The sequence below is a fragment of the Hemicordylus capensis genome, chromosome 3 (genome assembly GCF_027244095.1).
Source record: "Hemicordylus capensis ecotype Gifberg chromosome 3, rHemCap1.1.pri, whole genome shotgun sequence".
Taxonomy (NCBI): domain Eukaryota; kingdom Metazoa; phylum Chordata; class Lepidosauria; order Squamata; family Cordylidae; genus Hemicordylus; species Hemicordylus capensis.
Window position 1 is genome coordinate 84707085 of NC_069659.1, and position 144179 is coordinate 84851263.

Here is a 144179-nt window from a genome sequence, read left to right on the forward strand (position 1 = left end):
TTAGCTTCATCACAGCTCCTGCTGGCCCAAGGACTGGTGGTGCTCCAGATGAAGCCTGGAGTTGGTGTTCCCTGCCCCCATGTGGGCCTCTCATTGGATAGGTCATTCCCATTGTCCACCTGGCTGCCCACTTGCAATCTTTGCCACCTCTGCTTTCTGCTCCTGCCACAACCAGCTGCTTTTGGGCAGCCAGCCTGCTGTGACATGTTATGATGTGGCAGCATGATAATCATGCACCACAGCAGAATGGCTGCCCAGAAGCAGCTGGCAGCAGGTGGAGATGGTGAGGAGAGCAGGTGGGTGGATGTGCAGGCAACAGGGATGGAGAGTGCCTGCTTGGTCACCTGCCCATTTGCTCTGACGATGGGAAGTGCATGCGTCCATCTGTGAGTGCATGGGCACTCTTGCGTGTGGCACATGATCCAGGTAATTGGTGCCCCTCCCCTCTTGGTGCCCTAGGTGACTGCCTAGTTCACCTAGTGGATGGGCCAGCCCTGAACACAGGAACAAGCTTGTCTTCCTCTTATAGCTACAAATCACTACATGGCATGTAAGCCACTGTGTGCTCATATTTCCTGACGTTTATTTCCCTATAACAAAATTTTCATGAAGCACTGAGATTAGATATAGTATATGCTTTTAATGTTTCCCTGGACCCTGAAGCACTGACAGTAGGGCATTGAGATGTTTTAATGGGGTTCATTGTGTTCTGCTGCTCTTTGTTTCCAGTGGCTGACATTCAGACTAATGTTACACTCGTGAAATTTTGAGCATCCATTCAGTGATGTGTGAGTGCATCTTTGTTTGTTAGCACTAGTGCAGTGTTAGTCTGGAAGTACTTATCCAAATCTGCATGGTTATCTGTAAAATGCATTTTGTTTCATGACATTAATTTTTCAAACACATTATAATGATGTAAATTGTTAAATCTAATGAGGTCAAGTTATTCTGGATATAGATTCATTTAGTAGAAATGTGCACTATATATATAAAACCATATAGATATACCTGCTCTAGCATGTATTTTTTATAGATACAGGAATGAATTATACTCTACATATTTATATATATACCTAATTATTCAATTGCATATAAATGTCTTCAGCTGGTATACCAAAATTTTTAGCACCCCAACAACTATAAGAATAAATTTAACAATAAATAGCTTCTTAGCAATTCCCTCCCCCCCAATTTGTTACCTTGTAGCTTTGAATTATAGGACAAGAATCAGGAAAACAAAGCTGATTTGAGAATGAAGATACACTAGCAAAAATATGGCATTCTAGGGGATTCTGATTTTCAGGACTTCAAGGTAGATATGTGGCTTCAATTAAAATGGTCAACAACCTGCTTTGAATTATCTATCGCCCCACTGAGTCCAGTGTAATAGACAAGATAATGTATTTCTAAATTACAGTTAGGGAATTTATGGAGTTGACTTACAGAATTTGCGTACCTATCTTTGAATATTTTTTATGTTCTAGAGGGTCTAAGTGTACACATTTTGAGTACAAAGCAAGCTATTGGGTAGTATTCAGTCAAAAACCAAGTATTAAAAGTTATTTGCTAATGCCAATTTTTTTTTATTGTGGAACTAGATGAAGTAGCAGTGTTAGAAAACTAAGTACATGGAAGGGAAAGCTAATCAAGAACCCCTTTTGAGACAATGCCATGTACTGAAACATTATGTACATGTGTTTGACATTTTGGTCTATATAAATTAACATCAGCCATCAGGTTGCTGGATTTCTGACTCATTCAAGAAGGCAGATTCTTGGTCAACTTTGATAAAGGGCATTATGCATTTTTTGAATAGTCAATCTGAGTGTAGTTGATAAGTTTGTTTTGTGGAGTGGTAATGAGCAATATGATTTATGTGGAATTCTTCATAGCATTTAGTAAGTGACTGAATTTTTTCTAATGCTCACTCATATTTTTCTTTAGTGCCCAATTGTGCACTGGCTTTATTGGAAGCCAACTGCTTCAGCTGTATCACAAAATTTGCCAGTTATATCATGTGTGAAATATTGGTGTCTTTCCGTTTTTATGGTCATTTTAAAAAGACTCCTCAAGTTATGTCAGTTGTGTCTGAATTCACTAGGAATTTGTTGGAACCATGTGGATGGAACCAAGTGGTGCTGTGAATCAGCAAATGGAGATAACTAACTGAGATGATGAACTGGCTTCCAAGTCCTTTACTAAAATACTTCAAAATCACTAATGTATTTTGTGCTACACTGCTGCTTATTTCAGATTTGAACCACTGAAGACACATTTAAACCGGTGAGATCATTCCAATATTACCTGAAGTTGCCCAGAGATTGCAGCATTTGCAGTTTGATTTATGAAAAGGTCACGATTCAGGCCCATTGTCTTGTTAACCATGTTATATTGTAATTTTTACCCATATTTCAAGTAGTAATCTTTTGGAATACATTACCCACCAGTTTTGTCTATCCACGAGCCTCTTTTTGTTTTGTGGTTCCTAGTAACTACAAGCTTTGATAACAATGTGCTGCAAAGTAGTTTTTTTAAAGAAAGAAAAAACTGTGGTTGAAAAATATCAGTGAACATATAAGATACATACACATATGTATGTATGTGCATTCTATATGTTTATATAAGTAATACACACATGCTTCCATACACGCAAGAATCTTTAGTCATACTATTTTTCATACTCACACATACATGCACCACATACACACACACATTCTTTAAAACAAAACAAAATAAAGACAATATAAAAGCAACCAGTGCTGTGCGTTGGTAAATTCACATAGTACTTTCCACTCAAATATACGGCTTTTTAAAAAACAAGGGTACGACAGACAAAGCAGTAATAGCAAAACATTTTAAATATAGAAGAATGTTCACAATTGGCACTTCACGTTAAATAAGAATAAATAAATTCATTACATCCATTCACATACCAATTTGTAAAAACAATAAATTATTTTTTTCAGTGCTACTTTGCTTTTTAGGTTTTTTGTGTTTTTTAAAAACAACTAGTCAATCACTAACATTTCCTCCCACTTCCACTCATAAGATAGACTGTTTCAATGGGAAGGTTTTATGGTCAACATATTGACCATTTTCAATAGGTTTTGGTGGCAATCTTCAATCTACTAGTCTCCAGTGAGTTCTCTACAATGACACCATGTGGTCTGAAGGTTATAGTTTGGTTTTCTAGTGTTAAACGTAATTCAGAAAGCCAGCTTTCATTGCTGAGGCTAGTGGGATGGCTCCATTTAATGCAGAGATTCTCAGAATTATAATAGCAGTTGTGACTTTATCATTCGATGTGTTCCTATTTAGTTAGTATAATTGTCAGAGAAATATAGAATAACCCAGCAGTCAATCAGGCAGTGATTATATCAGAGTCCTTGCAACTGACCTGATTCCAACACTATAAAAATGATGCAATTGACACCAGTTTCACATTGTGAGTGCACAATACAATGTGGCAGGAACTGGAGATGTAACACAAATAGTACAGAAAGATGTAGGAAAAGGCAAAAACATACAATCCTCTTTCATGTTTCCTTTCTTGCCAAAATTAATTAGCAAATGTGTCAGCAATCATACTACAATAACAAAGCTGTGAAATTAACATTTTTTCCATACGTTAATCTAAGTTATGCAACCAAAACCACCATTTATACCACCTCTGTACTTGGCTTCATTTCAGTTGCTTCTCCCCCTTTGAGTTCTCCTTTTATTGTTCTTGAATAGATTCTGTTCATTTTAAGGCTTCCTGTATGACAAATCTTAAGTGTAAGGGGAAACTAATACACTGATGTAACTCTATTTGAGTTATCTCAAGCACCTCAGGATTGTGCACCTCAGGATTCTGTTCAAAAGGAATTTGTGTAGGAAAGCTTCAAGAAGACAGTTGAACCTCAAGGTGGGGCCAAATAAGATTTATTCTTGAAAATAATAAATATTTTAAATAATCACACCAGCTTGATGCTCTTTTTTTAAAAAAAAATGTTGGTGCTACTACCTTTTTTAGAGAGAGAAATCAGCCATATCCCCTGATGATTAGGAAATGTTAATCTTTGATTATGCACTTAAGCATTTTTAAAAAGAAATTATCTATGGTACAAGAGAATGGCTAAAAAGTCTAGAAACTGACATAATTTGGACTAGAACATGATTGAAATAATGCACTAAACTGACATTTCTTCCCATCTCATATGGAGCAGCTCTTTGGATCAGGAATCAGATGTTTCTCAGATGCACATTTTTATTTTGTTTCTTTCAATAGAACACACATTCTGATACTCATCTTGATGTGCATTTCTGTCTCTATTCACATTCTGCCACAATTAATCATGTGTACCTTCATGAGACTAGAGCTCTATTGGTACATAGCTGTCTTTTTCTATATCCATGCACTTTCTGGAGGCCACACTTAAAAACAAAACTGTCTGGACTTCCACATTGTGTACCTAACAAAAGCACCTTCATTTTTCAATCATGTAATGATCTGCAGAGATGAGAATGCAACTGTCACTCATCACAGATGACCTCCTGTTATCATTAGGGTACTCCCTCAAAACTGGGAATGAAATTTCAGTGATTAACGAAATCAGGATATTTAGAATCTAATCTTGACTCTCCTGAAATCCATAACTAATTCCCATGGAGGTCTGAGAGGTTAGAAACTATTTATTTCAATATTTGTGGAGGATATTAGGAGCAGAGGTGAATTTATTTTCATCTGTTATTATGATGAAAATAAATTCACCTCTGAATTTACCCATACTCAATATTTTATTCATATTACATAAACATGATCCAATTGTTAATTAATTTCATTAGATTTCCGATGAGGTATTTATCTGTAACCTTGCAAAAACTGAAAACTTCTTTGCCTATGAAAAATATCTCTTTGCTCTGTGGAAATGATCTGTAGAAAATTGACCAACATGATCCTCAGCCCTTTAGCAGCGAAGGCAGATTGTGGATCTGCCAGCAGCCCTCAGTGCCCTTGTGCTGCAGACTGCTTTGTGCAGTGGACTGAGTGTGGAGCGGTCTAAAAGCCTTTCTACGTGTATAAGTCTGTTCATGAGGGTCACACAGCCCTCGCGAACAGATTTATACAAGGAGAAAGGGCTTTTGAGACAAGAGAGAGAAGCAACAATCTCTCCCCTTCCCCCTCCGCTCCCAGTCTGCTGCACAAAGAAGCCTTCCGTGAAGGCTGCTTGCAGATCCACAGCCCTCCTTCCATTGTCAGGGAGCTGCGGATCATATCAGCTACCAGCACCTGCTGCAACTACCATGTCAGACCTGTATCTTAAAAAAATATGCAGTTTTCAAGCATAAATGTTTTCTGTTTTTAAAAATAGTGCATGGGTATCCTAGCGGTTTACAGGCATGGGTGTGTTCATGTGCACATGAAAAAAATGCCCCATTCATTTCAACAGAAAGACCAAGTCTACTTGTACAAAAGACTGCACCTTCACATTGGGGCCCCCATTCAAAATAATGGGGCAATTTGGACATTAGATCTTGGATAAACCATCCAGACCAGGGTATTTGACGAAAGTTAGAAATACTGGACCAATCATTGCTAAATGCAAGAAACCACTTGCTTTTTTTTGACAACTAGTTTTTCAATAGACAATTGATACATTACACATTGTTAGATTTCCAGTAGAAGCCACAATAAAACTAACAGAGAAAATATGTGAACAGGCTTGAAAATATTTGAACTAGAAAACACTTGGGGCATGATATAATGCCTCACCAAGTCCTCCTTCCCTTCTCCCTCTTCTGCCTGTGGAATTCCCTTCCTCTGACCCTCTTCTTGGTTAGTCTTCCTGTCATGTAGATGGCTGCACATGCCCTATGGTGTATGTGGGGGCACAGTCTAGATTGTGTTGTTGATTATTTTCATAGATATTTTTTGTTCTCTAAATTACTAATATATAATAGAGTATGTTCTTTTTTCTCCCTTTCTTTAAAAGAAGCATACTAGCAGCTATTTTTTTTTCCTGGCTGCGGAAGTATCCATGGATGAGAGTTTCTAGTTAAAAAGGCATTAATATTGAACCAAACTCTGTTGTCAGGAAACTCCTAGAATGGAAATGATTTCCTGTTGTCAAAAGTGTATTAAATCTTTAAAAAAGCAGCAAGATCTCAGTTTTCCAGTAAAATATCCACAGCCATTTTTGAAAAGGTGGAATTCACAATGGCTACAGAGATACTTTGGTCAATCACTTGTATCATATAGAAAGGTTGTTCTTTCAAATGAAGATCAAGTGAAATAAAATGACATACCAAAGCAAAGGTATTTACAAATAGTATAAAATAAGCTATTGTGGTATCATGGGTATCTATGACAAGTTGTCTAAGGACATACTGTGTTAGAGGTAGGTGAGAAAAGGGAGATGATTCTGTAACCTTCAGATAAATCATTATCACCCATTCACTGGTTTATCCTCTTCTTATTTGCAGATACAGAGGGCTTGTAACAACTAATGCTTAGTGCCTTTGACATATTTAAGATCTTCTCACTATCACTAGCAGTGCATATCTTCATTTGGTCCACATAGGCAGATTCTGCCCATAATTTCAGACTATATGAAAGTAAGTTGAAGTGTTGGCATTTCTCTGTGCCTGGGTAGACTTTGTGTCACAATGTCAACTATGACTTAACAAGACTCCTTTTTAAGAAGCTCACAACCACAGGTTAACATTTTTTTAGCAAGCACTGCTTGAATGCTGAAGGTCTTTGAGACAGAAGACATCCTTTAGCTAATTTTCCATTCCCATCTTTACACTGAACAGTTCTTGTGTGCCAGCCTGTATCGCATGTTCGAGAGCAAGAAAGCCATGGTCCAGTCACCCACTGAGGTTGTGTGAGGGCTGGTGACACTTTGTTACTACTGCTGTTGCTAGTGACAGAGTTTGTCATTTGGGCTTGCTTCTTTGGCACATAGAAACTGTAACGAACATCCAGTGGTTTTGTTGGGTCAGTTGCAAGAATTTGTACTACAAGGATCTCTTTTGTGCCTGTATGCCCCATTGCATGCAAGAAATCATCTTTATGACTCCAGCCACTGTAGTTCATGACGGTTCCATTGAGGTCGATGATGGTTTCCGAAGTTGAGATCATGTACTTTCCATTGACAAGGTACTCACCATTTTTCTTCTTTAGGGCCAAATAAGCTGTAAACCTGCTCTGGTCTTTAGCTTTGAACTGTCGAATTTTGATGTGTGTTGCTCCTTCTGGTATTTTCACAATATCAGTGTAACCCTTACTGAAATGGGAAAGTACATGTTAGTAACAAAGATATGAGTATTATTTCAAAATCCCAGAACTATGGGAAGTACTTTGCTTACTTGGCTGTGATCTGGAACAAACTTTTGAGTGCATTACACCCAAGCCTCATCTCTACAGAAGAGGAGCTAATTTAAATTCCACTGAAGCCAATGGAAGTATACCACTTTTTGCCATGGTGAAAAAGATTTCAGGATACTACAGAAGTGGTAATATGTAACTAGCTAATATATTTCATACTATATATTTTATTTACATTGGCTAACAATGATGTACAGAATTACAGAGTAGGGATGTGGCTGAACTGGTTTGAGCACTTGCAGGGAAATAAGAAAGCTAACTTTAAGAAAAAGTTCAGGTGCTAACCTACTCTCTGCTGCCCCTTCTAGCTTCCTGTTGGGGTGGCTTGGGCGCCACATGCATGGGCGCCGTTTGCATGGTCAGCATGGTGTTGCTGACCACACAAATGATGCTGGCGTATGTGCAGATGCCATGTGCATGCTGATGGTGCACAAACCTTTTTGGAATACATGCTGCAGGAAGCTGGAAGGGGTGGTGGGGAGCAGGTAAGCACTTGCTCTTATTTTCCTGAAAATAACCTTTCTAATTTACCTGCAAATGCTTGAACAGCATTGTGCCCTGTGGCTACTATGGACTTCAAAGTGATGCTGTTCCAAAGCAGTGGATATGGAAGCAGTATTTTCACAGGTTTCCCCATTATCATGAATGGGGAAACCTGCAGAAATGCTGCTTCTGTATCTATTGCTTTTGAAAAGCATCAGGGCTGCTTGTGAAGTCTGCAGCAGTCCTGCGGTGTAGTGTTATGGCTCCATAATGCTGCACATCATGTTAGCCATTATATATATCTGAAGAAAATGTTACAGTATTCATCTCATGTGTTAATAAAGTTGCATATGATTAGGTTTCAAGGCAAGAAACCCACCTGTATTGACTGCTTATACATTAATGTTATGGGTTGGAAATATAATGCAATGCATATGAAAGAATAAAAGTAACTGGGTAATATTTAGGCATGTGAATGTGTGTGCACACACAAAGTGATTAGTGGGGAAAAAACCAGGAGTATGCTGAATTCTCCAAAAATCTAATGGTTCATTAGTAAAGTTCTAAAGCTTTGCATTAGGACTTAAGTGGAAAATGCCCTAAATACTTCTAGTAGGTTGATTAGAACTGCAGAAAATCCTAAAATATTTTTTAAACACTAAGATGGTATCACACTAAAAGTGTTTTAAAGAGTTACTTAATAGACATAAATGGAATATACACCTTTATAAAATATTAGTATTACTTATTGTACTATGATATTAGTACTACTATTGCTGAATGTGGGTACAGTCCAGATCTGTGTCGGACACTCCAATTCATTTAGAGAGGCCTACACAGAACTTACCCGGACAGAACAGCAATAGCAATGTGGGGGAATCGTGTGGCCCCTCCTTTCCACAATGCAGAAAACCCAAAGTGCCAGCCAGGCTGTCTGTGGATGTGTCTGTGATTTTTTACCCCAGCCTCAAAAGAGCAGAGAAAAATCACTACACCACTGCAGTGCTCAAGTGAATGTAAGAACGAAGGCATTCAGAACCTAGTCAAATGACCTTGTTTAGCACATTTAAAACTGAAATTACCCTGTGAAAATAATAAGTAGGGTTTGACAGTAGTCATAACTGATTCATACAACTAAGCTACCAGCTACTATGAATAGTGTGTCTGATCTAGTAAACAGCCCAGCATTATCAAGAGATATACCTATTCAATGATAATTACTATCTCAAGTGGTCATCTGAACTGGCATTTAGGAAACTCGGAATGAAGATAGGTGTAGTGTCAGTGATTTCCATGCACATTTGCTGCAATCTTAAGCATCTCTTTTTAGGGCAGAGAATGGCTATTCTTACCTCTTTTTATTAAAAGTTCCCATAATTTTTGTGCAGCTGGAGTTGTCTCCTCCACAGATGCCACATCTATCGTACTGGAGCTTTGAGCCAATAATGCCATCACATCCTGTTCTCACACATTTGCCACGGACACATACTGAATTGCTATACGGCCTACATTCTGTTCCATCAGTTACCTGTGTAATGAAGTTGTCGCTGGTTAAAATTATAAATTTTAAGGTATATTTGGGGATGATTGATCAGTGAACATTGTTATATATTATCATTACTGGCACCTGTCCAGGCACTGAGGTTGGACACCATTTTTTTTCATTTAGCACATCTGTCCAATTATAGATGGCTGGAATATTTCCTTCTTCCTCACTTGCAAGTGGGTGACCCAGTTATGGGGAATCTTCAAAATCACAGTGATGGTTTTATGAATTAGTAAAGATGGAAGATGTTTGTGGATGAAAATGGGTAGGACATGACTGCCACTGTAACATCTTTTCACTACTGTCAGTAATATTACTCCTCTTCAGGCATTCTAAACCTAGGTACACTGTACATGGGTAGACAACACTCCTGGGTAGGAGTGTGCTGTCTAGCCATGCCCTATGATGTCAATGCACTCCTTAGCCATACCCCCTGTGCCCCATGTCTGAGGAGGGCAAAGCTGAACGACGGACACCTGTTTTGTGTAATTTAGGATTCTGGAATGCCCAGAGTTTGAAACTGCATGGGGGAGTTTCTGCTGCCCTCCTCAGACAAGTGATGCACCTGGGGAGAAAGGGAGATGGATAATCTTGGGGTGACTGGTTAGCTGATCTTCTCTCATTTGTCATCTTTGATGTTTCCCCATTTAGAACTCCTGAAGATTGTGTTATGCAATACAGGCAAAGTTTTGCAAGAAGTGTATACTGTTATGGTGGCAACCAAATATTCACCCACTTTTGACAGCAAATTTCAGTTATGGTGCAATATATGGTTACTACATGCCCACCAGTGCTCCCTGTAACAGAGATTCCCAGATGTTGTTGACTACAACTCCCATCATTCCTAGCTGCAATGGCCTTTGGCTGGGGATTGTGGGAGTTGTAGTCAACAACGTCTGGGAATCCCTGTTACTGGGAGCACTGATGTCCACACATCACACTGGGTAAAAGTGTAGCTATAGATGAGCTAGCGTGAATTATCACCAGCTTTATATTTGTTATACACATAACTTGTCTCTCCAACATCCCATTTCCACCTTTGGGATGCAGCAGTTCTTCGCTATTAACAAACAACACAGTGCTTTTGAGACCCTTGCAACTGTCAACACCAATGGGCAAGACACACATCATAGCTGGGATCTTCAGCTACCTATGGAAGAATTAATTAACGAATTAACCGCCTTCTAGGGATGTGCATGAACCTGTTCGGAGGCCCTTTTATGGAGGCCCTTTTAAGGCCCCTTTTACGGGCCTCCAATCAGGTTCTAACACTGGGGCAGTTCAAAGTTCGACGCTGGCAGGGGTGCCGCTTTAAGGGTGGGGGAGGGTGCACTTACCCCTCACACCACTTTCCCCCCGTCGGCGCTCATTACTGGTAAAAAGCTTTGGGGTGGCAGCATACCTCCCTGCCGCCCCTTTCCCCTCCTCGGCTGGAAATGGCCGGATGTCCTGGGTGCGTGTGCGCACGTCAGACATGCGGAAGCACACCCGGGACTTCCGGCCAAAGAGGGGGAAGGGGTGGCAGAGAGGTATGCTGCCACCCCGAAGGTTTTTACCAGTAATGAGTGCCAGCAGGGGAAAGGTGGTGGGAGGGGTAAGTGCACCCTCTCCCGCCATTGAAGCGGCACCCCTGTTGGCGTCGAATTGCCCAGCCGTGGTTCCGTGCACATCCCTACCACCTTCATAAGTTTTCATATGAAGTTCTAGTAAAACTGACATAGAATAATAATAATCAGCAGCTCCCCATGTGCATTCATGCTCCAGTTTTGTTGGAAGTTGCTGATTTCATTCTTATCAATCAGCTAAGTTTCATTCTTATCAATCAGAGGGATATATAATACTAAGTGTGGTAATGATTTTAGGCAGTTGTATCCCAGTGCTTTTTGTTCTTGGCCGCAGGCCAGGTCCTAAGCTAAATGGACTTCACTGTACCTGGGCTAAAGTAACATTGTTACCTTAGACTTAGGTAGCCCTAGATACCCTTGTTATACATAAAAGTTTAGAACACAAAATACCTCCATATCTGAAAGAAAAGCAGTTATAAAAACACTTTTACCTTTTGAGAGAAAACTACGTAGTAGCCAGTTCCTTTCGCTCGACAGGTGAGCTTGCAAACATCTCCTGGAAGCACTCCTGCATATTTGGGGACCCATTCTACAAAGGTTTTGACACCTTTTGCATCTGACTGGTAGCCATTTCTTGCTTCACATTGTTCCTGACGAAAAGCTTTAGCTGGAGAATGATTATTCATTATGAATTATTTAAAGATATTTTCTCACAGTTAACATGCACATAAAGCATGCATCATTTCTAACATACATTTTCTTAGAATCACAGAGTCAAGAGAGATCCAAGACCATCTGTCACATCATAGGCAATGTAAGGCCCATGGGTCTTATCAGCAAACAACAACAAGAAGACACCCTTCAACTTTCAATCAATGATGCTCCACATTGCCACCCTATGGTGGCACAACTGTATGAATGGTGCTGTATGAGTTATGTCATGGTGACTCAACTGTAGGGCAGACATTGTAGAAGAAAAGTGTGGGGAGGGGAGAAAATTTACTAAGAAAAGCCTTGGTAGGCTAGATGCATCCCAAATGCCTTATGACAACTACCAGTAATTTACTCCAAGCCCTGAAAGGTGCTTGCATGACCTGTCTAGGTATGTTCAATGTATATTTGACATATAATGTGATTTGATCTTAGAGCCTTTACAGACACTGTCACATTCCCTAACGGCATCACCATTACACTACAGATAGTAAGAAATGGCATAAGCGTAACACATAAGCAGGGCTTCTGCAATGTCTGGTAATGTTAGCTTTGTTATATGGAAAACATACCATTTGCAGGACAGGGCAGGATGTTACAGGAACGATAGATGGCCCGCTTTCCTGTACAATACCGACCATTGTTTCTAGGTGCTGGGTTATTGCAGTGACGATAGGCAAACTGAACACCTCCACCACACGTACGAGAACACTGTCCCCATGGGCCCCAGGAGCCCCAGTTCCCATGGTTTGAAGCCTGAAAGAAAAGATTATGGGTTATAAAAAGCCATCAGCCAAATCTGGGAACAAGACATAGCATTTGAGTGCCATTCACCGGCATTTTGTGTCTTAAGTGTCCTAGTTCCATCCATTCATTTTGCGCGCTCTCTCTCTCTCTCTCTCTCTGTGTATGTATGTATGTATATGTATGTGCACACACATGCACACACATACAGAAACTTTAATCGAACAATATAACAAATCATGTTGTTGGAAAAACACCTATTTACTTCCTTGAAACATATTGTACAGTGAATTACTGAATTGAAGAGGTCAAAAGTACTAAAAGATAGCATACTAATCCTCTGAGCTGAGGAAGAACAGTACTCAACACTTCTAATAAAAGCAGGTTCCAGACCTGTGAAAAATGCCTCCCTAGCCCCACCCTGGCTACTGATTACTCTGGGTAGAGACAGTGTTTTGATTTCTTCTTCTTCTGGATTTAGTCAGTGACCCCCATACTGCTCAGTGAGCCACAGTCCAAGGGGCATGTTCACTGCTTCTCAGGCACTGTAAAGCACCCTCATGCAGCTCCTGATGTCTCGGCTGCTGCATGCCAACTTAGGAGTGCATAAATGCAGTTGCAACAGTGCTCCCACTATTCACAATGGCAGTACTGTCGCAGCTGCATTGATATACTCCTCATGAGACATGCAGCAGCCCTGCCATCAGAAATAGCGTGGGTATGCTTTACAGTGCCTCAGCAGCAGTGAGCATGCCTCTCACTTGAGCTGGCAGCTTGCTGTACAGTCTAGAGGGCTTAAGCTGTGTTCTGAAGTGCTATTAGGAATCACAGCAAGGTGGGCAAATAAATGAAATGTACAATGTACAGAAAGCTTTTTCTTTTTCTTTTTTAAAGTAGCCCAACCATAGTTCTAACTCTAGTGGCTTGATTCCCTACAGATTTGTTCTTGCACCAAGAACGTTCGCCCCCTCCAAACAAATAAAGTATACAAATGTAAAGACTGGTAAATAAGAATAACTAGCTGACCTGGTACAGAGCATCGGCACCCCTAGTTCTCCCTGTCTCTCCTCCCTCCCTTCAATCCCAATTTGTCCCCGCCCCCTTCAGCCCCAGCTGCCCCTTCCTCTCGCCACCTGGCGGCCGGCCTGGCTGCCGCTTTGCTTCCTCTTGCCACCTGGTGAGATTCTGTGCCACTGACTCTGTGCTTGTGGTGCTGATTTTCCCATCAGCTCTACAGGGTTGACACAATCCTTAGGAGTCACAGAGCTCTCTGTGCTCACTAGCAGTGTGGACGTGATTTGTTGTACTAGCACAGAGCTAACGTATGCACCCTCCTCTTCCTTTGGCAGGGTGCTGCACAGTATGTAAGCCACCAGAAATAAAAACAGAACATAAATAGTACATCTTCTGCACATCTCAGTTACATTTGTTTCCAGGGAGGTGATAGCCTCTGCTGTAGAATGCATACTTTATGAAGTACATGGGGATCTATTCTAAATGACTCAATTCAAATCTGTGTACAGAATCAACTACTAATATGAGCTTCTTTTGTTCCAACTTGTATACAGCATGCTTGAATTATCCCAATATTTCACAACAATGTTCACCTAAAATTTTACTTTGTAGAAGTTTTTTTGTAGTACTTCTCAATAACTGATTTTCTAGCATGCCTGATTTTCCTAACTTCAGCGTGGTAATGTACAGTTCTCCCAACTGCAGACTTACTTCATTTATCCTTGTTTGGGTTAGTCGAGTTGTGCTAGTGCCTTAAGCTGTTGTCATTCTAACACAGCAGTTAAGTGAAATTATCTCAAAAAACCCAGAGACTGCATGCAATGAACCAGTCAGCACTATCACAGCTTCACTGGATCCTGGGGCAGTCACTACACCAAGAAATGTCAGGCTGCAGAACAGCTTCCCCACTCTGTGCACAGCAAATTAATTGGCTGCACATCTAATGCACAGCCAATGTTCAGTCAACCAGCTCACACAGTCATATTTATGTACTCATTCATTTTCCACTTGCATTATATGCTTTACTACTCAGCCAGCAGAAGACACATTTCAAAGCTCTCTAGAAAATTTCATTTCCCAATTGAGTAGATGAGAGTTTCAGTATCAGCTGTGTCCTAATAAAGAGAAGTGGGAAGCCTAGCCTACTTGCCTCATTCTGTCAAGTAATTATTCCATTTGAATGTACACTTAAAACAGGCCCTAGCATAATTAGCTCCTGTACAATTTCACCTGGTTTGATCCTTAAAATAGAACATACCGAATAATATTTTTTCTTTGTTTTATCAACACATTTCCCTTGAAGGCAGATCCTTCCTTTTCCGCATGGCGTCCCCTCCACAGCAGGGAGCTTTTTGGTCAAACACACCATCTGACCTTGGCGAACAACCGCACACCACAGTCGAGAGCACACATCCATTCCAGGACATACTGTGTATTCAGGCCCAAATGCCAGCTTGCATTGACGGATGGCATCATATGTTTGTCCTGGAAGCTCCTCAGGACCCAAGATCTGTTTCCGTGGTTGATCCAGTAAACAGTTACCTGAAAGGACAACCCAGTTTATAATTTGCTTCCTCTCTGTGATGCTTGCCATACCTCCAAGCTTCCAAACTAGATAAAGTGATCAAGATTTGTTCACAATATTCACCTTTCAATCAGATAATATCTGGAAAGTCCAACTAAAACCTCTTGTGACTCTAAGCAAACTCTGCTTTTACAATAAATACTTCATCTCATAGGCAAAATTCATGATCCATTTATATTTGAGTAGTCCCACTAGAGTGAGTGATTTGTAAATCATAACTAAAGTGTGTGTGTGTATAAACACACACACACACACACACACAACATCCATCCATCTCCTAGCCAAATAGCAGGTTTTTCTGATTTACATTTCAGTTTATAATTTGCATCATCAGCTTCAGAGTTGGATATGAAATGTTCTTTTTGCATTGCTTCCATGTGCCCAAAGTCACTCTGCGAGTGAGATCTTCCACATTTATCACGAGACCTAGAGATATTTCAAAATAAACAAAGCTGCCATTTAAACATGCTGAGGCACACCACTGCTGAAAAGGTAAATCTTCTTAAGGAAAGCCAGAAAAAGCATGACATCGAGTTGCAGCCAAGAGAAGCATTTCAGAACAAGGAGGGGGGGAAAGTCTCCAAATCAAAACAAAACAAAATCAACACATGAAAGGCAATGCCAGTGGCAAATGTTCATTGAACATACCTGAAAAGCAAGGAGAGCCACAGACCCAATTGCAAACAGTCCATGTATTTTACAAATGGAAAAGAACACTGTGTAAGGCATAATGTTGTTATCTGCAATGTTAAGCATCTTCTTGGCATACTCTCCTTTGGGGGCGGGGGGAAGCCAAGCAACACAGGGAAATGTCTTGGAAATGTTGTTCTAGGGGATTTCCCACCACCCCAAGAAGTAACTGGCTCGTATGCTGATACAGGACACTCTAACAAACCTGAACAGCTCTCTGTCTTGTTTACAGCCTTTATGAGAGTAAATACCTTATAAGAGTCCTGTGTGGGTGACTGTGGTCTAGTAAAGCATCATTTCTCATCCGCCAAAATAGATTGCCACAACCTGTCTTCCTCTGCAGCAATTGCCAACTTCCACTTGATCATGGCTGAAAGCATGCAGAATATAAATATTTCCTAACTTCAGTGCTTTAGAAAATATAATGGGGATGCCAGCACAGACCCATATTTCAAAACATTCCTTTTTAATGAAAATCAGTGACCGCTCAGTTTCCTCTAGAGAATTTGCCCAGTGCAATCCTTTGCTTCTCCCCCTGTGATTGGCACAACTTTCAGCAGCATCGTTTGCTTCTGAGAAGTTTCTTTTCTTAAGTTTCTTACTGTGTCTGTTTTCTGATGACCTTGAGTCAACATGCAGTATATAACATTTCCCTAGGGCAGGAATTCCCAACTGCAGGTCTCCAGCAATGTTCTCTGTAAGAGGGATTCCCAGATATTGTTGACTACAACTCCCAGAATCCCCAGCCAAAGGCCATTGCAGCTGGGAATGCTTGAAGTTGTAGTTAGCAAAAGGGAACATTTACAGGGAACACTGGTCTCCGGATGCTATTGGACTACAACCCATTATCACCAGCCAGAGTGGACTTCAGCCATTGGGACCCCAGATATTGTAGTCTAACCACTTCTGTGGATCCAGGGTTGGGAACCTCTGCCTTAGGGAATACTTCACTGCATTGTAAAGATGAGAATCATGCCTCCTTGCTACTTGACATAACACTGCTACAAGATTCAGAATCATCCCTAAAAGAGGTCACTTGTTCTGTACCATATTTTGGAGCATGAGTAGAGTATTATGGCCAGCTTCTATGTGATGACAAGGGCTGCATGGTGAATAGTGTTTACTACTAGGATGCCCCTATGTCAGGGCTAACAGAATTCGATGCAGTCCTAGAAGCAAGTCATCAGCACATCATTAGAAAGAAAAGTGACTGCATAAACATCCACAGCCACTCTCACAGCATCTTAGAAACTCTGCCACTACCCACCAAAAGCAACACAGTGCACTGACAATAAAGCCACATGACCCATGGAGGTAAGGCACAATCAGCATGCAGCAATTGCTAAAACACCATGCTGAAACTAAAGACCACAGCTCCTCACAACAGGAAAATGCTCCTCCGATAGATAATTTGAATGAAACTATTCTAATTAACTATTATTAGAATTTAAAAGTGGCTTGTTACCTATTGCACTAACATCCAAAAGCAACAATTTCCAGAGAGCAGCTATGTTCATCTATTGCAGTAAAAACAAAGAGTCTTGTGGCAACCAGTGTTTCCTGTACCAGGGATTCCCAAATGTTTATTAATTAATAATAACAATAATAATAATAATAGTGCATGGATAAAATTACAACACATCAACTACATAAGGCCACACTATTTGGGACAGCACTAATACTACGATATCTTTAATTTTTCTTTAGTTATCCTAGACCCTTGGAAAAGGCCCGATAATTAAAGTACAAATCCAGTCAATAACATCTGGGACTGTGTGTAAATAGCATAATAATAAAACAACTTTATTATTATAAACTACAACTCCCAGCATCCCTAGGTGCAGTGACCTTTGGTTAAGGATTATGGGAACTGAATTCAACAACATCTGGGAATCCCTGTTACAGGGAACGCAGGTGGCAACTGAAAGACTAACAAATGTATTTAGGACACTTGGGGGGGGGGGGGATGAGGCGAGCCCTAGTCCCTGAAGGCTTATGCTGCAATGTGTGTTAGTTTAAGGTGCCATAAATCAAAAGTTCATTTCAAAATCCCTGCATCTGAGGAAAAAATGTTCTTCAGGATACTTGTGACAGGTTCTCCAGGCATACAAAAGAGACTATGGGTGGGTTTATACACAGCGTGGAACCTATTTGCAAAGTTGGTAACTGACTTGGCAGTGACCATCTCAACCTACACCAGGACAGGAACCAGAGCTTCACTTGGGACACCAAATCTAGATGTGTAACCAAGATTTGAAATTGGCTTGCCAAAGTACTGCTTGCCTTGAGGTGTGTGCTACATCTGAACTCACACCCTTCACGAACCTGTTCCAGGTGATCACCCCCTTTGTAACTGGGACCAATGGCTGCAAGACGGTGGACACAGGGAAGGCTTGACAGATGAATGGCAGTGCAAGACAGGCTAGGGCAGCATCCAGGGCCTCACTGGGAGGTGTGGATGGGCCGTACCTCTGGCTCAACCCAACTTTCAAGAAATCGAGATATGTGACTGTCTGCCGTGCCAACTTCAGGTTGCCCCCATATCTCAGGCTGGAGGAACTGGAGATTCCCTGCTTTGTGTGAACCTGCCCCGTACGTTGCCTAAATAGACACATTGCTCTATACTAACCTATAAGCCTATTCACACAACCAGCCCTGCCTGGGTTGTGCTGCTCATGTGCAGCACCAGGATCGAGCCTGATCCCGGCGCTGCCCTCCCACCCAACCCAACTTTTAACCCCAGCCTTTAGCCGAGGTTAAACAAAAACCGCCCTGAGCCAGCTCGGAAGGGCGGTATAAAAATCAAATCAAATCAAATCAAATCAAATCAAATCAATCAATAAAATCTCAGGTTCATTTAACTTGGGCAGGTAATCATAAGAATGATTGCCATCGGGTTAGAAGGTTTCACCCCCGGCCCACCACCATTTCCAGCAGCGAGCAAGGATGGGGGGTGGCTGCTATATAAAAAGCAGCTGTTCCGCTGCATTCTTCGTCTTTGGAGGACCCAGAGCACACTTTCCCTCTGCTGCCTCCAGAGTGCCGACTGCCACCCCAGCGCTCGTGTGGGTATGCAACCAGCAAAGCTTTATTTTCGAGCTGATCATTTGTGGGGAGACATGTAGGAGCCTGTCTCCCGTCCTCCCTCTCCACTACCCACATAACAGGTCATGTGCATTACCTTCATGTATGGAATATTAGCAGCTGGTTCAGATGTTACACAGTTAAATCTTTCTTCTGTGCAATATCCCTGAGCCTTAGATACTTAAAAAAAAATTACATACAAAACAAGATTGGTTGTAATGTCTGAACCAACTGATCTCAGTTTATTCTAACCAATTTATGTGAAATAAACAGAGATCTGAACCCAGGGTTTGAAATGGGATTTGGATCTCAGTCCCCCCCCAAGAAAGCAAGGATAAGATGTCACAACTGATCTTGGTTTGTGCTTAACCTCAACTGAAAGTAGAATTCTTCAGAGGCTTGTTCGAGGAGCGAAAGGGGGAGAGCATGCTCCTGATTCTCAGATACATCACAAAGATTTAACTATGGTTTTACATGATATCTGAACTGGTCCTGTATGAATATGAAATCTACATTTGACATAACATTCTCATAGAAATAGTTTTCTATGTGGGTGCCAAAGGAACAGGTACATAACTACAACTCAATCTACAAGAAGGGGAAGGAGATAACACTGGCTGTCAAAGGCTTGCTCTTATCCACATGATTTATTTATTTATTTATTTTTAATTTATCAAATTAGTAACCGCCCCAAACTTTTGTCTCTGGGCAGTTCTATTGATCCCTATTCCAGATCCTGTTGTTGTTTAATTGGAGGGATGTATTCAAAAAATTCCTTCTGTATTTGAAGATCTTTGTAGTTTCTATCAATGTGTATGTTACATTTCTGGAAAATAGAGAAAAGGTACCAAGTACCCAGAAATATAACATTTGGCCTTCCATCAGGTAAAGATGAACCTTGAGACCTACACTCCTTTTTCTAAAAACATCCTGTTCTAGCTCTTGGGCAGACACATTTAGAAACTACAAACAAGCTTCCTTATTGCTTTTAAGTTCCAATTAATGGGTTAAAACGGTATTTTTGGTAGCTTACCAAGTGACCCTCAGTATTTACTTACCACATTGGTTATTCTAACAATAAACAGGAAAATAAATCAGCGACCCTGGAAGTTGGCAATTGCTGTATATGTGGATTAGGAAGTGGAAAGAGGCTAGAGCAGCCACCAAGAAGTAAGGTGGTGGCTGCAAGTAATCAGGAAGGCGGTGCTTGAGAAACACTCAACTGCAAATAGCTCTGCTCAAGATTACATTCTGCACTGCAATTGAAGGTTCAGGGAGTGGAAGGTTCAGATGTGGCTGCTGAAAGCTGGGTCACAGCATTGTCTTGGCAAACAGTTCTTCAATTCTGTTGCATTGCACATCAAGTGTTTCTTATGCTAGAGTCACAGCATGGAGGACCCTTGAAAAGCCTCTGAATCAAAGCTCAAGTTCTCCATGCAAAGTAGTTGTATTGAATGCATGGAGCAGAACTGGCAGGTTAGTCTGCAATTAGTTACTGAGATGTTTGTCACTCCAAACATTCAGAACTGAGTATTAGGCCTGTGCAAGTTCGTAAAGTCGGGATAGGATGTTGGAAATCCTGGCCCCCACCACGAGGAGACAGCAGAACTAAGGACAATTGTCCCTGGTCATCTAGTGGTGGGCTCTTTAATGGGTTACCCATCGCAGGGGCAGCTAGGTGGCTGAAGAGATCTGGGGGCAGGCAGGGAGTCACGCAGGGCAGCCTGGGAAAGTGTGTGGGCCGGCTGGGAGGAAGCGTGGGATAGCTGGGTACGGTAGTTCCACTAAATGTCTTCTGGAACACTGTCTAGCCAGGGTTCTAGAATGGGAGAAGAAACTTTCTGGACTAGTTTGGATGATACATCCTTTGGTCAGCTTGCATCTTGTATGGGAGGAGCACGTACCCTGACCTAATTTGATTTTCCACCCATTTCACCCCCACCCAATGTGATGTCCCATCTTCATATAGTCATTTGAGGGAAGGTTTGTCCAAACTGCCCCTATGCAGTTATGCAGGGCTGCACAGCTCTAGCCTTACAAATGTCATTGGAATAAAACTCCCATCATCTCTGACTACTGGCCACTGTGGCTGCGAATTATGGGAGCTGTAGTCCAACAACAGCTTGTAGAGGATTGAAGTTGTGAAACCCTGAATTATGCAGTAGTGGGATAGCATGCCAAAGCTTACACTTGCTCCCCCCCTCCCATGATGTTGAGGACGATGCACATGTCATCTAATCTGGCTCTCTGCCACTGCAGACACTGAAGTAGAGAGAGCAGCAGGGTTGTGGCTATGAAGCACGTTGGCATAAGATGAGTTGACAGGTGGTGTACTCCACTCAACCATCTTCAATCATTGGTCCTCCATGAGACCATAATATCTGCACAGGGCTACTCTGTAAAGTAGGAAGGCTCTGTGCTTGCACTGGCAATGACACGCAGCACAGGCAGTCCAATCCTAGTTATGTTTGCTGCCGCATAAGTGGATGGGGATCCTCGGAGGCAACATCAAATGCCCAGCCGCCAGATATGCCTTGGAAGCAACATCAAATATGTGTCCAACAATGCACCACACAATGAGCATGGTGCATTGGGGGGTACCCCTATGATTTGGGCGCTCTAGGCACCTGACTCTATGCATGCTCAGGCTGCTACAGCCCTTAACACCCATGAGTCGGGCGCTTAACCCCCATGAGTCGGGAACTCTAGGCGTCTGACTCTATGCATACTTGGGCTAAAGACCAGTGTAAAAAGTAGGATTAGGCGGGTGTGCTGTGCTGGGATCTGTGTGGATCCCAGCGCTGCACATGAGCAGACTAACCAAGGCTGGGCTGCCCTAGCCTAGGTTAAGCTGCTTGTGTGAATAGGCTTATTGTCTACCTTCTGGGAGTTCAAAAACATCAGGAATCTCAGGAGGAAATATGAAGATGTAGCATAAGGATGGGAGTCCACAGAGCAATTCTCTAACCACACAGACAGAGAAGACAGAACCCAACCATATGAAAGACTTTTGTAGTCTCCCAGGAACTGTAACATCTTAAAGAAGACACAAGAGCCAGCATGGCATAGTGGTTAGAGAGTTGGCCTGGGACCAGGAAGACCTGAGTTCAAATCCCCATTCAGCCATGAAGTTCACTGAGTGACTCTGGGCCAGTCATCTTAACCTAACCTACCTCACAGGTTGTTGTGAGGATAAACATAACTATGTACACTGCTCTGGGCTCCTTGGCAAAAGAGTGGGATAGAATTTTTTTAAAAAGTCAACACCAAAGCAATAATTAAAAAAGACAGACAACTGTAGATGCTTAACAAATGCTTAATAAAATAGCAGAATGCTGGAGATAATTTATACAAGATAATGGGATAAAACATCTGATTGCATGCAGCACCAAAACCATCCCACACACTTTTGCTTTTAAAAAGTTCTGTATGCATACAGCAAGTTTTTCATCCATAAGTATGCCAGTTGCCATAACAACTAGATCCATTCGTTCAGTTAAGTCATTTTTATCTAAGCATTCTGGAATTTGAAATGGTTGTTTAAAAGCTGCTGTTGCTTTCGAAGCTCAGTGAAGAATTTTAAGAGCATTTTGTTGTTATTAAGGAGAAGTTTGTAAAGAATTTAAAACTACTAATATTCACTAAATAAACTGAATTGCCAGCTCTCTGAAGCATAGGAACATAGGGAGCTGACTTTGACTATGGGTCCATTCAGCATGGTACTGTCTACGCCAGGCTTCCCCAAACTGCGGCCCTCCAGATGTTGCTGAACTACAACTTCCAGCATACCCAGCCACATAAAATTGTGTCTAGGGATGCTGGGAGTTGTAGTTCAGCAACATCTGGAGGGCCGCAGGTTGGGGAAGCCTGGTCTATGCTGACTGGCAGCAGCTTCTCCAATTTCAGACAGGAGTTTCTCCCAACCCTACGAGGAGATGCCAGAGATTGACCAAGGGACCTTCTGCTCAAGAGACTGGAAATGCTGGGTTAAAATCTCAGTTTGAGGCCTTGGTGTGATAGGTAGCCTTGAGCAAGTCATTTTGATCAAGTGCAAATTCTCCATTTGTAAATGGGAGATAACAGTATCCTACCTCACATGTTTGCTGTTAAAGTGAATGCAAGCAGGAATGTAAAGCAGTCCTACTACCCACTTATCAGCTGCTGTTGCTGCTACTGACTACAATTACTACCATTCACCATTGTATGATGCTGATGCTGCTACTACTACTACTACATTGTAGGGGAACCCCGAGGTGGAGTTAATCACCACAGGTAAACATGTGATCTTCATGTCAGGGCTTGCAGGGGGGACCCTATCAGGCAGGGGAAGAAGTAGACCTCAATACACCTACTTGGAAGTGTTCACACTGGCCCTGGCAGGGAGATGTTGCCTTGCAGTCAACAGACCGCATAGCTTCGCAGGATCAGGAGTGGCTCTTGTGAGATCTCAAGGCAAGATCTTGCAAGACTTGCCCCAGCTGTCAGGAGCTATATAAGGGAGGACTAGCCAGTGATGGGGCTAGTCAAGGAGGAGGGCTTAGTGTGGAAGGAGCTGTGGCGGGTAGGAACACTAGGGCAGGGCTGGTGAAAGGAACAAGCCCTGCCTATAAGCCTTAAAGCTCCTCCTGGCTGAAACTCTGAGGCCACCTCAACCTCCTTTGGCAGCAGAAGGCAGATGGCTGTACCGAGAGCTTGACATACATATTATCATCTACTAATATTTATTCCTCATTTAGACAATGGCAAAAAAGCACTGCTCCACAGTGTTTAGCAGTGAGAAACAAGTAACCAGGGTTGCCTTGCAACTACTGTGCTAGTATAAAAATTGTGAAAGCAACTCAAGGACTTCTTAAAACAATAGATACAAGGTTTCCATTTAAAAATGAGGGTTACAAATTATGTTTTTTAAAGCCACAGAAGCACACAAAGTTCAGCATGGTCTGATGCCAATATCTCCATACATACCATGGCCGTCATCCAGAAATTCTGTTATTGTTGCTGAAGTGCACTTGGACCATGGTTTGGAAGCATCAATACTTGTTAAGATGGAAGACATAAGTCGTTTATCTTCCATGGAACCAAAGTTCTCCTCACAGAATTTGGAGTCATCATGGGAGAGTCCAAGGAGGTGCCCTGTAAGAAGGAAATAAAGAAGCATAATGTTTTATTACTTAAATTGTACATTTGAAGAAGGTCTCGTTTTGGATATTTAAATTTTTAAATGAAACTATTTCCTCATGGTAATATACTGGCACTATGTTATATTAGTACAATGAACTAGTAAACATTATTGTATTTACCTGAATTCAAGACTAGGTTTTTCCCAAGTTCCTTGATATTAGAAATCAGGGGGTGACTTAAATTCAGAGTGCTCTTCCTTTTGGATAAATACAGATATAACCTGTATTTAACTTGTATTTTTAAAGAGGGTCATCTTAAATTAGAGTAATCTAGAGTAAAATTTAGAGGTAAATACAGTATTCTGAAATTTATTACCGGCTACAGTATGTGTTAAATTACTTGTTTGTAATAGGGCTGGAAGAGTCTTGAACAAGCTCAGCATCTTTGCTCCTAAGGCTTAGCACCTAGCCTTAAAAATAAATAAATCAGCATTTAGGGCTGAATTGCACAGTTGTGTCTGAGCTCTAATTAGTATCCGTGATTTGGACAAAAAAGACAACATTCCAAGAGGACAGCAAAGTTCAATGTAAAAGGTGCTCTCCAATGTGAAAATAGAATATTTCCAACACTGAACTGTTAAATATATCTATACGTATATCAGTAGGATTAGATAATGAACATTAGTATTTTTTAAAATGTTTCGAACTCAACCCCTTCCTCCTTCTACACTTAATTACCTTCTGAGCTCCTCTAATAGTAACTAGAGACAGATTAACTCCTGTGAGCTTAACTTACAATTGGGCTCAGTTCATGAAGCATGTTGTCCTAAATAGCTCAGTCCTTTCTGAACCCAACTGTGGGCCCTGTTGAATTACATCAAGCTCCCAATGACATTGTTGGGAGGGCCACAGGGTCCAAATCTCTCCCTACAAGCACCCAAGGGTGCTTTGCGTTGTATCCCACCTCCAATCTATTAATTTCTCTAAACCCCAAACAGTTGATGCTAGTCAATATAGATGATACTGAGCTAGATGGACCAACTGTGTGATTTGGTATAGGGCACCTTCATATGTACATGTAATTGCAAGTAGACTGTGAGGATGTTTAGATTTATACTGCAATAGACTGACAGGATTTTTTTAAAACACAGAGGTCTCTGTATAATCTTCTGTCTTTGTCAGTTCCAAATCCTTGAAAGGCCATCCCGAAACAAAGGATATCTTCAGGAAACATAAAGACAGTGCTGGCTTTGCTGTCTCAATGTCTGATGTTATCACAGTGAGTTCACCAAACCCATGGAATGAGTGGCACCAGGATGTACTCAGTGTTTTAAAGAAACTCTGGCCAGCCTACACTCAACACTTTACTGAGTTTTGATGTAACTGAGTTCATGTAATGCTTGTTTGCAACTGCCATCAAGTTTATTCTGACAAGTCTGGTGACATCTCACGGAAACGTCATCTAGGAAATTTGCTGCAGTTCCCTGTCCATTTTGGAATTTAGCATTCACCCAAGTGAGACTGTTTGCAGAGATGAGTGTCTGACGCCATGAGGGAAGTGAGTCTCAGTTTGGGCCTAAATGGCTCAATTTAGGGCATGCAACCTGACCTGGTGCAAACAGCCTAGGGTAGAAGAGCACCCAACCTGAATCCTTGAAGTTTTAGTAAAGCAAACTTTCCAACAATTTACATTGGAAGCTGCTTTATATGGAGTCAGACTGACCGGTAGTGGCCTCTCCAAGGTTTCAAGCAGCTGTCTTTCCCAGCCTTACCTGAAGAGGCCAGGGATTGAACTTCGACCTTCTGCATGCAAAGGAGGTGCTCTGCCACTGAGCTATGGCTCCATACCCATTTGAAGTAGGGTCTCAGGATGAAAGGCATGCCCTGAGGGGAGTCACTCGAATGGGCAAACATACTGTATTGTCTCAGGCTGCATATGCATGGGGACTCTCCTTGCAGCCCATCATCAGTAACTAGCCATGGGACCTCTCCGATGCTATTGTTCTTCCATTCTACTGAATGACGGTACTGCACAGTTCTCCTTCAGTACTGGTCCATATGGCTGGGAGCCCTGAGCTCCAAGCGGGGACAAGGGTGAAGGTTAAAATGCAATAATGAATTTCAGCACGGTGCATTTGTGCAATACAGCTTCCAATTCCACATGTTTTAGCTCTGTGCTAAATATTTCTGCTTCAATGTCTAGAAACGTGCCAGGATTATTATGAAAAGCAGCACTGTAACATTGCACAGCTGACACCTTAACAGAATAGTGATTACATGAACTTTTGGATATGTGTGTCCATATTTACAGAACCTATGAAGTTCATGTTGACTTTCCATTAGCTAAATCAAAACTATGCATTAAGTATTTATTCCACTATACCTTGCTTCATTATTTAGGCTACCCCCCGCCTCTACAGCTTGAAGTGGTGCCCAGTTTTCAGAGTGGTACAAGCCATTCCATGAAGATATTCTCTCTGCTTATATATGTAGTTCAATAACAGATTGCAGTAACTACAAATTTCCATCTGATTAGTTAAAAATCATGGCACATTTAACAACATTACAGTAACAATGCATTTTGCTAAGACTCAAACTCAGAAACCGTTTGTTCTGGGATAATCTTACTTAGTTCAGTTGTGCTTTAATAAGACTTGGGCATCTCAGTGTCTTAGGTGTGATGGGAAGGGGAAGGGGAAGGGGATATGGACATGACACAAATAAAGAGCCCAGTTATGTGTAGAAAGGAAAAAACTATGTTGAGAAGCACTGAATGCCATACATGGGAGATTATAGTGCTGGCATCCTGCCTCTTACCAAATGGCCAGAGAACAAGCAGACAATAATGAGCATAGCCACAGGTGCAGCAGAGGCTGTGCAGCCTGCATGGCAGAAGTTGGGCTATAAAAGCATGGAAGTGCCTGTATTCCGAAGCTGCTTTGTCAGCTTCCCAACAGAGGTGTAGTAAAGTTAGAGTGGGTGGGTGCTGTGACAAAAAGTGAAGATGGGAAGAAGAAGCCACTTTCTTCTTCAGAGAGGCGCAAGGGGGAGATCAAAGAGCAGCTGTAACCCAGCTGGCAGGGCCCCCTCTCCCTCATGGGCCTAGGGATGTTTGTCTGCCCTTGTTCAATTGTAGCTAAGCCCCTGCTTCCCACACTCCAAATTCAGCCCAGAGTCCCGGAACGATAATATTAATCACAAACCACCGAGTTCATGCTGCTGCTTAAAAATCTGGCCCAGGCTGGCTTGCTGCTGCTCACAGCCAGCTGGTCATGCTCAGCTACCTACCATGCACAGGATCAGGTCTTTTGTCCACTACCGTCAAAGAGCCTTTCCCAAAAATGTGGTAGCAGGCAAAAGGTTTTCTTTTGAACCAAGCAGTGGTGTGCCCAGCTGGCTAGCCCTAGACAGAGGGCTTGCCTGCACAGAACTTTCAAGCATTTCTCCCTCAGTAGCTCCCACAGGTCCAGCGGTTGTGAGAGTTATCAGGCAAGCTGACCTACTGAGCAGGCTCTGGCTACTGGGCGCTTTCCAGACTAGACCCTACAGCGGGGTCAGGACATATCTCGGAAGTGTGCTTCCACACCTCCTGCGTCCTGACACCGCAGTCCCTATGCGGATAGCAGGGTGCCGTTCAGATTTCCAATGCCTTGTTGTGACTTTAAGCGCTGTGATAAAGAAGAAGGATGTTGTACATCCAACGTGAAAAAGTTTCTTTTTGTGGGGGTTGTTAGTTGTTGAGAGACTACCCCTGCTGTTTACGTTCTGAATGTGACTTGCTGAATGGAGGCATTTTGCTGCTGTTCCAGCAGCTAGTCTGGGAAGCACCTGCTGATAGAAGAACAAATACAGATTGCATGTCTCAGTTCACTCAAATAGGCCTACTAATAAATATAGCCATTTTAGGATTAAAGACATATTCTTTTAAAAGAGCTCTCAAGATGCATTTATTTAACGAAGACTTTGATCAGCTGTAAGTTAGTTTTATTATTGCTGTTTTAAATTGTTTTAACTGTTTTAATTGCTTGGTTTTATCAGTTTTATTTTTCTGTAAACTGCCATGAGATGCTGGATTTTGGTGGTATAAAAATGTAATTAATGAATAAATAAAATACCGCAGTCTCTTTTTTTCACAAGTGCTATCTTGTGCTCATGCCACAATACCACTATTACTTGTAAATTAGTAAACCGAGTTCGTATTTTAACAGGGGTTTTTGGGTGTTTTTTAAAAATCTACCCTAGCTGCTCTAAAAGCCAAGCACTTTTAGTGTTAGCCCTTAGTGTAAGGTTTGGTTCTCATTGTGCTACAACTCCATTATCCTGTTTTATAGGAAGTACCATCATTTCTATAAAGGAAGTTGTAGTGATAATAAGGTTTGGAGGGAGGACTAGGCCTCACTTAGAGCAACTGCTGGGATGGTGAATCTTTCCTAAAAAGTAAACAAGTTGTTCTAGTAAGAACTTACCAGCCTACTTTCCTTTCACTGTCTCTACAACTGGACTACATTTGGTTTGAGGTCCACAAGTTAGATCTCTTGCACCTCAAATGTGTTGGATGACACCATCACAAACTATGCCATTGAGGTGTCCCCGTGTATCACTCACAGCAACTGTACCCAATTTGGTTCAAATGGGTTAGACAGTCCACAAATTAGCCGGCTTGCACCTCAGACATTCACATGACCACCACCTTGGATTGGGGTGGATGACATCATCACAAACTACGCCGTTGAGGTCTTCCTATGGGTCCCTACAAGCTGTACCAAATTTGGTTTAAATTGATTAAGTGGTTTACAAGCTAGCCAATTGTGCCTCAAAAGTTTACATGGAAGCGATCTTAAACTGGTGTGGATGACATCATCACAAACTAAACCATTGAGGTGTCTCTCTCTATATCCCTACAACTGCACCCGATTTGGTTCATAATTAGTCCAGGTGTTGTCAAGTTGATAGTGGGGACACACACACACAATGCCAGGTGATCTCATAAGCATACTGGAAAGTAGGCTAAAATGCCCAGGAAGTTCAAATAAAAGGGACCGATCCAGAGGACTAGGTGGGGATTTCTGGCTCAGCTACCAGCAGAAGCTCTGGCTTGTTAGTTACTCTGTCCCAGAAGGGCCCCGATTAAACAGTGGGCTGAGCTTTTGGGGACCTGGGAAGGCTGCAGCCTGTAATAAGGACCAGTACAGTTAGATGGGTGAGGAAAGTTATTTTTCTTTTCTGTATTTTTTGGAATCTGAGTTGCCTAATTTAATAAAAACACTCTCTTATCTGTTTTATGAAAAGACAATTGTTCTTATGCATACCTTTTTCTTTAAATCTAATAATAAATCCTTGCTGCTGAAGTGTGCTTCTCTTCATTTTGGGTCTGACTTAGTCACATGCCTTTGAAGGCCGAGGGCTATTCAGCCTTTTGGTGGCGGGGAGGGTTTTGCCACTTTAACCTCCCCCTGGAATCTTATGTGGAAAGATTAGTTTGCCCCACATTAAAATAAAGTTGATGGTGGCAGCATACTGTGAATCCCTTACAGATAAGGATTCAACCCAGTGAACTCTCCCCCTACCCCCATGCTCTGGCTCTGGTAGGCATCATGATAGAAGAATAGTAGCTAGCTTCCTGCAAACACCCTTTGCCTAGATGTCTTCCCCTCTTTGCAGCAGGATTTACCTAAGGATGGCTTCTATTATGAGGCTGAAACAGTTCAGACGCTTTATATTCAAATACTGTGTCCTCTACTATGTCCCACCCAACCTCCAAACATCAACTGATGGTAGTCTCCGAGTTAGGAATTTTGAATTGTCCCCAGATATAGGTAATGACTAGGGGTGTGCACGGAACCGCCAAACTGTGGTCCAGCACTGGGGTGGAGGGTTACTTTAAGAGCGGGGGGAGGGTTTACTTACCCCTCCCACTGCTTTCCCGCTCTGGCACCTGTAATTTTAGTAGTAATTGGGGCGGCAGGATACCTCCCTGCCTCCCCTTCCCCCCTTTCGCTATGAAAAGTTTCCAGGAGTCCTCTGTGTGCGTGCACAACGTGTGTGCGTGTGCAGAGGACTCCTGGGAGCTTTTCATAGTGAAAGGGGGGAAGGGGCGGCAGGGAGGTATCCTGCCGCCCCAATTACTACTAAAATTACGGGCGCCAGAGCGGGAAAGCAGCGGGAGGAGTAAATAAACCCTCCCCCTGCTCTTAAAGCAACCCCCCCAACTGAACCGCCCAGGTCCGGACTGGTCTGGACCAGTCCGGAGGCCTTTAGAATGGCCTCCGGACCGGTCTGGGCACATCCCTAGTAATGACTGCACAAAGAGAACAATGCTCAGTGGCTGCTTCCCAAGTTTGGAGCTCCTTTCCCTTGGAGCTGGTGCAAGATGTCTTCCAAAGATTACACAAAATGGTTTCTATTTTTAGGCAGGCATTTCATATATGAGGATAAGCATCAAGGCATTTATGTTGCTTTGGCATTTCAGTTTTATACACACACACACACACACACACACACACACAAAATATTTATGTCATACTTTTAGCTCAAGATGCAGAAAACTGAACCTTGGAATTTATAAGTGAAGAGCATGTGCTCTACTACTGAGCTATAGCCTTTCCCTATATCTTTCTAAATTTAGTATGCCATGCTAAGATTTGGGCAAGACAGGGCACTTGAAAACATGAATGAATGATGAATGAATGAATGCAAGGGTCAACAAGTATCTACTGGGCATGCTGGGGATGTGCCTTGTCCATATCAATCATAGTACTTAGCTTCTACAGGACCATAGCCATGCTTGAAATGTATATTCTAAATTATGTAGGAACTTGATTTGGTCTCAATAAATCAGCTAACATACTACTGCTCACTGTCATGTGCGTGTGGTAACATAACATTTACACAGTTGTACAGGTGCATTCCTGCGCTAAATGACGGAATTGTGCAACTGCACCTGCACAATTCTTACATTTAGCTCATCAGCTAACTGCACAACTGCACAAACATGTTGCAATATGCATGTAATGGTGTATAGCAATGTCAGCCACTGAATCCAAGAGTAATCACAATGAATTTTACTTTCCTCCATCTCAACACAAAAAGCACAGAAATAATGGAATTCCATTATCTAGTCAAATATATTGGCAAGAAATCAAATCCACACAGAAGTGTTTGCAGAGGAATTATCAGTAAGCACAGGTATATTACATTTTATTCCATGTATTCATCAGAACATTACTGCATAAACTGGATCAGTGGACAGAAGCAGCGACACAGCTTGCTATGAATGCTACAAGTCTTGTAATATATTTACTCAGGAAATCACAGCTTGCATGAAGCATCTGTTTTTCAGTGCGGTCATGCTTTTTGCTTAATTTTCCAGCTGGGATAACTGAGGTAAAAGGAGGTCAGGTTACTTGCCCACGGTTACAATATGAGTCAGCAGTTTGCATGTGACTGGAGTCCAGGGCCTGATTCAATGACAAATATTGAATCCACTCATTTACTACCAGGGAATCTACTCCCAGAACACCTCAGAAACAACAAAACCCAGTGCACCATGGGCTTGTGGGTTTGGGGGTGGTTGGCACCCTATGTGCACTACACCACTATTTGTTCTAGGCCACCCTGGTGCCCCTCTAGTGGAGTTATGAGGCTGCTGAAATCCCCATTATTCCCTATGTGGAAAAAGCTTAAAGATGTTAAAATTCAGAAATTCTTTAAAAAATCACCCCTTTCACCAATTTATTTGAAATCTGGATGATGGCAGGCACCCATTGGGGCACTACCACCTGACCCACTCTTCTGCCCCTGAAACCTCTTTTCTGCCCTGAATCTGACCCAAAGACATGTCATCTTCAAAAATTCTTTAAAAATCACCCCTTTGCCCAATTTCTTTGAAATCTGGGTGGTCGCTTCCTTGCACCCATTGGACATTGCCATCCACCATAACCCACTCTGGGCCACCCTGGTGCCCCCCCACATGGAGCTATAAGGTTGCTGAAATCCTCATTATTCCCTATGGGAAAAACTTTAAAGACACACCAACTTAAAAAAAAATCTTTAATAATCACCCTTTGCCCAATTTCTTTGAAATTTGGGTGGTAGCTTCCACTTATTGGGCACTACCACCCACCCCACTCTTTTGGCTCTGCCCCATCATTTAAAAATCCAAGTCAATTCGGATTCAGATTTGGAATATTTGGGTACAAATCGAATCTGGAGTGATTTGGTGGGGAGGGGGGTCAGATTCAGACCCAAAACAAATCAGGGGTGTTTTGATTCGGGTACAAATCAAAATGAATACATCAATTCATGCATACCCCTAGTTAAGAATTATTTTCCCATTTGGCTTTAAAAAAGACTTGTCCCATCAGAAAACTCATTTTCCATTCATGTTATATTGTGTCACAAATATTGGAATTCATATTTCAAAGTCAAATTTTAAAATCTGAATACTGTGTACTGGAGTCTAGCAGCATCTTGCTTCAGCTCTACTTACTATTGGTGGACATTTTTTAAAAAAAAGTCCATAGAGGTTAGCATCCATACTCACCAAATAATTGTACTTTTAAAAGCAGCCATGCCAAGAGCTGAGGTCAACCCAAGTTTCATTCCTGCTGCTTTCCTGAGGGCAGGGATACTGGTCTTTGCCTCTGAATATTTGGCAGCAGCTCATGATGTTTCAAACTCTGCTGTGTAGCTTTTGAAAACATAGCTACTCTTAATCTAATCATTTGTGGAGGTACATTCACACACAGTTCGGCACAACTGCAGAAAGCTTCTAACCACAGCAAACCTCAAGTGGAGATGCTGTCGCATATGAGGCAGTTCCCAACCATTTCACTTAGATTTGCACTACAAATCACTTCACAGCCTCTATTACTTGGAGACTTTGGACTCCACTTAGCACACTTTTCAAACACTTAAGAAATCTATGCAACAATAGAGCTTAATTCTTTCCCCACTGGCTAATTACAGAAGAGCCCAGTTTTCATTAAGACCGGGTCATTTTAAGACATCATGTGTACAGCAGATAGAACAATGATTGCCCTTACAAGTTAATGAAAATATTCCTCAGCAAGCCAAGAATTTGTAGTCAAAATTTAAACTGGCATTAACTAGCAACCTTTTGAGCAGCTTATGCTAATGGCTTAAAGCAACAGTTGAAATCTTTGCCCTATTGCTCACCCCTGACCAAGGCTTAATGCTGAGTGCTCATCTTTTCTCTTTACTAGAGGGAGCATGTTTATGGAGCTTAACACAAGGGCTTAGCTAGCACCAGAAATTTAAATGGAGAGCTTTACAAAGAAGTAACAATGTGAATGCATTAAATATTTTCTTCCCACAGATGTCAGAAGAGCAGCTGTGGGTTAATTATAGTCTCTGAGTTTTTAGAAAAGCCGCAGAGCCTGATTCAGACACCTGGATATTTGCCCAAACTTTATCTCTCCCAGGGGAAGGCTAAGATGAAAGCTAGACATCCTTCACAATTGTTTCTTTTGCCCATAAGGACTCCAAAAGATTTGCTCCTGTCTAGCCTAGGGCTTGCTCTTATCTAAGCTATCCTGACAAGGCTTCAACTCAGCTGTGGCATTAAAAAAAAGAAGACTGTGGATGGATACTGTAACATTTCTTTACATGCAGCGCGCACACACACACACACTTATTATCTTGCACTATTCAAATAAGAATGCCATACAATGTATTCTCGTATCAGATTAAACATATGTGACTGACTGGGTAACAACATGTTTATGTTAAGCTCCAAACCACCTGTTAAAAGTTGGACTTACTATATTCTGCACACAAAAATCTGAGTCTGTAGGAAGGAAATCTGAAAAAGGTTCTTGCCCACAGATTGCCTCTTGTTTCCACTGTCTTTGCACTCTGACCCAGCTGGGAAGCTCCTTTGGCAATAATGCTGCCTGCATTTGCCTAGTCTATTGTACTACTGTTGCTGTGTCTGCCTTAATGTTGCCCTGAGTCTCATATAGAATGGAACTGAGATGAAAAATGAATAATATAAGAGAACAACCTGAGTCAGAACTGCCCATGTCCTGCTATTTGAGAAAGGGGGAGGCAGCTGTGCTAGGGACTAAAATCCCATCTACTGTCCATTGGTAACCCTGCTCTGGCTTTTTAACAGGCACTGCCTCCGCCCTTCCAAATATTTATTCATAACCATAATGACTATAAAAGGTCTCTCTCTCTCTCTCTCTCTTTTTTTGCATAAGTCACATCCTGTATTGCATTTTATTGCTGTGCTATACATTTGCAGGTGTAGTTACAAATTGGTTTCTACTGTATTCGCCTGTCAAGATAATTTTGCATCTTGAGTCCAACTTCTAAGGCAGAGATAGGCAACCTTGGCTCTCCAGCTGTTGCTGAACTACAACTCCCATTATTCCCAGCCACCATTTATTCATAACATCTGGAGAGCCAAGGTTGCCTACCCGTGATCTAAGGTTTTCACCACCACCACCACCACCACCTGCCCCCAGCTTCATGTCATCTGCACACTTCAAAATTACCCTCTCTACTCTCTCATCCAAGTCACTTACAAAAATGTTGAGTATCATAAGGCCCAGGACAGAACTAGATACTTCCCTCCAGATTGAGATGTGACCATTAATTGTTCAGCCAGCTGAGAATCCACCCACCAAATGCTTTGTCAAATGCTTTGCTGAAATCAAGATACACTTATGTTTATGGTACTCCTGTTACCTACTAAAATCGTAATTTTATCCATTTAAAAAAAGCAGATAAGATTAGTCTGGCATAACTTGTTGTAGTGATAGTCAGGCTTGAGGGAGGACTAGGCCTCAATTAGAATAACTGCTTGCAGTGTGCACCTCTCCAAATAAGGAAGAAAGCCCTAGAGAATCAAATCCCTGTGGCCCAATCCAGAGTGAGGGGCAAGATTTGCTGCATGACAGCCTATAGAGGGGGAGGGGGGTGTTGGAATTTGGTTCTTCCCTGGAGGCCTCTGAAGGAGGTCTGATCAGCAACTACTGTGGAAAAGAGGAGACTAGCCTTGGGCTGGGAATCAACTGGAAGTAAGTAGGAAGGATTGGGGTCAGTTTAGCTACATACATCAGGGAATTTATTTTTGTTCAAGTGCTTGGATCTGACTGCATGGTTCTTATAGTTCCTGGGGAAGGGCTTTACTTGAATGGAAGCAGTTATCATTGATGCCTCTATAGTTTTCCTGATCATCCATGTAGTGACCAGCTTTCCCTCCCTCTAAAGAGTTAACTGGAAGTGAAACCTTGTCTTGATTGACAGGCTGGTGAACTCCAGGGCTCAGCCAATCAGCACACCAGGTGGGTGAGACCTAGAGAGCTGTTGCCAGGAACCAGGGAGTTTGTTAGAAGATGTGAGGCTGGAGGTGCACAGGAGAACATGTGGCCATGAATATTGGCTGCAGGAAGATAACTGTAAAGCCTGGGAAGACAGGATTACAGGTGGCTTGAAGTCCCACCAGGAGTTTGGGGAGTTCAAGGAAAAAGGAAATTTAGTCTAGGGAAAAGTTTGTTTAGTCAAACTTTGGGTTAGATGTTATACTTCTTTTGTGTGTGCGCTCTGCATATTCGGGATACTGTTCTATTATAGTTTACCTGCAACATAATTGAAATAAGAAACAGTAGCCTATGCTCAATACATCTATGTTGTTGCAAAAGCCACTGTAAACATTTGATCATGCATTAAGACAACCTATTTTTGTAATCCTACTAAGTATTCTTAACTGTATCTAAAAGCTGAGATAGCCTCAGACGGAAGCAGTCTGTAGAAAAATTGAATAAGACTGGGTTTTTTTAAAGTTCTTTTCTTTTTTACAAGCCTCTCTAAATTGGTTTTTAACTCAGGAAAGGGGGGGGTGGAGGGGGATTCCTCTGGAGCAAACACACCCTCAAACATTCAGCAGCTATCGATTTTCTCACCATGTGGAAGATTTTTGTACTTGTCCAAGAGCCAAATTAAGAGGGGGTTTTTGTGGGGGGGGGGGAGTGGCGTTATCCCACTCCAAGCCCAGAGAGTTTCTGTAGACAAAAGGAGTGGTGGTGGCAGCATTTTTGAACCTACTGATAATACAGAATAGTTTTAGGAGAAGCCTAGCCAGGCAGTTCAGCAGGAATTATTCAGCATTTCTTTCCCTCACATGAGCTTGCTCTGAGACAAGGCTTTAATGAGCTACAGTCCAATTATAAATAAATCCTTGTTGTTGTTGTCATAGAGTGCCACTCCTTATTGGGTCTTGCCCTAGTCACATGCTCCTGAAGGCCTAAGACTGCTCAAGCCTTTCTTGTGGGAAGCGGTTTTCCACTTTACTTTCTCAGTATATTCCCTTGGAAGGGTGAATCTGCTCATATAAAAAGTGGATGGTGGCAGCCTACCTGGGACTCCTAACTAAAATTGGGATTTTATCAGGAGTTGCCAAAAATTGGTAACAACTGCTAAAATAAATCCATTAAAAAATTAGATTGGTAAAGTCTGAATTAATTCTGAAATATTGAAATGAATTTTGATAATACTACAGAATTTTGGAATTAGCAAAATTGAATAGGATTTTCCCCATAGAGATGAACATGGAAAGGGGAGGTGGATTAGTGGTTGGTCCTAGAGCCTTGAAAATGGCCACACATGTGGACAAGGGGATCTAGACCCCTGTAGTGAATATTAAGAGAATTTGGCAATCTCTTGATTTGTCAAATTTCTGGAATTTTTGTTTATAATGGTGAAATCTGGCTTGTTTCAAACCAAAATTGTTAAAAAACAACAAACCCATACATCTGAAACTGAAGCTTCTCCTTGAACCATCATTCCACCTTCATGTGGAAGAATCTGCCCTTTGCCTTCATGAAAAGGGGTGACATCATACTGCTTTTGCTCCCTCTTTTATATCTCATGAATGGATGGGCATACAGTTATGAAATCTGGTACACATGAAGTCCACATTTATTTATTTATTCATTCAATGTATATACCACCTTCCTAAAGTGGCTCAGGACGGTTTACATTAAAATAAAAAACACATAATAAAACATTTAAACCAGATTAAAATTAGAAGTAGATATCATTAAAAGCCAGGCTAAAAAGATGGGTCTTTAAGGCTCTCCTGAAGGCCTCATATCCATGGGGAGTACGTTCCACAATGCAGGGGCGACAACTGAGAAGACCTGATTCCAGGTCTCCACCAGATGAACTGCTGGCACCCAAAGATGGACACCCCCCCACCACCGATGATCTTAATGAGCGGTGGGGATCTTGTAGAGAAAGTGCTCTCTTGGGTATCCTGGATCTAAGCCATTCAGGGTTTTAATAATACTAGTAATAATCAGCACTTTGTACTTTGCCCAGAAATATATCAGCAGCCAGTTCAACTGTTTAAGAACAGGCATAATGTAGTCTCTCTGAGATACCCCAGAGAACATTCTAGCTGCTGCATTTTGAATGAACTGAAGTTTCTGAACTACATACAAAGGCAGCCTGATATAGAGCGCATTGCAGTAGTCCAACCTGGAGGTTACCAACTGATATACCACTGTTTTCTGTGCATTCTCCTTAAGGAACAGGCAGAGTTGCCAAATCAATTGCAGCTGGTAAAAAGCACTCCTGGCCACAGCCTTAACCTGAGGCACCAGGGTGAGACCTGGGTCCAAGAGCACTTCCAAGCTATGAACCTGTTCTTTCTGGGGGAGTGTAACCTCCAGAACAGGAGCTTCTTACCCCATGTGGAGAAAAAGGACATTTCCTTTTACTTTATTGTTGTCTTCCCCACTGCAGAAACACACAGCCAGTAAAAGTGAAAGTACTTTGAGTGCTTCTATTTTTGTGTTTAGAAGGAATTTCTCACTTTCTCTTCAAGCCATTAATGGATTAAAAGGTGTCCTTTTAATCCCTTTTAAACGGTCTGCCTATTCCTGCAATGGAGAATAAAATAAATAAATATAAAATCAAAAGGAATGTCCTTTTCCCTCCACATGGGGGTGGAAAGATGGTCCAAGGAGGGGCTTCAGATCCAAAACATTTTTTTATAAGCTCTGGCTTGTTTCAAGCCAGATGTAGCCATTTTTAATCCCCCACCCCACCAAAAAAATTCACCAAAAACCAGGGCCCATAGCTTTAAAAAAAATTACACAGAGTACTTCCAAAGAGTACTTCATGTGTGCCAGATTTCATAACTGCTAACAGAGTGGCACAGTGGGGAAATGACTTGCCTAGCGAGCAAGAGGTTGCAGGTTCAAATCCCCGCTGGTATGTTTCCCAGAATATGGGGAACATCTATATTGGGCAGCCGCGATATAGGAAGGTGCTGAAAGGCATCATCTCACACTGCGTGAGAGGAGGCAATGATAAGCCCCTTCTGTTACAGGGCGTAACTATAATTGGGCAAGAGGAGACAGTTGTCTTGGGGCCCGCTGCCTCGAGGCCCTCACAGAGGCAAGTCACATGACTCTCCAGAGGGCCCCCCCCCCAAGTCACCCTGCAAATTTAGCACTCGCCTGGCAGGGGCCTTGGATTTGGCGGTGACACAGCAGTGGTGAAATCGTCAGCACTAGCAAAGGGTAAACCCTGAAAGTCCTGCCCCTCTCCCTAGCAGCCTCGGCTGCATGCTTCAGCTTCTTCCTGGTCACTCTAGGCAAATCACAGGAGGCAAGGAGGGAGACCAGCCGGTTGGGAAGTGGAGGAACTGTGAACTTCCTCTCTCAAGCAAGGTAAAACAACAACAACAACAACTGTTCCTCATCCCATATCTGTTTAGTTTTATTGTTGTCCTTAATTAAGCCTCTATGTGTGAGTCCTTGCATTTGAAAAGCCAGTCTGCTTGTGTTTGTTCTCCCTGCTTCCTTCCCTGGTTTGAAACTCTCTCTCTCTATTACAAACATTTAATAAAAATCCTTCCCACAGTCCAACAATAAACCTTCTTGTTCTCCACCAAAGTCACAGTTTGGATTGGGTGTTCTGGTTGTGCTTGAGGATCAAGATGTTTAAGATACAAATAAATGTTCAATAAACAACATTGAGAAAGCCACATTACCAGCTTTTGTTAGTGTAGTTTTGTGATTTGTTAAGCACTTCACTAAAAAATAACGCTCTTCTCTCTTAGGTGCTCCTTTCAGTTGAAGGTATTTGAAATATGTCACTTAATTATCATACAAAGCTGAGCAATGGCAACTGCCAGTTTCTTTGCAAATGAATAGTACAATGAAGTACAGAGTTCATCACTAAGCAATATCAAGCTGTACTTCTTTCTTGTCCAACAAAAGAAAACCAATATTCTTTTAGATTTCTTCACCTATTGCCTATTAAAAAAACACATTTTATTTTAAAAAATTAATTAAAATGATTCACATCATGTATTTAATTTCCAATAATATGCATAATTTTAAAAGGGACAAGCTTTATCTGGAATATTACAGAGGGCTAACATGTTTCTTTTTCTGTGGGAATCTATGCTTCCTATACATTTATGGAATACGAACACTGACTATAGAAATCATCCTTTTTAAGAATACTTCATTTACACAAAATGCCAATTGAAATCTAACAGGGATAAATACTTTCTCTTAATGTCATAAAATGGGACTCAATATCAGTTCAGAAGTACTGATACAAAATATTTTTAAATACCAGAACAGCATGTCTTTCTCTAGTACCAGTAAATGACCTGCATCGTCCACAATTTACAAAACCTTTAAAAAAATAATTTAGATGGGTCGCTTGAGGGAGCTGTGATTGGGTGGCACTGTTTTACAGTGGTTCCACTCCTACCTCTCTGGCAGATTCCAGATGCTGTCGCATGGAGACTATTGCTCTGAAAAGCGAGAGCTGAAGTGTGGGGTTCCACAAGGCTCCATACTGTCTCCAGTGCTTTTTAACATCTACATGAAACCTCTGGGAGAGATCGTCAGGAAGTATGGTCTGGGAAGCTATCAATATGCTGATGACACCCAGATCTATTTTTCCATACCAACATGAGGAAATGGCATGATCCCCCTGCCTGGAGGCAATATTGGGCTGGATGAGAAATAAAAGACTGAAGTTAAATCCAAGCAAGATGGAGGTACTGTATGTAGTGGGGTGGGATCCAAGGGATGGCTTAGATCTGCCTGTTCTGGATGGGGTTACACTCCCCCTAAAAGACCAGGTTCATAGTCTGGGAGTGCTCCTGGATCCCAAACTCTCCCTGGTCTCTCAGGTTGAGGCTGTGTCCAGGAGTGCTTTTTATCAGCTTCGGGAGATACGCCAGATACCTCCATTCTTGGAGATTAGTGACCTTAAAACAGTAGTACATATGATGGTAACCTCTAGGCTTGACTACTGTAATGCACTGTATATGGGGCTGCCTTTGTACGTAGTTCAGAAACTACAATTGGTACAGAATGCAGCATCCAGACTGGTCTCTGGGTTTACCCAAAGGGACCATATAACACCAATTCTAAAAGAACTGCACTGGCTGCCGATAGGTTTCTGAATGAAATACAAAGTGCTAGTTATTACCTATAAGGCCCTTAATGGCTTAGGTGCAGGGTATTTAAGAGAGTGCCTTCTCTGTCATGAACCCTGTCGCCTATTAAGATCATCTGGAGACGTCTGACTACGGGTGCCGCAAACAGGTCCCGAGTTGGTGGCAACTCGGGTCCGGGCCTTTTCTGTGGCTGCCCCAGAGCTTTGGAACACGCTCCCTGCAGAAATAAGAACATCTCCTTCTCTGTTTGCTTTTAGGAGAACCCTGAAGACGCACCTGTTTTCCCAGACCTTCAACTGAGATTGTATTTAAAAATTTTAATGTGTTTTTAACGTGTTTTTATCTATAATTTTTATCTTTTTATGAATTTTAAATGTTTTATATTGTATGTTTTAATTCTGTAAACTGCCTAGAGATCCTTATACTAGGCAGGATATAAATTCAATAAATAAATAAATAAATAAATAAATAAATAAATACTACATATTACTATTATTTAACTGTGCTTTTTGTTATAACTCTTCAGCCTCATTAAAGATTTATTTACCTCATGAGCTGAGCTTCAGATTATGCTTTTACTCATGAGACATCTTTTTGAAAATAGGGATGTTTGTTCAAACCGTCTTCTGGCAGCTCACCCATTCTTCAGGAGTTCTACAAAATGATAGCACCCAAATCTTTATCTCCTTGTCAACATCATCAGGAAAAGGCATAATCTCCCTAAATGCTTCTCTGGAGGCGGTGATGGGCTGGATGAGAGATAACAATCTGAGACTGAATCCAGATAAGATGGAGGTACTTATTGTGCAGGGTCGGTACTCAGGAGATGATTTTGATCTGCCTGTTCTGGATGGGGTCACACTTCCCCAGAAGCAACAGGTATGCAGTCTGGGGGTGCTTCTGGACACAAACCTCTCCCTGGTGTCCCATGTTGAGGCAGTGACCAGAGGTGCCTTTTATCAGCTTCAGCTGATAAGACAGCTGCACCCGTTTCTTGAGATAAATGACCTTAGAACAGTAGTACATCTGCTGGTCACCTCCAGACTTGACTACTACAATGCGCTCTATGTGGGGCTGCCTTTGTACGTAGTCTGGAAACTGCAGTTGGTCCAGAATGCGGCTGCTAGGTTGGTCTCTGGGTCATGTTGGAGAGAACATATCACTCCTATCTTTAAAGGTCTACACCGCTTGCTGACAAGTTTCTGGGCAAAATACAAGGTCTTGGTTATATCCTATAAAAACCTAAACAGCTTGGGCCTTGGTATTTAAGAGAACGTCTTATTTGCTGTGAACCACACCACCCATTGAAATAATCAGGAGAGGTTCGTCTGCAGTTGCCACTGGCTCGTCTGGTGGCTACTCGGGGATGGGCCTTCTTCATTGCTGCCCCGAGGCTTTGGAACTTGTTTCCTGATGAAATAAGAGCCTCCTCTCTCTTACAACTTTTAAAAAGGCAGTCAAGACACATTTGTTCACCCAGGCTTTTAATTAGATACAGTTTTAATAATCTGATGGTTTTTAATAGTTTTAGCATTTTAAGTTTTAAATTGTTGTAATGTTTTAACCTTTTTACTTGTTGTTTTTATTGTTTTGTTGTAAACCACCCAGAGACTTGTGTTTTGGGCGGTATAAAAATAAGTTTGTTTAAATAAAATAAAATAATGAAATGGCAGGCAATGGCTCTGAGATCACCTCTGCAAGTTCTTCTGTATCCAGGAATGTGATTTATCTAGCCCTAGAAATGTAAACACATTAGAGTAGCTAGGTGTTCTTTTCTATCTCTACTTATCTTGTGCCACAGTTCCCTCTTTGTTACCACTGTTGCCAGGCTGGACCACATTTCCCTTGTGGGATAAGATAGATGCAAACTACATGTTAAGCAGCTTTGCCTTCTCTCCGTCATCTGTCATAATTTATTTATTATTTCACCATCTTTTCTATGCAGCAACCTACTGCTTCCTTGACCACCTTGTTTCAGACATATGTGTCCCCCACAAATATTTTTGTTGGTTTTAGCACCCTTCACAAGCCTTCTGGGCTTTAGTCCTGATGACACCAATCCTATAACTACTCTCTTGTATAAGACTACTTTTTGTACTCTTCCTTTTGAAGACTACTCTCTTGTCCTTGATTACATGCCCCTCCTTTCATTTCCTCCACGTGTTCTTTTTGCTTCTCAACTTTTAGACAGCTCCCTGTGTATTCACATTGGTCTTGTTATATGTCTTCCATGTCTCCTTCTTGTAGGAATTGTTTGAGATTGTGCCTTCAGTGTCTTGCATTTTAGAATCTATCAACCCTTTTGAACTATTCCCCCCTTTTGCGGGGGATATATCTTTAGGATATACCTACTACAGCAGGGCTGTTCTTATCTATATTCTTAATTCCTGTAGACGGACCAGGGGGATGTGTGGGGATGTGGCAAGCCATGCCCCCGCTGAAGCACCTGATTGGGCAGTGGGGATTCCATAGGAAGATAGGGAGGAAGAGCCTGTGAGAGCAGAAGCACCATGGTGATTGGGCAGTGGGGGTTCCATATGCAAATAGGGAGGAGGAGCCTGTGGCACTGTGGTGATTGGGCAGTAGGGATTCCATATGCAGATAAGGAGGAGGAGCCTGTGATGGTTAAGGTCAGTTGGAATGCAACTGTTACTGGTTGGAAGATGTTCTGTCAGAACATCTGAATGGCCATGGCAGCACTGGCAGCAAGGAAGCGCCTAGTCAACCACTGCTGCTGTTTGGGGCTACCAAAGCCATTGTCAGAGGGAGGCAGGCAGGCAAGGGACAGGCCTTGGCCTGTCAGCAGCCTGAGGGGAACGAGCGGCCATGGTGGTGGCAGCAGTGAGGAATGGCCCAGTCAACCACTGCTGCTGCTCCTGTGGGGAGGAGCAAGAGCAGGGATTGGGTGACGAGGTCTCTGGGGCAGCAACTTGGCCAATAGGTGGCAGCAATGCTGCAGCTATAACCAAGAGGGGAGAGGGGGATGGAAGCAACCGGATGGAGGAGGAGGAGGAGCAGGAGTGCAGCTCAGGTGAGGGTGGAGAGATCTCGGAGGTGGGGGGGGCTGTGGCAGGGGGTGAGGGGAGCAATCACAGCACAGATTCTCTAGAGTGCATGAGAGTTCCAGCACTGAAGCAGAGAGAAATAATGGGGGTGGCCAGGAGGCGGAGGGCTTGCGGGCAAAGCCTCGCCAGCCAAAAGATGTGGGCGGACGGTGGTGGGATGGCCTGGCCCTGGCCCACCCGCCGGGGTGAGGCGGCAGCGGTGGCGGGCCCTGGCCTGGCCACATGGAGGAAGTGGCGGTGGGCCAGCCTAACCTGGCCAACAGCAGCAGGACAGCCTGGCCCAGGGGGATGGTGACAGGGGGGAGCAGCTGGTCGGCCAGCCAGAAAGCCAGGCATGCCGGCATGTGGGGGGACAGCTGGGCCCAACTAGAGGCACAGATGCTCTACACCTAGGCCCACTAGTGTAAAATAATATCCCTGTACTCAGCTTCAATCTGTAAGAATTGCCACTATGTTTAATTAGCATATTGTTTAAATATGCTAATTAAAATGGTTGAAATCCCCCTTTCCCCCATAATCTGAAAATGAGAAGGAGGTTTTAAAAACCTAAGTGAACACACCCTGTAAAGGAAAAAACTTCACAAATCACTCAGTAGCATGTTTGCCTTATTAAATAATGCAAGGATAAAAAATAACTAAAGGAGAGAGCACGAACATACACCACATAAACACAAAGAAATGGTTTGCTACTATTCCAGGAGTCCTAGCTTATTTGTTGCCTTGAAATAGTGTGGGAAATGGTTGACCAGCATGATGGCCAATTCTCAAATGCTTCCTTCTTCTCTTCCCTGGGGGGTGGATGGTAGTGAAGCATTGCATACGTAACTTCTTGTGGTTGGAACCCCTCTCTTGGTCTTCTCTGCCAATGCTTGGCTTGCCTTTTTCTGATCAACACACCCAAACTGCTCCCTTACCAAATGTAAGGTTATGGTAATGTACCGTAATAACCAAATGACCAGCACCCTTAGCAAATATGTGCTCTGACCAGCAACACAGCTGACTCCATCAGTGTTAAGCAGCTTATTCCCTCTCTTCTTTTTTAACCAGGGCAAGTGATGGGAAGGTTGACTGGAATCACATGAAAGAGGTGCCAAGGTTGGTAAGCAAACAGAAGCTATTTTTCTCATAGGGCTGTTGAAGTTACAGTCTAAAAATAAAGTGCCACAAAGCATTTTGGTGTGCCGCATTACTTAGGACCATGGTATGCAAGTGCGACTACATCCAAGGAATTTGGAAATATTTAAGAGCCAGACGAATGTTTCAACTTGCTAAAAGAAAACGTGGGCCATCTTGCTCTCCTCTCTGTAGAACTAATGCCTTCTCTGAAGTTGGAAGAACAAAGCAATGTATAAATTGTCACTGAAACTGACCCTGTAAATCTTTCTTCATGTGAAGTTCACTAGATATAAATGAGTTCTACATTATTAAAGGATGCAGAAAGATTTGTTTAATGACCAAAGTATTGGATTCCAGAATCTTTGGTTCTCTGCTATGGATCTCTGATGTGATCTTGGGCATATCACAGCTTCCCCTCAAAATGTTTCACTGAAACCTGCACATAGATATCATACATATCAAAGTTTGGTTTTTTTTAAAGGCAGGTTTCCAATTTTAATGGATTAAGGCACATGAACAAAATTATTTTGTTACGCACTGGGGCAGCCATCTTTTTCTCAAGAGCAATCCCATGGAATTCAATGTGAGATAACTTGTAATGAGTGTTATGAGGTATAATTTCTCTAGCTCTGTTTTACAGATTCTTTCTAAGCCAACCGATCAAGCAAAACTAAAACAAAGCAAAAGACTTAAAAGTAAAATCTCTTATTACTTTCTAATCAGTGAAAAAGAGCCAATGAAAAGTGAGGGGATTTCTCTCTCTCTTTACCATAGTAAGGGGAGCTTCTGTGAGAATACAAGTTTTACTTTCCCTAAGTAATTTAATGTCATAATGTAATGTCTTAGGTAACAGCCTTAATTCTAAATGGTCACAGTGACAGGCATTCACTCTATAACTCCACAGAGAGCGCTTCTTTTTCAATCACATTTGTACATAAAGACTACACACAGATATGCACACAACCTCTGCCACCTACCTGCAAACGCACAGTTATTCACAGTATCACCCACCCTTCCCTCACAGGCACCCCCAATTACTCCATTCATTCAGCTCATCCCTGAGCTATATCTTTTGTTCTGAGATAAGGTATGAGGACTCATTTCACTTAAATGGACTAGTGAACATATCAAAAGCATTTGAAGCTGACTTTCAGCTACAGTATAAAGCATTCCCCCATCCAGTCTTTTACTTTAGCCCAAAAGGGGTCCGGTTACATATAATTTCTCAACAATATCAAGAAGCAGGCTGTGAGTAGAAACATTTGCTCTCATCTGGTTTCTCATGAAGCCCAAGCTTCTCCTGAACCACCAGAACACTATTGTTTGCTTCTTCAACACTGTCTTCTACGCATGTAGGGCCTTCTCTGCCACTATAGCTAGCTGGCCCTGTGGAAGATGCCTCCATGGGATATATGTTTGCATGCTCCCTTATACAGTATGACCAGTTCTTGGGGCGGGAGGCACTCCAGGCCACTGTACAGTTTGTCATCTTCTCCTTGCATCTTCCACTGGTTGGACCCTACACTGTTCACAGATCTGGACATGACTGTAATAGTAGCAATAGTCTCAGCCAGGATTAGGAAAATAAAAATGCCTGTCAACATAGGACCATATAGTTCATGACATGCTTTTAAAGGGGAAATAGTTGTGGTGAATATGGGGGGTGGTAGGAAAGGCTGTGGTGACATGTTGAAAACTACCTGATCTGCATGAATGTGGCCACATAACATCAACCACATATGGCAATTTAGAGCATCTTTCATATGGCAGCCATAACATTCTATCCCCTGCAAACTGGGCAAAGAGGCACCTTTTACTGTGGTGTTTCTCTTTATTTAGCAGGGGGAGAGTAACTGGCCCTATCCACCCCCAGCACAGTACCTCCAGTGACTGTTGCTGGTGTCTATCTTGTGTTTCTTTTTAGAATGTGAGCCCTTTGGGGACAGGGATCCATCTTATTTATTTATTATTTCTCTGTGTAAACCGCCCTGAGCCATTTTTGGAAGGGCGGTATAGAAATCGAATTATTATTATTATTATTATTATTATTATTATTATTATTAACAACAACAACAACAACAACAACAACATGTGTAGCCCTTAGCATCTTTAAGGAAGCAGGCTTTGCATATGTAACATGCTGTTGAATAAACAGCAGTTGACTTTCTATACATGAAACACTTTTAATGTAACAACTCATGCACACAGTCATTTTAATTTAAAATTATATTAAAACTGTTGCCTGACCTTGCTGGTGAAAGTTGCTAAGAAAATAATCTTTGCATACCTATGTGTCATGAGAGGGTGAAACTGCTCAATCCTTTGCCAGGCCATGCAAAGGCCTATTGCACAGGTGTGGTGGCCTCCAAAATCGCCTCCGTGCCAAGGGGGAAAGGCTGAAGAGCAGTAGAGTAGCTGCTTTAGAGCATAAGGGAGGCCAGTGGTAAGAAGGGGAACCTCTGCAGTCCCCCTCCCGCTGCTGCTTCGGACAACTCCCGCTGAGAGGTAAGTTTAAAAAAATATAAATTCAAAACCACCCACCAAAAACCCCACAAACCCAGTCCGGTCTGGGATCAGACCAAAAGGGGTTGGTACGGTTTGACCCTGAACAGTCGAACCAAACTGGTTCAATGTCAAACATGTTCAATAAAGACACTTGGAGGCTATTCAAATGATTACAGAAAATTGGGCTAGCCTCCTCTAGCCCGATTTTCGACAATCGTGAGAACCACCGGGCTCAGCTGCGAGGCCAGTGGTTCTTGAGCGGGTAACCTGCTCCTTAAACCAAGTAACCTGCCCCTTAAACCAGGTTTGCGGAGCGAGCGCTCTGCAAACCCGGTTTTTGGGATCGTGAGTAGCCACGGCTACTCACGAGTAGACCACCGGCAGGAGGGGGAAGTCGGGCTAGCAGGGGTGGAAGCGCCAGAATAGGCAGTGATCCTGGTACTCCACACAAACAGCCCAACCTAGGCTAGGCTGCTCTAGCCTGGGTTGGGCTGCTCATGTGCATAGCCTCATTGAATTTACAGAAGCAATGCTGGACATCTGGACTAGCACTGGACATGTGCAGCAGTGAACGTTCCAGACTACTCCTGTGCTGTCACTTGAGTGGGGGAAGGAGTGATTTTTTCCAATCTCCCCTTCCTTCCAAAGCCTACTGTGGGTCACCAAATATGTCCCTGAGTGTTGTGTGAAGAATCCTGAAGCAAAGTAACTACTAACAAGGCCTAGATATATCTGTATCATTTGCATAATTTATGCAGATATTGGTATCCATAGAACCCAGAATATTTTTCCATGGCCTGGGCAGTTCACAATAGGTCATTAAGGGAAGCATGCATTGTTGGGGTATGGTTTATGACACAGAATGATGTAAGCCAACAAAAGCTCATATTTACACTTTTAAATGATATAACTGCATCTTGGTGGCGCCTGGTGGTGCAGTGGTAAAACTGCCGCCCTGTAACCAGAAGGTTGCAAGTTTGATCCTGACCAAGGGCTCAAGGTTGACTCAGCCTTCCAAGGTCGGTAAAATGAGTACCCAGAATGTTGGGGGGCAATATGCTAAACCATTGTAAACCGCTTAGAGAGCTTCCAGCTATAGAGCTGTATATAAATGTAAGTGCTATTGCTATTGCTATTGCTATCTTAACTGAAATGTCAATACATTTGACTTTTGGATTGGATATTGGCTTTTCAAAGAAAGAGAAACTTGCATAACACTGCCCAGCTAACCCACAAATATTTTCAGCTTTTTTTTTAAGGTGTAGCTAACGAGCCCAGTGAAGCCATCCAAACAGTTGTCTATTCTAATATTCTCTCTCTCTCTCTCTCCGCCCCCCCCCCGCCTCCATATCACAGCTAGGTGATTCATATGCAAACAGACACACAAAGAAATAAAAGATAGGTTATTCAAAGGCCTTATGAATAAATTTGCTTAGGCTTCTAGATGCACATTTAAGCTTTTAAAAAACAAAAAAAGCAACACCACACATATTACCATTTTTGCAAATACTTGGTTGTATCTGTAGTGAGGGAAGGCTTTGAGGGAGGAGGATTAGGCCTCACTCAGACTAACAGCTCGGAGGATGGGCCTTTCCTAATGAGGAAGAAAGCCTGGGAAAATCAAAACAGAAGGACCAATCCACAGGACTGGGTGGGAACTACACTCACAGCCACCACCAGGAGAAGAGAGAGCTTTCTTCTTAGTTTGTTCTCTCCAGGAGTGCCCTGAGGAAGTGTTGGGCACCACAACATATTAGACTCAGAGGTACCAACCCAGAAGTATATGGAATTCAGGCCTGTGTCTGATTTCATTTTATATTAAGAGTTCAATTAATGCCTGGGCTCAGGGTAAATTGACACCCCAGATCTCAACTGGTCTGTGAGGGAAGAGGCAATCCAGCATTGTATTGTGAAATGGGCACTCACAGAAACACAAGGGCTAGGCCTGAGCTAATCAATATGCTAAAATGTAACTCACTGTCAGATAATAGCAATAGCAATAGCAATAGCACTTACATTTATATACCGCTCTATAGCCAGAGCTCTCTAAGCGGTTTACAATGATTTTAGCATATTGCCCCCAACATTCTGGGTACTCATTTTACCGACCTCGGAAGGATGGAAGGTTGAGTTAACCTTGAGCCCCTGGTCAGGATCGAACTTGTAACCTTCTGGTTACAGGGCGGCAGTTTTACCACTGCGCCACCAGGGGCTCATAATGTCTGTGGAAGAGGACAGGGGCTGATCTCCCCTTTCCTGTTGCAAGAAATCTATGTTAATCTTTGTCAGTGATGGCTCTGCTATGCCCAAAGGGGATTACTCAGTTGCTGTCTATAGAAATTCCACCCTAGGAGAACACCTGTAGATTTAGTAGATTTAGAACACCTTCTGGGACCAGGCCCAAATCTGGGACAAGAGAAGGGGCCCATTTGCAACCCAGAGATGCAGATTTTCTTTGGGCAATGTCCCCTCCTCAAGATAGCAGCTAACAGAAGATGGGATTAAGATCTCCCTGTACTGGGCTAATATCCTGACTAATTAAAAGACATTATCCAGAAGGTAGCAGCAAGTTGTCACCTTTTGGGACCCAGGGAAGATGATGAGAGATCAAAGGAAGATATAACTATAAAGAATGAGGCTACTGGACAGAGAGCTGGCAGTCTCTTGCCTACAAGCAGTCTTGTGCCTACACGCAATCTTCTACCTACAAGCAAGACTTGCTCATGAGTAATCCAAGGGTTTGCTGCCCAAGCCGCGGGGCTAGAGGCAGGAAGTCTTTCCATGGGAGAAGGGATTGTTTGTGACTTCTGCTGCGAAGTGAGAAGTCAAGACTTCCCCAGCCATGGTGCTCTGATTCTCAGCCGTGCTCTGAGCAAACTGCATGCCTGATCCCAGAGCTCCTGTCTCCAGCCAAAAGCTTCTCTCCTTCAGCTGAAAGATCCACCATTCTCCAGCCTCTGATCTGGGTAATATGCTGCCTTCACAAGCCTTGGATCCCTACTTTCCTCCTCCTTACTAATCACTGCTACCCCCCTTCCTAAGTCCCCCCCCCCACTCCTTCTTCTTTCTCTGCTTCTCTCTAAATGTTTTATTTAGGATTTGTTAGATTATTAGATATATTTAATTACTGATTGCACACACATATGTTAGTTAGGCGCATTACACTACACCTTGAATCGGAAACATGTTTTTAATGTGGATTATTTTGTCCTGATGAGCAACTTTTTATAATAAAGCCCACTGAACTTTCTGAGTGTGTCTCTCTCTATCTCTGTTTGCGCACCCAGATCCTACATGGTCACCATCTCCAAGAACCAATTCAGTTTCTGTATGATGTGACTTTGCCTCTTTCCCTCTGAGCATGTACAGAATGTGAAACCAGGTGTAGTTCACAACAGAAGCAGCTGGCTGAGATGAGAATCTGCTGGGGAAATGGGAAGGCCACAGCCTGTGAGTGATAAGATGGGGACCAGTTCAGCTGGACACATGAGGAAAGTTATCTATCTATATATATATCTAATTCACTAAGACATACTCGTGGCTAATCCTGTGTGCGGCAGCTTTCGCAAGAGTTCACAAGCAAGATGCCGGGAGGGGGAGAGAAAGTGGCGGTGGCTGGGGGAGGGGCTCAAGAGTGGAGGGAGAGCTGAGAAGGGGGTGGGGAGAAAAAAAGGGAGAACTAGAAGTTCAGATGCTCTGTGCCCGGGCCAGCTAGTCTATATATAATATACTAAGGTTGTACGTGGCAAGCCTCACCCACACAGTGCTTTACCAATCAGAGGTAACAGAACAGAAGCACCATGGTGATTTGGCAGTGGGGATTCCATATGCAGATAGGGAAGAGGAGCAGGTAGTGGGCGAGCGGGCGGTGGGGAGGGAGAGGAGGCGAGTGAGCGAGCAGCAGGCAGGGGGAGGGGCGAGTGAGTGGTGGGGAGGGGACAAGTGAGAGTAGGTGGCTGACACTGAGCAATAAAGCAGGGGCTGTGGCGGCGGCGGTGGCAAGGAGAGCAACAAAGTCCTAGCGCACAGATGATCTGTGTGGGTGCAGCTAGTTTCCTTAATTGTATTGCTTGAAATCTGAGTTGCCAGTTTAATGAAAACTCTCTCTCTTACAATCTGCTTTATGAAAAGACAATTGTTCTTATTGCATACCTTTTTCTTTTAATCTAATAATAATCCCTTGTTGCTGAAGTGTGCTACTCTTCATTTTGGGTCTGCCTTAGTCACAGGCCTTAGGAGGCCTCGGGCTGTTCAACCTCCCCTCACCCCATCTTATGTGGAAAGAGTGGTTCGTCCCGCATTAAAATAAAGTGGATGGTGGCAGCCTACTTTGAATCCCTTACAGTCAAGGATTCACCCCAGTGATCCCCCTGCCTGGCTCTGGTAGGAGCTATGGCAGTATCTTTGCATGTTCATGTGAAAAAACTGAGGACTTAACTTTTCTGTGATCTGCTATGTATAGAGTGGTCCTCTATTATTGGCAAATAAAATGTGTTTTTAATTATTATTGACAGATCTTTTGAAAAAGTCAAAACTTTGGACCTTTTTTTAAAAAGGGACACAATAATTAATAGAGGAAATCAAAATTTAGTAATCCAAAGATAAAAAAGGAAAATATTTTGAGAGATATGTTAGAGACATATTGTGCCCACAAATGATATTATACTGCAGTTTTTCAGACTCCTGTTGATGGAGAAAATGACTATAGTAAAACAGCTGAATGAGTTGAGTATGCAAAAACAACGCAGAATTGTACATCTAATACTGCAATCATATTTCAGAAACACGATTAGAGCAGAAGTCTGGAAGCAAATAAATTTCTACAGAGTGGATTCAAACAACTCATTAAATTATCACTCATTTACATAGTGATAATCTCATCCTTTCCATTTAGTGACATTGAATTATGTGATGAAAGCTCCAAACATCTGCCTTTCCTGTGATACTTGCAGTCATCACATGAATAATATGGTCTGAATCCACCAAAAGTTGGAATGCAAGATCAAGTTCCCAGAAGAGATTATCCACATTTCATATATAGGCCTCTGACACTTGTACATGATCACACCAGATGTGTAGTAAACAAAGAACTAAATCCAAATCCCATAGTTGTTTCTTAAGCAGCTCAGCTTTTGGGTCATCCTCATTTTTCCCCTTGTTACTACTACTACTACGATATATAGTATATAATATAGTGGTTTACACAGAAAAATAATACATACTATAAATATGATGGTTCCCTTTCTGTTCCAAAAGGGCTCACAATCTAAAAAGAAACATATGGCAGACACCAGCAAGAGCCACTGGAGAGATGCTGCGCTGGGGTTGGATAGGGCCAGTTGCTCTCTTCCTGTTCAGTATAAGAGAATCACCACTTGAAAAGGTGTCACTTTGCTCAGTTAGCAGGGCTTATGCTATTCTTATGCTCTTGCTTAGTGGCAACAATATAAGTGCCAGTTCTGCGACATTTATCCCAATGGAACAAGGTTGAAATCACTATGCCAATTCAAAGATTGTGCCGTTGAGTTGATGTCGACTCCTAGCGATCACATTCCATATGATTTTCTTGGTAGAATACAGGAGTGGTTTACCAGTGCCGCCTCCTGTGCAGAATGAGATGGTGCCTTTCAGCACCTCCCTATATTGCTGCTGCCCAATATAGGTGACTACAATTATATTTACTAGGCACCGTATGGAAGCACACTGGCGAGGATTTGAACTAACAGCCTCTTGCACTCTAGGCAAGCTGCTTCCCTGCTGCGCCATTGCAGGTGATGCCAATTCAAAAGGGACTCCTAAATAGTAGGGTCAAGCTGACTGGCTCTCCCCTGCTAATGCCTGCCAATCACTTATTTGCAGAAATGACAGTCATAAGATCCCACTGATTTCTGACCTCAAGTCATAGGTGTCTCCACTTCCTTTCTGCTCTCTCTTTTGCTGGCCTCAAACTTTTAGCAAAGCTGTGCAATTATCCTTGAGCAGAAGTGGAGAAAACTGCCCGAGTTCTGTGTTTTACCAAAGGACTTTCTGCAGCCAAAAGACTGCTCAGCCAAAGGAGCTTCTACCAGGGATCAGCTCCAGAACAAGTGGTTAAAAAACAAACAAAAACAAGCTCCACTATGCAGAGTAGAGAGTACATTCTCCTCACTACTGAACTAAGCCACAACGTGTCAAAGAACAGGGACCAAAGATTCCAGATGGCGTATAGTGCCTCACATCTTAGACTGCAATTGTGCTGAAGGCCATGTACTGGTACACGGTGTATTGGTACTTCATTGCAGGATGTCACCAATAGCCAAATCCTATGTGTTGGCACTCATTGCAAGACTGTCCATCCACAGTACTGGGTTGTTAGTGACAATTGAAGAGGGTCATAGAAAGGCTCAAATTGTTAGTGTCAAGAGCTAAGGAGGTTCTACAACATATTATTGTTACCACAATTCCAAAAATGTCCAGCCTAGAGTGCCTATCCTCAAGGGTGTTCTTATACAGCAATTACAGCCCAGGCACGGTCCTACAAATATGAAATCCATAGTTTCAGATTTTCTGAGTTTCTTTTCTGTATGTTCAATCAAAGGATATTGAAGCACAACATGCTTGCATCCTACCTGCTAGCTGTTTGAAAGCTGAACTGGTGCAATAATACTCCCAAAGCAAACTTTACTTTGGTTTGGCATGAGATACAAGGCAAATCAGGAGTTGGCACTCTCTGAAAGTTCCCTTAGCTTTTCTATTTCTTTCCAAGAATGTAAAGAAAAAAAACCTGTTTTCCATTTTTAAAATTACTGTTCACTCTGCACAGCTCATGGCCCTCATGGAAAACAGAATCTTTAGTGACCGTGACTATGTTAACATATAAAGCAAATGAAGACCTGAAATACACTGCCCACTTTGTTGGTAAACTGGTACCCTGTATCTTATTGCTGCTGTTCCCTTGGGAAGAAGCAGCACCCCATGTTCTGCCTTACAGGAATGTCTAGCTGACATGCGAGACCCCTGGTGAAACTGGCACTGGTTTTGGAACATTCTTCTTTTCCACAATCGGAGCTGTCATTAAAACACACACCCAGCTGTTCTTTGGCTAAAATCCAGATGAATCAACTGTTGCAGGTTCTTTAATTTAGAGGGGGAGAAAGGTTACTGAGAGCATAGGTGGTAGATGTTTATGAAAGAGTAAGTGCTGTGTAAGTGCTTAATCAAGATGAATTATTCATTCTCTTTTAGAACACAAAATCTAGGGATCATCCATTGAAATGGCAGGTACCAGGTTAAGAACAGGCTGAATTACTTTTCAAACATTTAATCAACTGGCACACTCACTGCCACAGTGATACCACAAAATTTTGGACGTTGCCAGCTCAATATACAAATGTATCCAGCTCATGAATCCTAGATGTATTCTGCAGAGAGTTTCAGTGCCCCCTAAATCTTTTCATGTTCATAATTTAAATCAAGAGTACTGTAAGTGTCTGCTTCAAATTAGCACCCTGAACAGTATGCATGCTTTATACTAATTGCTCAAAAATCAAAATAAAACAAAGCAGCTCCTCTGTTTGCACATATTCATTGCTAAAATTGGCTTGAACTTTCTTTTGGCATCAATTAAACATCCAGTCCCAAACCACAGTGTTTTCCCTCTTGGTGCTTTGACAGTCTGTGTGGGGTGTCATGGGTCACAGCTTGAGGCTTGGATGCTGCATGCTCACAACTTCCCAGCAGTCCATGTGGATGCCAATCCAGTATAGGCGGCTGACTGGCTCAGATCATACAAGAGCCTTGAAGTTGGTTGGTCTTGACTTGCCAAAGGTATGAGCAGATGAGTGAGAGGGGAGATTGCGACAAGAAAGGACGGTTGCAAAGCCCCTTGGGAAGAAGAATTCTCCTGTACTGCTTGGTCTTTGCTTTGCAAAACTACTTTGCTTCCTTGTTATTCTTGTATGGGGGTGGGGTTAAGTGGATCAGGGAGGAGAGAATCTCCCATACTGGGACCACTGAACAATGGTGTTTAAAGAACAATAAAGCCCTGGCTCTTCCTCTGAATTTCTAGTTCATGTCTTTCAAACTTAAGGAATCACCTCCATGTAGTTAGCTGTGTACGTCCATAGCAGCTAAAAACAAAGAGTCTTTAAACCTTTAAAAAATAATAACCAGGAAATCATTGCCCAAGGACAGGGCATGCAAATGTGCCCCACACATTTTTACAACTCTAGCCATTTCCATTGAGGGGAAAACATAGTTGAGGGAAGGAAGGAAGGAAGGAAGGAAGGAAGGAAGGAAGGAAGGAAGGAAGGAAGGAAGGAAGGACCACTTTCCTCATGTACAACCAATTAATTTAAAATTTCACCAAATATACCAGTCAATTTAAAAATTTAACATGCCAGAATTAACTACGTGTTAAATATTTCACAATACATAAGTATAGCCCCACTTGATAATTTAAATATTCCAGACTTTGAGAACTTTGTTCAGTTCTGTTTTGGAGACTCTCATTCAGCAGCACAAGTGTGCACTCACAACATCTTTGAAACTGATTGGATTTGATACACCCGCTGAATGGGCAAAGAGACCCGCACAGTGGGACTCGCAAATGTTCATGTCCTTGCATTTAGCTCTAATTCCACTGGTGAGAAAACCAAAAGAAGCAGCCCATGGTAACATTTTCCTCCTCTCAAGTCCCAGCCACCATTTGTCTGGTGGGTAACAGTGCTCTGAATGTCCCCTCCCATTGTTTCTACTTTCTCTACTGTTTGTTGGTCCATATTTGCAAAACAAGAAACCTGTACCTGCAGCTAATCACAGTGCAAGGCACTATGACACACAGCCTTGGTGAAGGAAAAAGATGCTTACACTGTTACCTAGGCAATGTGCTGATTCCCTAGTACTACAATTTCAAAGTGGCTGTGCAAGAATGTACATGTGTCCTTATCAGAAAGGAACCATGCAATCAATCAGTCAATCAATCAATCAAATAATCAATTTGGCCCACTTCTAAAGGTCCTTGGGGCACCAAATTTGTGTAGTGGGTAGGTTCCCATGGGTGCCACCTACCACCAAAATTTGAAGGCAGTGGATCACTTGGTTGATATTTAATGATTTTGTATATTTCTGCCATAGGAAATAATGATAATGAATCCCTATGCGGATTTATCTTCATCTATCTCTTCATTTCTTCGGTTCATTTTGACAGTCATCGGACAGTGCCAAGTGCCATGTGTCAAATACAGACACACGCCCCAGTGGGACTCAATTTATTTTTTTAGGAATATTGATGTGTTTATATTCTTTGGTGTCTTCGTTACACACCTTTATTTCTTCTGTTCAGTTTGACCCCACTGCTTTGCAGGTAGGGGTGGGGAATTAGTGGCATCCCATGTGCCAACTAGCCCCCAACCCACAAGCCACTGGGGTACTCACTTTATATTTTAGCAATTTTGAGGTGTTTAGGGATTCATTATGAGGAAAGGTTATTGGATACCAAAGAGTCTAAACCCTTGAAAAAGTTCCTAGAACATAAACTGAGTAGTACCCCACTGCCTTTTGGGTGTGTGTGTGTGGGGAGGGTGTAGTTGGCACATAGCAGTTGACACTGTCCAAAGACAGTCAAAATGAACAGATTATCTAGACCCATTTCAAACTGGCTTTAGAGCTGGCTAGGGGATGAGTCTGTCTTCGTTGACCTGATGGATGACCTTTACCAGGGAATCGGCAGAGGAAGTGTGACTCTGTTGTTTCTCTTGGATCTCTCGGCAGTGTTCAATCCCATCGACCATGGTATCCTTCTGGATCGCCTCGGGAAGTTGGGGATAGAAGGCACTGCTTTGTAGTGGCTCTGCTCCTATCTCTCAGGCAGATTCCAGATGGTGGAGCTTGGTAACAGTTGCTCTTTGAAATGGGAGCTATTATGTGGAGTCACTCAGGGCTCCATTCTGTTACCAATGCTTTTTAATATCTACATGAAACTACTGGGTGAGGTCACCAGGAGATTTGGTGCAGGGTGTTATCAGTATGCTGATGACACCCAAATCTGTTTCTCCTTATCATCGTCATTAGGAAATGGCATTCACTCCCTAAATGCCTGCCTACGGGCAGTAATGGATTAGATCAGGGTTTCTCAACGTGTGGGTCCCCAGATGTAATTGGACTTCAACTCCCATAATTCCCAACCAAAGGCCACTGGGGCTGGGGATTATGGGAGTTGAAGTCCAATAACATCTGGGGACCCACACGTTGAGAAACCCTGGATTAGATGAAGGATAACAAACTGAAGCTGAATCCAAGCAAGATGGAGGTGCTCATTGTGGGGGATCAGAATTTGAGGTATGAATTCGATTTTTCTGTGCTGGATGGGGTTACACTCCCCCAGAAGGAAGAGGTACGCAGCTTGGGAGTGCTTTGGGATCCAGGCGGCACCCTGGTATTTCAGGTGGCTATGGCCAGGAGCACTTTCCATCAACTTCAGCTGATTCAACAGCTGCATTGAAGAGAACCTTGAAGAGAAATCTCAATTATCCTTGAAGACAACAATCTCAAAACAGTGGTGCATCAGCTGGTAATCCCCAGGCTTGAATATTGCAAATGTACTCTATATGGGGTTGCCTTTGTATGTAGTTCAGAATCTTCAGTTAGTTCAAAATGTGTCAGCCATACTGGTTCCTGGGGTAACTCAGAGAGGCCATATTATACCTGTCTTAAAACAGTTGCACTGGCTGCCAATATGTTTCTGGGCAAAATACAAAGTGCTGGTTAAAGCCCTTTGGTGAAGCGCTTTACCAAAAGGACCTTGGGTCCGGGCTATCTTAGAGAGCATCTTCTTCTATATGATCCCCATCACACGTTAAGGTCATCAGGAGAGGTCTGTCTTCAGTTACCACCGGTACATCTGGTGGAGACTTGGAACTGGGCCTTCTCTGTAGCTGCTCCAGGTCTGTGGAATGCACTCCTGGCAGATATCCGCAATTTAGGCTTGCTGTTGGCCTTTAAGAGAGCCCTAAAAGCTTATTTATTTGGCCTGGCCTTCCAAGGTTTTTAAATTGTTTTTAAGTATTTTAATTGGTTTTAAATGGCTTTGATTTGTTTTAAAATTTGTTTTTTTAATTGTTTTAAGCAGTGTGTTTTAAATGGTGTTCATTTTTATGTCTTTTTAAATTTCTTGTACACCACCCAGAGCTTTGGGGTGGTCTATAAATGTAATAAATAGACAGATAAATAGATAGATAGAAGAAATAAAGGATGGTAATGAATCCTCATAGGGATTCACTGAGAAAAGGTAATTTTACACTAAAGAATCCAAAAGATTGAAAAATTGTGACCACACATAAATCCACTTCTACAAGGGCTAGAGCTTAGTTTGAAATCTGGAAATCTGGGGGAATTAATAGGAGGAACCCAAATCTTGAACTGAACCTGGTACAATTCAATTCAAGCTTGAATTTGGCCAGGAGTGTCTGGGCAAATTCGTTTCAAAAGCTCCAATCTGCTCAGACAAATCGATTCACACATCCCTAGCAGTAAGCACTCTGGAAGCAAAGGCAACCCTGTCCTCTTTTTGCTGGATCAAAACAGCACCCAAAACATATTCAGAAGCACCTGTGGTTACAATAGTGTTCCTGATGGTGTCCAAAGTAGTGAGAGCAGGGCTCTCAGTAATGGCCGATTTGATAGTCTGAAAACTAGCCTTGCAGGACACATCTGATTAAATGCAACATCCTTTAAAAAAAGAAGATGCAATGGAGCAACGTTTGAGGCAAACTGTCTAACAAATTTAGAGTGTTACTCTAAATTTACCTAAAAATGAGTGAAGTGCATCCTTGTTCTGTCACTCTGATACATCTGGTACAAGGTGCACCCTTGTTCTGTGGCTCTTCCAGCAGCGTAGGGAGACTGGTGGCAGCCCATGTGCGGCTGCCACGGCCCCTTGCCCCGCCCCCCACATCTGATTTCAGACGCAGGGGCCAGAATAGCCACGCCCACGCATCTGATGTCAGACACAGGGGACGTGGTCTTCCTCCCAAATGGGGCTGTGCGGCCCTGTTTGGAAAGAAGATCAGCCCGTACGGCATTGGGCAGCCAGAGCAACTCTCCCTGCCTTTAAAGGCAGAGAGAGCCATTCTGGCCGTGCTGCCAATGCAGCGCGGGTCAATATTGGCTCCAAACAGGGCACCGTGGCCCTGTCTGAGACCGAAATAATGGCCCCCACATCTGCCGTCAGATGTGGGGGCGTGTCTGGGGCTGTGCTTGCGGCCCCTGATTGACGGCGGCCCTGGTTCTTTGAACCCATTCACCCAATGGTGGCTCCACCCCTGAGTGCTTCCCAAATAGCTTTCAGCAACTCTGTTTTGGTATGTACGCCACTCTGAGATAATGTATATCCCAAGTACATCACCGGCTGTGTGCAAAACTGACATTTCTCTGCAGAGGTAATAAGTCCATGTTGTCAGAGTTTTCTTAAGACTTCTGTCAGTTTAGCATCATGCTCCTCAATGGTTTTGCTATACAATAAAATGCCATCCTGAAAGTAAGTAATGCCATCCATAGTCCCATAACCTGCATGCATCATTCACTGAAATACTGAAGCAAAAACATCTGAGTTACCAGCAATCATATCAACATATAGATGCTTCATCATCTGTAATATGGGTTCCGTGCTATTTGGGTCTAGCACTATCCAGAGATCTTTCTGATGTTTCCAGCCCAATATTGAGACTCCTTTTTGTGACACATACACTTGCCTTCTGCAATATGTCTTTTGTATTCCAGGACAGCAGTTAAGTATTCATTTATTGCAATGGGGAAACCTCAATATTCCCATGGATTGATGTCTGAAGGCTGCAAATGCAGATCTGATGTAGTAAGGAGCTACAACCAGAATCAGCCAGCATCCACACTTCATGGCCATTAAGTTTTACTGGACGATGTGGAGAAGCTCCGATTCTGTCACACTTAAAATGCTGTCAGGAAGTGGTTCATCTGCCTCATCCTCATCACATGGTGAATTAGTAATGGAGTCAACTGCAGACTTGCAAACCTTAGCAAAGTGTACCCTTTTCTTGCACCTGTTGCAAATGACTTTCCGTGCAGGGCAGTGAGCAAAATTGGCTTTGTGGGCAGAGTCTCCACATTGGTACCTCCCCCTTTCTTCTACTGCTGCCACTTTCTGGGGCAGTGCCATATGAGAAGTTTGGGCTTGGAAGTAAGGATGTGCCCAAATGGGTTCAGGAAGCTGCAGGCAAGGCGGGGAACGGTTCCTTTAAGAAGTGGGACCTTACCTCCTCTGCTGCCACCTCATTGCTTTCCCAGGCATGGCGCTCACTCTACCAAAGCTGTTCCCTGCTGCCTGCATGCAGCAGAACGCACATGGATTCCATGCATGCACAGCGGCCATGTATGTGCCGACACCACACACAGGCTGCAGGGAACAGTGCCGCAGACACGCATGGCCTTTGGTAGAGTGAGCACTATGCCCTGAAAAGTGGCATGGCAGCAGAACAGCAAGTTAGGACCTGCTTACCTGCTCTTAAAGGGAACCTCTCCTTGGCATGCCAAACTGGTTTGGCTGCAGGCACATGAGCCTGTATGGCACTTTCCTTAGGAGGTGCTGAACCAGTTTGTGCACATCCCTACTTGGAAGGATTTAGACTGAACAGCCTGGACTTCAGGAGGTTGGGTTTGGGGTACCAAAGAGAGTGATCTGGCACAATGAAGAGCATTTTCCACCCTCCTAGCCATCTCTATAACTTTATCCAAGGTAGGTTTCTGCTCCAACAGCAGTTTTTCATGGTTTGGAGCAGTTTGTTTTCATTACAAGCTGAGCATTTCATCAGTAAAGTTGGCAAACTCACAGGTTATAGGGTTGAAATGATCATCGAAGGCTTGAAGAGCAGTTTCATAAGAATTGCCATCCCCTTCCAAGTTGGCAGGAAAGGGCAAATGGTTATTTATTTATTTATTTTTACATTTATATCCTGCTCTTCCTCTAAGGAGCCCAGAGCGGTGTGCTACATACTTGAGTTTCTCCTCACAACAACCCTGTGAAGTAGGTTAGGCTGAGGGGCCTTCAGGGCCCAGACAGTGAAGCAATATAGCCTTCTGCTTTGCTGGAATAAAATTAAGGGTCCGTATAGTTAGGAGGTAATTGCAGAAACAGGACCTCTATTGTTTCCAGGGACGAGCAGGTTCTCCTGGGGTGGACAAAAAAAAAAAAAAAAAAGGTGGTGATGGGATTTGAGCTATGCTGTAGTGGGCAGATTTGAAAAGGTAAAAGCACTTTCAGGGATTGTGAAGGTCAGGAAGCTCGAGAAACAATCAGTAGCAGCAACAGTAGAATGCAGCAGTTCAGGAACGTAGGCCCAGTAATGCATTGAAATGAGGCTGCAGGGACATTCACAAGCTGTGCAAGTCACACACTCAACTGGTTCAAAATCTTGTCAGCAAATGTTTTCGTTTCTCCTGCTTTCCCTCCCTTTTCCTTCCTTCTTGACTCCATCCATCACACTCTCTACAGCAGTGTTTCTCAACGTTTTTGGAGTCATGGTCCGGTGGTGTAGTGGTTAGAATGCTGGACTAGGACCGGGGAGACCCGAGTTCAAATCCCCATTCAGCCATAAAACTAGCTGGGTGACTCTGGGCCAGTCACTTCTCTCTCAGCCTAACCTACTTCACAGGGTTGTTGTGAAAGAGAAACTCAGGTATGTAGTACACCGCTCTGGGCTCCTTGGAGGAAGAGCGGGATATAAATGTTAATAATAATAATAATAATAATAATACATTCTTTGTGCACAGTTTCCAGGACCAGAAGTTAGTACAGGGGTTGCCTCCCTCACCCCCACCTCCAGGCACCCCCCCCCCAAACAATTTCAAGTTGGCGGGGACGGGCACTGCCGCTGGGAGCTCTCCAGAGCTCATTTCTAGGCAGGCAGCCCTCGCTGCTGGGATAACACTCATTTAGCTTCCTCGAAATGAACGTTATCCCAGCAGTGAGGGCTGCCTGTCTAGAAATGAGCTCCAGAGAGCTCCCAGCAGTGGTGGCTCCCACCAGTTCGAAACTGTTTGGTGGGGGGATTAATTCCTCATGGACCAGCACTCAACTCCTCACGGACCGGCACCGGTCCGCAGACCGGTGGTTGAGAAACACTGTTCTACAGGATTCCCACTGGGATAAACTTCTCAACAACCAAACATTAAAAAATTACTAGATGAAATACAACACTACCTTAAACGGAGTCAGACCATTGTCCATCTAGCTCAGTATTGCCTACACGGACTGGCAGCAGCTCTCCAAGGTTTCAGGCAGGAATCATTCCCAGCCTTACCTGGAAATGCCTGGGATTGAACCTGGGACCTTCTGCATGCAAAAACAGATGCTCTACCACTGAGCTAGGGCTCCATCCTCATATACATGGAAGACTGGTTTATCAGTAACAGCTAGCCACAGTAGCCAGAAGGCTGCCCTCTGCTCCGTCTTGTCTGAACTGACCATACTAATGGATTTCAAGGTCATACCATAAAAGGTATGAAGAACAATAGGAAGAATGTTTGCTTTTCTTCGCACAGTAATTAATATTTGTTGGTTGGTTAAATTTCTGTGTCTTTTTTCATAACAAATTTATCTCATGGCAGCTCACAACATATACATTTAAAAACAACCATAAACTTCAAAAATAAAATAAAATCTAGCACACAACTAATAAACAACAAAATACACACATGCGCTGCACCAAAAATCAAAAACAAAACCCAGCACCCCTTAAAGGTCAAAGGCCTGAGTGAAAAGCCTAGGAGCAATGACTGAGAAGGCCCTGAGAGAGGCTCAACAACTGAGGCTCTCTCAGCATTGCTGCAGAGAAGAGTCTCCTCTGATGATCTTCTCAGGCAAGAAGAAACATTTGGAAGCAGGCCATTCTTCCGATATCCAGGGTCCGAACTCTTAAGGGCTTTAAAAGTATAATCAGCACCTTGAATTGGACCCAGAAACAAATCGCCAGCCACTACAGTCCTTTTAAAATGGACATAATATGGTATCCACAGGCAGCCCCAGATAAAACTCTGGCTGCCACATTTTGCACCAGCTGTAACTTCCAAATAGTCTTTTTCAGCAGCCCCACAGAGCGCACTGCAGTAATCTAGCCATGATGTGACTAAGGAATGGGTAACTGTCAAAACTGTGCAAAGGCACCCCCTGGCTACTGCTTCCATTTGGGCATTCAGAAGCAGAGTTGGGTCCTGCAGTATCCCTAAACTATGCACCTTCTCTTTCAAGGTCAAATGCAACCCTATCAAGAGCTGACTCAATCCCCTCATCCTGATTTGCTCTTCTTCTGACCAACAGCATCTTCATCTTGTCTGGATTCAGTCTTAGTTTACTAGCCCACATTTAGCCCATCAGTGTATCTAGCCCTCAGTTCATTCACTGCTGTAGGATCAGATGACAAATAAAAAAAGAGCTGAGCATTAGCTGCATGACACTTCAGTCCAAATCTCCAGATGACCTCTCCCAGCAGTTTCATATAGATGTTAAACAACATGGAGAACAAAACTGAGCCCTATGGGAACCCATAGGACAATGGTCAGGAGGCCGAGGACTAGTCCCCCAGCACCACCTTTTGGACCCTCCCCCTAAGAAAGGACCAGAGCCACTCCAGTGCAGTGCCTCTAATCCCCACACTTGAGAGGAAATCCAGAAGGATACTATGATCTATGGTATCGAACACCACTGAGAGGTCCATCAGATCCAAAAAGGATGCACTCTACTTGTTAATTCTCAGCATAGGACATCCACCAAGGCAACCAAGTAGTTTCAGTCCCAAACCCAGGACAGAAGCCAGATTGAAAAGGGTCTAGATAATCTGTATCTGTCACGCCCTCGATCTCATATAGTGAGGAGGAAGAGGAAGCTGACAGCCTTTCAGCCGATGCAGGGGTGCCTAAGGGGCAGAGTCCAGCTGAGGAAGGTCCGGCTGAGGAAGGTCCAGCTGATGTTTCAGAGCAGGCACAGCAGTCTGAGGCAGCAGAGACAGCGACAGAAAGACTAGAAGATGATCTGTGCAGGCAACCCCCACTGACTCCACAGCAACGGCGTGTCACAAGGCGGAGAGCACAGCTGGAAACTATCAGGAGGAGTTGTGTGTGCGCATGCATGCGTGTGTGTGCATGTGTGTGCATGCATGTGCGCGCATGCATGCCAATTGTATACACACCTCAATGCAATCTTGGTATACACAACATGGCCAACTGAGTATCAGGACACCTTCACATCATCCTGGATAGGAATGTGCACAGGACCGGTTCTGTGCACTCCTTGGAGGACAGTGTGTATGTCTGTGTGGGGGGGTTTCTCTTAAAAGGCAGGGAAAACACTGCCTACCTGCCAGCCCCCACCCCGCTGCTCTTCCACCACTGGCGTTCTCTCCAAAAGCAGCCACGTGGGATGGCTTTTGTCCCATTCTGCCTTGCCATGCAAATGGCTGATGCACTCATGTGCGTCGGCCATTTGCATGGCCGTGCAGAATGGGGCGCAGAGAGGAAAACTGCTGTTCCGTGCACCCGCTTTTGGAGAGAACGCCGTCAGGGGGAGAGTGGTGGGGTGGGGGCTGGCAGGTAGGCAGCGCCTTCCCTGCCTCTTAAATGAACACACACACACACCCCATGTTCAAAATGGCCTGGATGCCTGCCCATGGAACCGCTTCGGTGCTCCAGAAAAGGAGCACCAAACCGGTTCTGTGCACGTCCCTAATCCTGGATATTAGAAGAGGAGTTAAACTTGTTACTAAAGTGTGCTGTTAAATTCTGCAGCTGACGATATGGGTGGAAGCTAACATGATCACATTGTCAAACATCTCTCTAATAGACATACCTGAAAATAAACATTTATAGGATATTGCTCCTTCAATAGAATGATCAGATTACTCTAGGAACAGAACTGTCATATGCTGAATCAGGGTGCAATTTGTAGGTGTTGTTTCTGCCTCTTAGGAGGAAACTAGCACAAAGTTAAATTATTTCTAGTACATAAATACACTTTCATCTATGGATATAGAAAATCTGCACTTGCATATGAAAGTTCATATTTTATTGTAAACTGACCAGAGACTCAAATTTGGGGTGGTATATAAATATGCTAAATACATAAATATCTGTCCCTTTTGTGGCAAATAAAACATACTAAAATAATATTGATTACTACTCCTTTTAGATTTTGTAATTACTGTACAAACCCTTATCTAACCTTGATTATCTGAACCTTATAGTCATCCTTAATGTCACACCATTGTCAACGTAACCTCATATAAACTGCATTCCCTTTTACTGACATTTCTGATCACCCAGTCATTCCAGACATGCTGCTGGACATTCAGAGGAAAGAAGTGATACAGTGTAAACTAAGCTACTTAAATTAACCTGGTAGGCATCCATACAAATATACAGTATGCTGTTTTTACCCAGCACGTATGTTTAAACCTTCATAGAAGGGACCATCACTTCTAGAAAGGGACATGTATGGACAGTAGCAGCCATCCAATTTTCAGTCCAACCAATGCTAAAAAGTGACACTGTCAGAAAGGAAACACCTACTGTGCACCTCCACTTGCCTTCTGATCCCTTATTAGTTAACCCCAAAGTGCATATGTACACAGCTTTAATCCCCAAGTGTATATCTGAACCAGGGGAAAATCTGGAATTACTTGTAAAGTATTTTGGTTACTAATGCAGCTGTTACAAGTGTTGTATTTGGCAAGGGAACAAAAAAGGCACTGCATACCAATTTCGTGAGCCACTGTAAAAGCCGCATGGAGGCCGTCGTCTTCAATCACTGCACAGCTGCGCTCAGGAGAGCATATGGTTCCAACGTCAGCCATTCCCAGAGTATCACATGAATGATGCCCACATAAATCCTGCCGAGGAAGGAAAGGAAAAGAAAGCATTGAAGTTGAATTTTACACCCACAGGCAACGACAGCTTTGAGTCGCAGGCTCTTTGCAAACAGCAAGACAGGGCTGATGGTTGCCGCCATCACAAGGATGGTGATGACAAAGGCAAGAGCAACAATTTGGACTCTTCATTGGAGGAGTTCAAAGCCCAAACCAACAACTACTATGAACACTGGGAGTGCAAGAGAAGTTGGCCCATCTCTCAAATAAACTGCCATCATTCATACTTTAGCTAGTGGTTTACAGGATGAGGAAGATTACTCAGAGTAGTCCCATTGAAATTAAATTAAGGAGTACTTTGAGTAATTTTCCTCATCATGTTGGCCACTGTTTTTAATTTATTTAGAAGCGCCTTCTTCAAACTGTGAGGTAAACTTTCCTAAGACTGTACAAACTATCCTTGCTGGGGGAGGGTACAATGCAGGCTGGGTTTTGTGTGTGCCTTGTTGAGGTGGCATTCCAATCTTCTTTTTCCAACTCCTGACCAGCAAGGTTGACTGATGAGCTGAGTATCAGTGGTGAAGGTCATTTCCCCCCCACTATTAATGTTTCAGATGTTTAAAGCTTTCCAGAACTTCAAGCTTGTGATGACATATTCACCTCTCTCTTTTTCCAAATTGCCTAACATCAGGCCTAGAAGACTTGCCAACACAATTCTGTTTAGGGGCTCTTGCAATTACAAGGCCCAAACTGACTCTTTGGCCTCCTTACATGATCGATAAACCTGTGCCTGGAATACCACCCCTTCACAGCAGTTTGACTTTGTTAACATGATCAGGAAGTAAATCAGGAGTTAAAAGTGAACTGAAAGAGAACCAACAAGATGAAAAGATCAGAGGAGCCTGACTTGCCCTTCTTTTATCACTGGACAAGTGACCACATAAGCAACAGCAGGGTTGGGTTTTTTTGCCTTAGGTGAGTAAGTTCCATGCAGACCCAGTCCTCAGACTCCCTGATGCCTGAGGTGGTGTGATGAGCTGCTGCCCTGTCCCCACAATGCATGGAGAGTGCACCAGTCTTTCCCTCAGACTCACTTTCCCTTGTTGTGGCACACAAAGCCTGCAGCTCTTCCCTCCTCTACCCAGGTGGGCCTCCTGGGCTCCACTCCACCCAACTTCCCTCATGTCCCCACTTATCTCACCTGCAGGGGCGGAGCCACCATTGGGCCAACGGGTTCAAAGAACCTGGGCTGCGCCCAATCAGGGGCCGCTCCTCACGGCCCAGACACCAACACCCCGCATCTGACGTCAGACGCGGGGGTGCTGGTTTAGCTCCCGAGCGGGGGCCGTGTGGCCCCTTTGGGAGCTAAACTAAGGCTGGCGCTGCAGTCGCAGTGCAGCGAGGAGTGGCTCTTCCCAGGGAAGAGCCACTCCTCACTGCGCTGTGAACAGCGGCTCTTCCCAGGGAAGAGCCACTCCTCACTGCACTGCGAACGCCGCACCAGCCTAAGTATCTCCCGAAGGGGCCACATGGCCCCTTCGAGAGTTGAACTCCAACTCCTGAAAGGAGCTGCAAGGCTCTGTTCAGGAGCCAGACCATGCCCGCCCCAAGTCTGACATCAGACGTGGGGGGCGGGATCAGCGGGGCCGCCACTGCTGCACATGGGCCACTTGCGGTCAGGCTCCACGTCTGCTCACCAGACTGCATGCCAGCTGCTATTGCCATTCTCCTTCCTCCCTTCCTCACCTCTGGCTCTTCAAAAGCTAAGGGAAAGGAGCACAAGCAGAGAGAAGGGCCTGCCTTTACACTTTATTTTCCACTTGCTTCCCTCAGCTTGAGAAGCCAGAGGCAGGAATACAGAAGAGGAGGAGGACAGCAGCAGCTTATTCACTGCTATTGCCAAGTGAGATTTGGGGGAAGTGGCAGGCTGGCCCAGGTGGCAGTTGGCAGGCAATCTGCTACCTGAGACAGTTGCCTCACCTGTTCTTGTTAGTGGGCTGGCAAAGGAAAAACCATTTACCACATAGCTGCTACTTTAATCTTACATTCATCAGGTTTCTCATTCCCACCTGAAGGCCATATAGGGAAATATAGGTGATGTACAGCAAATTGTAAGTCACCTTAAGTGGCGCAGCAGGGAAATGCTTGACTAACAAGCAAAAGGTTGCCGGTTCGAATTCCCACTGGTATGTTTCCCAGACTATATCGGACAGCAACAATATAGGAAGATGCTGAGAGGCATCATCTCATACTGCGTGGGAGGAGGCAATGGGAAACCCCTCCTGTATTCTACCAAAGATAACCACATGGCTCTGTTGTCTCCAGGAGTCAAAACCAACTCAATGGCACAACTTTACCTTTACAGCAAATTGTAATCCTGCACATGTAATTAAAACACAAGTAGGAAACAGGTAAGTTGTTCAGGTGGTATATTTTGATATTTTCCAGCTTAGCCATTAAGTTTGGGGCATTGTAAAGGGAGTCTGCTTGTTGTAACAGCAGTTAAGCTTACTGCTGAACTGAAAAATAACTTATTAATTATTATTATTATTATTATTATTTTTAAATTTTATATCCCACTCTTCCTCCAAGGAGCCCAGAGCGGTGTACTACATACTTAGGTTTCTCCTCACAATAACCCTGTGAAGTAAGTTAGGCTGAGAGAGAAGTGACTGGCCCAGAGTCACCCAGCTAGTATCATGGCTGAATGGGGATTTGAACTAGGCATGTGCCCAAAACGTTTCTGAGGCCATTGTAAAGGCCTCCGAAACGTTTCGGCACTCGGGCTGTTTTCGGTGTTTCGGCACTGGCGGGGGTAGTACTTTAAGGGCAGGGAAGGGTGTAATCACACACACACCCCGCCGCGTTTCCTCCCGCCGGCGCTCTGTAGATTTCAAGCCCCTCGGGGCGGCAGCATTCCTCCCTGCTGCCCCGTTCCCCCCGTCGGCCGGAAGTGGCCGGAAGTTGCGAGCGCCCTTTTACAGACCTGTGAATCGGTTCGTAAGTCCGGCAGTTCGGCTGGTTCAAAGGTGGAGGGGATAGCTTTAAGGACCGGGGAGGGTGCTCTTACCCTCACACACACATTTCCTCCACTGACGCTGTGCAGGGCAGCAGCATACCTCCTTGCTGCCCCGGTGCATGGTGGACTGAAAGTACTTGGACATGCCCGGTGCACATGTGCAATGTGCATGAGCATGACTTGCACATGCGCACCAGGCACTTCCAGGTACTTCTGGTCCGCCATGCACCGGGGCAGCAAGGAAGTATGATGCAACTCCGTGGAACCATTTTAAAGCACAGTGCTGGTAGGGAAAAATGCAGCGGGGGGATGTAAGAGCACCCCTTCTGGTCCTTAAAGATATCCCCCACACATTCGAACCGGCAGTTGCCGGTTCCGTGCACATTCCTAAAAGACAGTAAGAAAGCTAGAGATTAGCTTCAGTGGTACCTAAATATGGGTCACAAAATATGCAGACTCTCCAAGAAATGTAAAATCCTCAGAAACTGAATCCAGAGATGCGAGGATTTCTGTGGAAAATGTTCCATATCTAAAATTTCTATTTGGCTTCTTTAGAAACTGTAGAGATAAAGTGATGGAAACCTAATATGGTAGAGATGGTCAAAGAACATGACAAATCAGTTCACAATCTATTTAGGGCATCAGGAAAAATTATATCATATTTGGGTTGGGTTGGGTTGGGTTTGTTGTTTTTTTAGAGAAAATTAATGCAAATTTTGTACAAATGAGAGGGAGACTTACAAGGGAAAATTTCCAGTTCATTTTTTAAAAAGAAAATCCACAACTTTGATTGAAACACAAGAAATCAGAGTTCCAAAATCATTTATGGGCAGAGCTTGAATCAGCTGATATGAACAGAGATGTTACCATGTTCTAGAACTTGGTGTTTTTAAAAAAATTACAGGTATTTTTGATTTACTGATTCCCAATCTTAATGACAGTATGGGAATCTCAGTTTGCAGAGTTCCTTACTTATCCTAGATAGATTCCTGGCAGCCTTTTACAGAAGCGAATATAAAAAGGCTGGTTAAGAGACTGGCTAATAATAAGGCTCTGAGGAAAGAATTTTATTTGCTCAGAACTAATTTAGCTCAGTGGGTTCCCATGTTAGCAAAGCAGATTACAAATAATGGCTTACATGATGCAGATGGTACTAGACAATACTGCTGTGACAGAGGGCAGTATTGGTACAGCTGACCGTTTCATGATCACACATAGAGGTCATTCACACAACCTTTGAGAGCACTGGAGAGGGCGGTAAGGTCAGATGATTCCCCGAGATGATCCGGCATGATCCTTGGCTGCACGGCCTGTGTGTCCACATGGCTTTTGCAAGCCGTGTGGCACTTTGGAGGCTGGGAAAATGCATCCCAGCCTCCAGATCTCTTACAATGCACCATGCAACAAATGTGGTAGATTGAGGGATCCTGCCATGAATCTAGACTCTAGGCATGCAGCTCTATGTCTGCATGCAGCCCAAGCATTCACACAATTCTATACCTGGGTAAAAGGGCATGCTCACATTCTTTTACCCAGGCAAATGGTTGGGTAAAAATCCCAGGCTACCTGGGAGGGAAGTGCTTGGATTGGCCTCAATCCCAGCACTACACATGAGCACCCCTACCCAGGTAGGGGTGCTCATGTGAACAGCCTCAATGTGTGCTACTTATATTGAGAATAATGGGAGAAGAGTGTAACCTGTGTTCGTGCAAGAGAACCGGTACTGCCTTTGTACCAGTACTGCCTTCTTATGCAGCCGTGTTGCTGTGTGGTGAGTCCTGTGGTGACGTAGGCAGGCCTAGAACAGTCCTGATAGCAAATGAGAATGGATTCATGGTTTGTATTGAAAATCTCATTTGCTATCAGAGAATCTACACTCAGAACACCTCAGAAACAACAGAACCCATGGAGGTAGTTGGCACCCTATGTGCACTACACCACCACTCACTCTGGGCCACCCCAGCACCCCCCAAGTATAGTTATGGGGCTGCTGAAACCTCCATTATACCTTATGAGGAAAACCTTAGACGTGTAAACTTCAACAAATCACCAAAAATCAGCCCGCTGCCCAAATCCTTTGAAAAAATTCTGGTAGCTTCTTTGCCCCCCTTGGGCACTACCACCAAATCCACACTGCTCTAGGTCACCCCTTTCCCCCCCGATGTGAAGCGATACACCTCCATTATACCTTATGGGGGAAACCTTAAAGACGCATCAACTTCACCAAAAACCAGCCCTTTGCCCAATCCCTCTGCAATTTGGGTGGTAGCCTCCACCCACTAGGCACTACCACCACTCTTCTGCCTCAGATCCCACTTTATGCCTCAAATCTGCCCCAAAGACACTAAAACTTCAACAATTCACCAAAAATCAGCCTTTTGCCCAATCCCTCTGCAATTTGGGTGGTAGCCTCCACCCATTAGGCACTACCACCCCACCCTTTTGGCCATGGGTCCCGAAATTCAAGTTGATGTCAGATCAGACCTTTTTGCATTGAAGTCAATGGGAGGCAAAAAGGTGGGAAATTCAAATAGACGTCATCGCTCAAAATGGAGGGGGAAGAAGAAGCACTTCTTCTTTTCGGCCACAAAATGGAGGGCCGAAACAACAGATAATTTGGAGCCAAAATGGGGGTGATTTGTTTAGGCTCCAAAACATTTCGGGGGGCTTGGAGGGTGATTCGTTTCGGGAATGAATCACCTGAAATCGGCTGTTTCGGGTACAGATCGTTCTGTACCTGAAATGTTTCACACATCCCTAGTTCAAGGAAGGTTCTCTGCTGGGATTTCACTAGCAGGTTATAAGTTAGCCTTCCAATTATGTCTATTATATATTCCACAGTGGCCCATATGTTCCACAGCATTAGGAGGTTGTAGCAAGAGCTGTGACCTTGCAGAGAGACTGTTAAAAGCTCAGCCAAAGGCTTGCCCCACAGCCAAGCATGAGCAGAGGGAGAAAGGAAGTTATTCCCACCACACTGTTTTCCCCTCCCTCCAGAAGTACTTTTGGCTTCCAGAAATATGTCCCTGAGGTCACACAACCCTCAGGGATGTATTTCTAGAAATCCAAAAAAGATTGCTCCTCCCTCCGCTCCACGCACACTCAACTGCAACACAAACTTTTGGCTGAGATCCACATCAGTCTTTCTGTGAGGATGCAGCTCTTGCTCCACCCTCCTAATGCTGCAGAATATATGGGTCACTGTATATACTTTTTAAAAGAAAACCACTTATATGCATCATGAGCCAGAGCTCTGTAAGTCCTGGTTAGGCTCAAAGAATTCTGCATAAACGGAGCTGAATCCATTAACTTCTAAGGGATATATGTTCCATGTATGCAATTTTTACTTCATGTTGTGCATTATCTGCCATTAAAGTGAATTGGAGAGCAATTTATTCTATGGAATTTGCTGTGCATATTAGAGAGCTCTATACACATACCAAAGGTGCTCAAGAAGGTCTTAGGATGGCAAATGCTGCAGAACCTTGATTAAAAGCAGCACCTGTGAAAACAATTCAGATGCTCCCTAGGAGCAAATTTCTATCATGCCAATTTTATAGTTTATAGAATACTTGGTTAAATAAGAGTGCCTTTTCAATAACGTTGTTTTTATAAGGAACCAGCCAAGAAATCTATCAGCATGACACCTTAAATCCCAGATTTCTGTTTCATTCAAATATTCCTTTTAGTAATTTACCACTTCCATGAAAATCATATGCATCAACTCACAATATTATTAATATCCCGTAGTGACTCTTAGCCACCTATGTTTAACCTCTTACTCATATAACTCTGGCAAAATTTAAAATGTTTTAGGTATACCTTTCTTAAACCACTGTTGTTTTAGGTATGTGTGTGTATATGAATATACATATATATAATTTGAGAAACTGCATAACTCATTAAATGAGTAGAACATTGTTGAGTTCATGAAACAGCCAACAGCTCTCCCTGGTTAAGGCATCATGCCACTCCATTGCTTAATTCACAAAATTAGTTAGGCCTCTGTCTAATTCAAAAACATACATGCATTAGACAGAGGCATTGCAAATTCCATGACTAATACATGAATTAGGCAAATGAACTGGCTGTTTCATGAAAACAGGACTATTATGCTCATTTCATGAGTGGGTACATTTTGTAGGCAGTAGTATGAGCAAGTTCAAGTCATTTGCAGTATTTAAAATGCCTGCAATGGTTGTTGGCATCTAGACTGACCAATGAACCAACCTACTGTAGATCATAGGGGCAAAGAGTTGACCCCCTCTGCAGAAATCGTCCTATCATATCCTTTCAAAGTGATCCCACCCTTTTATTTGCAATTAGGATATTCATAGCTGCCTGAGTTTCAGATGTTATATTGCTTGTTCTCAAAGGATAGTGGACCTAAAGAAAGGAGGCTATAGAAAGTGAGGCTATTCTCTCAAGCAGCACAAACTGGGCTAAGGGAGCTTAGTCCGGTTTCTGCTGCTCATGTACTGCAATGGGAGCTGTGCAGCTTCCAGCAGCCAGCCCTCTTGAATGCGCCCCCCTTAAACCAAGTTAGTGGAGTGTGTGCTCCGCTAACCTGTTTTTTTGGTTGTTTATCGCCGCGGTACAGCAACTCACGAGTAGACCCCCGATGGAGAAGCTGCAACAAGCCTCCCAGCATTGGGGGGGCTCCCCAGAATGCCCCGCACACTCGCACAGCGCATTCTGGGACTTCTGGCGGCCAGGAGGACCCAGATCCCCACTGGCCCAACCATTTCTGTGACGGAGCTGGTAATCATGTGGGTGGCAAATCCGGCCGTACAGGGCGAGCTGCCTACTTTTCTGATCTGCTTTTAATACCAAGCCAGCCAATTACTGTTAAGCTTTAACTATTTTTAAGTATCATAGAGCATTTGTGCTAGCCCATTTCAATGTATTGTACTCTGAACGCTACTGTTTGTGATGCACAGGCCATAGAGGACGTGTGCATGTTGTATTATTTTGTAATTTTTACGGAGTTCTACGAGATACTCTAACTTTACTGCTAATTAAGGATCTACCAGGCAGAGAAGATGAAGTATACTGTATATTTCATCTCCTGTCAGATAATTAAGATAATGTAACTTATTATCTTAATAAGTATGTTTTGTGTAATAGCAATGAATATACGGCAACAATTAATGACTAATGTAGTTGAATAATCTACTATATGGTTATATATTCATATAAATCATATTGTTGCTACTGTAACAGGTGTGATATTATGTTGCTTCATGTTTCTGTACTGGTCAAAGACTGCAATAAAGTTTATATAACAATTAACTGTGATGGAATAATCTGTAGTAGAGTTGCATGCAGAGTATGCATGCAGAGTCGCATGCATGGAACTGTATGTATGCATGGAACTGCATGCATGTAGTAAAGCTGCATGCATGGAAAACAAGTTACTTTAGAGCTGAATTGGTCAGGGCCTATTCATACAAAGTTCTAGCTGCATTAGTTCTGTCTAATCAGAACTAGGTCCTCTTAAGCATTAGCAAATGGTTAAAGAATAGGAAACAGAAGGCAGGAATACTGGACAGTTCTATGAATTGAGAAAAATACACAGTGGGATTCCCTGTGATTTGTATTGGGACAACCAGAGCAACTTAACATTTTCATAGATGAATGATATGGGAACAGGGTTAGCAGTGAGAGAGCCAAATTCAGAGTTGACAACAAATCATCCAGAAGGATAAAAAGCCAAGTGGAGATTGTTAAGAGCTCTAAAAGGATCTTTCCAAACTGGACAAAAACAAACAACAATATGGTTGAATATAACAGTAAAATGATGAACATTTGGGCCAAAAAAATTCAAATTTCACATACGCATTGAAGGGATCTGACCTGGTGATGACTAATAGTGCCAGTGTGGTGTAGTGGTTAGAGTGCTGGACTAGAACCAGGGAGACCCGAGTTCAAGTCCCCATTCAGTCATGATACTAGCTGGGTGACTCTGGGCCAGTCACTTCTCTCTCAGCTTAACCTACTTCACAGGGTTGTTGTGATGAGAAACCTAAGTATGTAGTACACTGCTCTGGGCTCCTTGGAGGAAGAGCGGGATATAAATACTACTACTACTAATAATAATAACAGTAACAATATTTTGGAGTCATGGGCCTGGATCAGATTATACATGCATCTGGGGCAGCGTATTACACAAAGAGAAGTTGGGGGCACTATTCCTTAGTACTGCAACAGTCAAATGAGGGGAAGAACTTTTAAAACAGCCCTAGTAGCATAGTTGATGATATACTACCTAGTATAATATATGAACTGCACAATTGGGATCTATTTGGACATTCCATGACCACGTGACATTGATGTGGGGAGTAGCATCACGTCTCTATTCCTCTTTGTGTGATAGGCTGCCACAGATGGATCATCTGAACTGTGAATAATTCAATGAAAATATCAAGTCTGTGTGGATCCAAGGGAAAAGCCATATTCTGGGTTAGGAATTATTTAAATAGGGATTGAAGTAAAACAGCTGTGTAGTACTCCATACATAAATCTCTGGTGCAGCTGAACTGGGAATACTGGTTGCTCCACCTCAGAAAAGATGGGAAAGTAAAGCTAGAAAGAGCATAGAAAAGAACCACCACAATGATTAAGGGGTTGGAAAACTCTTCTTCTTCAGGCTCTAAAGCTCTGGGGGCTTTCTAGCTTTGAAAAGGGGGGCTATGATAGAAGTTTATGAAACTATACATGGTATGGAGAAAATTGATGGGAAATCTTGAAAGTTTATGGGGAAACCACCTTTGGATTGTTTTAATGAAAGGCGGTATACAAATTTAACAATAAATAAAATTTTCTCCCTCAAATTAAAGCTTGGGGTCACTCAAAATTTCTTAGCAATGGATTTAGGGCAGAGAAAATAAAGTACTTCTTCACATATAATTAGCTTAAGGACTTCACTGCCACAAGATACGGTGGTGGTGGTCACTGGGTTGAATGGCTTTAAAATGACAAATTCATGGAGGATAGATAGCTATTAGCCTTGAATCAGATGTGGGGTGATTAGGGCTCGGATAGACTCCTGCATGGAAACTTGAAGAGCTGCTACCAGGCAGTGTACTCAATACTGAGCTAGATGGACCAAGGGTCTGACTTGGCATAAGGCAGCTTCCTATACTCCTATTCCTTTTACAGTTAGGAAATTCTTTCCATGTCTGGCCTGACACTGCTTCCTTGTAATTTTAACCCACTAGATTGTAGGACTGTCCTAGAACAGAGACAAGTCAGCTGCTTCTTCTAAGTAACATCCCTTCAGATAACTGAAGATGGCTATCACAGCTATTCATAGACTTCTCTTCTCCAGGCTAGATATTCTACAGATTCTCACAGGATTTGGTTTCCAGAACCTGTACCATCTTTGTTTCCACCCTCTGAACTCATTCCAGTTTATTGTTGTCCTTAATATGTTCCCCAAAACTTCATGCAGTGGCTGACATACAGACCAGCGTTCTCAAGACACAGAAAGAGTATGCACTCTTCCAGGGAAGGCCTTTCTGAGCAGCAAAGCATATGTGTGGGGGAGTGATTTTTGCTGATCTCCTTTGCCTCTGCAAATGCTCTTTGCCTTCCAGAAATATGTCCCTGAGGGCTGCATGAACCTCATGGACAGATTTCTGAAAGGCAGAGAACACTTACGGAGACAGAGGAAATCAGTGATAAATCACTCTCCCCCTCCCCGCATGTGCTCTGCTGCTTGAGAAGGCTGTCGTTGAATTAAGAGCAGACTCTCCTTGTGAGGACACAGCTCCCACTGTGTCCTTGAAACACTGTTCTGGATGTTAGCCATTATTCCAAGTGGGATTTGACCAGTGCAAAGCTGACCACAACAGAATAGAGTGGAACCTGGATACTATGCCTCTGTTAATGCAGCCCAAGCTTGCATTTGATTGTTTTTAGCAGCTGCATCACAATGCTAGCTCATGTTCAATCCATGGACAACTAAGATACCTAGATCCTTTTCAGATGTACTGCTGTCATTTCCCATTCTGCACTGTCCCCTCCTATATGGATGCATTTGATTTTTCAAATGCAGGACTTAACATTTGTCTCTGTTGAACTTCATGTTATTCATTTTGGCCCAGTGTTTGAGCCATACAGATTGTTTTGAACCAAGATTCATTATTCTCTCTTTGAAGGTGTCAGCTGTTCCCCTACCCAGCTTTGTGGTATCTGCAAGTTTGATAAGCATTCTCTTTTACCTCATCCATCATTTACAAAAAAACATTGAACAGTTCCAGGCCCAGGACAGATCCTTGTGGCTCTCTACTCAGTACCTCCCTCCAGGTTGATGTAAGGCCATTAGTGAGGTTGTTGGGTATGGCTGTTCAAGCATTTGGAAGCATCTTGCTAGCCAATGTGGGAAACAGGATGCTGCACCTGCACTACATGGACCTTTGGTCTGATCCAATAGGACTCCTCCTATGTTCCCTTCCTCCCACAGAAAGCTGTGAAAAAGGTGGCTGGGTCATAACATTTCTTTATAGGATCTAGAACAGTGTAGAGTAGTGATGATTCCATTGGTTATTGTCTGTGATACAGATTTGCCAAGAAGTCCTCAGTCACCTGCCATGATTATCTAGCCAATTAATTATCTGGCCACTTAATACATTTTTGCCTCATCACTGGTAAACTTCAAACAGAGAGCCAGTGTGGTGTAGTGGTTAGAGTGCTGGACTAGGAACGGAGAGACCCGAGTTCAAATCCCCATTCAGCCATGATACTAGCTGGGTGACTCTGGGCCAGTCACTTCTCTCTCAGCCTAACCTACTTCACAGGGTTATTGTGAAAGAGAAACTCAAGTATGTAGTATACCGCTCTGGACTCCGTGGAGGAAGAGCGGGATATAAATGTAATAATAATAATAATAATAATAATATCAAAATTAAAGTGGAGTTGTTATCTTTATTACTTCTGCATTAAAGCTTTAGGGTTTTTGTACATGAATACTTCTTGTTTCTCCAGAGCAATTATCACATAGCAAGGTTTTCATGTTAAATCAAATTCTGTCTGTGTGTGTGTATATATACACACAGACACACACCTTGGACCTCTTTACGTGCCTACGTGTGTCACCTTTGAATTCAACTCACTGAAATGAAAACAATTCAGTTTTCATTTACATGCAGAGAAAACTAGGCAAACCTGAAAATTAAACAGCTTAGATTCCCCCAGTTCCACTTCAGACTGAATTTCGTATCTCAATGACAGGGATGTTGCTCTAGATGACAAGTATAGTTTTAACGTTTAGAATTCAAAAGTAGTGCACCAGGATTTATTTCTGCCATTTGTAATAACATCAAACTCTTTGCATATGCACAAAACACTACAGGCAGCTGTTCTACAAAGGTTTTATTTTAAAAGAATCCAGCATACTGAGTGGTAGGTTACCTAACATACCTTAGCTGCCAAACATACTCACTACACAGTTCAGAAATTTAGTAGAAAGTCTCAGAACTATATACTGTTTTCTGAGAATAAGTATGAGCCAGTGATAAAGAACAGGTCCAGAAGATCTAAATTCAAATTATACTTCAGCTGCGGATGCATGTAATGAGACAAAAACTGCATTTAAAAAGGACATGAATACAAAGACTGAAAACAGTTGTTTTCAGTTTTTCTGATGAAACATAACAGATACTTGAAGATTTTGTCTTGTATATTAATCTGTAAGTCTTATGCCATTGATTCTATTCTCATAATCACATTAGCAAATAGAGGCTGCTTGAAAAATCTTCCCATGATGGTCCCTAATCCATGCAATCAGCTGGGTGCTCAGGATTCAGTTTTCAGCATACAATGGAAACACCATGGTGGGGGGAGAATGGCAAATACTATCTATGGTAGCAGATTTGAACTAACTACAGGTGAAACTCGGAAAATTAGAATATCGTGCAAAAGTCCATTAATTTCAGTAATGCAAATTAAAAGGTGAAACTGATATATGAGACAGACGCATTACATGCAAAGCGAGATAAGTCAAGCCTTAATTTGTTATAATTGTGATGATCATGGCGTACAGCTCATGAAAACCCCAAATCCACAATCCCAGAAAATTAGAATATTACATGGAACCAAGAAGACAAGGATTGTAGAATAGAACCCCTGAATGGGGTTTGCAGAGAGAGCGGGTTTGACCCACTCTCCCCACACATGAGCACAAAGTACTCCCTGAGCAGCCATATCGGCCGCCCAGACAATTACCAGCTCCGCCACGAAGCTGGTTTGGGAGGCAGGGTTTGGGGGCTTCATGGCTCCCGGAAGTCCCAGAAGGACCCGTGTACGGGGAATTCTGGGGAGCCCCCTAAGGCCGGGAAGCTGCTTTTGGGGCACTCTTGTGCCTGAAAGCTGGGTTAAGCAGTGGGCTACCTAAGAGGGTTTGCTGCTGTACCGCCACTGGGAGCTGCACAGTTCCCGGTGCTTCTCATGTGCTGAGGAAGCCGGGCTGGGCTCCCTTAGCCCAGTTTCCACTGCACATGAGAATTGCCTCTACATGTACTACACCATTATCATGGGCCAGCAACTTGAACTAGCCGAGAATTTGCCAACTATACAACTTCTGGGCAATTTTTGGCTTTCTGTAGAGTGGGGCTGTGAGAAGAGTAGAGCACTGAGAAGCGTATGCTGAGGGAATCCAGCAAACACTTGTTTCCTTTCATTTCCATCTGCCCAGTACTCTAGGTTCTATGGTGTGGAATGGCAGCCAAAATTATTGTTAACCAATTTGAAGAACACACCAAATTACAGTTAGCACTAACCATGTCATCTTCAAATCACACCCATTTTACCCATCACACCCCTTCTAACTGGGCAAAGAGGCACTTTAACCATGGTGATTCTCTTTATTTCACAGGGGTAGAATAACTGGCCCTATCCACCCCCAGCACAGTACCTCCACTGACTGTTGCTGGTGTCTATCTTATGTTTCTTTTAGAATGCAAGCCCTTTGGGGACAGAGATCCATCTTATTTATTTATTATTTCTCTGTATAAACCGCCCTGAGCCATTTTTGGAAGGGCGGTATCAGGGGCGTAACAAAGCTGGAGTGGGCCCAGAGACAAAATTTTAAAATGAGCCCCTCACTGATACACACACACTTCACAATATATAGGGCACTCACACTCACATCCCCATCATGCCAGCTTCTCTAGAAAACTCCACTCCCTCGCTTTAACCCCGTCCCTCCACCCTCCCATGGGGAAGAGCGCTCCCGGCTCAGAGTTGCTTCTACAGACAAGGACTTTGCTGCATGCATGCCGACTTTGCTCCGAACTTGGGGTTGGCTTTTCCACGGCACCGAAGCTCTGCGGGTGTTGGGGAGTCATGTGACTTGCCTCTGGGGGGCCCCTCGAGGCGTGGGGGCCACCAGGCAGCCACCTCCCCTTGCCTAATGGTAGTTACGCCCCTGGGCGGCATAGAAATCGAATTAATAATAATAATAATTTTAGAGGTGGAGTGACAGCCATAACTGCTGTTCGTCAATTTGGAGATCACACCTAGCTAAAGTTAATGCAAATCACTCTTTTTCAAATCATGGTTTCTGGACATAGTTTGTAGCCACTCCCAGCCCATGGTCTGACTAATCAAAAGTCACAGCGAACCACAGATAAGTGTCCTGTTTTATAGCTGCATCCCTCATAGACACAAATCTTATGTAGGTTTAAATAAGGTTTATTCAAAAACAACTCTATTTTCTCCTTCTCTTTTACCTCCGTTTCCCTTTCTGGCTCAACTCCACATGCTCTCCACAGGACCCCCCCGGGACAAATTTATTTATTTATTTATTTATTACAGTTATAAACCGCCCAATCTGAAGGCTCTGGGCAGTGTACAACAAGTACTTCTCAACAACACAACAGGAAATATTACTAGAAAGAATACATGTCCCTAACCATGGTTTGACATGACAGCAGATTTGAGCTGCAATATTTTTGGTGCAGTCTATGTGAGCAAAGGTGGCCTAAACATACAATAAATTAATTAATTAACTACAACATGCATTTTAAATTAGAGCCTAATATTTAGTAATGGAAGGAGGCATCAAGCTAGTGTATAGTCAGCTGTTGGAACATATACATTTAATATAAGCAGACTATTTATAAAAGAAATTACCCTAGTCTATTGCTCCCCAGGGACATATTTTATGCATAAGAAATTTTATTTATGTGAATGACAGTGGAGGAGATTCTTAAGAAAGAATAACAGTAAATGTAGTTTCATTAGCACACCCAAGGTCTCAGTTACAAATGGGCATTAAATACAAATAACCCATGTAGCTATATTACTGGTATTGGTATAATTACAGACTGTCCTATGGCATGCTAACAAAGGCTAATATTTTAGACACATTATGGCTTTATTTTGGTTTGGTTTGGTTTTTAAGAAAAAAGTTATCAGTGCCAAAGAAACCATATGTTTTACTGAATGGAATTATCATTTATAGGACTAAGATAATACAATGCTTGCTGTTACGTTTCAATATCACTTTCACTTTGATAGTTAACAGGGCAATATGCACTGAGTTTATATCATTGTGGTGTGGGAAAGGGAAAGGCCACGACCTCTTGCTTAAATGTGATTTTTTTTTAAGAGCCAGGCACATTAATATTATCACTGAATATACCACCCAGCATGTATACCACCCAGCTTTCAAGATTTGGCTGCTTCTATCTTTTGTGAGAAATATCTCTTTCAGTTTTCACATGACTTGGGAAAGGGTGGGAGAAAAAGACCAGAATTGGATTTAATCCAAAATGTTTTCTGCCTCCTGCCTCCCAGAACTTCTGTTCCCATTTATCTCAGGTGACAACTGAAATAGGTTTGGTGGATTTTACAGGGCACTAACTAAACTAGCTTACATCCTGAGAAGAATAGCATTGGTTTAGACAGCTGGAGCCTACTTCCATCATGTGTTTGTGCTGTGACAGACAGTCTGGAGAACATTGTTTGAGTCAATAAGCAGTGTTAACATAGCAAATAACCAGTTTCCAGAATCACCAGATTAGTCATGGACAAGAGGACTGATGCAACCAATTGGCTAATGTCAATGGACTTAATGCCCAGGATGTCTTTGGCATGACATTCCCATCAAGGACCTTGTCAAAAGAGCCAGGATGTCCGTATGGAACAGGCTTTCAACCGTTTCCTCCCCTCCAAAGTCAATCATCAGTTCTACAATGACTTCACTAGGACCAATGTTAATAACATTCTGAAGACAGGTGGGTGGGTTGCTAGAGAATGGCTGGATTGTGAAGAGTGAGGAGAGAAAGCTCTTATTGCAAGTACCAAGCCAATTGGCATTCTTTTATCTTGTGCTTCTTCATTTGCTGCCTTATATTTATTGGGAGCCTTCAGGGCCCTTTCCTATGTCTTTCTGAACACTATTAGTTCTCTCAGGCCCTTGGTTAGGGCTGGATATAACTATAGATAAAGATGTAAATAAATGCAACAGAATAAGCATGATGATTATAAATTTCAATAAAATTGACCAAATTCAATAATACATCTTACAAACAGATGTTCAATATATGTCATCAAGCATATAAATATGCTTGAGACTTACCAAGCTGCTCACTGAACTATTAAATTGATACGTTACTTCTCCACCAACTAGAAAGCCAGCATTTAGTAGTTGTGACATGTAATCCAAGATACTCTAATCACTAGGAAAGCCTAAAAATTGGGCATTTTTACATCTAGCAGCCAAAACTTCAGGCATGAAGTTTACCTCATAGTCGATGTCAGCATTCCAGCACAGAGATAGCCAAACCAAACATGGGATAGAATGCTGGATTGTAGCAGTTCCTCCTTCCCTTTACACACTTGTACAGTATCATTTTTACAAGAGGAAGTGGGACATTTGTTATAGCAGCTAGGAATGTTTCTCTGTATGCAGAAAGGAATCTGAATATCTGAATATACGAGTATGTCTTAAAGGAACAGTGACAACCAGTTCATATCAACAAGTGTACGTCCAGTTCGTACCAACATGTGTTGGAAACTACATAAGTAACCACAAGCTGAGACAGAAACAGGGGGCTTGATAGTAAGCTGAGCTGGTAAAGATGAACAGGAACCACATGTTAATTGCAGGTGTCAAGCAGTGTTCCCGCTAACAGGGATTCCCAGATGTTGTTGACTGCCATAATCCCCAAGCAAAAGCCATTGCAGCTGGGGATTCTAGGAGCTGTAGTCATCAACAAATATGAATCTCTGTTAGAGGGAACACTGGTGTCAAGGTGATTTGTAGCTTATATCACATGGTTAAACCCAGGCTACCCAGCTTTATCATCCTTCCACAGCCACTCAGAAACCTAGAGAAGTAAGTGCCTGCAAATGTTAGCTTCAATCACAGGGCTGAAGGCTACAGAAGACTACTTTCTCAAGTGTCTAGATGCCATTCGGTGTGATATTCAGCAGCTATCATGTGGCTTTCGTTCATCTGAATCTACTTGTATTGTTTCTTAATGAGCACAAGATCATTTTATTTGCTATACAAAGATGAAAAATATGTATATACTGCTTTTCAACAAGTTTCCAAAGTCATTTACATATAAATAAATAAATTTTTGTTTATATCTCTGTTTTCTGTCATGCTAGCACTGTGTCTAGGGCAGCATTCTCATCTGTTTTCTTCAAGGTAATTTCTACTCCTCCTTTAGGTTACCCATCAAGATTCACCTCTTTGGCACAGCTTGTTTGAGGCTCCCTAACTGGGGCAATGTCCAGGGCCATCGAAGGACCCACAATTGATTCCCAGGTCCCTGAAGAAAAAAAATATTGTGGCTGACAAGAAGTACCTCAAGCCACTGCCATTGTGACCACCATCAAAGGAAGCCCTCCCAAAACCCTTGTGAGAGCTTAACTCAATATCACTGGTAGCCCAAAGTGTTCTTTGCCTGCTGCCTTTGTTCACCTATAATGCAATGTGCTCATACGCACAGTTCTATCATTAGATGCAATACCAGGACAAGCGCATTGCAGTATTTGTAAACAAAGATGATGACTGTTAGTGCAGTTGCCCTGATGCACTGCTATGGGAAGGCTGATAGTGGCATTTAGCCAAGGGCCCACAACTTGACTTTGTGCTGGCATTACTCTACTATGCCTACATATTCACCTGACTTTCAAACCCCATCCCCTACTTATTACCTAGTTTCCAGCTGTTCTACTCCCCTGCCCTGCTTGTCTGTTTTGACTCTCTAGTAAAGACAATAAGCTCTCCACTTCTACAGTCAAAGTAGTGGAGAAAGTAATAATGGGTGCTTACAACAATGGTTTTCAATTGCATACTCCCTGCTGAAATAAGAGCACATCCTTCTCTCTTTGTTTTCAGGAAGACCCTCAAGACTCTCATGTTCTCCCAGGCATTAAATTAGAATTAATATTCATAATTTTAATAATTTGTTTTAATAACTATTATGCTATTGGGTTTTTTTTTATTGTGTCATGTATTTTAATCTGCGTTGGCTTTTAAATATTTTGAATTGTGTACATATCAGGCGGTATAAAAATATGATAAATAATAAAGAAGGAACCTTGTACTAAATATATCAGAGGTTCCTTGATGAGATCAGAAACAATGGACAAGATTCAGAGGCTGTTCACACAAGCAGCCCTACCCAGGCTTGCACTGCCCTACCCGGGTAGGACTGCTTGTGTGGAGCACTGGGATAGAGTGCTCCTGATCCTGGCTCTGCCCTGCCAGGTAGCCCAAGATTTTCCCCCCACCTGCAGCTAGTACCAAAGCAGAAGGTTGCAAGTGCATCCTTCTACTTTGGTACCCAGTTGTGCACCTATTGCACTGGCTTGTGGGGAAATCCTTAATGCACTGCACTCCTCACACAATGCATCGAGCATTTTTTTGGAGGCTGGGCTGCATTCTGTCAGCCTCCAGATGGCTGCACGGCTCATGTGGGTGCACAAGCCACATGGCCCGATGAAAATAGGAGATTGTTGGTGGGGGTGGGGAGACAATAAGAGCTCTCCTGCCTTGAAATATCCTGTTGCAAAAGCATAATGGGCACACATGAGCACTCCCTGAGTCAGCACAGGGTATTATTTCTCAGAGTCCTTCAAGCCTAGGTGGCATTCCACATGAACTGAGAATGCACACCAGAATTCTCTGCAGTGTATGAGCAGGTACACTGCAGATCCACTGGGGCTTGGCAGATAAATCAATCTGGAATGAGTGCCATGAGGGTAGGAACACTGCCTTAAGTAACCCTCTGTCATTGCACAGATGGGTGCAACTAATTTCTTCCCTCTCTTTTTCTCAACAACTTCCTAGGAAACATAGTTTCTGCTTCTGTTGTTAGCGGTTAACACGGAGAAACCATTCCTCATCACTTTCAGAATATTATCCTCTCCGCTCCCACTCCCCCTGGCCAATACAATAATGGGATCTGTTCATTCTGAACTAGTAAGGAAAGGTTACATTACATATATATGTTCAAAAACCTCTTAACTTGGACAAATAATTTAAAAACTAAAGGCTGAGGTGCAAAGAGTTACTTTGCAAAGGCTTGCACTAGTCTAGTTGAGCTTTTGACTTCTTTTCTTTGTGCAGTGGACCCTGATGCCATATCACAAATAGCTTTTGAAACTTCCCTTAATGTCAAAAGCAGTTTGCCATGTGGCGTGAAGGGCGTCCGTTCAAGAAAAGCAAGTGTGAGGCTCCACAATCTTAATTATACGTACTGGAGAAAGTACACAATTAAACATACTTTGATTATACATGTTAGGATTACTCTGCACATGCCCCTTAGGCTCACTGAGTTTCTTCAATGATTCTTTGGATCCCAGCTACTATTTAAAACCTTAAGTCACCAGGAAAAATGTAGAAGCCATGCTAAAAAAGACCAGATAAATACATGTTTAAATAGTGTGTTTGTTGTAAACCAACATTGTTGGTCAAATTTAAATGACTTTCAATGCAAGTGTCACTATCAGAGTGAATCCATAGCAATCTGAACATTTAATGAAGGCAAAGTTATGCATGAAGAATTACTTGCACATCTAACGCGTTAGCTTGATAGATGATATGCAAATATTAGTCTATTGAAGTTCAAGGTGGCCTTGACTAATAAACAGGGATGGAAAATGTACCTCATACATTTGATCCATGACTGAAAAACAAGTAATTTAGGAGAAGGCATCTGGGTGTACAAAAACTTAACAGAACAGCGTTTGGAGCCCATCAAAACATGGAGCTGTGGCTTAGCGTCTAGTTGCTAAGCAACCTACTTCATACATTCAAAACATAGTTGTAAAAGTTGAACACTGATGCCAATTGCTGCTACTTCTCGTCTTGTTGAAAAAACAAAAATGGGGAAAAAACAGTAGGCTTGAAAAAGACCTGTGCCCTGTGAGATGTTTCTCCTCTGACATTTTTACCTTTCAACTCTTTCATGTTTACAGTCTGCAAGTGTGAACAGTGATTCATTCACCTTCAAGTGCAATTTGATAAAGAGGGACCTAAACTTCATTCCTGATATTTTCTTTCTTTCCTTTCTTTAGAACAAAACCAAAAATTTAATTGAGGCAAATGCATTTGGTATAACCTCCAATGAATTTAAAATGCAAGATTAGGTCCTCAGCTTATATATCCTGGGAAAGTCCAACTTAAGTGAACATAAGACCAATGTTTCACTTTTCTCAAATTATTCCTTGTAAGGAAAACATGGGCCAGACACACTATGAGCCAGTTCAAACAACATAGAAGTGAAGAAACACATGAAGAAAGGAGTGCACAAAAAGGGGAGAAGATCTGGTCTTGTGGTAATGAGCATGAATTGTCCCCCTTGCTAAGCAGGGTTCACCTTGGTTTGCATTTGGATGAGCGACTACATGTCTCTGCTGTATAATATTCCCCTTAAGAGATGGGGCTGTAGCACATGATCATTTCAACAACAACCCCTAGGGGTTTCACACACTCAATTAACATACGTACATAGGACAGAAGGTGGAGTCTGCTGTCCTCTGCCATATGAGTGATCCAAAATATCTATAAAGGTTTCATGCATATTAATCTATGCAAGGGGAAAAAATACAGAGCTTGAAAGAAAACCCCTGGAAGTGGCCATGTGGCTCCTCTTAACTTGGTTATATGGTTATATTGACTAGCCTAAAGGATACTTCTGAGTATGACAAATTTCATAGATAGCTGTTATCCTGTTGGCCCTAAGTGATGAGAGAGATAAAACAGGGAATGTTTTATTATTTATTTATCATATTTGGACACCTCCCCAAACTTCAGTCTCTGGGCGCTTTACAACATAATGAAATGAAAACTTAAAATGATTTAAAACCACAAGTCTAATTAGAAAGCTTGGGTGAAAAAAATGTCTTTAGAGATTTCTTAAAAGTTGTCAGAGATGGGGAAGCTCTTATTACAGCAGGGAGCGTGTTACAGAGTCTTGGGGTGGCAACAGAGAAGGCCCATCCCTTTGGAGCCATCAGATGAGCTGGTGGCAACTGCAGCTGAACCTTTCTAGATGATCTCAATGGGTGATGGGGCTCATCATGAAGGAGACTTTAACATTAGACAAGAATCAGAACTCAGCATAAGCTTTAACATTCCATATAACTACAGAACTTGCATGGCCTCATATCAAGGGAATTAAATCTAATAAAAGATATATATTTATATATATTCTGTTTCAAAATGACAGAATTTATCATGTATGTAATTTAGCTTTAAAGCCACATGCTGCCTATTGGGCTTGAATGGATGCAGTTGCACTTATTTAAGTCCTGCCAGATCATTACAAAGTTGGACCCTGGGATAAAATTAAGTACCAGTATAATTCAGACTCTGTGATATACAATAGTTAAAGCTAAAGTCTAGATGTACCATCTTGCTAGCTTCATTTCACTGCAATGAGCACACACTCTGGTGTGTGTGTGTGTGTGAAAACCCCTGTACTTTGAAAAAAGCAAACCTCTTCAAGTCCTAGTTTTCTAAAATCAGGTGGACAATTGAAAAAAATCTGTTTAAAAGCTGCAATATCTCATACTGGAGATACTTTCTAAAAGGAGCTTTGATAAGCATCTCAGATATTGGACCAGGTCTCACAATCAGGGAGACCCGGTTTTAGCGGGTGAGTGGGAAGAGCGGGCTAAGCCCGCTCTCCCCGCTCATGAGCGAGCAGGGAGCCCTGGGTGGCCGGATCGGCCGCCCACATGATGGTTGGCTCCGAGATGGAGCTGGTGGGGGCTGGGGAGCTCGGGGGCCGCGCGGCCCCCGGAAGCCCCAGTATGCCCTGCACGAGTGTGCAGGGCATACTGGGGAGACCCCTGAGCCGGGAGGCTGCTTTTAAGCCTGCAGGCCAGAGGTCTACTCACAAGTAGCCACGGTGCAGAGCTGCGCCATGGCTACTCACAAGCAAATAGCGCTCGCTCCGCAAACCCAGGCAAAAGGGTGGGCTACAGGAGTGGGTTAGCCGCTCCAAAACCACCGGGCTTGGCTGCAAGCCCAGTGGTTCTTACGATCACAAAAATCGGGCTAGGATTTTCCTAGCCCGATTTTTGTGATCGTAAGAATAGCCCAATTGTTTATGTTCAGAAAAATCTAGGTTGGACTTGAACTAAGATTCTCTTCATTTATTTATTTTTATCTGCCATATTTTAATGGCTGTAAAAAATGGCTTTAGACATCTACAGAAAGAACTTACCCCACAAGTGCAGCACAACAGGAACAGCACAACATTCCAACTATTTAGAGCTATAAAAACAGGCTAGGTTTTTTTCCCCCTTACCCCTCCACTGGAGTAACTCATGCCACAAACCATCCAAAGGCTCTCTTTTTTTTTTCTGGCAGTCTCCCATGATGGAGCAGAGGAAGGGAACTCTAATGGAAAGTTATGTGTTTTTCTGAATTGTAGGGAAAGCGGAAAAAGACACCAAAAGGGACATTCATGTTAAAAAGTCAGATTGCATAAATAGTGCCACATGTCCACCAGATCCATGTCCCTTAGCTGCTTTAGCTAATGCTGCTAATGTGGAACTCATCCAAAGAGCTGTATGGATAACGCTTGCCAGTTCAGGACTCTAACGAATTAGGAGACCAATTTTCATCCTGTGGATAATGAGGCACTGCAACCCCACCCTTCACCTAACCTGGTACACTACTTTTCTGCGGCTGTGTTTACATGTGGTTTGAATTTACGTTCTCCTCTCTTGAGCCACACATGTCGTGCCTCTCTGGTTTTATTGCTACTTTCTTTTCATGCTGGAAATGCCATGTTAAATTACCAGCAACTAAGCAAGGAAGTTCTGAGCTCCCAAAGTTCCACTTCACACTTCCCCCACCCAACTAATCTCAACAGGCCATTCTTGGATTTGATTCAGAGGTGTTCATATTTCTTTAGTTTGCTTGTGTCAAGTTGATGGAAGGTGAACAATAACTGGAAAGCATCTAGAAAAAACGAACAGTAACACCATCTGGTAGATAGGTGTATGTATTATTGTGCCCATCAGTGGTTCATGTTATTACTTAAGTAGTCTCAAATTTTTGAGCATAGATTTCAGCTGAGACTCAGCACTGGTACAAGACTTAGAGATCATTCACACAATCAAAGACTGTTCTACCTGGGTTTAGGAGCTGTATGTGCTCCGAATTTTCAGTTGTGTGGAAGCAGAGGTGAACCTAGGTAATTTGGAGCCTGGACCTAAAGGCCTTTGGAGCCCCACCTCCCTGCAAGTTAAGCATCATCCCCCCCCCTACACACACTGTGACACACACAATATTTTTAACGTGTGGGTTCTTGAGGGCACAAATAGCAACTGAACTATATAACAGGTATATTTATGCAAATATGCAATAACAGAAACATTTCAACAACATATCCACATCCCACATATTTCTTTACCCACTACCCACTCTCCGCTCTGTCTCTGAAGCAGAAGTCACGTTCAGCTGCCCAGTGCAGCATGGGCCAGCAGCATGGCAGGGTGACTACACAACCCAGGACAAATTAAAGAAGATTTGGGGTGGGATGCCGTGGGTGTGGAGGCCCTGGACTTTGAGATAGTAGTGCCTCTGTGTGGAAGCAAGGTAAGAGAACAACTTTGGTAGAAGCGATTTTGTGAAAGCAAGGTAGGAGGAAAAGCTACCCAGGTTTTCCTCCTACCTTGCTTCTACACAAACAAAAATTGGGAGCACACACAGATCCCAAACCTGAGCAGAACACAGTTTTTGATTGTATGAATGACCTCTTAGGCTAGCTAGGAACGAGATGTGTTGGGCCATCTAAACTGAGAAACATAACACATCTCTGTTCAGGACCAACTTCAAATTTCATATGTAGAAGGCTACTTAAAAACAGAAACACCTTAAAAGCTTGTTAGAGAAGTAGAGAATTCTCTATTGGCAATCTAGGACAAACCACTGTTGCATAAAAGCCTATCAGGTTGCAGGTGGAATGAGGACATGAATGCCGAGAGCCCCTTGAGAGACGTGTGATAATACATAGCAGGCCTTTAGCTAGCCTCTATACTAGGTGTCAGTGACATCTCTCTGAAGAAGAATCAGAGAACTTTCAGCTTGTGTGGTTCCTGATCAAGCCTTAGGTGGAGCCAATTATCTGACATTTACAAAAACCACTGCTATATAATTTAATGGTAGTTGGCTGGGGGAAAACACCCATTTTGTTAGAGGCTGTGTTCACAAGCACCTGTTCCACCTCCTGATTCTGCTCCAACATTAACTATTGCACTTCTGCCAGTATCTGCATGTAGCATTCCTACGAAAATAACTACTTCTGATTTCTGCCAAAATCGTATCTTGTGGCTGGCTCTCACTCCTTGCAATGTGAGCAGGATGATGCTGCATTTGAAAAGGACACTCTACCCAAATCTTTTGGTCTGAAAGTTGTGTTTTGAATGTCAGAATTGTACCTTTCATGTCAGTTCCCAACAGATGCTCGGAACTGATGTTGGCTCTTCAAGTAGAAACTAAATCTGACAAAACAATGCATTATCAGTGGCGACCTTTATAACTAAGAGTGGAAGCATTTTCAGTACGAATTTGATTAGTTTAGCTAGCAACTGAAAAAAAAGTTGGGGGCATACATAAGAAGAGTCTTGCTGGGTCAGACTAAAGACCCAGCATCTTGTTTCCCACAGTAGTCAACCAGATACCACCAGAAAGTCCATGGACAGGGAATGAAGGCAATAACTCTTTCCTGCTGTTGCTGCTCATCAACTGGTATTCAGTGCCACACAGTCTTTGAAGAACCAGGAATTTTCATATAGCTATCCCTGACAGACTTATTCCATGAATTAGGAGCGGGCAAAGAATTAGACAAAGGGGATTAGACAAATCCCTTCTTAAAGCCATCTAAGCTACTAGCCTCACCCCATCTTCCGGAAGCAAGTTCCATAAATTAATTATGTGCTGTGTGAAGAAGTACTTCCTTTTGTCTGTCCTGTATCTCCTGCCAATCAGTTTCACTGAATGCTCCTGAGTTTTAGTATTAGGAGAGATGAAGGATAACTTATCTCTATCCACGTTCTCCATATACAAAGAGGGGTTAAAGCAGAGCATAAATGACAACAATATTATAATCAGATTCATGGAGCCAGGAGGGGGACCCAATGGAAAATCACATCCAACACACCTGCTGTGAAGCAGAGAGATGAAGCTGAAGGTGGAAGACACAGCTCCGGTGTTGCTCCACAGGGGCATGAATGAGACCCCTCTGCCACGGCCTCCTCCCAAACCTACCTCACGGGTGAAGAGGATGGCAGCATCATAATGTTCCTCATGATCGTCATCCAGCTGGTTGTGCTGGTGCTGCCACTTGCAGAAGTTCTTCAGTGTGGTGGCCGCATTCTTGTTCACCTCCAGCCCCTTCTCCTTGTCCCCCAGCACCACGACCTTCACCACCACCAAGCGGATGTGGTTCTCAATGCTAGCATGCCCATAAAGCCGGGAGGCAATGGTGGCTAAGGTCAGCAGGTAATGATGGAGACCCTTGCCATACTTCTTGGCCATTGAGTCATCAGCCACCAGAAGAAGTTCTACCTGCCTGGCTCTGGAGATGGAGCGCCTCTTTCTGTTCCTAGAGCCCGCCTGTGGGGCAAAGAGGCTGGGAGAAAGGGCTGCCCTGGTGTTGAAATCTGTCTCCAACTTCTCCTGCCCCTGAGCCAGCCTCTTCCGATCCGGAATGGGGGGCCTGGAAGAAGACCCGCGAGTCTCGCAGCTGGGGCGCGAAGGCAGCGTTTCGAAGCTGAAATGATCCCTGAAGAAGAGGTGTAGCACCGGGGCAGACTGGTCGTCGTAGATCTTCTCCCTAGTGGGCTCCTCCTCCTCCTCCTCCTTCCCCCCCAGCAAAGGCTTCACCGTGTAGCGGGCGTGCTTGACCGCAAAGTAGCCATCCAGCCCGCCACAGAGATTGAAGACCGCCAAGGACTGGGGGCTCCCATCCACCGTGCCCCGGTAGTAGCAGTGACCTTTGCCCAGCAGCAGCTGCTCGGCAGACCCGAGCAGCGCGTCCTTCTCCAAATCCAAAAGGAACCGCTTCCCGCCCGCGTAGAGGATGTAGCCCACCTTGCCTCCCCCCGAGTAGGTCTGATCTATGCTCTGCACGATGCCGCCGGCTCGGTGCTCCTGCTCCTGCTCCAGGAGAAAGAAAGGGTGCTTGACTCCCGCTGCTGCTGCTGCTGCTTTGGAAAGCTGCAAAGCTTTATCATAGGCAGGTGCTGAAGTTGCGGGGGGAACTCCAGGGGCGACAGCGGCAGCAGAGCGCAAGCTTGCAGGGAGCAGCAGCAGCGAGCAAACAAACTTCAGCAGCATGGTGAGATCTGCAGCCGGACAATCGATTGCCGGGTCGGTGATCGGGCTGGTAGTGGGTGCGAAGGCAGAATGTCAACAAAGGCAGCCGCGGCCGCTGTCTTTGCCGGACGAGTCAGGAGGAGTGCATCGGCGGGAGAGGCAGGCAGCTCCCCCAGCAGCCAGGAGCCATCAGAGAAGTTGGAGCACTTTGCACTTCTCCCTTGCAGCCACCGAATCATCCGACTGAGTGAGATCGGCACTTCCAGCAACTCCCTCCGGACGATCTGGTTGGCTTCCTTCGCCCCCTGCTTTATTTTTATTATTGCTTTTGGAGAGAGAAACACACACACACAGAGAGAGAGAAGAGAGAGACACAGGATAGGAAGAGAAAGAGGTGGAAGAAGCACAAGCACAACTTGCCGGTAAGGGGGAGGGGGTGGGGAGGTCTCAGATCAAACGTAAAGTCTCTTCACTGAGTTTGTGGATGTTTGATGTTGTTGTTATCCCCAGTCTGCCGATGTGAACAAGAGGAGAAGAGAGAGAGCTGTGAAGATGAGAGGAGGTGGAACAATGAATTTATAGCGGAATGCCATCCTGCAATGGCAATTTCAACAATTCGTCATTGCAGGCTGCCTCTTAAAGGGAGAGCTTCAAAACCACCACTCCCACACTTCCTTTTCGTTTAATCAGGCGGGCGGGCGGGTGGGGGCGTTGAAAGAGGGGGAGAGAAAGAATGAAGGACCCGCGGAGCGGGGACGGTCCAGGGAGGTGAGAACGAGAGACGAACGAGAGGGCAACGAAGCTGGGAGGAAACGTTTGTGGAAGGAAAACACGCAAGGTTTCCTTTGAATCATTTAAAGCCACAGTGCTCCCTGGAAGGGACTTAGCATTTCCTAACCTGTCACAATCTTGGTTTTCCTTGTCAGGTCCTGCCAGGTTTGCTCCTCTTCCTGTTATGACACTTATGATTTGTTTGGGTGTTTTTTTTTATTAGGTGGATGAGATAACTTTATGGGGAAAGGAAAGGACTGGATCTTCATGAAACTTTCTCTCTCTCAGCGGAGGTCTGGGGAAGAAGAAAAAAGGAGTAACAACTTTCTGGTGTTTTGCAAACAGCAGCTGAGTCTTCTGAAAGGCTGTGTGTGTGTGTGTGTGTGTGTGTGTGTGTGTGTGTGTGTGTGTGTGTGACCAAGCCGGCAGCACTAAGGATAAGACAGGTCTGTGGCATCCTGTGAGTGTAGTGTCCTCTCTCCTAGGTAGCAGCTTCTGCCACATCTCTCCAAATAGGAAAAAAGCCAGTCCCTTCTTCCTTCCTTTATCTGTCCTGCTTGGATTCTCATTGCAAGCTTGCCTGTCATTATCTCAAGCCAACTGTCACTTAGTCTGGGAGGTCTGTAATTTCCTCCCATGCCCTAAGAAAAGCAAAACGTTTAGGAAGAGTTAACTCTTACTGCTGCCTTTTGAAGAATAATTTCCTCCCACTCCTTATAGCTTCTGCTCCAGTCCTTGTGATCCAAATGGGCCACCTTAGAGACAGATGGACAGATAAAATATCTAGATCAATTTCATTATTTCCTCTAGACTTGATCTCTATAGCCCCATTTCCACAAAGGAAGGAGTAAAGATGAAAGTGTCCGCCCCTTAAACAAACAAACAAACAAAAAACAGTCGTTGTGAAAGCAGTAAAGTAAGTATATATTATTCCTGATGATGTTTCCGAAGAGAAGGTCAAATGAGGTATGACAAAGGTATGGTCTTGTTTCTTAAGAAGCAATGGCATATTTAAGCTATGCCTATTGGATCTCTGCAGAAAAGGGACACTTACATTCTAATGTTATGGAACTCTAGGAATCTCAGATTCTGTATTGAGCAGAGTCATATATGAGGAGGATAAAGACTTATAAGTACAGATTGTTCAAGAATATACAGACATACTTCATCATAACCATTTTCAGCCTATTTTTGCTCACATCATCTGCACAAGTTTACTGTATATGGCTCTTACTGGATTTTAGTTGCTTATAAATAATAAATGGGAAAAGGTCTTGTGATGTTTGACTAAGCTGATCATAATGTTTTCATTTTTTTTCATTTTTAGGCTAAATAGAAGATCATTTTCCTTTGCATTTCAGTAAAGATGCTTCTTCAAATTGACCTGTTTCACTTCTTTATTATGCTAATTTAGAACTGAAATTGTGAATCTACAATCCCAACTTCAGTACACTTAAGTGAGTAGTTCCCTCAGACCAAGACTGTCACTGTGCTATCCCAGCACTAACCACATAGTGCCACATGGAATGTGACAACAAAATAAATATTTTTAGATGTTTCCAGCAAGGAAAGCCGTATTCAGAAAACATGTTGTACAAGTGTACAGATGTCTGTACATTTATACATGTTTTTGTGTGAGTGACTGAAACTGTGTTCATTTAAAAACTGATCCTAGATCCCCTCAAATGCATGGTATAGATCAAAAGACCCCTCAAATGCATGGTACAGATAGAAAGTGTACTCCAGTACTTGTGTTCAGCTTAATGCAAATAACTGCACTTGCATACAGATCTGTATCTGTGTACACTGTACCCTCGTTTGATGAGTGTTGAACATAACATTTGAACGGGGCTACTGTCACTCTCCAATACTACAGGGTGATGAAGCATCTCTCATCTGCCATTATGGTCTGGGCAGGGATCACTTGGAAAGAGGCACATCACACTTCCATTCCCCATAATTCCTGAGTCCCTCATACATCAAGCAAAGACTGAACACTTTTCTTTTCCTCTTGGGTTTCCCTTATATGGATTCCATGGGTGGACAGCAGTGGCACAGATTGCCTGAGGCTCTGTGAATGAGCCTCAGGCTTCATAATCAGCCCCATACTGAACTGCTGTGTCCTCTTTTCCTGGTTTGTACCAAATCATAGTCTTGCTTGTGGGCTTCCTAGATGCACCTGGTTGGCCACTACATGAAGCAAAATGCTGGTCTAGATGGGTATTCGGCCTGATCCAGCAGGGGTTTTCTTATGTTCTAACAGCTCACCATTATTTCCAAGCAAGCCTCTGCTCCTTCTTTCCCTCGCATTCTCATATTTCCACTCTTATTTCTGATTATATCAAAACAGGCACACTGGCTTTTACAAATCATAGTTTGTCCACAAATCAGGATTGTAAACCACATTTCAAAAGACCTCTTCGGACATTTGAGGGTTCATTTGCATATTTTATGAGTGTGCATGAGGTGGACTGATCACACTAGCAGGCTTCATTCACACCATATGTACAGGTTGAGTATCCCTTATCCAGACTGCTTGGGACCAGAAGTGTTCTGGATTTTGGAATTTTCTGGATTTTGGAATATTTGCATAATGAGATATCTTGGGCATGGGATCCAAGTCTAAACACAAAACGTTACTGTATTTTTTGTTTTGTTTAAAGTATAAAAACAAATAAGCATTGAATTTACGATAACTACAGGCCTTTTGACATTTCCGACATTACCCTGTACTGTACCTTTACCAAACAGAGCAGGCACCAACAGAGCGCCAAAACAGACACCAACAGAGCAGGCACCAAACTGAGTTGGGAGTGGGGGGTGGGGGGGGGGCGTTTCCCTTTTCCCTCTAGCGCCAAAGCGAGAACATAAAAAACATTTAAAAGCTTCTCAATAAAAACAGAGCCACAACTATAGACAATTACAGACAAAACCCCTGTCACTAACAGCCTTCTGAAATAAGTAAGTTTTGACTGCATGTTTAAAAGCAGCAAAATTGGGACTCTGTGAGCGAGTGAGCTGATGCATTTTGTTTTCTGTTTTTGTTACGGTGTGGTGTCTGGATTTTGGAGCATTCCGGATTTCGGATGTCCAGATAAGGGATACGGCTCGATCGATGGCTTCTTGTGTGGATGGATCACCCTCCCAGATGATTGCTGGCTACTGCCAGCAGTGTGGAGGGTCGGGGTGCCAGGACTCGTCATCCCACCCCCTGGAACTCCCATAATGCACCGCATGATCCCTGCTCCCCTCCCCAAAGCTGACCGGGAGCCCCTCAGTCTGCTAGCCCCAGGGCTTGCAGATGATCAGGAAAATGGGGTTAGGAGACACTTGCTCTCCTAACCTCATTTAGGAGAGTGGCTCCAGAGATGGGGTTGCTACTGAAGCGCCACTGGGATCGGGCCTGCTCAGGCAAAACCGGGCTGGGCTTCCTTAGCCTGGTTTTGCCTGCGCGTGTGAATAGCTTCACTGATTAAGATACTCTTAAAATGACCAGTTGACTGGAGAGATAACCAAAGTTTGGAAAGTGTTTGTTTATTTTGCACTGTGTCACTTGCTTGTTTTTAACCAGCAAGTTGTTCTGGTAAGAACTAATCTGCCTACTTCCCCCCCACTATAATCTTAATTGATAATTACCATGCTCACAAGATAGCCCACTTCAGGCTTAAATGTTCACACGTCCATCATTTTGAATGCGGTTGGTTGACATCATCATAAACTATGTGGCTGAGGTGTCCTTATTTGTTACTCAGTACAATTGTACCAAATTTGGTTCAAATAGGTTAGGCAGTCCACAAGTTAGCCCACTTGAGCCTCAACAGTTCACATGTCTGCCACCTTGAATCAGGGTGGATGACATCATTACAAACTACACCCTTGAGCTGTTCCTATGTGTCCCTACAGCTGCAGCAAATTTGATTCAAATTGGTTAGGTGGTTCACAAGTTAGCCCACTTGCACCTCAAATATTTACAAATCTGCCATCTTGAATTGGGGTGGATGACATCATTACAACCAACACCACTGAGGTGTCCATTTGTGTCACAGCTGTACCAAATTTGGTTCAAATTGGTTAGATGGTCAACAAGTTAGCACACTTGTGCCTCTAACGTTTGCACATCTGCCATTTTGAATTGGGGTGGATAACATCATCACAAACTATGCCATTGAGGTGTCTCTATGTGTCCCTACAGATGTAGCAAATTTGGTTCATATTGGTCCAAGCATTATGAAGCTGATAGCAGGGGATGCACAGATACACAAACATACAGTAGAAGTGCTCTCATAAGCTTACTTTCCTTAAAGAAAGTAGGCTAATTTTTTTTAATGTTATAGCATAACTTATATTTGTGTGTGTGTGTGTAACATCCATTTTTGATGTCATATGTGATGTTACAGATGTGATGTTACAAACATCACATGTGTTTATAAATGATATGTGCATTGGTTTCAGTACAAACAATGATCCATTTCTTCAGTTAAAAAAAAAGATTAGCTTTATGAATAAGATGTCTTTTACCCTACTTCAGATGGGCCACATAAACCTACTGAGTAAGTTTAAGAGGTTGTCTTTGCTTTCATCATTTTAAAATTTAATGTACATGGACAGCATTTATATAAAATGAAGGCAGATTTGGGCTGTACCCTTAAGGTTATATCCCTATGCATAAATAAGTGAAAATTCCATGGAACTTTCATCTAAGTGCATGTGTATAGGATCTGATTGCAAACCAGAACTTACATGGAAGTAAGTTCTATTGAAATCAATTGGATGTATTACATACTGTATAAAGGGCCAGGCTGTTTGTCAAACTGAGTAAGGTATAGGCAACTAAACCAAAGCATGTGTAAGTAGAGCAGTCTGGAAAATTCTGTCTGAATGTTCCACTCCCCCCAGATCTGGCATGATCCTACATGATCACTTGGGGTGAGGACATCTCACCTGGCCCCTAATCACAAAGCTTATTAGACTGTTCAGCTGTTCCATTCTCATGTGATTATATAGGATTAGTGGATTGCACATATGATGAGCAATCCACCATTTGGACAATATTATCCAATCAGCCCACTGAAATAATAACTTAGTCTTCCCCGTGTTTACAATTACCTGCATTTCCTGCCCCTCCCTCTGTTGTCTCTTTTGAGTCACTTTCTAGAGGGTTTTCAGTGGCCCTCCCACCATGTGTGCAGTGAATGTGTGGTGGAAGCGGCATTGCACCTGCTGATCTTGCCCTTGATGCTAGTGAATGACGAGCATGCTCTTAGTGTCTGCAGATTCAGTGTTAGGGTAAATGTGCTCCATACGTGTACACAGTCCTTTCACAGTAATATTACATCAGAATTGGGGATGTGGCCAGCAGGCATACTGTAGTTATGTTTCTCCCCACATGTTCACTGAATGTGTTGGCGGGTGGAACTAGTAAACAATCCTTAGCTTGTAAACTCCTCATCCTATTCTTTGTAAAACACTACTATAAATTAATAGGACATGGATGGCACTATATCAATCAATCAATCAATCAATTGATCAATTAATTAGTTAAAGGCTAACATCCAGGAATATTGCACATGTAGAATAATGTTTCACATGCACAGTGAGGGAGGTAGGGATGTGCACGGAACTACGGTGGGGAGGCTCGAAGGTGGTGGCGGTTCCACTTTAAGAGCAGGGGAAGGTGCACTTACCCCTCCCGTTGCTTGCCCCCTCCCGCCGCCATCAGTTTCTCTAACAGCTAATACCTCTAACAGCGTACCTCCTTGCCGCCTCGCTGGCCGGATATAGCTGGAAGTTCCAGATGCGCCTGTGGCCAACAGGGGCAATGAGGCAGCAGGGAGGTATGCTGCTGCCCCGATTGGCTGTTAGAGAAACGGATGCCAGCAGGGGGAAAGCAGCAGGAGGGGTAAGTGCACCCTCCCCCGCTCTTAAAGTGGCACCCCCACTTAACAGAAATTCCCAGGATTCCTAGGAAAACAGGGCTAGTAGACTTGTTCAGTGTACATAGCATGATTTAAACCGCTCCATAGAAACCGTGTTGCTAGATCTGTACAATATTGGCAAATTTAGCATTGAAATCAATAGTAATTCAACACTATGGAGGCTACTTCAGTTACATGCAATGTGGGTCACAAGGAGTGCCCTTTTTAGTGGAGAGATTTTTCGAGACCTGGCATAATAAATCATTATATAATATCATAGCCTTTTTCCCACCTGTGTTTTATCCTCCTTACCATCTTTACTCTTAACCGCAATTTATTATTTTATTTATTAGAAACATTTAATATACCGCCCACACCAAAGACTCCAAAGCAATTAGAGTCTCCTTGTTAGGAGATATCCTTAAGATATATTTTAAGATATCTTAAAAGATATCTTTCTTGTTAGGATATCTCATATTACAGGACCACTAAATTCTTGTCTGATAGTTCTGACCTAGAAATCACAGGGCTGACCTTTCCCAGCACTCAAAAGTGTTGGGAAGCTCCAAATCCAATTAGCTTGAGATAGAATAGTTAAATGTGTGGATCAGACTGAGACTTGGTGAAACTATGTGCTCTTGCCAGCCTCCAGGTATATTTTACTCTTGCTAATAGATGAACAGAATATTTAAAATCCAAGTAGGAACAGTAATATTATACTATTTCTCTGCCCCCCGCCCCACATCAATCACCAATCATCCCTCTACATGCCATTACAAATTTACATAAGTTCTCATGCAATTAGAGGATCATGCACATGCCAATGCTCCTCTCCTATGCTGTTATGATGGCTGATTTGAAGAATCATCTGAATTTGCCCATATTTAGGAAACCCTACACTTCTTCATTTGGAAGAAGGAAGGAAGATGGTCAGAATAAAAGAAAATATTGAAGGGGTACATCAGACTCAGAAGAGGTGTATGTACTGTAAATCATCCTTGAGATGAGCAGTTCATTTCTCAGGGCTGGTAGATTTCTGATGCTGAAGTGACTTGATCTAGTTCTCCAAACAAGAACGATTAGGTATCATTCAAACACTATGAATTGTTTCTTGACTTTAAACAGGTGTTACTTTCTCCTTGCATGGAGAACTGCAGCTTTAAGAAGCAAGTTTTTGCTGTTCTTTATGATCAGTGATATCCTCCACAATGAGAGCAGCGTGGGAAGTAAAGGAAACGCCTTTGGCTTGGGCCTTGTGTTTTTGTAAGTGATTTGTGTGTTGCGAATAACATATCATGTGTCTAACGGCTTCAGCAGGCTGAAAATCTACATCAGCTTCACACAGCCCCCAAGGACTAAGGCAAATGGCCATATGGGGTTTGGTGTTAGTGCTGGGTCAAGCACAATGTAATTGGCTTTATTGTATGATATGGGAAAGAAGCAGTCGGTTATATAAAAAGGTGGGGGAAGCTGGGTGAAAATCCAAGCAGACCACACATTTCTGGTTTGCTTCATAGGTCAATGACAGAAGGAAAGAGTTCTATCACATAAATATCCACACTAAAATCCAGTTTAATTGATACTCCCTACAAAGAAGATGGTTAAAAAAAATCCAGATACACAAGCTTCAATACATTTTTATTTGCATGAAGTTTACCTACTTTATGGAGGTTTCATGTATCACACTTTTCTAGCTTTAATGCAACTGCTGAACTCACATAAATCACTAAGCATAATAAATGGGTAATTTTTGACCACTGAACCTAATATGAAATGTGTTTAAAACACATGTTGGGTGGAGGCAGCTGTCTACAGGAAGTATCGGATGCTTATGGACCCTTACCCTTTCTTCTATAAACCACAGCAAGAATATTAAGGGAAGGGTAAAAAGTTAAATGTTCCTTATTTTTTTAAAAAGACACTCACTGTAAAAATACATTTTAAAATAAGATGTATGTATGATATATTTTCCAGCTGTTGCTTCAGAAAACGGCAGAGGCTGAAACCTCTGGAGTATTTTGCTCTAGAAGGAGCAGCTATAATCTCTCTTCTGTTACTTAACAGCAGTCCCTTCAATAGTTAACAAAACATATGTGGAAGAGACAAATGCCTCTTGATCCAAGTGCATTTCCTATGTGCCCCTTTTGGCTAGTGCTCCTTTAAAATGGCTTGCACAGCTCAAATGGGCAACTTCTTTCTGTGTTGGCCTCAGTATTACAATTGCAAAGATTATAAATGCAGTAAACTTGCAGTAAAGCCTGCTGTGAAAAACACCAAAGTCTGGGTGTTTTTCACACAGCAGGTTTTACCGCCAGTTTACTGCAAGGCTTTACTGTGAGTTCAGAGTTACCCCCAAAAAACAACGCAAAAAGTGGATTTTTTAAACCCTGGATATAAATCAGGTTATATTCTAATGCACAATGAAAAACCCAAATCATGTGTGAAGTGCTCTCCGAATCTGACCAATATGTGATGCACACAAACGGAGATGTGAGCTAAAAGCCCTGTGTGAAAAATGCCCTGGTGAGACAACATATCCATGTTGACTGGGTGTGCATGAAAGGTGGGAACAAGTTCGCACCTGCTGACCTACACTCTGTACTCATGTGTAACATAACTTCTGGACAAAGCCAGACAAAACAGATTCACACAAAAGCACTATGCACTTGGGATCTGCAGAATCAGTTCGAAGGCAAACTTGTCTGCTGCAAACCGGCCCAGTTCAAAAGGTTTGATCGCTAACTGCTTTGAACCAGTTCGAGCCAGTTCTTCGACCAGACTAGACCAGCCAGTGGGTTTGACTGAACCAGTTCAGGGACCTGCAGTTCAGGGACCAGTTCAGGGACCAGTCCAAATTCGGTTCAGCTTCAGACCAAACAGTCCGTGCACAACTCTACTATGCACACAAGCTCAGTCTTTGCAAATGGGAACCCTGAAATAAAGCAGGATCCGCAATCATTCGATTAGAGCTGTGTTTCTATGCATATATGCCTGTTCAGAAGTTATGATTAACATGTGTAGTGGGGAACCAACAGATACAAACCCACTCTCCCCATATGAATGGTCATTATATTCACATATACATGTATTAATATGATCAGATAGTCTTTTTTAAAAAAAAGTATTTTGATATCAACCATGTCAAGTTGTGGAATATATTTAGGGGAATGGACATCCCAGAACATCTCATTGTTCTCATGAGAAACCTATGCACAGGACAGGAAGCCACAGTCCAGGCAGAACATGGTGAAACAGACTGGTTCCAGATTGGCAAAGGAGTAAGACAAGGCTGTATACTTTCTCCTTATTTATTCAACTTATATGCTGAACATATACTGAGAGAAGCTGGATTGGAAGAAGATGAGCATGGTTTAAAAGTTGGAGTAAGAAACCTGTACTATGTAGGGTTGCGCGTTTTGTATTTTCTCTGTTTCGATTTGTATCAAATCCGAATCAACCCCATTTTGTATTTTGTACGAAATTAAGTCTTCCAAATCACTCCAGTTTTGTTTTGTATCCGAATTAATCTGAATCTGAATTAATTCAGATTAAAAATGGGTCACATGGTCAAAAGAGTGAGTGGGGGTTATAGTGCTCAATGAGTGGAAGCTACCACAAAAATTTCAAAGGAATTGGGCAAACTGCTGATTTTTGGTGAATTTTTGAAGTTTGTGTGTCTTTCAGATTTTGCCCATAGGGTATGATGGAGGTTTCAGGAAAAGTATAGCCTCACGCTGGGGAGTGGGGGAAGGGATGGCCCAGAGTGGAGTGTGGTTGGTGGTAGTGCCCAGTTGGTGCAAGGAAGCTACCACAATTTTTTCAGAGGAATTTGGCAAAGGGCTGATTTTTAAAGAATTAATGAAGTTACGCGTCTTTCAGATTTTCCTCGTAGGGTATAATGAAGGTTCCTGTGGTCCCATAACTCCACTTGAGGGGCACTGGGGTGGCCCAGAGAAAGTGGCGGTGTAGTGCACATAGGGTGCCAACCACCCACATGGGTTGCCAACCCATGAAGTACAGGGTTTTGTTGTCCTAGAGTTGTTCTAAGAGTAGATTCTCTAGTAGCATATGAGAGTGGATTCATGGTTTTTCATTAAAAATCTCATTTGCTACTAGGGAATCTAAACTCAACACTTCAGAAACAACAAAGCCCAGTACCCCAATTGGTTAGCAATCCAGGGGGGTGGTTGGCACCCTCTGTGCACTACACCACCACTCGCTTCGGGCCATCCCAGTGCCTCCCAGGTGGAGTTATGGGGCTGCGAAACCTTCATTATTCCCTATGGGGAAAAATCTTAAAGATGCGTAAACCTCAAAAATTCCTAAGAAATCAGCCCTTTGCCCTATTTGGAATCTGGGTGCACCACCCTTGGAGCACTGCCACCCAACCCACTGTTTTGCCTCGGAAGCCCCACATAAACAAGTTGAAAGAGTGAAGAGAATGATGAACAACGACACTTAATTTTTTGGCACAGTTATTTGAGAATTTTGCAGGGGGCGAGGAGCCTGTCCCTGTGGCACTAGGACAGATCCACAACCCATTTGTGGATTCAAGCAATCTTTCAATAAAAACACTCCCTCCCCATGGAACAGTGACCAAAGGTCATTTGAGACAGCAAGACAGACCAATGAGCCAGTGTGGTGTAGTGGTTAGAGTGCTGGACTAGGACCGGGGAGACCCGAGTTCAAATCCTCATTCAGCCATGATACTAGCTGGGTGACTCTGGGCCAGTCACTTCTCTCTCAGCCTAGCCTACTTCACAGGGTTGTTGTGAGGAGAAATCTAAGTATGTAGTACACCACTCTGGGCTCCTTGGAGGAAGAGCTGGATATAAAAAGTAAAAATAAAATAAAATAAAATATTACTGCCTTGGTACTATGGAACAGCTTCAAATATTCATTTAACTGAAGTGGAGTGAGCCGTAGCCCAAACAAATCACCCTACTGTTCAGAATTGTTGAGATTTATCATCACTGCATTTAAGAAAGTGCAAAACCATGGATCATGGTTACAAGAAAGAGAGAAGCAACTAAGATTCCTGGGGATGTCAATAGATTGACAGGGATATTCCCCACCCCCCTCCTTTTGTCTCCTGTAGTCCCATGTGGATGACCTGTCCCTGCAATGGCAAAAGTTGTGAACCACTGGCTTAGACATTACATCCCACCAAATTACATTGTGGCCTAAATTACATTAGACTGCTCAACTTTGGCAACAAAACTTAGACACCACTATAACTCATAAAAATCAGAAGAAAAACAAAATAGCTCTTCAAAAGACCCCCGAACAAGTCAAGAGATTCTTTCTAAACCTTTGGAAAGAAAAACCTGTGTAATTTCAGAACTTTCCTAACCAGCTTCTCGAAAAGCTTCTCCACACAATTTACACCATGCCTTTTAGCAAGAGCTTTGGAATTGCATTGAGCTCCCAAAGATATTTGGGTATTTCTGACTCAAAATGCTGCCTTCCAAATCCCTTTGCAAGGTCAGTTTGCATTTCAATCACACTGAATACAACACATACTTAACACATGCTCAAAAGCTTTTTGCATATCTTATGTTTTGCTAATCACTCAGTGCCTCAGCTGGAGTCGAAAGAGTCAGAGAAGTCAATCTGAATTGCAATGCTTTTCTGAAGAACAAAGCATTCTGTCTGAAACACAGTTATTTCGATTTGGAAACAAAAATCTCTGTTTTTTAATTCTTGATTTTGTTTTGGCTATAAAACCTCCAAAATTGCCATTTTGGGGCACAAAAGGTTTTGTACCCGAATCGAAACGCACAAGCCTAGCACTATGCTTATGACACCACTCTGATAGCTGAGAATGTGGATGATCTGCATGCTCTAGTAATGAAAGTCAAGGAGGACAGTGAAAAAGTGGGACTATGACTAAATGTAAAGAAGACTAAACTAATGACAATGTGTACAGCAACCAGCCTCAGAACTGATAATGAAGAAATTAAAGTGGTAAACAGCTTCTGCCTTTTAGGATCGACCATCAACAATAAAGGATTTTTAAAAAAATGCCACAGACTAGCATTTGGTAGGGTTGCAATGAAAGCCTTGGAAAGGATATTTAGATGCTGTGATGTGTCTATACCTACAAAGATTAGAATAGTTCAGACAATGGGTTTCCACGTGACACTCTATGGATGTGAAAGCTGGACTTTGAAGAAGCAAGACAGAAAAAGCATTGATGCGTTTGAACTTTGCTGCTGGAGAAGACTTTTGATGATGCCATGGACAGCCAGGAAAACAAACCAATGGCTCATAGAACAAAGCAATCCAGAATTTTCACTCGAGGCACAAATGACCAGGCTCAAACTATCTAACTTCAGACACATTATGCAAAGATCCAGCTCCCTTGAGAAGTCCATAATGCTGGGAAAAGTTGAAGGAAAGAGAAGAGGACAACCAGCAGCAAGGTGGATGGATTCGATTATGACAGCAATGAATGCACCACTGAGAGACATTAAAGGCCAAGTTGAAGACAGATCATCCTGAAGAGAATCTATCTATGTGGTCACTAAGAGTCAACAACGACTTGATAGCACTCACTCACTCACTCACTCAATCAGAGAAATGTCAGTTTTGCACACAGTCGGTGACATACTTGAGACACACACTATCTCAGAGTGCCGTACATGCCAAAACAGAGTTGGTGAAAGCTATTTGTGAAGCACCAAAGCCACAGAACAAGGATGCACTTCACTCATTTTTAGGTAAATTTATAGAATCTATCTGTGTGGTCACTAAGAGTCAACACTGACTTGATGGCACTCAATCAATCAATCAATCACTCACTCAATCAATATTTTTAGAAAACAACAAACAGAAAGATGGCAACATCCTTAATGTTGTATCTAGTTTGGCCCTTCAACTATTAATGATTAATTCCAGTGTTGTCTATTCTGACTGGCAGCAACTCTTAGGCTCAGGCAAAGGTCCTTGTCAGCCTCATGACCATCCATTTAACTGGAGATGCCAGAAACTGAGTCAGGGACCTTCTGCATGCAAAGCATGTGCCATGCTACTGAGCTATATATTTCCTCAAATGGCAGTAAGTGGTTTTAATAGTTCCAACAATTCATTCTAAAAATCCATTTGAATCATTTTACATTATCATAGTAGTTGGTCAATTTAAACTGAATAAAATTCTCTTTACTCCCTCATAAAAAGAAGGGGCATGCAATCTTTTTTTATTATTTCAGCATGTCAAGCAATTTCAACCTAGGGAGAGCTCTGGAATACGACACAGCTACAAAAAATGGAATACACCCTGCAATGACATTTTGAATAAATCCCTGATGGGGATAGCTGCCCTCCCCAGCTGGTATAATTTGATATTCTCACTAGCTTTAGGATCAGGTGTTTTGCTGTGCATAATATTCCATTCTGTGTTTCCATTTTAATGGCCAGAACAGAGGAGACCTTGTGTATTCATGCATTTCTTCCAGTCCATTTCGTCCATTGTTCCAGGCAGCACATTTTCTCATCTAACCTGAAAGCCCTGTCTTTAAAAGGGAGAAAGAAACTGTACACCTCTGCCCCTGATAAACTATCATTGAAAAGTAACATAAGACAATCGCAGCACTTACTCTCAAAGTACATTTCTATATAGGACATTTAAGATGGACTAAAGAATCTTGAATTGTTTTGCAATTTCCTGCAAACAAAAGATAGCCATTCTGTTGAGTTACACATCAAGTAAATGTATGGAAAACCAGTTTCAAACACTTTCTAGCATCCAAAGATTTATTTCACAGGCTTGATCCTGGTCACTTCAAAGTGTTAATGACACCTCTATGAGGCATCTCAATGCCTTATATGGCATTATATGGCATTGAGGCAATGACACTATGGGCATATATTTCCAAGAGGCACAATCTAGATGTTTATTTATCTTGTACAACACAAAAATTGTCATCTCTAATTGCTTGATTTACAAATTCATAAAAGTGACAAACCAATTGCTCAGCAAGCATAACGTTTGCCCCAGCAAAAGCTATCTCAATGTTAAACATGATGCTTCTGATGAAAATAAATGACAGTTGTAAATTAATGACATTATAGACCTGAAATTGGCTCTTTTGGTATCAATAATAACAACTGACATGGGATTTCAATGAGAGCTAGAGCAGTCATACACCTCAGATACACAACCAGTTTACACTAATGTTATTATATAGGAAAGCTAATCACTTTTGATATATCCAGTTAAGCAATATCTCTGGATTTCTCCCATGAATATTGCAGAGACAGGCAGAAATTCATGCCTTGCCAAACTAGTCCGAATTTACAATGTTATCACAACCAGTAATGGTGATTTGGCCTCCTTCCATAATGGACCACAGTCAGCTGGGAAGAGGAGAAGTTAACTACATCAACATTGTGGGTGGGTGGGATGCCTATCAAACAATAAATATTATTCTAATATTTGTACTGTTTTAATTGTTTAAAAGATAAGTAATGAGTCTGTTCACACAACTGAGTCTGTTCACACAACTGGGTAGGACAAGTGTCCTATCTAGGTCTGGGAGCTGTGAGTGCTCCCAATTTCTTGGGGATCAAACGACTAGGTAGGGGGAGCAAACAACTAGGTAGGAGAAGGGAGAAGTGATTATGTGGGAGACAGGAACTGGGTAGGACAGTGATGTCCTACTCAGTTTTCATACCTAGCACTTGTCTCCTGTCTTCCACACAATCACTTCTTCTATCTAGTTGTTTGCTCACATACAACTGAAAATTGGGAGTGCTCACAGCTCCCAAATCTGTTTTCAGTTTGTGAACAGCCTCAGTGGTTTTTTGTTTGTTTGTTTGTTTACATATGTTGCGAACTGCCTTGGGATTATTTTTAATAAAAGTAGTATGTAAACTTAATCAATCAATAAACCTCTAACAGATACTATTCCACCTAATGGTGCAGCGGGGAAGCAACCTGCCTAGAGAGCAGGAGGCTGTTGGTTTGAATCCCCGCTAGTGTGTTTCCCAGAATATGGGAAACTCCTATATCGGGCAGCAGTGATATAGGCAGGTGCTGAAAGGCATCATCTCATACTGCACGGGAGAAGGCAATGGTAAACCACCCCTCTATTCTACCAAGAAAACCACATGGCTCTGTGGTTGCCAGGAGTCGACACTGACTGGACAGCAGAACCGTTCTTCACAGATGCTACAGCTTTGTCCATTGTTTGAGTAGGAACCTGCTAATTGTGACCCATCCCCTAACTAATGCTGTGTGTAGCAGCAGTGTGTTCCTGCTTCAGCAACACAGGCGGTCGTGTGCAGCGGGGTGATTTTTGCCCATCTCCCCTTCCCCTGAAGTGCTCTGTGCAAGTCACAAATATATCTCTGTGGGTGAATAACCAATGATGTCTGGGACAATTTACCTATGGCCTACATGGCACTGTGCATTTCTACATTCCCAGCTCAACACTGTTAGTTGCTTGTTGTATTCTATCCAGTAAACTTTTGTATTTAGTTGTTGAGATGTTTGTCCCAGTGGGAATCCTGTAGAGAGTGTGGGGGAGGAGTCAGAAAGGAAAAGGGAGGTAAAGGAGAAGGAGAAGGACAAAATGGAGTTGTTGCTGAACAAACATTTAGTGAAATCTACATATGCTTTCTTTGTGTGTATGAAGGAAGCAACTACAAAACATTGCTTCTGGCAGGAAGGAGACAATTATATAATGCCATTATACTAGGAAATAGTAAGTTACCAAAAACATTTCAGAAGGGGTGGGGAATAATGAAATGTGCTTGACATTTTTGGTGGCTGTATGTTTTAATCTGACTTGTAGGTCTAGCCCCAGAGTTTAACTGTAAGGCTAGTCACACAATCACTCCTGGGGCAGGGGGGCAGCAGGAGGAAAGGCAGGGTTCCACCTACCTTCCTTGCAGATGGCCTTCTGTCCAGGGGCGTAGCAAGGTTGGAGGGGGCCCAGAGACAAGATTTTAAAATGCCCTCCCCTCACTGAAGCTCAGCTCCTGAAGTAAAGAAATCTTAAATGAGGCTGAATAGTGGTAACAAGAAGCATAGTAAAAAGAAAACATCATCCTAAATTATTTTTTTAAAAGTTTTGTAAATTGTGGACGATGAAAGTCATTTAATGGTACTAGAGAAAGACATGCTGTTCTGGTAGCTCCAGGTCTTAACGCTCACATCAATTTTGGAGGATAAATACAACTGAAGGAAGCCCGGGCAGGTGTGCGGCTGGGGGAGTCAGTCGTGTGACTTGCCTCTGGGGGCTCCCCCAAGGCAGTGGGCCCCCAGACAACGGTCTCTCCTTGCCCTATTATAGTTACGCCCCTGCTTCTGTCATATCTTCAGGGTGGCACACCCACATAATCCATGCTGCTTTGTGCAGTGCGGATCATTGAAAGCCTGGGCTTGTTTTCCCAGCCTCCAAGAATCCCTCAATGTACTGTGTGATGAGTGTGATGCATTGGGGGATTCCCCTGGGAGTCGGGCATTCTAGGCGCCGAACTCTATGAATGCATGAACCTGGCAGTTAAGGGACCTCTGTTTTCCTGTTACATCTGAATTTTGCCTTTGTGTTTGTCAAACTGGGTTCACCACCACCAGGCTTACAAGATATTCCAAACATTGCCAGTGGGGAAGGCGTTGCTTGTTCTTTGACATGAATAAAGATCATTCTAGCTATGAGAAGAAAATGACCTGAAGCAACCCATCTTTCCATATGCCAATGTTTCCTGAATTGGACTATCCTGATTTTGCTGTTTGATTGGATCAGCATGTTTTGATATCTTTCCTAAATTCTAAAGCTCTGAAAGTTTCCTTGTGTTCAAGACTACATCTGAAAGTTCATATCACAGAAACATACACTATTTCCAGTTTCTCCATTCTAGACTATGAATGGAGATGTGCCCACAGAAAGATGTGCCCACTGAGAGCCCAAGAGAGAAATTCGCAATGGCTCTCAAAATTTCATCCATGGGCTGTGTAAAAGGATCGTTCTTCATACACAGGAAGAGAACACAAATAGGGAAACCAGATGGTCATATAGTTTTTGTATACAAATTTTGACAAAGTTACCAATTGAGGTGCCTGGTTTTTCATAGGTATCTGGGGCCATTTACATAACAGGAATTAAGTACTCTTTCATTTGAATAGTTTTGATATTTTAATTATTGCAAGAGAAAGTGTAAACATAAATACAGAAATGTCATAGTTATGCTTCTTATGTATTTTGTATTGACATGTCACATGTTAGGGACATTGCCTTCAAAGCACACAAAATTACAACTCACTACTAGAGAGCACAATTTGAGCTCTCTGCTGCTCTGATCCTCAGAAAGGAAGAAAAGCTACATGTAAAAGTTTTCTCCCCACTTTAGACTAGGGATAAGCATGGAACCAAAATGGCTGGTTTAGTGTGAATTCAAACCAACCCAGCCCAGTGTGGATCTGATTCCGGACAAAATAGTCCCGGTCCAGTTAAACTTCTGAACCTGTTCATGGACCAGTTTGGGTCAATGCTTCTAGGGGGGCATCCACTGAGGATTCCCCTTTACAAGCAAGGGAGGGGTGTTCTCTAAGGACTGGTGGGGGGATCGGAGAACCTACCATCCTGCCAGCAGTAGGATGGCAGTGTTTATACTCTAACTCCTCTGCTGGCATCTGCAATAGCAGCCTGGGCTGGCAGCTGCGGCCCAGTTTGAGCCTCTGTGTGGTAACTGTAGATCATGCAAGGGGCCTCTGCAAATGCACAGAGGCCATTAAATTAGATAGCTCGATGCTCTTGCACAAGAGTACCTCCATAGATTCCCCTTTACAAACATTGCCCCGAACTGGTTCAGAACGGTTCTGTTCGAACTGGGGCTAGTCTGGTTTGAATTTGGACTGGTACCCCCTTTGGGGGGGCTGGGCCAATTCAAACTTGGACTGGGCAAACCAGGGTTTGAGTCTAACCAGGTTGCACACCCCTACTTTAGAGCTCAGACAATAAGAGTTAAGCACATGCTCAGTTTCCTCTCAGGAAAAATCAACTGGAGCACATTCCAAAGCCTCGGGGAAGCAACAGAGAAGGCCCGTCCCTGAGTAGCCACCAGACGAGCTGGTGGCAAATGCAGACGGACCTCTCCTGATGATTTCAATGGGCGGTGGGGTTCATAACGAAGAAGACGTTCTCTTAAATACCCAGGGCCCAAGCTGTTTAGGGCTTTATAAGTTCTAACTAACACCTTGTATTTTGCTCGGAAACATATCGGCAGCCAGTGTAACTCCTTCAATATGGGAGTAATATGGTCTCTCCTAGATGACCCAGAGACCAGCCTGGCTGCTGCATTCTGGATCAACTGTAGTTTCCGGACTACGTACAAGGGCAGCCCCACATAGAGCACATTGCAGTAATCCAGTCTAGAGGTTAATCCAGTCTGGAGAAGATGTAGCACTGTTTTGAGGTCGTCTGTCTCAAGAAACGGATGCAGCTGGCATATCAGCCAAAGCTGATAGAAGGCACCTCTGGCCACTGCCTCAACCTGGGACACCAAGGAGAGTCTTGGATCCAGAAGCACCCCTAGACTGCGTACCTGTTCCTTCTGGGGAAGTGTGACCCCATCCAGAATAGGCAGATCAAAAATTGTCTCTCGAATTCTGACTCCGCACAATGAGTACCTCCATCTTATCTGGATTCAGTCTCAGTTTGTGACCCCTCATCCAGCCCATTACCACCTCCAGGCAGGCATTTAGGGAGTTTATGCCCTCTACCGATGATGCTGACATGGAGAAATAGATTTGGGTGTCATCAGCATACTAATAGCACCCTGCACCAAATCTCCTGATGATCTCTCCCAGCGGTTTCATGTAGATGTTAAACAACATCGGAGACAATATGGAGCCCTGAGGGACACCATACAAAAGTTCAGATTTTGAAGAACAACAGTCTCCAAGAGACACCATCTGGAACCTGCCCAAGAGGTAGGAGCAGAACCACTGCGAAGCAATGCCTCCCACCCCCAACCCCCTCAGACACTCCAGAAGGATACTATGGTCGATAGTATCGAAAGCTGCTGAGTGGTCCAAAAGGACCAACAGAGTCACACTTCCTCCATCAATTCCCAGTTGGAGATCATCCATCAGGCCGACCAAGGCAGTCTCCACCCCATAGCCAGCCTGGAAGCCAGTTTGAAATTGGTCTAGATAATCAATTTCCTCCAAGATTGTCTGGAGCTGGGAGGCCACCACCCTCTCAATTACCTTGCCTAGCCATGGAAGGCTGGAGACAGGCCTGTAGTTACTCAGCTCTGAGGGATCCAAGGCAGGCTTCTTTAGAAGCGGTCTAATAATTGTCTCCTTAAGACTAGGAGGCATTCTACCTTCCCTCAGAGATGCATTTATGATCTCTACCAGGCCTTCTACAACAACCCCCCTGCCAGATAGTATAAGCCATGTCGGACAAGAGTCAAGAGAACAAGTGGTGGACTGCACCATTCCAGTTAGCTCATCCACATCCTCAGGAGTCACAAAGTGGAACTGATCCAACTTAACCACATAAGAAGATCGCTGGATACCTCCACATCAGATACTGAAGTAAGTGTGGAGACGAAATCCAAGTTGGCCAGAATACGAGAGATTTTCCCCACAAAGAATTCATTAAACACATCACAGCGGGTAATCAATGGTTCCAAATTCTGATTCAAGGGAGGAGGGGCTCATACTAGCCCTCTCACAACCCTGAACAACTCCGCCAGACATGAATTTGCAGATGCAATATGGGCAGAAAAGAATCGCTTCTTTGCCGCACATTTTGCCTGAGCATAGGTCTTCAAATGAGCTCTATGTTGCAATCTGTTGGATTCAAGCCGAGTCTTTCTACACCTGCACTCCAGTCATCTACCTCACCGCTTCAGCCCCAGTAGTTCTTCCATATAAAACTAGACAAGGGGCCAGTTTTGAAGCGGGTCAGAGAAGACACTTAGGAGCGATCATGTCTACTGCCCCGGTGACTTTGCTGTTCCAATTCTCCACCAGGACATCAACAGGATCGCCGGCAGAGCCAACACTGAATCCCTCCAAGGCTTCTTGAAATCCTATGGGATCCAATAACCTTCTTGGGCAGACCATCCTAATAGGTCCCTCGCTCCTGTGAAGGTGGGGTGTGACTATGAGTCCAACCTTAACCAGATGGTGGTCTGTCCATGACAATGGGGAAATCACAGGAGTCCCCACCCATGGAACACCCCCCTGATCAGAGTGAAAGACCAAATCAAACATGTGATTTGCAATGTGCATCGGTCCCAAGACCACCTGAGAGATAGGCCCATAGTTGTCATGGCCACTATGAACTCCTGAGCCGCCCTGGACAAATTGGTCCTGAAATGAACATTGAAGTCGCCCAGCACTACAAGCCTGGGCGACTCCAACACCAAGTCCGAGACCAAGTCCGTCAGCTCAGTTAGGGACACTGTTGAGCAGCTGGTTGATTGGTACACCAACAGAAGTCCCAGTCTATCCCTGGTCCCCAAACTTAAATACACACATTTGATATAGTCTGACACTCTAACAGGGATTCTGGTAAGGGGGATATTATTCTCGGAGACCACAGCCACTCCACATCCCTGCCCCCGGTCCCTCACCTGCTCCTCAACAGAGTACCCTGGAGCGGGTGAGGGACCGGGGGCGGGGAGGTGGAGTGTTAGAGATTTCTTGGCCACAAGGGCACTGTTATGAGGCACAGCCTGCCACAGTCCTGAATTCTTCCTTGCTCATTCCTGTCATTGCTGACTTGTCTTGCCTTCTCTTTGCTGTGTGCAGTATTGGTACTTATTTATTATTATTTATTTATTAAAACATTTTTATACCACCCAAAACTTATGTCTCTGGTTGGTTTACTTGTTGGTGTGTGACAAGATTAGCTCTTCCTCACATGGGTATATTTATGTAACATTAAAATATATGTAACACCATATATGGGACTCCCATGTTACACAGAGTCCTAAGATGTTCACATACTTTAACTCTACTATACTCTTCCTGAATGGGTGCTTAGTACAGTTGGAGATGGGGAAGGGAAGCCATAATGAATGATTTGCTTGGCAGAGGGAGTTAATGGAAGGATCCATCCGGAGGAAGTTTGAGTAAAGGAAGAAAGAAGAACCAGTCCAAAGAACCAGTAGGGGAGCAAGGATATGAGTGAAGGGCAAACAACTAAATTACTCCCCTCCCACCCTCTAGGTTTAGAGAAGATCCCCTGCAACTTTAGTGGTAAGGAGGAATCCTCACTGAGTTCTGAGGTGGCTTGGTTCAAACTGGGCCTGGTTTGGTTTTAACTCAGACCGGCTGAGGCCAGTCTGGTTCGACCTCGAACCTGTCAAATTGGGCCGGTTCAACATCAAGCCCTACTCCAACTGAGCTGGCTTGCACACCCCTATAGGCTTTGCTAAATCAGTGCTCCTTGGGGTTATTGGTTATCTGTGGAAATCATTACCATTGTTCTAGCTGAAAACAATGGATTTCGAGGCTAGCTGTTACTGAATGATGGATTTCCTGAGAATGGAGACTGTATGTTGACTTTAAGGATTTTGGCCTGTTTTTGAGATTAGGATAATCCAGGAGGAGTGACTGAGGGATAAAGTGCCCAAGTCACGAGTTCAGGTATGTAAGTGAATGGAGGCCAAGTCATGGCTGCCAGGCCTTAGAGTCTCAGGATGGCCAAAATTTCCATAGGGGAAGCTGGTTTGAAGTATTGGGGTGCCCAGACCAGGCTACCCTCAGATGGGGAGCAGCTGTTAGGTTATTTTCTTATCTGGTCTCCCTAGGAAGTTTCTGGCTGCAGTAGTAAGCACTGTCTCATTCCTGGACCCTTCCAAATGTAGGCCAAGCCAGGCTAGGCCCCTCTGTAGGGATGCAAAGGCTATGTACAGGGAGCCCAATTTTGGACCCTGTAACAGCGACACCAGGCTAAATAGAACTTTACCAAATAATCAGGATGTATGCAAAATAGGGAAGACTAAGTCCCCACTCCCTTGCCTTCCTTGGTCTATTATCAGTAGACATTCTTAGCTCATATGAACCTATGGAAGAAGGGAATTAAATGTCTGACTTACTGTATTCCTGCTCTAAAATGCTTCTTTGAAATCCTGTATCTACATTTCTCCTGAAGTGTGACTTATACTGGGACTCCGGCAAGATTCCAAAACAAAGTAAATAGACACCATTGGGGTGGTAAAACCCACAGAAAGTTGGCAGTCTAATGATATTACATATGGTACTGTGACTACCTACCAAACGTTTATTCTGATAAAACCCAGTGAGGCCTGTCATAATTTTTGAGACGTGTTTCTCTTACAGCAGGTAAAACTGCATTGTGTGCATGCATTTGGTGGGACTCAGGGAGTTTTGTTTAGTTCAAATATCTGAAATCTCTTTCATTTGCCAGCCTTGGGTGTTTGGGCTTTGCTGGATTGCAGAGCAATCAGGAGAAAGCTACAGACCACAGGGTTTATACAGTAGTTGGAGTTATAAACATTTACCAGAACTGTGTTTTCAAAAAGAAACTCAAGCCTCTGGCACTCTCTCAAGTGGAGTTCTTTAGAATCTACCCCACTGACTTGGGGAATTCCAAAATGGTGGTTTTGAAAATAAATTTCCAGAACTAGCCACATCTGAAGCAATTCACAAAATTCTGCTTTGAAGACTGGGATTAACACCTTTCCCACACTCAGCAATGTAAATTCCCATACAAAAGTAGTACATAACTTTTTCCTCTTTGCTAATACACATTTAAAAATAATAATTATGGGTTCAAGGGTGCTTATTAGGGATTTATTTGAATTGGGGCAGTGCAGAGAAGAATATCAATAACATTGTGCCTAACTCAGACCTTCTAAAGCAGGAGGACGATTGCTTTTTATGATGCAAAGCAATGGTCCTCCTGCATTAAAAGGTCTGAGTTAGGCACAGTGTTATTGATTTTCTTCCTAATAACTTTACACAAGCTCAAGAGCTACACATTTTATTTATTTATTTTATTTTGCATTTATATACCGCTTTTCAGGCGAACCTCCCAAATCCGGCTCTATTTATACATTACTGTTTGGAAGGGCCATATAGGGGTTCAACCAGGGGCTTTTACCATGTGGCTGGTGTTGAAAATTGTCTCTTGTAATGGTTTTAACAGTATGTGTAGGTTCTAGCCATGCAATTGCCATGCCAATGCAGCTATGTGTGGTGTCTTATACAACTGAGTATCATGTTAAGACATAACTCACTGTGTTGCCAGAGCCTGCAAACAAATGGTTCCCAATGTGGTTAGAATCACTGAATGAATCATTTTAAAGCTACATATGTGGTTGTCTGTTTTCACCTTATGTGAGGGTGAAATCTAGAACTTACTAAAACCACAAACATCTGCCCTTTTAAGACAAAACGCCTGGGTTATGGATGAGTAGAATGACGCAGGTAATTTTCTCAGTGCTACATAATAAGGGGTAGGAGTGGAATCTAATGACAACCCCAACTTGTAATTTCAAATGTGGGAGTTGTGCTGTGGATGTTGGTAGTTATTGCAATCCTAATCTGTGGACATGAATATTCTTTTACACCCCTGTCCTTGAAACAGTGCCAGGATCCTACTGAAACTTCACCTCTGTGAGGTACTAGCAGACAATCCACCAGGGATCGGCAGGAGATGGATCGTATTCCACTGGTAGACCACTTTTCAGCTTCTGGTGGACCATCTACTTGAACTAGTCTAGTAAGGCATTTCTTGTGGTCTTCATCAAGGATTACAACACAAATTAATTATCCTTAAGAGGACCTGAATATGGACTCTTATTCATAAATTTAAAATATATTAGGTAAAGATGGGCAAACTTGGAGTTCACCTTGGGTCAGCCCACAAATGGTTCAAGGTCTTCCCCACAGAACTGTGAAAAGCTCCCTCCGACACTTGCTGAAACAATGAGATAGCTCCTAAAATGATGCACCCCCTTACCAACAGTCATCCCATCAAACCCCAACTCTTTACTTACTGATCTGGGCAATGATGGAGAGGTGAAAGCAGCAGCAGCAGCAGTTCTGTGCGGGGAGGAGGGAGGCTTTTTTCTCCCCTCAGATAGTGTTTCACAACAAGGGAACAAAAACAGCTATACAAACTAAGCACCACAAAAAGACGTCAGCTGCATAGATTAGTCTTCATTCTCAGTGCTTTTTGATATATAATAAGGCTGTTCACATGAGTAGTCCTACCCAGGCCTGAAGCACTGGGATTGAATTCTGGGCTATTACCCAGGTATAAGGGCATGAGCATGCCCTTTTACTAGGGATCTCAGTCATGTGTCTGTTTGGGCTGCCTGTAGTCTGAGCAGACACAGAGCTGGGTGCCCTTGAGTGGGAACCCCCAATGCACCACACTCGTCACGTGGTGCATTGTGGGATTTCTGGAGGCCGGGCACCTTTTCCCTGGCTGCCAGAATGCTATACCACTCACTACAGCAGCAATCCTGTGTGCAGCGCATAGATCAAGGAGGGAAAGGTAGGTATACCCCGCCTTCCCACCAGCCCTCCCTAGCCACCAGGGATTTTGGTCATGTGAACGACCTTAGTATATTTTTCTTATTATATTTATTAGATAGAAAGTCTATGCAAATCACCATTGTTTTGATTCTGAGTGCTGCCAGAGTGCTTTGGAGGGCACCCCAGTGTAATGGTGGGGGAAAAAAATTGGATTCACTTTGGTCTACCTTGAAGGGGTCTCCTTGAATTGGACAGAAGCTTTGACCTGCCTGACTTTGCTTTGACCTACCTGCCGGCCTTTGCTTCCCCCGCTCCCACAACCCCTGTTTAATACTTACTGGGCAGGATCAGGAGAGGTTTTCATTTATTTTTGATCCTGGAGATAAGAGAGCAGTAGTTGCTGTGACATGACTCATTTTAAAGCCATGAAATTTTTGAAGCATTGTTTCCCCTTTCCCTTAAAGTCCCGAGAAAGGCCGAGGTCTGAGGGAATATGTAGTTTTTTAGAGTCTACTAACATTGCAAGGAGGAAATGTGAAGTTCCAGAAGAACATTTATGCTGTTCAATTAATCAGGTCACTAAAATGTTGTATCATGTTTGCTCATGTAAAAAGTGACTGATGATAATGTGAAAAGTAGTTCCAGTTCAGGTTTATTCTTACGTATGTAGCTAACAGACTGTTACACAGAATTTACAGAAGTACAGAAACCTAACAGACATAGTGAGCATATATCAATAATAAGATATACAGTTTACTTGGAATAATTACTGTACATACATTCTGTTATCAATTTGTTACACCTTTTAATTGTGGCCAGAAAAATAGCTGGTCCCCCTTCCCCCACTCTTTATATCTACTATATGAGAATAAAACATTAACATAAAATCTAAGGACCTTCCCGTATAATATTTCAACAGTGGAAAAATAAGTGCTTCAAGCAAACCATTATAAACATTGTACTGGGGAAAATAAAAACACCTTAACATCTTGACTTCTCCAGATCCATAAGGGCACTGGTGTTCTGCCACAGAAGCTCCTGCCAGATGCCCATCAATAGTGCAGATGGAAGAACATTAAATCTGGCCAATGAAAAAACTCACCCCAGCCTTAAATTCAGTAATGAGATGCAGAAAATGAAGATGATGGAAGATGATGGCACATCTGAAGAGGAGAGCAACTTCCTGGCAGCTGCCATAGTGTCTTTACTATGTCTAGAAAGTCTTTGCTTCAAACATCTTTTTGCTTTAAAGTACTGCATGGTAGCCACTAATTCCTGTGAAATAACCATAGCAGCCAATTTAGACTGCCAGGTATTTGTGGAAGAGCATACAAAAAGAGTATATTAGAATCAATTTTCTGGGTTGCAAATACATTAAATATAACCATTAATTTAAAGCAGCTATCCGTGTTAGTGCCTCCATACTTGGCACACCTGCTTCCATACAGAGGGCAGCATTGCCTACACAGTTTAGTACCCACTAAAGCTTTCTCAGAAATCAATTCTGGACTATTTCTAAAGTTTTAATATCAACAGTAATCCAGACTGGCCAATGTGAAAAGTATAGTGAGTAGTCCAGGCTCCTTTAGATCACCAGACTCAGATCAAGCATACCCATATCTCCTCTCCCTGTCAAAGACACTCTCCACAGACTCCACTGCTACTCTCCACAGAGTGGGAATAAATGGAAGGCTTTCCTGATCCTGCCTGGCATGTACTAAACAGGAGTCAGAGGAGGGGAAGGGGGGAAGGTAGGGCAAAGCTACAACAACAGGAATGGGATTTAACCAGCCCTGATTCAACCCAATTTGATCCAAAGCGGATGTTGTCATGATTCGGCTTGAACTGGCTCAAATTGGCTGATTCAGTTCAACCCCAACTGAACCATCAAAAAACCCTTCATAAACGCAGCTAACTCAAGCAGACTAGGAATTTATCCTCAGTGACATCAGCATGTAGCCAAATATTATTGACTATGTAACCTTGTTATATAATCTTGTTTACCATGTGATTCCCAGCCCAAGCCTGTGACTAATTGAGGGAGAAGATAATAAAAGAAAGAGAAGAAAACAAATGGTACAGAAACAGCAGCAGAGAGCTGAAACTGTATCTTCACTGCAGGTACTGTTAAATACTAGTATAAAGTATTCTTTACTCTGAGATGAGTATAGAGCGGCCATTCTGATGAACAGCAAATAAGACATTGCAATGGATGTGCTTCTGGCATGTCCCCTTTCCAATTGTATCAGCTGGTAAACTATTATCCAAACCATTAAGATCTTCCTCAAAGTGCATCCCATGAGAGGGCCTTTTCCTGCATAGGCATTTTCTCCCCAAAGAGGTTCACCCAGTACCAAGTTGATGCTACAGTGCCAGATGAAAGCTTCTTTTATTTGCCTTTTTAAGCTGGCCGTTTACACCTTTCTTTTGCTTTTGTATATTTTACAATACATTTTTAGCCTCCTTTCCTTAAGGAAAGTAAGCTTATGAGATCACCTGGCATTTGTGTGTGTCCCTGTATGTGTGTGTCCCCCTATCATCTTCACAATGCCTGGACCAATATGAATGAAATTGGATCCAGTTGTAGAGACACATAGGGACACCTCAATGGCATAGTTTGTGATGATATCATCCATCCCCATTCAAGATGAACATTTGAGGCAGAAGTTGGCTAACTTGTGAAGAATGTAATTATCAATTAAGATTATAGTGAAAGGAAAGTACGCAGATTAGTTCTTACCAGAAAAACTTATGTATTGTGTTTTAAACTATAGCCCTATTCACATGTTATGTTTAACACACATACAATATGTGTACAGTGTATGCACAAACAAATCTTTTTATATGCAGCCATTCAGACACTATACTGAATGCAATTCATTGGTACATATGTACAGACCCTTGTAAACACGTAGGGCATAATGACAGGAAAGGGTTATATTTTTAGCCATTCCATGAATCATTGCTTAATAAAATGGGATAGAATCAATCAATCATTTTAAACTGTGACAGCAAACAAGCCTGAAAAATTATGTGTGTTCTTATATTTGAGTGTGTGTGTACAAATACAAAAACAGAACTGGAAAGTTCAGGTTTATCTCAGCAGGCAACATATACTGGGCTGGTTCAAATAATACATACAGCAGCCCTCTCAGATGCATGAGGGAGAAGTGTGGGTACAGTATTCAGTATGCCATCTTACTGTTGCCTAAGTGCAAGTGCAGAGGGTTAAAATACTATTACAGTAGATTAGTATTTTATCCATACGTTGGGTTCCCCCCCCCCAAAAAAAACAATCTGTCCCCCACACAGTTAGGCATCTGCAACTAGATGGCAGTACTGATGGTGGGTGGTGGGCACACCCATCCTTCTCCCCACATTCTTGAAAGGGCTGAGGGATGTATCATCTGAAGCAGCCTATTTTGTTGGTTCTGTGGTTATCTGAAATAAAGGGCAGGAAGAGACAGCTCAGCCCAGCTGAGCACTTAGAAGCAGATAGTCATGCCATCTGGTCATTCAGTAATGAACGACATTGGGCCAAACACAGGCACAAACTTAACCAACTATCTCAGACAATTTTACTCCATATAGGGGTGTAGCTATAATTTAACTCCATACATGGGTGTAGCTATAATTGAGTGGATGGGTTCAAAGATCCACCTCTCCCTATTTTCTTCATTATCTCCCTCACTCTGAGGGGCCACCAGGGAGTCGGGAAAACATGGGCCCCTTCTCTCCTCGCTACACCCCTGACTTCATATGCTCTTAACTTTACAGGACACCAAATATCCAAGAATAGAAACCAATGTGCACAACTGTGATTTCAGCCGATTTGTTTCCTGGCAGAATTCTTTTTGGTAGAATACTTGGTCTACCTTCTCCCCATTTACTCTTTCACTTTTATGTTTCCCACTGAGGAAGCAGTACAGAAAAACTTGGGCAATCTGTGTGCTCCCCCCTCCCCCGGCCAAATTGTTTCACTCTCTTCTTTTCAAATCCCCTACATCAAACTTGCGCCTTAATAAAAAGTCAATAACAGGTGGTGTCTATGGAATGTTATTTCTCAAGTGTTGGTGCCTCAACACAGGTATTTTAGTGTGCAGTGTTTAGGAGGCTGAGATAGTGTGGTCAGCCACCTCCCTGTTTATGTGGATTTTGTTTCTATTTCTGATTTCTCCCTAAGCTGTTTGTACAGTACACCAGCAACGTATTTCAAGAAGAGTGGTTCTGTATGTATTTCATTTGAACTCCCTTTTGTTTGCCGATGATGATCTTTGAAGCCCTAGCCTGGTTTCAGAAGAAATAAATATAAAATGCAATATTCCCTTCAAGCATTTCTGTATAGCATAAGTATTTGCTCTTACAATGCAACTAATCCCAGTAGCTGGCATGAATTCGGGGCTTCAGCTGTTCCTCTGCTCAGTCACATCAATGCTGGTGACGTCTAGCACCAGAGCAGGCTTGCTGTACACACGGCATAGCTGGCTTCTAGCTAGCCACATGGGAGCGCTTCAACCAAGGACTATCCATCTATTCCAGATATAAGCCTCCTCCTCCACCCACTTTTTGTTTGCATGATTGACTTCCAGATTGAGAGTTGAGGTAGCTAAAATAAGGTCATGTGTCTAGAGAGTCAACAGATAAGTATTCAGAAGACTGTAAAGGTCACCCATAAGGAATGCAGCAGCTGGTAAACATTTATTGGCATACAGAATATGTGTCCTACACAACAAAACAGCATCCATCTTAAGAGTGATTGAGAAATAAATATTTCAGTAAATATGAATTTTGGACTAGGCCATGGGAATAAAAGAAGTGGCTGTCTAGCTCTCCAAAGAATTTCCTTCTTTCTTTCCAAGTCCTTCTTTTCTTGCTTGAGTTTTATAAAGATACGTGTTCGATGTCAAACCAGTTTGGTTTGATGGTTCAGGGTCAACCAAACTGTTTGGCCTGACCCTGGACTGAACCCCCAAACCCCAGCCCATTCATGGGGTTTGCAAGTTTGTTTGTTTTTTAATTAAAACATTTTTTAAAAACATACCCCCTCTAGGAGTTTTCTTCAAGGGAGGTGTGTGTCTGCAGAAGTTCCCCCTCCGCCTGCCGACCTCCTTTCTGTTCAAAACCAGCCTCTTCGGCTGTTCTTGCCAGGCCATGCAGAGGCCCATTGCACAGGCACAACAGCCTCCAAAATGGCCGCTGCACTGGTGGGAAAGGGTCTGAATGGGTCAAAGAATGGCAGAAGGGAGGCCGGTGGAGGGAGGGGGGACCTCCACAGACACCCTCCCCCTCCCCACTGCCTTGGAGAACACCTGCAGAGGTAGCAAGTTTTAATTTTTTAAAACTTTTTTTAAAAAAAGTTCATAAACCATCACCTCTCCGGACCGAACCAGGGGGCGGGATTCGAGGGGGTGCCAGACTGAACTGGCCTGGTCCAGTTCAGGTCTGGTTCAGACTAGAACTGATCCGGATCAGCAGATTCCATGCACACTGCTAATGTGCATATTGCTGATAAATTGTTGAATCATTTTCATACTTCAGTTTAAAGTTTTTTTTTAAAAAAATTAAAAATTGTGATTATAACAATTTTATGCTATAGAACAAATATGTAGCCACAAGTATAAAATAACAGCAACAACAACAACTTTATTTATATGGCAGCTCCATAACAAATTGTTCTCTGGGTGGCTCAAAAAACAGTAAAATAAAATATGCATTTAAACAGACATGAGGATACATGCTTTCACAAAGCATACATTTTCTGTGACACTATTTTAGACTTATCATTTTGCTTGTCTAAATAAAAGCAAACTTACTCTTCACTGATGTTAGCTGAACAAATGTTTACTGACTTGTCTAAAACAGTATTTCAACTGAATTATCCTTTATCCAGCTGTTTAGTTTAAAGCATCATATAGCACTACAGTGGTAGACTATTCCCTCTTACACTTTAGCACACAAACCTTAGTCTCAAGAAAAGGTGAATGCAAATGACTTGCTGTGAGAAATCAGCTATGAAGACAAGTCAGTCTGACAGAGTCTATTTGAAGTACTTATTGTCCAGTTCTGATGACAACCTAATCAACAAAATGGCAAGGTATTGTCATATCATTTGCACCATCCGCTCAGGTTTTCAATAATGTTCTGTTCTTTTCTTTCCTTCCCCTGTGATTCCTGTTTCATGATTGCAATGGAGGGTGCTCTGCGGTTTTCAGTCAGACCTATTTGGAGTCCACCATAACTGTTCTAATTTTAACTTGGTACTATTGTGTTATAATCTGTCCGTTTTATTATGCTGAGTCTCTTTTCTTATATGTAAGCATGTAAGTATGAATGTTTTAGCTATGCACTGGTCCATGACCGTAATAAAGGACTGACTGACTGACTGACAGAGTAGCTAAAGTGTTGGCCTGAGAAATGGGAAATACCAGCTCAAATGCATCCTTTGCTATGACACTCACTGGGTGGCTCTGGGCAAGCCACCGGCTCCAGGTTTCAGTATCTGGTCATGTCTGACACACATGCCTTAGTCACATCCAGATTGGATTACTCTGAGCTCACATGTGGGCCTGCCTCTGTAAAGTGTTGGGAACTTTAGCCGGTGCAAAAATTATCCAAAGCCAGTTTGTTTTGAAGTATCCAAAGCCAGTTTCTCAATTGTGACTCCTGCTGCATGAGCTTCATTGCCTTCCAGTTCATTTCATCCAATTTAAACTGCTGATTATCACCAAAATACTTAATGACCATGATACTTAACGGAATTAACCTCCGACATGGTCCTGCTCACCTGCTCAGATCCTGAGGAAGGCCCTGTTCAACATACCACTATCGGCAGAAGTGCATTTGGCATGTATGTGGGATAGGGCTTTCTCTGTTATGGCGCCTCAGCTTTAGAACCCTTTGCCTGAAGAAGTCTAGCAAAGAGGTCCTTTGACAGCATTCTGTGACAGAAAAAACCAATATTATTTTGTCATATTATTAAAACCAATATTATTTTGGTTTGGGTAACGAAGGAAGTTTTGCTCCTTATTATGATATTTTATGCTTGGCTGTGCTCCCTGATGATACTTCATCTATTGAACGTTTTATCATATCGTTTTCTTAACTGAGAATTAATTGTTTTCACTGCTACAGTTGCTAGATGCCTTGAAGGTTCCTTGATGGAATGCAAAATGTGGAAGGAAGGTATGCAATAAATAAATAAGATAATTCCTCACCATTTTGTTTTGGGCTAAAATGCTAATCAAAGCAGCTTGCAGATATAAATGCAATATAATATTGCATTGGGATATAGGAACATAGGAACAAAAGAAACTGCCATATACTGAGAGACCATAGGTCTATCTAGCTCAGTATTGTCTTCACAGACTGGCAGAGGCTTCTCCAAGGCTGTTGGCAGGAATCTCTGTCAGCCCTATCTTGGAGAAACCAGAGGGGAAACTTAAAACTAGGGGTGTGTGAATCGATTTGGATACAAAACGATTTGTACCCAAATCAACCTGTTTGGGACAATTTGTGGACAAAACAAATTGCCCCTGTGCTAGCTGGCCAGATTCGGCTACAAAACAAATCACCGAGATTTCAGACCTGAAAGATTTGTAGATTCAGACCGACATTTTGTGGTGATCTCTCTTGCTGTGTCCATTTTGTGTCTGGGTTTTTTTCTAATAAAAAAATTCCTGCCCTCCCAAGCTTCAGATTGGTGACTTACAGTGTGCAACGATTGGCTGGTGATTCCCCCCTGGTTCCCGATTGGCTCATTTCCATTCAAAACTTGTATTGGCAGGGGTGACTGACCCTGCATTGGCTAGGGGAAGAGCAGAGGCGTATCTAGGTAAAATAGCCCCTAGGGCAAGCACTGAAATTGTGCCCCCTGTCCAAACATCTGACACCCATCTTTCAGATAACTTTACCATAATATCAGCTGAAAAATACAAGTCAAGCTTGATAATCTTTTAATATTTCAAAAACTATTTAGCAGTGGACGTAGCCAGACCAAAACATGCTGGAAAACTACAAATTTCTGTATGCTGGGGAACATGAAATAGCCAAATATTATGTGGAGGTGTACTTGGAAAACTAAACAGAAGTGCCTGTCTAATTCTCTACTATGCATTGTAGCATCACTATTACATAAGTTTTAAAAATAAATGGAGAATTTGACTTTTCCCAGATACTCTGAGAATAATTAAAGGATATGCAGAGTAAACGGTGTCACTGCTTGGAATATATTCTAGTATTTCAGAAAGACAGTTAAAATGAGAGAAAGAGAGCAAGAAACTCCCAGTGGGCCTTAATACTAAGGATTTCACACTGATTCAAAGACAAACTCACCATTAATAGCCATATTATTAAGACATCACATTTAACTCACTTATCACAAGAAGCAAAGTAAGAGCAAATGAATACAATCCTAGCTCATAAGCTTCAGCTCAGTATTCATAAGCCCTGATTCTCTGTACATAGTAACAAACTGAATATGTGTACAGTGACTTATATTATATTATATTTTTTAAAAAAGGTTTACCTGTAGCCCCTTCGGGGGGCTTCCTAAAGGCCGTGGGGGGGTGTCTGCAAAGGTTCCCCCTAACCCCACTGGCCTCTAGGGCCTCGCAGGGAACATTTGAGCATGTGCGGTGGCCATTTTGTAAAGTAACTGGGTTTTTAAAAAATGGCTGCTGAAAACAAAATGGCCTCTGCAAATGCTCAAGTGGCCTCTGCAAGGCCTGGCATGGCCTAGGGCCTCACAGAGGCCATTTGAGCATGTACAGTGGCCATTTTGTTTTCGGTGGCCATTAAAAAAAAATTAATTTAAAAAAATGGTGCCCCCCTTCAAGTGGTGCCCGGGGCATGTGCCCTGCCTGCCCCACCATAGATACGCCCCTGGGGAAGAGTCAAAGAAGGGACAAGGGTGAGAGGAGTTCAAAGGTGGGATTTTCAAATGTACTTAAGGAGGCAGCCAGCCACCATTTTGCCTTTCTGCCTCATGGAAGGCAGAATAAGAGAAAGAGAGAGAGACAGGGAGAGAGAGAGGAGCTTTGGTTTGCCTTGCCTTGCCTGTTGTCTGGAGTGGATCCTCATTTTTTTGTTCCTGCTTTCCTGAGGAAAAGAGAAGAGAATTTTTTTGCTCCCTTTCTGCTGCTGAGAGAACCACTGCCTGTGCCTGCTGTCTGTGTGAACTGATTTAGGTACAAAGCAATTTGTACCCAAATCTACCTGTTAGGGGAGATTTGTAGACAAAACAAATCACCCTTGTGCTAGCTGGCCAGATTTGGACCCAAATCAAATCAGGGGTGATTCAATTTGGGTACAAATCAAATAGAAAAAAAATCAATTTGTGCACATCCCTACTTGAAACCTTCTGCTCTTCTCAAAGCAGCTCCATCCCGTAGGTGAATATCTTACAGTGCTCACATGTGGTCTCCCAAACAAATGCAAATAGGGCAGACCCTGCTTAGCTAGGGGGAAAAGTTATGCTTGCTACCACAAGACTAGCTCTCCTCACCCATATAAAATGTAGCAACCCATCAAAATAAGGAGAATTTTACTAGTTTTGGAATAGTAAACAATCTCTCTTCCTGGGAACTAGATGCTCCTGCTTTTTAGCTTCAAATGCACTGAGGGTTTAAAGTATTATTCTTAATTTTGCATAAAGGGATAGACTTAATTTGACAACCCAAGTCAGACTCATGTGAATGCTTATATTATGCTCAACTATTTGGTTTTCATGAGACCACATTTTATAATGATTTTTGAAAGCTGCTTTTCTTTGTGCATCTATTCTGATGTTAGAAGTTCCTCATAAATGTTGGGTGCTTGAGGAGGATCCAAAATCTACTTTAATCTATGCATAACACATCTCATTGAGAGCAATAGTCGTTGGACCTCCTCCCTCCACACAGGAGGTGGCTGACATCCTGACTAACAAACCACATGTTAGTAGACACTGCAGAAGCCATTGTGCAACTCCTCTAGTCCACTTGTACTCACATTGTTGACAAGAGTGATAATGCTTCAGAGTGCTGCCCATGCTCAGGAAGGATTCTGTAAGGTGAAAACACATAGCTGACTCTCAGTGATGTGTTTTCAGTCTTCCATGGCACTTTTAGAGTGTGGGCAGTTTGGAAGTATTAGAGAAGAGGGTGGAAGGTGGAGGTGGAGTGTTAGAGAAGTATTAGAGAAGTATTAGAGAAGAGGGTGGAGGTGGAAGGTGGAGGTGGAAGTGAAGTGGAGGTATTTGGAAGAGCATGAATTCAAGGGAACTTGTGGAATTGAGCAAAGGCTTCCACTGCTTCCTCACAGGCCTTACTAATGTGAGCATTATATTAGTCAGTATTTCAGCCACTGTTTCTTGTGAGCTATGGATAGTGATAGGTCAAATAGCCTCATTGCTTTAACAGAAAATAAGCTTTTCTCCCCAACATGAACATTTCGAAAGGATCCAAGTTTATTCTGGAAAGAAAATGGCAACTGGTGCTTCCACTTTGTTATCAATGGAACATGTCTTGTGAACTGCCCAGAGAACTTTGTCTTGTGAACCAGAGAACTTGTGTTTTGCCCAGAGAACTTGTGTTTTGGGCGGTATAGAAATATGCCAAATAATAAATAAATAAATAATAAATCAATCAGCATGGGATGACTTGGTCACACCAACACCAAAGAGCTGGGTTAAAAATACTTCCCAACAATATTTCAAAAAGAAATTAGTTTTATGGTAAGAGCTGAGATTGTGTCAACATCTCTTCATTAGATCTTCTGAGTGTATGGAAAAGTTAAACAAATTTGACTTAAAATCCCAAAGACAAAGGCTTTCAACTTTGCTGACCGGGTGCAGAGCGTCTGCGCCCCTAGTTCTCCCTGACTCTCCCCCTCTTCAGCCTCTTCTCCCTGATTCTTCCCCCGGGCATCTCTGACGCCCGCCCAGCCTGCTTCTCCCCCATCCCTGCCTGCAGTTTCTGGCCAACTTTCATGCCAGCCTGACCCCTCCTACCACCGCCTCCTCTTCCTGGCGGCCCAGCCACCTCCTCATCCCGTTGGCCAGGCTGGATCCACCACCGCCGCCTCTGTCTGCTGGCCGCCTCCTCAGGCCAGCGCAGCTTCGCCTGCCGGCCGAAGTCAGGAATTCTTGCAAGTGGTGCTGCCACTCTCGCGAGAGGTTGCCATGCTTCCCCACACATCTCCACGCATCCAAGACCGGCCCATTGGAGAATTAATTATATAGAATATGTTCAGTGTGAATACTTGTTTCTTTTCTCCATGGAACAATATGGGCAGATAGTATAAACAATAATTTGACAAAAATGTTTAATTATATGTGGGATGGTGTGTGATGAGACACTTATGTATGCTTTTCTCTGAGGAAAACATTTGAATATATAGATCACTCTGTTCAATCTGAGCTCATATTTCCAAGTACTTAATCCTGGGAATGTGCTTATTAAGGTGCAGCCAGTTCCCCAGATCAATTTGGACAAGAAATGATTTGTAACTCCCATTAATGTAATATATGATCACACCACAGTTTATTACCCTGTAGGGGGAGGTTATACACAAAAAAACCTTAGTTTGGGAAGCTTCTCAGTGTTTCAGCTAATTTGCATTCCAGTCCTTAAGAATCTCAGCCAGCATGAGTCCTTTTGGAATAGATGGGACTGTGGCACACAGAAGGTATTTGAGGATAGGTGTGGTATATATTCTTGGCAGGGGCCAGGCAAGACATTCATGATACTCTTTGCTTTGGAGAAAGAAGCCATACTATTAGCCAACTATTGCTGTCTAATTTCTGCAGAGCCCCCAAAGGGTGGAAAACGTTGCTCTGATGAAGTGGAACCCTAAAAGCTTGCTGGGTACTAATATTCTTTAAAATGTCTGCATTTAATTATGCACATATTTGCTCTGCCTGTTAGCAGGCGGAATGGCCTGTAGTTTGGAGTATCTTATATCACATTCTCCTGGCATTTCTCTTTATTGCATTCTCTTGTACGGTTGCCTGCATTATGGTGAGATGATTCTTGATGGACTCAAATAAACTTTCTACATTCTGAGTCAGGCAGTTAGAAAATAAGGCACTCAATTCTGCCCTAAAGAGATGGTGATAAAAATTTATTTCAGTGTTCTCCAGCAATGTGTTTCTTACAGTCAGCCAAAGGTATGTCCTTGATTAGGCCCTCTACTAATCAAGTAAGTATAGTGTAAGGATGGATGGAGAAAGACGTTATTGATAGCTGTAGTTGAGGAACATCTGCCCTGAATGTAGTGTGCCTTTTCAGAACTTCCATTGGTAGATAAATGGATATTTAAGCCAGTACATTCGCTTTTTGTATTTGAGGCTGTGTTGTCACGATAATGATGAGCACAGTTAAAGGATTAACTGTGATCACCAAGCCATGCTCCTCAGAGCCTGATGTCAGGATGTGAGATTTCTGGGCAATCCTGGCCAAATCACTATGGTTAAACAGCATTTAACTGGGGCTGATAACAGATTCTTGATTCCAGTTAAATGCTGTTTAACTGCAGCAATTTGTCCAAGATTGCTTGGAAATCGTGCATTCTCACATCATGCTCCACAGGTGGGCTCTGGTTCAGCGATCCTGATTAACTCTTTAACTGTGCTTGCCGTCAATAGGGATGTGCACAGAACTGGTGACAACCAGTTCGAAGGAGGGGGGGGGGATAGATTTAAGAACCAGGGAGGATGCTCTTACCCTACCTGCTGTGTTTCCCCCGCCGGCACTGTGGTTTAAAACAGTCCAGCTAGGCGGCAGCATACCTCCTTGCCACCCTTCCTGGTGAACATTGGACTGGAAGTACCCGGAATGGTTTCACTTGTAAATACCAATAAATATTATACTGGTTTAATTAAAGCTTTATTCAGAAACAACTCCATTCCTCTCCTCCTCCTTCTTACCCTCATTTTCTTTCTGACTTCACCCCCCATGCTCTCTACAGGATCCCCACTGGGACAAACATCCAAGCAACAAAACAGAAAAGATAACTAGATATAATTCAACTCATCCCTCCCCATATATATCATACCATATATAATTCAATTATGGTATAACAAATATAATTGAATTAATTTAAAATTTACTAACTAAGTCTTGAAGTCTTTTAGGTGGTCTCCAATTATGCACACTTTTCCTAAGTCTTGGGTTCTCTGGCACAGGAGCTGTTTGTGATTTTTCTTCTGGTACCGAGGATTGTCCATCACTTTCATCAGCTTCATCTGTGAGGTCAAAACTGGAAGCAAGATCAAATTCCTCCTCTCCAGTTCCTCTCTTGAGATCAGACTCCCTTCCCTCTTGTCTCATAGTATGTATACTGGAAAGTCTCAAACTGTTCCATTTCTTTCCATTACCCAATATCACAGAATCTCCTTGGATTTTGATTATTTGTTTTGTCCCAAAACATTGGGAGTATCCCTTTCTCATTTTATAAGGCAACTGTATTCGAACAAAGTCCCCCATCTATAACGTTCACTGTTTCACACCCAATTTCTGATCCAAATACAATTTATATTTTTGTTGCCTCTCCCTTACCTGATCATAAATCTCTGCATCTACAGGGTGAGATGGCATGGAAACCTCTATCAGTTGCTGCCATTAAGTTTGATGGTAGTTTTGTTTCCACCCAGCAGTTCAAATGGTGATTCTCCTGTAGTAGAATGAGGAGTAGTTTGATAAGCAAATAGAGTTTCACAGATTGTTGTTGCATAGTAGACAGCTGTAAACTTGATTTCACTAACCTGTTCATCCTTTCCACCAAGCCATTCCTTAGAGGATGGTACAAAGAAATAATCTTGTGTTTAATGCCATGGTTATTCAAGCATTACTCCATTTCAAATTGTGTAAGCTACATCCCATTATCAGTCATTAATTATTTAGGAAGACCATCTCTCACAAAAACTGCAGCCATGAACTTGATCACCTTGTTTGTAGTAGTGTTGTCAGCAAATGAAACCTCTGGCCACCTGTAATAGTAACCCATAATCACAATAACAAATCTTTGTTTTGTGTGCTGGTTATCAACAGGCCCCATTGATCCCCCTCAGGGATCATTAGGATACTCTACTAGGGTCAAGGGGGTAGTCCTACATTTTGTCAGATACAGCACAAGCCAGGCAGTGTCTGGTTACATTTTCAATGTGTTTGTCCATACCTGGCCATCAGAAACTTTCTCTGATTCACCCTTTAGCCAAGCTAATGCCCAGGTGACCTTCACTGGCAATTTTGATAATTTTTGCTTGTATGGAGGTTGGCACCACCAAACATGGTGACTCTGTCACACTTAAAATGCTGTCAGGATGTGATTCATCTGGCTCATCTTTATCCTATAATCAATAATGGAGTCAAATGCAGACATGCAAACTTTAGCAAAATGTCCCTCTTTCATGCAAGTGACCCTTTGTGCAGGACAGTGAGCAAAATTGGCTTTGTGGGCAGAGTCTTTGTGGGCAGAATGGTACATTGGTACCATTGCTAGCTCCTGCTTTCTTGTGCTGCCAGTTGCTGGGGCAGTGCTATTTGAGAAGCTTTGGTTCAGAAGGATTTAGAGTGAACATCCTGGATTTCAGGAGGTTGGTTTTGGGGGGAGCCAAAGAGAGTGATTTAGCACAGTAAAGCTCATTTTTCATCCTCCTAGCCATCTCTATAACTTTAACCGAGGTAGGTTTCCCTTCAAGCAGCAGTTTTTAATGTAGTTTGGATCAGTTTGTTTTCATAACAAGCTGATCCCCGATCAGTTCATCAGTAAAGTTGGCAAATTCACAGGTTACATTTAAGGCATGCAGTGCTCTGACATATTGATCAATAGATTCACCAGGAAGGTGAGATCTAGAATAGAACTTGTAGCAGTGAGCAATCACATTTTAAGTAGGGTTGAAATGTTCATCTAATGCTTGAAGAGCAGGCATCCCCCTCCAAGTTGATAGAAAATGGCAAATGATTATATATCATTTGGCCTTTGGGGACTAGGCAGTGAAGCAATATAGCCTTCTACTTTACTGGAGTAAAATCAGGGGCTTGTATAGTGAGGAGGTAATTGCAATAATAGGACCTCCAATTGTTTCTGGGGAAAAGCAAATTCTCCTGGATCTGAGCAATGCTGCAGTGGGCATCCAGTGATCAAAAAAGTCCTGGATTGATAAGGAAAAAGTACATTCAGGGGCTGTGCAGATCACAATGCTGCATAAACAATCAGCAGCAGCAATAGTAGAATGCAGCACTTTAGGAAAGTAGGCCCAGTAATGCAATGAATGAAGGACGCAGGAACTTTCACAAGCTTTGCAGGTTCATATGCATAGCTGGTTCAACATCTCATTGCCAAATATTTTATAACTGCTTTCCTGGTAAACATCAAGACATATTATGCTGTTTTAACTATTCAGAGGCAACTCCATTTTTTAGCCTATTCCCAGTAGGCTTATGAGATCACCCAGCATTCTGTGTGTGTGTGTGTATGTGTATGCCTATCTCTGTGTGTGCCCTCCCCATCAACTTCGCAATGCCTGGACCTATATGAACCAAATTGGGTACAGTTGCAGTGAGTGACACACAGGGACACCTCAGTGGTATAGTTTGTGATGATGTCATACAACCCAATTCAAGATGGTGGTCATGTGAACTTTTGAGGCACAAGTGCACTAACTTGAGGACTGTCTAACCGATTTAAACCAAATTGGATACATTTGTAGTGAGTGACACACAGGAACACTTCAGTGGTGTAGTTTGTAATGATGTCATCCACCCCGATCCAAGATGGCAGACACATGAACATTTGAGCTGCAAGAGATTAACTTGTGGACCTCAATTTGAACCAAATATAGTCCACTTGTAGCGACAGTAAAAGGAAATTAGGCTGATTAGTTTTTACGAGAACAACTTGTTCTCCTTCTTCTTTCCCTCTTTTTTCTTTCTGATTTCACCTTCCACACTCTCTACAGGATCCCCACTGGGACAAACATCCAAATAACAAAACACAAAAGACAACTAGATAGAATACAATACACAGTCAACCTATGACTTGCCTGTAATTGTGTCAACTTAAGATGAATTTAAATGGAGGTGAGACATAGATACAACTCTAAGGCTACATTCGTGTGTAATATGAAACTGGAGTTGAAGGGGCCAGAGGTTGCCAAACCTATATGTCCAAATGAAGACACCCCATTTAAACTCTGGTTCCACACAGAGAGTGACTTGAGGTTTTGATCTCCAAACTCCAATTCAAACCCTTGGGTTGTAGTGATTGTCGCTGCTCCAACCCAAGGTTAAATGCAGTTACATGCAAATTCTGAACTGCAGGCTGTATTCCCTATAACTAGAGCTGAGGGAAAAAGCTCCTCCTTCTCTCTGGCTATGATTGGGAGAAATATTGCTCTTCATTATATCCTAATTCAGACAGGAGATTGGGGTGGGGCAAGGAACTGAAGGGTCAATTGGACCACAGTTCCGCATTATGTATGAATATAGTCACAGAGTTCAAGTTTGTGCTTTCAGGCATGCTTCCTGTTCTGAAATGGCAGAGATTTAATACAATAAATACAGTTGCATAAATAGCTGCAAGTGAAGCAGTTTTCCAAAGCAATGCTTAAAACACTTTAAAAAATCCTATGTCTGTGATGTAAATGAAATGGCTACTACAAATAGGAATAAGATCAGTATTTATATACCACTTTTCAACCAAAGTTCCCAAAGCAGTTTACCAACAGAAATTAATTAATTAATTAATTTAATGGCTGCCTGTCCCCAAAGGGCTCACAGTCTAAAAACAAAACATAAGAAAGACACCAAAAACAGCCACTGGAGGGATGCTGTGCTGGGGTTGGATAGGGCCAGTTGGTTTCCCCCTGCTAAATTAAGAGAATCAACACTTTTAAAAGGTGCCTCTTTGCTCAGTTAGCAGGGGTTATGTGTAAAAACATACTAGTGTTATGCGCAAAAACACCCCCCCCCCCATTAAAAAAAAACTTCTGAAAGAATCAGAATACTGAAGTAGGTTGCACACAATGAAGGACTTTTGCATAGAGGTTTACAGACACAAGGAAGTCGTTCAAGAATTCTGAGAGGTGACAGCATTGCACTATTTATTTATCAGTGAAAATATTCACTTTTCAGCTTGAACTTTTACACATTTGGTATATAACTTAAAAAAAAAAAACTAACTAAAAGTATTTTTCATGTAATCATGACCATCACTGAAATGGTTATGAATTTAAACATTAACCTCATTGGAGTCAGACTGGCATCTCACAGATATAAGACAATTTTCATTAGATAGGCATATTGATTTTGCCTCTATAGCAATGTTCATCTTATGTCCAGTTGGGGCAAACTGAATGCATATGAGGATATAGGATAGCATGCTTTGCTCCTACCCTATTATTTTGATCTGCTGGTTCTGGATTGGGTCATGCTCCCCTGGAAGGAACAGGTACGCAGTGTGGGGGTGCTTCTGGATCCAAACCCATCCCTGGTGTCCCAGGATGAAATGGTGGCCAAAGGTGCTTTTTATCAGCTTCGGCTGATACGCCAGCTACGTCCATTTCTTGAGATGAATGACCTCAAGACGGTGGTACATATGCTGGTAACCTCTAGGCTGGATTACTGCAATGGACTCTATGTGGGGCTGCCTTTGTACGTAGTCTAGAAACTACAGCTGGTTCAGAATGCGGCAGCCAGGTTGGTCTCTGGGTCATCTAGGAGAGACCATATTACTCCTGTGTTGAAAGAACCACACTGGCTTCCGATACGTTTCTGGGCAAAATACAAGGTGCTGGTTATTACCTATGAAGCCCTAAACAGCTTAAAGTGTGTCGTCAAGTTGATTTCGACTCCTGGCGCCCACAGAGCCCTGTGGTTTTATTTGGTATAATACAGGAAGGGTTTACCATTGCCATCTCCCATGCAGCATCTTCCTATATCGCTGCTGCCCAATATAGGTGTTTCCCATAGTCTGGGAAACATAGCAATGAGGATTCGAACTGGCAACCTTCTGCTTGTTAGTCAAGCATTTCCCCACGGTGCCACTTAAGGTGACCTAAACAGCTTAGGCCTTGGGTATTTAAGAGCATGTGTTCTTCACCATGAGCCCCACCGCCTGTTAAGATCATCTGGAGAGGTTTGCCTGCAATTTTCGCCAACTTGTTTGGTGGCTACTCAGGGAAGGGCCTTCTCCATTGCTGCCCTTGGACTTTGGAATGCACTCCCCATTGAAATAAGAGCCTCCCCATCTCTTGCAACTTTTAAAAAGGCACTGAAGACACATTTATTCACCCAGGCTTTTAAGTAGATTTATGCTTTTTAGTTTTTAATGTTGGTCTTCAATGATTTCAGTGTTAATGATTTTAATGTTTATATGATTTAAATTGTTTAATTTAGTTTTGATTTTAATTGTTAATTAATTTTAATTGCTTTTGTTTTGATGTAAATTGCCTTGATCCATTTTTGGAAGGGTGGTATATAAATCAAATCAGATAAAATCAAATCAAATCAAATCAATAAACATGTTCAGTTGTTCACATGAGTATATATGTACAATCTGTATGTTCAAGGTATACATGTATAAACTGTATGTTCAAGGGCACTGCAGAGAGAATAACTTGATAAAGTGTAGTAAGTTTAAGAAAAAAATTTCAGAATATTTCATAGTGTTTTGAGACATCTTTCCACATTCCAAAGTCAGAATATCCATTTTTTTTTTTTTGCTACTGTTGGTTTTAGATTGAACTTCCATGCAGCTTGAACATCTTAAAACCTCAGCTGTGCATTGAGCAAAGCTAAATATTCTAGCACAGTGGAAAGAATGTGCTTCATTTTCACCTGTCTTTCCTGAAATGCACTGCTAGAGATATAAGACATCCGACAAAGTGTCAAAGGAATTCTAAATAAATAAATAAACAAAAATCAAAGGCTTTATTTTGAGCTCTTCAATACCATATCCAGAAAGAGACATTTACTTAGTCTGGGGTCTGCTTGAGTCTGAAATAGTCTAAATCACGTTTGTTTTTAAAACTCATTTATACACCCTATATAAAATCTCAGGGTGGTTTACAATTTAAATAAACAGCAACTAAAACCTAAAAATCATATAAAACAGATTAAAATTACCATGAATAAAAATCTACAATATCATAAACTAAAAGTCTCATGAAACAGGTTTATTTTAAAAAGTCATTTAAAAACAACCAGAGATGGGGAGATTCTGATTTCATTTGGGAGTGTGCTCCAGAGCCTCGGGGCAACTCTAGAAAAGGCTCTGTTTTGGGTCACGACCAAGTGAGCCAGTGGCAACCACAATTGGACTTCCCCCAATGATCTTAATAGGTGGCGGGGTTCATTAATAACATGTGTTGTTCCTTTTATGTTTTTGTTTGAATGCAGTTTTATTTTTGTTTGACTTCATTCGACAAACTGCTGCATATCCTCACAACGGAAGATGATGGAGATTATGCAACACCACCAATCAGTTATTTAGATCATGAGGTCATTCCCACAAGGGAAAACTGTGTTCTAGACAGGGTGGATTTGATTTAAATCAAACTGATTTAAATCACGATTTAAATCATGATTTAAATCACTAGCAGGGTGGATAAAAATAAAAAAAATCAGATTTTTTTGATTTAAATCGAATTTTTTTGATTTAAATCGGATTTTTTTGATTTTTATCCACCCTGCTAGTGATTTAAATCGTGATTTAAATTGTGATTTAAATCAGTTTGATTTAAATAAAATCCACCCTGGTTCTAGACAGGTTTGGAAGCTGTTTGTGCTCCCAATTTTTGGTTGTGTGGAAGCAAGTTAAGTGGAAAACCTGGGTAGAAGTGATTGTGTGGAAGCAAGGAAGGAGAAAAAGCTCCCCAGGTTTTCCTCTTACCTTGCTTCCACACAATCACTTCTACCCAGAACACTGGGAGCACACACAGCTCCCAAACCTGGCTAGAACACAGTTTTCACTTGTGGGAATGACTTCCATGTTTCAGAATTACACTTTAAGGGCTCGTCCTAAATGCTCTTTTGTAGTATCCATTCTGGGTGATGGAACTGAAGAAACTGGTCAGTGCTGTAATACTTGCCAAGACCAAGGGCATCTGCTAGATCATATCACATCACATCATAGCATAGGATAGCACAGCACAGCATCTGTGCATAATGCAGGTGAAGTGATCCTGTGACCATTGTATGCTACTTAAAACGCTGTCCATACTGAAATAACCAAGCTGCTTGGTATAATGCCCGATCTAGCTCAGTATTGTCTCTTCAGTGCCCATTAGCAGCTCTTCAAGGTTCCAGACAGGGGTATTTCTTGGAGCTGCCAGGGTCCAAGAAATTTCTTGGAGCTTCTACAACTTTTGCATGAAGACCACGTGCATTGCCATTAAGCTATGACCTCCTTCATCCCATCACCCCCATGCCATAATTCACTTTCAGCAGCATGATAAGTAGAGATTCAGTAGATATATTCTCCTAAGGTTCATAGAATAGCTACTGCACACAAAGGCATGGAAGAATGATGAGCCAAAACTGTCAGATCCACAAGTCAGGAGAATAAGAACATAAGAACAGCCCAGCTGGATCACAAGGCCCATCTAGTCCAGCATCCTGTTTCACATAGTGGCCCACCAGATGTCTCTAGGGAGCTCACAGGCAAGAGGTATGTGCATGCCCTCTCTCCTGCTGTTGCTCCCCTGTGGCTGGTATTGAGAGGCATTGTGCCTCTGAGGCTGGAGATGGCCCATAGCTACCAGAAGACTTGGCAGAATAGTAGCCATTAAGAGACCTGTCTTCCATGAATCTGTCTAAGCCCCCTTTAAAGCCATCCAAGCTGGTGGCCATCACCACAACCCATGGCAAGAAATTGCACAAATTAATTATGCACTGTGTGAAAAAGTACTTCCTCTTGTCGGTTCTAAATTTCCAAACCTTCAGTTTCATGGGGTGAAACTACTCTCTGGTTCTAGTGTTGTGAGAGAGGGAGAAATATTTATCTCTGTCTACCCTTTCCACTCCATGCATAATTGAATACACTTCGATCATGTCTCCCCTTAGTTGCCTCTTTTCCAAGGTAAAGAGCCCCAGATGCTGTAGCCTAGCCTCATAATGAAAGTGCTCCAGGCCCCTGATCATTTTGGTTGCCCTCTTCTGCACCTTTTCCAGTTCTACAATATCTTTCTTAAGATATGGTGACTAAAGCTGTACGTAGTACTCCAGATGTGGCCGCACCATAGATTTGTATAAGGGCATTATAATATTAGCATTTGTATTTTCAATCCCCTTTCTAATGAATCCTAACATGGAATTAACTTTTTTCACAGCTGCCGCACACTGAAATGACACTTTCAATGAGCTGTCCACCACGACCCCAAGATCTCTCTCCTGTTTAGTCACCAACAGCTCATACCCCATCAGTGTATATGTGAAGTTGGTGGGTTTTTTTGCCCCAGTGTGTGTCACTTTACACTTGCTTACATTAAACCACATTTGCCATTTTGTTGCCTAGTCCCTCAGTTTGGGGAGATCTTTTTCGAGTTCCTCACAATCTGTTGTGGATTTCACTACCCTAAATAGTTTAGTGTCATCTGCAAATCTGGCCACTTTGCTGGTCATTCCAACTTCTAGATCGTTTATAAACAAGTTAAAGAGCACTGGTCCCAGTACCAATCCCTGGGGAACCCCACATCCTATCTCTCTCCATTGTGAAAACTGTCCATTTATTCCTACTCTCTGTTTCTTCTCTTTCAACCAGTTACTGATCCACACATGAACCTGTCCCCTTATTCAATGATGGCTAAGTTTACTCAAGAGCCTTTGGTGGGGAACTTTATCAAAAGCTTTTTGGAAGTCCAAGTATACTATGTCAACTGGATCACCTTTATCCACATGCCTGTTGACACTCTCAAAGAACTCCAAAAGGTTAGTGAGGCAAGGATTTCCCTTGCAGAAGCCATGCTGGTTCTCCTTCAACAAGACATGTTCTTCTATATGCTTAACAATTTTGTCCTTAAGTAAGTTTTCCTTCAATTTACCCAGCACCGAAGTTAAGCTGACCAGCCTGTAATTTCCCAGATCTCCCCTGGATCCCTTCTTGAAAAATGGAGTCACATTGGCTACTTTCCAGTCCTCTGGGACAGAGACTGACTGTAGGGACAAGTTATATATTTTTGCTAAGAGATCGGCAATTTCACATTTGAGTTCCTTCAGACCTCTTGGGTAGATGCCCTCTGGCCCTGGCGATTTGTTAATTTTTAGCTTTTCAAGACCGTTTAAAACATCTTCCTTTGTCACCTCAAATTCACCCAGTTCCTCAGCCTCTAAACTTGAAAAACTCAATTCTGGAGAGGGTATATGTGAAGACTCCTCTGCCGTGAAGACAGATGCAAAGAACTCATTCAGCTTCTCTGCAATCTCCTTATCCTCCTTAATAATCCCTTTCACACCCTCATCATCTAAGGGTCCAATCACCTCCCTGGCAGGTTTTCTGCTTCTGATATTTTTTTATTATTCTGATTATTCCCCTTGACACTTCTAGCTATATGCTCCTCAAACTCTGTCTTTGCAACCCTTATAGTGTCCTTGCCTTTCTCTTGCCAGAGTTGATGTTCCATTTCGGCAGGACTTCCATTTTCTGAAGAAAGTCTTCTTCCCTTTTATAGCTTCTCTGACTCTACTTGTTAGCCACGCTGGCATCCTCCTGAACTTGGTAGTACCTTTCCTCCTTCTTGGTATACATTTCAACTGTGCTTCTAGTAGTGTGGTTTAAAATAAGTTCCATGCTTTCTGGAGTGATTTGATCCTCCTGACTTTCCCTTTCAAACTTCCTTCTTACCAGTCCCCTCATTTTTGAGAAGTTTCCTCTTCTGAAGTCCAACGCATCCATGTTGTACTTCCTTGACAATTGTCCACTCTCATATATGCTGAATTGGATCACACTATGGTCACTACTACCCAATGGTTCTTCAAGTCTGGCATCTCGCACCAGGTCCTGGGCACCAAACAGGATTAAATCCAAAGTTGCCATTTCTCTGGTTGGTTCCACGATTAACTATTCTAAGGCACAGTCATTTAACACGTCTAGAAATTTGGACTCTCTGTCATTACCTGAATGTGAATTTACCCAGACTATGTGTGGGTAGTTGAAATCACCCATTATTACTGCCCTGTCTCTCTTTGATGCCTCTCTTATTTGTTTCTCCAACTCCAGGTCACTTTCAGTGCTTTGATCCAGAGGGATCAACACACGTCCCTAATAACACATTTCCTTCAAGTTCTCGTAATGTTACTCATAACGATTCTGTGGTCAACCTAGGTTTTCTAGCTTATTGAAATCTATCCCTTCTTTGATATACAACACCACTCTTCCCTCAACCCTACCCTCCCTGTTCCTTCTATAGAGTTTATATCCAGGAATAATCGTGTCCCACTGGTTCTCACCATTCCACCAGGTTTCTGTTACACCCACTATATCTATGTTTTCATTAGTAACCAAGTACTCCAGCTCACCCATCTTGGCTCAGAGGCTTCTGGCATTGGTATACAGACACCTATATGCCGGGTCCCTCACCTGGTGTTGGCATGTGCTATTCCCCTTACCATCATTTGACCTATTTGGCAAGCCATCTTGTGTTTCCTTCTTCTCAACTCCTGGGTCTACTCTGTCCTCTTCTAGTTTATCCAAAACATGTTCACCCTCACACCTTAGGGGATTTTGCCAGCTGAAGCAGATAAAACCCTGTTCTTGCCGGCAATCCTCCAGGCGTCATTTTAAAAGATGCTCTGTGACCTGCTTGATTTTTAGCGCCAGCAGTCTGGTTCCATTTGGGTTCAAGTGGAGCCCATCCCTTTTGTACAGGCTTTGCTTCCCTCAAAATGTATCCCAGTGCCTAATGAATATAAACCCCTCCTCCCGGCACCACCATCTCATCCATGCATCGAGACCCCTCAGCTCCAGCTGTCTCACTGTCTCTGCATTTGGAACAGGCAGCACTTCAGATAATGCTATCCTGGGGGTCCTGGACTTCAGTATGCTGACTAGCAGCCTAAATTTGGCTTCCAGGATCTCCCAAATGCATTTCCCAACATCGTTGGTGCCAATGTGCACCACAACAGCTGAGTCCTCCCGAGCACTGCCTAACAGCCTACCTAGACACAGTGTGACATCCGCAACCTTTGCACCATGCAGGCAATTAACTATGTGGTCTACAAGTGGGTCACAGACCCATCTCTCTATGCCCCTAATGATCAAATCACCCACTACTAAGAGGCCCCCAACCCCTGGAGGAGTATCCTCTGTGTGAGAGGATATGGGTGCATCACCCAAGGAAGGAGTCCCTGCTAATGGACTATTTCTCTCTTCCTCAGACCAATGTCCTCCTTCCCGGAGACCCTCATTCTCCTTGACAGCAAAAGTACCATCAGTCTGGGAGTGGGATGCCTCTACCACATCCCTTAGGGTCTCATCCATATACCTCTTTGCCTCCCTGAGCTTCTCCAGGTCAGCCACCTTGGCTTCAACAGAACGAACTTGCTCCCTGAGAGCCAAGAGCTCTTTGCACCGAGCGCACACCCACGACTTCTGCCCCTCAGGCAGATAATCCTACATGCAACATTCTGTGAAATACACTGGGAAGCAGCCCCTCCCCTGCTGGCATTCTACCTTCATAACTAGTTTTATTGGCTATTTAGAGTATATGGGGTTTGAAGCTATGTACTGGGTACAGTTCTCAGCTAATTCATGGTTTTTACATTTGTCCTTCATGAAAATTACAAAGGCTGGGTAGTACTCACCTTTTTCTCGCATTGTGTGTCTCTCCACAGCTTTCCCCACCAATCTCCCACTAAACTCCTGCAAAACTCCTTCATTATCTGTTTGCAAACTCCTGTTAGGAAAGCTCCTGGGAGCAAAGCTCCTCTGGTCTGAACTTGTATTCAACACCAGCAGTCAAACTGACTCAGCTCAGGAATGTGGGGCTCCCACAAGCTGGGGCCCTCACCTGGAATGAATGAATCCCCCACTCAGGCTTCTCCTCTGACAAAGACACAAACATTGCCAGCCAGCCAGAAATCCAACCCTAGGAGATTTCCAGCCCTAGCAGACCTAGCTTCTGTTTCCTCTCTTGTTTCCTTGGTGATTTGTTTATTTTATTTCCTGGCTGTGGAAATGTTGCTACAAGCTTGTTGCTTCCTCCAAGACAAGCAACTGGTCTTGGAATGATAAAGTCATTCTTTAAAGTTTGTGGAGAAAGAATAATCCAAAACAGAGAGACCATTTTGAGATTTAGAAAGCAAGTCACTAATCTTTATAGCACCAAAAGGCAATCTGAAAGACAGCTCTAAACTATAAAACCTCATAGCCAAATTATGTTTACTTAGAACACAAGGGACTTAACAAAGCATGCAATGGAGGTGGTAAAAATAAATTATAATAGAATCAATGACTTTGGCTCAAACATCCAATACTTTTATCTGCAGATCAAAACATAGGCCAGAAATGCCATAAAATTTAGAAAAGAGCTGTAAATGTAGAAAGCTTTTGAAGATGGTGGTAGTACATAATCCAGAAATAAACACAGATGAAGCACCAATAAATAATGTATAAAGTAAGGTACATATCTTTACATGCCAAAAAGGGAGAAATTAGGAACATATTCAAAATAATGTCACATAGTACAAGGAACAATACTGAATTGCTTGGACTAGCCAAATACTAAGATTCAAGAAAAGATGTAGCCCTGAATTGGTGATTCCCCTTTCAGTGGGACCAGAGTGTACAAGTGGGGTATATCTATGCATGCAACAGTGCATCTGCCATTTAGTCATAATTCCCAGTATGGGCTTGCTTAGTTATTTAAGACAAGTAAAACATTTTTGATGATGATGCTAAAGATTTTGAAGTCAGCGAATAGCTGCTCCCCACCCCTTTCACTGTGTTAGCAGGGATATGGGATAAGTGGAGGGTGGAGTTGTGGGCCAGGCCTGAGAGACGGGCATGCGGGCTGCCATTTTAGTCCCCTAGAACATGACACTGGAGGACCAATCACATGTAAGGAGTGGCTGCAGAAGCAGTTGGCTCAGTTACTCTGTCTTTCAGTTGCTGTATGGGCAGGCACCCTCCCACCCACCCCTGGACTCAGTGAGGGATATTCCCGTTGCCATTGGGGCCAAATAAGAATTTTGGGGGTCTCAACTGATTGGCTAATGTTGGGGCCTTTTTTGCCTACTCGCTGATTTCATTAAGGCAGTCCCTGGGGTTAATAAGTCACTTTGTGGATGAGAGCAGGCCAGGATA

The 144179-nt window shown here is 42.8% G+C and overlaps 1 protein-coding gene across 1 annotated transcript; it reads right to left on the bottom strand.

Annotated features, from left to right (window-relative positions):
• Positions 1-2757: 2757 nt before the first annotated feature.
• ADAMTS5 (ADAM metallopeptidase with thrombospondin type 1 motif 5) lies at positions 2758-92833 on the bottom strand. The gene is made up of 8 exons (XM_053307327.1): positions 91692-92833; positions 65814-65946; positions 23760-23927; positions 14694-14977; positions 12250-12433; positions 11458-11633; positions 9208-9383; positions 2758-7271 (listed from the first exon to the last, which is right to left on the bottom strand). The coding sequence occupies exons 1-8, from the start codon at positions 92760-92762 to the stop codon at positions 6701-6703; spliced, it is 2763 nt and encodes a 920-aa protein (XP_053163302.1). The 5' UTR covers positions 92763-92833; the 3' UTR covers positions 2758-6700.
• Positions 92834-144179: the final 51346 nt, after the last annotated feature.

Coding starts and splice junctions, on each gene's coding strand:
- ADAMTS5 (XM_053307327.1), bottom strand. CDS start 92,762: ATGCTGCTGAAGTTTGTTTGCTCGCTGCTGCTGCTCCCTGCAAGCTTG. Junction 65,947..91,691: donor CCATCCTCTTCACCCGTGAG/GTAGGTTTGGGA, acceptor CTTCCTCGGCAG/GATTTATGTGGGCATCATTC. Junction 23,928..65,813: donor TACAGTGGCTCACGAAATTG/GTATGCAGTGCC, acceptor TCCTTCTTACAG/GGCACCTCCTTGGACTCTCC.